Below are 129,301 nucleotides of genomic sequence, written 5' to 3'. Positions count from 1 at the left end.
AGATCAGGTACCATCTGATGGGAAAGACAGCCAAGAGAGCCACTGCCAGTCAGAGTGGACAAAACATAGCGAGATGGACTATCAGTCTCACAAGATAAAAGGCAGCTTCCTTTGGTCCTGAGTCAGCAGCAAGTATGTTTACGGTTCAAAGGAGATCCCCAGCACCCAAAACTCAAATGATATAGTAGTAGTAGTAGTAAAGGTAAAGGTAAAGGGGCCCCTGACCATTAGGTCCAGTTGTGGCCGACTCTGGGGTTGCGGTGCTCATCTTGCTTTATTGGCCGAGGGAGGCGGCGTACAGCTTCTGGGTCATGTGGCCAGCATGACTAAGCCACTTCTGGCGAACCAGAGCAGCGCACGGAAACGCCGTTTACCTTCCTGCTGGAGTGGTACCTATTTATCTACTTGCACTTTGTCGTGCTTTCGAACTGCTAGGTTGGCAGGAGCAGGGACCGAGCAACGGGAGCTCACCCCATCACGGGGATTCGAACCACTGACCTTCTGATCAGCAAGTCCTAGGCTCTGTGGTTTAACCCACAGCGCCACCCGCGTCCCAGTAGTAGTAGTAGTAGTAGTAATTACATTTATTATTAGAGCCAAATTCATATCCCGCCTTTCAGCAGCCACAGTGGCTAACAACAATATATAATAAGAAGCGTCTCCACCTCCATCGTTCTACCCGGACACTGTGGTCCAGTGCCGAGGGCCTTCTGGCGGTTCCCTCACTGTGAGAAGCCAAGTTACAGGGGACCAGGCAGAGGGCCTTCTCGGTAGTGGCGCCCGCCCTGTGGAACACCCTCCCACCAGATGTCAAAGAGAACAACTACCAGACTTTTAGAAGACATCTGAAGGCAGCCCTGTTTAGGGAAGCTTTTAATGTTTGATGTATTACAGTATTTTAATATTTTGTTGGAAGCCGCCCAGAGTGGCTGGGGAAGCCCAGCCAGATGGGTGGGGTACAAATAAATTATTATTATTATTATTATTATTATTAAGCAGGAGAAAGCAAATAATATTGATTTGCAAAGTCATTATAAAAGACTCCAGCCTGGTCCATACCATTCCTGGGCAAGTAAACCTCTTCACATTATGGTGGAATGGTCCCAGTGGAGGGCTGAAACCATTAGAGTGAATGGGGCACTGCTCCACCAGCCTTACTCTGCCTTCAGCATGCAAGCACCTGCCTGCCTCCCTCCTTACGTCCGGTCCAGGGATGATCTTGGCTGTGGGCTTCCTTCTCCTCCTTAGTCTCAGTGTTGCCCTTGTAGAACTCAGCAGGGAGGAGGATGGGGACAAAGCTGGAATTAGCTGCCTCCGCCTTTCATCCTTCCACCCCACCAATGGGCACCAGCCGCCACCGAATGGGGCACATCAAGGGTGGCCAGCCACTTAACGCATTGCTAGAAAAAAATGAAAAAAGACAACAAAGATTTATATTAAAATTTCATATTATAATTTACACAGAGAGATGCAAATTTTGAAACCAGAGCGCTTTCATTTTAATGATGATGATGATGATGATGATGATGATGTATTTATATCCCACCCTCCCCAGCCGAAGCCGGGCTCAGAGCGGCTAACAACAATAAAAGTATCACAGCATTCTAAAATCAATTCATTCTAAAATCAATTCAAAATCAAATTAATGGCAACCATTGGGCTGGGGTTCTGTGAAGATTGCCAAAGGAGGGAGTCAGGCTGTGCCCTGACCAAAAGCCTGGTGGAACAGCTCTGTCTTGCAGGCCCTGCAGAAAGATGTCAAGTCCCGCAGGGCCCTAGTCTCCTGTGACAGAGTGTTCCACCAGATCGGAGCCACAGCCAAAAAAGCCCTGGCTCTGATTGAGCCTAGCCTAACCTCCCTGTGGTCCAAGACCTCCAAGATGTTTTTGTTTGAAGACCGTAAGGTCCTCCGTGGGACATACCAGGAGAGGCGGTCCTGTAGGTACGAGGGTCCTAGACCGTATAGGGCTTTAAAGGTTAAAACCAGCCCCTTAAACCTGATCCTGTACTCCACCGGGAGCCAGTGCAGCTGGTGTAGCACCAGGTGAATGTGATCTCGCAGTGAAGACCCTGTAAGGAGTCTCGCCGTGGCATTCTGCACCTGCTGGAGTTTCTGGGTCAGTCTCAAGGGCAGCCCCACATAGAGTGAGTTACAATAATCAAGTCTGGAGGTGACCATCGTGTGGATCACAGTAGCTAGGTCAGGGCGAGAGAGGTAAGGAGCCAACTGCTTAGCTTGGTGGAGATGAAAAAATGCCACCTTTAGTGGACTTCTCACCGGTTTGGGGTGGGGATGCTGTGACTAGGTGGAAAGAACAGATCAAAACAGTTAAAATAAAAACAGCAAGCATTTAAACCAGGGGTCAGCAAACCTTTTCAGCGGGGGGGGGGGTCCCCACTGTCACTCAGACCTTGCGGGGGGCTGGCCTATATTTTTTTTCGGGGGGGGGGATGAACGAATTCCTATGCCCTACAAATAACCCAGAGATGCATTTTAAATAAAAGGAAACATTCCACTCATGTGCTGATTCCCGGACCGTCTGCAGGCCGTATTTAGAAGGTGATTGGGCTGGATCCAGCCCCCGGGCCTTAAGTTTGCCTACCCATGATTTAAACCATGGGCAGCTAAAATGGCATCCTCTAGATGTCCTGCACTCCCAACTTCCATCATCTCCAATCCATACATTGCATTCCCCTCACAGAATGCACAGCTGGGGCAGCCTGTGAATAAACTGCCATTTGGCTGACACATCTGTATATCAAAACCTCTGTCTCTTGAAAAGGACAACCACCACACAAAATATTTTGTTTTAAAAGCGAAACGAGAACGTTTCCAATTTTCACAGGCCTCAAACGAATGTGAGCCAGTTTGTGGTCCTGAGGGCAGCACAACAGCCTTGTGGGGGCTTATAAAGGAAATGCAGCTGGTGTTGTGAGTCCTATAGGAATGGGAGAAACAAAACAAAACAGGAACAGGAACCGTTACCTCATCATAATTCATAAATTCTTCCAAGCATCATATATACCTGTCTCTGGGGGGGATGAAAATAAAGAAGATTGCAGCTCTGTTGTTCTCTCCACGAGATCAACAAGAACAACACACACACACACAAAAGAATACCAGTCTGTTATTTCCGTGGTGAACAGCTGGATGAGTGCATCAGGATCTTAAAGATCCCCTGACAGTAGGATAGGTAAAGTTGCCATAGCTTAGGCTTCGGCCCTGAGACTATTTTGGGGGCAACCAGTTGAATGTTAATGCTAATGGTCACTCTCATTCACTTGGGTGCTTCTAAGATGGCTGCTTTGAGTTGACATGGGTGGAGGCTGGTCCACTGTGGCAAATGGGGGGCTGTCCCACCAACCATAGGTCTGTGGTAGGCAGCCCCACCTGCCTGCCTTCCTGCTCGCAGCTGGTCCAGGGCAGACTCCCACCTAGGCACTCATCAAACCCAGACCTCCTCAGCTTCAGCAAAGTTCTTTCAGAGGCTGTGCCCTTGGGGTAACCATCTCCAGCTTCCACAACTTTTAGGCAGACGTTTAATTTCTCATCTTAGAAATTAAGGGCTATTTAAATACCTCTCAACTGCCTCGATTTGAGCAGGATACCCCAGAATTACAGAAGCCACCCTGGCTTCTGGTTAGATCCTGGAATTTCCCATTTTTTGGTTCAGTGTTCTGGTGCAAGTCAACTGGCTCACGTCAGAGTGCCAGACCATAAAAATACTCTCATTTTTCAGTCTTGCACTTTTGCACGAATCACCTGATTCACGCCAGAGCCTAGGATGGAAAAATGAGCACCCCAGTTTTGATCAGTGGGATACTGGAGGGTATGTTTTTGGGGAAGAAGATGGGAACCTGTCTTCCTTCCTTCCTGCACCAATGCTTCGAGGAATCCAGACTTTAAAATAACAACTTTTTTCTTCCCTCAAATTTCTCTTCTGCTGTTTCTTCTTCTGCTGCTGCCTTTGGATATCTCTGGTTCAATTCGAGTGCTTTGCTCTCAAAAGACTAATGCTAATTATTGTCAATTAAGTGCCTCGTGACTTTTGAAAAGCAGGAGGCTCCAAGGTTAATCCTCCTCATCCTACCACCAGGGAGCAAAAGTTCAAGGCTATTGTTTTTCCAGGCTGACAATTGCAGACTTATGGACTGCCCACCACTGGGAAGAAGTCAATGATGGCTTAACCTTCATTTGGTGTTTTTCCAGCGTGTGGGGTGGCATGTAATTGCATCCTGACAAAATATTCCTTGGTTTGTCTAGAAATGGGTCCTGCAGAACATGGCAGGTGGAGAACAGCTCACCCCTCTTCTGTTCTGCAACTAAAAGTGTCAGTGTGCAGGCCAAAAGTCGTTCTTAGAGCAAGTCTTGGTGACTGCTAACACAGAGGTGGGTAATGATTTTAAAGTAAGATAGCGGAGACCAGGGCCATCTTAAGCATATCCGGCGCTGTGGTGCAAAGATCCCTCCAGCGCCCCATCCCCAATTTCCGAGTTGTTGACCTTTTCCCAAGCCTCTGTGGGAATAACTCTCCTCCCGCAGAGGCTTGGGAAGGACGCTGCATGTCCGCCAGCCATATAGTTAGCAGGGCACAGCTTCCATCCTAAGCCTCTGCAGGGATTGCTCTCCTCTCGCGGAGGCTTGGGAGGCAAGCTGCACGCCCGCCAGCCATATGATTGATGGGGCGCAGCTGACGGGTGTGCAGGAGGGAAAGGGGAGGCCATCGGCAAAGCCACACAGCTCCCCCACTTGCTGGGGCACCCCTGAGAGGCTAGCGCCCTGGCGCAACGCGCCAGTAAGCCTAATGGGAAAGACGGCTCTGGCAGAGACACATTCAAAGGAAGTTCAAATACAGTTAGCAGATTTTGTCTACAAAGAAATTCATAATGTCTGTGTGGAGTTCCTTCTTCCTCAGAAGAAACATCTGAGGAATTTCAAAAGAAGGAAGGCAATTTCAGCTAGACTAGCAAAAAGTTCCACATCCCAAACACATGTTGAAGAGTATGTTGAGACATACTTAAAACATGTTGGGCAGAGGTTGACAAAATCTCTTTCTTAGAAAGGAAACAAGTAAGAGAAGATGACTGGTGCCAGACAATGAGGAACAGTATTACCACATGTCCTGCAACACTTGTTGTTGTTGTTTAGTCGTTTAGTCATGTCCGACTCTTTGTGACCCCATGGACCAGAGCACGCCAGGCACTCCTGTCATCCACTGCCTCACGCAGTTTGGTCAAACTCATGCTGGTAGCTTCGAGAACACTGTCCAACCATCTCGTCCTCTGTCGTCCCCTTCTCCTTGTGCCTTCCATCTTTCCCAACATCAGGGTCTTTTCCAGGGAGTCTTCTCTTCTCATGAGGTGGCCAGGGTATTGGGGCCTCAGCTTCAGGATCTGTCCTTCCAGTGAGCACTCAGGGCTGATTTCCTTCAGAATGGATACGTTTGATCTTCTTGCAGTCCATGGGACTCTCAAGAGTCTCCTCCAGCACCATAATTCAAAAGCATCAATTCTTCGGCGATCAGCCTTCTTTATGGTCCAGCTCTCACTTCCATACATCACTACTGGGAAAACCATGGCTTTAACTATACAGACCTTTGTTGGCAAGGTGATGTCTCTGCTTTTTAAGATGCTGTCTAGGTTTGTCATCGCCTTTCTCCCAAGAAGCAGGCGTTTTTTAATTTCGTGACTGCTGTCACCACCTGCAGTGATCATGGAGCCCAAGAAAGTGAAATCTCTCACTGCCTCCATTTCTTCCCCTTCTATTTGCCAGGAGGTGATGGGCCCAGTGGCCATGATCTTCGTTTTTTTGATGTTGAGCTTCAGACCATATTTTGCGCTCTCCTCTTTCACCCTCATTAAAAGGTTCTTTAATTCCTCCTCACTTTCTGCCATCAAGGTTGCGTCATTTGCATATCTGAGGTTGTTGATATTTCTTCCGGCGATCTTAATTCCGGCTTGGGATTCATCCAGCCTAGCCTTTCGCATGATGAATTCTGCATATAAGTTAAATAAGCACTTATCCAATGCAAATAGGGACTTCCTAAGAAAAAGCGGGGCAATTTGGGATCAAATCAGAAACCGGGGCAGCTTCTATAAATCTGGGACTGTCCATGGAAAATAGGGATACTTGGAGGTTCTGTTACACTGTTATTCGCTATACAGATGATGTTTGTGCAGACTGTTTTAAACATAGCTGTCAACGTTTCCCTTTTTTAAGGGAAATTCCCTTATACCGAATAGGATTCCTCGCAAGAAAAAGGAAAAGTTGACAGCTATGGTTTTAAAGTGCTTTTTCAAAGGAAAATTCAGAACTGCCCGGTGATGTGCAATTGTAATTCCTTCACCAAACGCTTGTGCGGTGCGTTTTCCCTCATGTGTGAATGCAGAATTTCCTACTTAGAGTCACAATCTGTGACATTTAGAAGTCTACGTAGAGTAGGAGAAACATTACAGTCCACTTTCACCCAAGAAACGTCATGGACATTGGCAGTGAAGTCTGTTAGGAGCGTCTTCGGCAGGGGGAAGAATATTAGGCCATGCCTGGTGAGGGTCTGGGTTTTTAGCAGAATCTGGACTACTCAATCAGCCACCAACTTAGATGGCTTTGAAAAGAGAAACTCACTTCCAATGAGCACTTGCCATGATGGCTATGCTCTGCCTCCATGGTCAGAGGCAGTAATGATTCTCAACACCAATTGCTGGAAACTGTTGGGATGTGTCCAAGGAAACGGGGGCAATTGGCAGGCCCCCAGCTGGCTCCAGCCCACCGGCCAGGAACCAGGCGATCACCGGTCCTTGGATCAGCATGTAACTGTGGCTCAAGCTTCAGAAACCTTCAGAAGCTGAGCACACAAGCCAGCAGAGTAAACTCTGCAACAGAAGGGCAGACAGAGGCTGTGTAAAGCGTGTTTACATGCATTTTATTCAGCATCAGGACAAAGAAAACATGTCTGCTCTCCTTCATGTCCAAACAAGAAGCATAAGCAAAAGCTATACACAGAATGGAAGTTCCCAGCAAGCTGTGCTGGAATGTAAACAGACATGTGACATACCACAGCTTCACATATCTGTTAAGGTGGAACGGAATATCATAACAGAAACGGCAGAAGGGAAATGTGCTCTTGTGCTCAGGTCTTACTTGTCAGTTTCCTACAAGCATCTTGGTGGCCACTGTGAGAACAGGGTGCTGGACTAGATAGGTTATTGGCCTGATCCAGGAAGCTCTTCTTAATTACTTTTCACATTGATGCCAGTCACTTTTTACATCACCTACATAATCCAACTTTTGCACGACTTGAATTTTTGAACTGCACCCATGTTCTCTTGAAACCACCCATTACCCCCCACTATAAATGCCCATATTGGCTCTGGCTGCCCATTTTAAGTAAGCCCCATGTTGCACAAGGTGCTATTTAACTCTATTACTCATCTGGTGTTAGCGAAGCCTCTTAAAAATAATTTTTTTCAAGTGGAGTCTGTGGCCCTTTCCTCGCTTCGCTAGACGATGCTGTTAAACTTTACAACCAGCTTGTCTCCTTGTATAACTCTCTTACTAGTCTGAACAGTAATTCAGTTTTACAGCCTCATCTATTACTGTGAGACACTGTCCTTCCTTGCATTCCCATCACCTAAATACTGGTTTCCCCTATATGATTTTCCTCCTTTGAAATTGTGCACTGTTAGAAAGAGCTCTAAAGAATTACTTCTTTTGATTTCAGAAAGCAGTTGTTTCACTTTGCAGATTCGTGATCTGGCAAAATGATGAATTATTGGTACAACTCATTGTACGAGTTGAACCCCTTTAGTAATAGCACGTTCAGAGTGCTATTAAAAAGGGAATTGGATGTGCCTTTTCCCAGCTTTTGCCACAGCAATCCAGATGTGGCATGTTCCTTGGTGTAGACAGCTGATAGACAACTCTCAGCACTAGGGGTGGCGGATAAATTAGATTTAGCTTGCATTTAAAGACGAACGTACCTACCGTAATTCAAACTTTCAAAAACAATATGGAATCCCAAATACTTGTCTGAATTTTGCAGTGTACTTCTCCACCAAAAAGTATACAGAAATGCATTTACCTGAGTAATCATGTGTGTATATTAACAAGAACAATTTACAGAAATGCATTGTATTAGAATAAATTGCGTGCAAAAATGGGCATATTAAGCAAAATTGCATACAGAAATGTGTATACAGTGGTAACTTGGTTTGCATATGTCTTGGTTTGCATACGTTTTGGATTACAAACAAGTCAAACCCAGAAGTGCGTGTCCCGGTTTGCAACCTTTTTTTGGATTACAACCCATTTTTTTGGATTGCGAACACTTTTTGTTTGGAGGCCCCATTGGCAAAAGCGCGCCTTGGGTTACAACCTGTTTTGGTTTACAAACGGACCTCTGGAACAGATTATGGTCCAAACTTTTTTCAAAGAGGGCCAGATTTGATGAAGTGAAGGGCCACAGGGGCAGATTAAACCGACCGGCGGGCCAGATTAGGCCCTCAAAACAAACTTTGGACATGCCTGTGTAAACCAAGGTACCACTGTATTAGGAGAAATTGGCACTAAAATGCTGGTGAGCTTTCAGGAGGAGTGTGTGTGTGTGTGTGTGTGTGTGTGTGTGTGTGTGTGTGTGTAAACCGATGTGGAAACATGAAACTGAATTTAAGACTGGGAAAACAAGAAGCAGAGACAAACCCAAGTGTGCGGAAGGTCCCAGTTTCAACCCTGGCATCTTCAGGTGTGACTGGGAAAGAATGTTGTGTGAAAACCTTGACAGCCGCTTCCAGTCAGTGTAGACAATATGGAGCTACATTGACCAATGACATGACTCAGTCTAAGGCAGCTCCCTATGCAGTAGAGGTGGCTTCCTGCAACCTTAATAAGCAAGCACCTCCTGGGCAAAGGTACGTGACCCTTTCCCCAAGATACTTCCTAGTGGTGCAGCAATAAAGCTGCCAGCACATTTGCAAAGCTAAGCAGGGGCTGGTATGGTTTCAAATAGGATGGGGGACTGCATATTGAGATTCCTGAATTGCAGGGGGTTGGACCAGATGCCCCTTGGGGTCCCTTCCACCTCTGCAATTCTATGTGTGCTTCTATGTTTAACCATAAATGCTACTACACACAGTTTATTTTAGACCTCTGCTATGCGCAAACAAGGAGAGCTTTTTTTTCTATCAACACATCTATAATATGGGTTGCATTACCCTGCAGCCACCTTCGGTGAGGTTTATCTGCCACAATTCTCACTTCTCTGAATTTTGCAATGCAATTCGTTGGCCAAGGAATATGTATGTGAATGCAGGTGGTGCTGTGGTCTAAACCACTGAGCCTCTTGGGCTTGCTGATCAGAAGGTTGGCAGTTCAAATCCACACAACGGGGTGAGCTCCTGTTGCTCTGTCCCACCTCTGCCAACCTAGCAGTTCGAAAGCACGCCAGTGCAAGTAGATAAATAGGTACCACTGTAGAGGGAAGGTAAACAGCATTTCCATGCGCTCTGCTTTCTGTCACGGTGTCCCATTGTGCCAGAAGCGGTTTAGCCATGCTGGCTACACGACCCAGAAAGCTATCTGTGGACAAATGCTGGCTCCCTTGGCCTGAAAGTGAGATGAGCGCCGCATCCCCATAGTCGCCTTTGACTGGACTTAACCATCCAGGGGTCCTTTACCTTTACCTTTTTACCTTATACTAGGGTAAAGCATGCATATATAAATGCACGTGTGAAGAATGGAAACTAAAGAGAAATGAGAAACAGAGAGAATCCATATTTGCCCATCCTTGGCTGCCAGTTGAAAAGTCACATGAATCCGACTCTTCGTGACCTGACATCTGATCATTGCATGTTGGTTCAAAAGTTGCACAACAACCAGCAAAAGGAATCTGCCAGCCGGGTGTTGCTCGATGTACTGGAGCACAACAACATCCTGAGTTTCTCAGCGTGATGCTGTGAAGAACAGATCCATAAAGGAGGAAGTCGTGGAAAAGAAAAGAAGCTGAACAAAGGCACCAGAGGATAATCAACAAGAAAGAAAACTCCCGGAGACGTATATGGAAAGAAAGAAAAGGGTGAATGTTGCAATAATGAGCAGTTATGAACACTTTTTTAAAAAAAAGAATGCTTCTTTGGTATATAAGTTGAAGAAACAGTTGCATCCTTGCTGGAGGGCATTAATCATGTAGTCCCTTGAAATGAGTAGTGTATCGAATTGGCTTGTTTTCCTGCCCAGCTATACTTCCTGCCCATGCTTGCAGCGCTGTAGCTCTTGTGAAGTTCTCAATTAATTTCTGCTTTGAGTGGGATGGCTTCCCTCTTGAGCTATGATTTCTTGTCAGGAAAAGAAATTGTATCGTTCCATTTACAGTGGTACCTTGGGTTAAGAACTTAATTCGTTCTGGAGGTCCGTTCTTAACCTGAAACCGTTCTTAACCTGAGGTACCACTTTAGCTAATGGGGCCTCCCACTGCCGCCACCGCACGATTTCTGTTCTCATCCTGAAGCAAAGCTCTTAACCCAAGGTACTACTTCCGGGTTAGCGGAGTCTGTAACCTGAAGCGTCTGTAACCTGAAGCGTATGTAACCCAAGGTACCTCTGTATATGCACTTTCCCTCCCAAGGTTCTCAATATGGTGCACGTGCTTCCCCCGCCTCCATCCTCACAGCAACCTTGGGAGGTAGGTTAAGCTGAGAGAATACTGGATGGATGGCGGCTAACACATTGAGGTTGAATCCTGACAAGACAGAAGTCCTGTTTTTGGGGGACAGGAGGCGGGCAGGTGTGGAGGATTCCCTGGTCTTGAATGGGGTAACTGTGCCCCTGAAGGACCAGGTGCGCAGCCTGGGAGTCATTTTGGACTCACAGCTGTCCATGGAGGCGCAGGTCAAATCTGTGTCCAGGACAGCTGTTTATCAGCTCCATCTGGTACGTAGGCTGAGACCCTATCTGCCTGCGGACTGTCTCGCCAGAGTGGTGCATGCTCTGGTTATCTCCCACTTGGACTACTGCAATGCACTCTACGTGGGGCTACCTTTGAAGGTGACTCGGAAACTACAACTAATCCAGAATGCGGCAGCTAGACTGGTGACTGGGGGCGGCCGCCGAGACCATATAACACCGGTCTTGAAAGACCTACATTGGCTCCCAGTACGTTTCCGAGCACAATTCAAAGTGTTGGTGCTGACCTTTAAAGCCCTAAACGGCCTCGGTCCAGTATACCTGAAGGAGCGTCTCCACCCCCATCATTCTGCCCGGACGCTGAGGTCCAGCGCCGAGGGCCTTCTGGCGGTTCCCTCATTGCGAGAAGCAAAGCTACAGGGAACCAGGCAGAGGGCCTTCTCGGTAGTGGCGCCCTCCCTGTGGAACGCCCTTCCAGCAGATGTCAAAGCGATAAACAACTACCTGACATTCAGAAGACATCTTAAGGCAGTCCTGTTCAGGGAAGTTTTTAACGTGTGATATTTTACTGTATTTTTGGTTTTTATGGAAGCCGCCCAGAGTGGCTGGGGAGGCCCAGCCAGATGGGCGGGGTATAAATAATAAATTATTATTATATTATTATAATACTATAAAATAATAGGCTGCAATAACAGACTATAAAATAGCCCCTACTCCCCTCAAAGAGCTACAATTCTTATAGCTCTCATTGCATGGAGAATCATAGAATTGTAGAGTTGGAAGGGACCCTGGTTGTCTTCTAGCCCTCGCAATGCAAGAAGCTCAGTCAAGGCATCCATGACAGATGGCCATCCAACCTTTGCTTAAAAACCACCAAGGAAGGAGAGACCACCACCTTCTGAGGGAGTCCATTCCACCGTTGAACAGCTCTTACTGTCAGAAAGTTCTTCCTGATGTTTAGTCAGAATCTCCTTTCTGGTAGAAACAAGCTTGCTCCATCTTCCATGTGACAGCCCTTGAGATACTTGAAGATGGCTATCATATCTCCTCTCAGTCTCCTCTTATCCAGGCTAAACATAGAGCACTCTGGGAAGAGTGCTCTGCTCAGATTTGGAAAGAGCTGTGGTAGCAGGGCTGGGGCAGGAGAGTGCTAGAGTCCTGTCTAGTCAAGTTGTATGGGATCAGTTCCAACCTGTTGCCTCCGAGAATGTGGACAGGCTGCTTGGAAGAGTGAAACTGACCACCTGTCTCCTTGATCCTTGCCCATCCTGGCTCATAAAAGCAAACCGGGCAAGGCTGGGCAGTGGGCTCTGTGGGGTGGTGAATGCCTCCCTGTGTGAGGGAGTCTTCCCAGACCCGCTAAAAGTCTCATGGCTTCCTCTGACCTTCAAAATGGTGCCCTAAATCCAACAAAGAATATGTTTGACTTGCTTTCTAAGAAATATTTGTAGTCTAAACAAGTTTTTCCCCATACACAGACAGAACAGACAATGCAGTACATTCACAAACATCCAGACAAGACCTGACCATGCCAGCAGAACAAGGAAATAAGGCTGCAGCCCAAGACAAAAATGCAAAAATATTTATTTTTTTCTTATAGTGGTGCTTATTTATTTGCATAGAATAGCACTGGTTAAGTGTGTGCTGGTTTCTGAATATAAGCTCTATCTCTCCTAGACGTGAGCCAGTATTCTGGATTATAAACTTTCATTTAAAAGCAAGTTTATCTAATTTTCATTTTCCAAAACAATGAAAGAACCGACACAGAGTGTTTCCGTTTGCAGACTGTTTCAGAAAGTGTGCATTAGATAGATACATGTTTGAATGCAAACTAAATTGAATTTCTACTGGAAGTGCTGCCTGGCACAGAATCCTTTGTCTTCTGCAAACCTTGGGGTATCCCTAAGTCTGGTCATACTCCACTCTTGTTCGGTACGATTTTGTCCAAAAAAGAATGCGTACTCAAAGAATATGTGAAAATATATAAATGAATACACACACACACACACAAGTTTATGTCAGACTGAAATCACCATCACAGCTAAATCCACATGTTTTAGTTACTTCTCTCCTTTCTGTGAACTCTGCCACCCTTGTACCTTTGAGCAGGCTGTTTTTAATTCAAGCTGAGGTAATAGGAAGGCCAAAAGGATGTCACAGTCATTTTGGAACACAAATGGATCAGATTTCATGTGTTTGTCTTCAGAACAAAAAAACAAAAAAACGCAAAACAAAACCAGAACAACTCTTTGCTTGAATGTGTACCAAATAATCTCTCTCCTACACAGTGTCCAAGACATTCCTGTGAACGCATCAGATAGTTTGCATCAAGCAAAATTACCAATAGCTTTGTAAATATCAAGAGGAGAAGGGCAGGATGTAGACCAGAGGCACCATTTTGTTAAGAGGGGGCCTCGTGTGTGACACCACACGACGTCGTGACGTCAAGCGTGCGGCATTGCACAACTCCTTGATGCAACACACACGATGCTGCAAGGAGGCAGGGGGCAGAGCAGAAAGCCCCCTCAGTGTTGAAGGGGCTCAGACCCCTCAAAAAATACTTTGGGTGTGCTGAAAATGCCTCAGTCACTAGGAGATGGTGCACTTGTTGTATACCATCTCAGGAGAGCCTGTTCCCGCATACACCCCTCCATGGAGTGCTTTTTCGAGATAGATAGATAGATAGATAGATAGATAGATAGATAGATAGATAGATGATAGATAGTGTTATGTACTGAAGTTCTCACCCTGGGCCAGCAGGGGGATACTGTAGATAGTTTTCGCTCAGGTCCACATATGCAAATAAGGGATTGAAAGTCACGTTCAGTGATTGCATAGTTACAGAAAATGGTTACTGTTGCGTTCTAGTGGAGCTCTATATAACCAGGCTGGCTGAACCCTTCAGTTCAGTTCTGTTCTGGCCTGTGAATAAACAAGAGCTGTTTGAAGAATCGCTGTGTCGTCTGATATGTTCACCCACAACCTAACACTGGTGACGAAGGTGGGATGTAACTGATATGCTTTTGTGCCTAATTGAACCATTACGTGTAGTGAGTAGATAGATAGATAGATAGATAGATAGATAGATAGATAGATAGATAGATAGATGATAGATAGATAGATAGATGATAGTTAGATAAATAGATAGATAAGATCTTTCCCAGAGAGGATAAATCCAGATCAAATAGGGTGGGGAATACAGGCTAGCATTCTGAGGCTAGCAACATAATGTGACCATTGCAAAAAATAAATTTAAAAAATGCATGCATTGGAATCCCACCAAAAATACCCACCTGGGAGCACCCACAGTATACGCCAAATGGGGAATGTTATCAGTGTTTTCAGTGATTTGCAATAACCCCACACCTCAGTGTTTTCCAGCTGGCAGAGGTGTGTATGTGTGTGAACAATTAAGGGGAAATTAAAACAATTTTATCTAATGCAAAGCTTCTTTTCTCTGGTTGCGTGTAGCTGAACGACATAATGGGCCTCAGTCGGCATCTTTTGAAGTGAGCAGCCGTTTGCAGGAAAATTCAACGGGAAAGGAACACAGGATGACATACTGAAGATTATAACCATTTCCTTTCCAAAACATAATGACTGCAATCGCACTCCACGGTGGTTTAGAGGCTTTGCAGAGGTGGCTTTCAAGTCTATCCAAGATTTATCTACTTTTCGGAATCTAGCTTTTGCAAGAAAGCCCAGAGGGCTGGGTAAATTTGCACCTCTTCCAGCTTAGCGGGCTCCACCTTTTCCTTAAATTGGCCTCTCCTGTGCATTCGCTTCTTCATGCCCACAAAAAACTGATAGGAAATGTAGGAACCTGCCTTATCCTGAATCAGACCCAATGGTCTGTTTAGTTCTGTGTTTACATTGATCCAGTGGCAGAGCAAGCTGATTGGGTGCCTGGGGATCCAACTCTTCGTGAGGAATGAACCTCACATCTACTGCATTCAAGGCAGATGCTCTACTACAAAGTGAAGGAGACTTCACTAAAATGAAGATGAAAGAGCCTGGATAGGCTGAACCTATTAGTTTACAAACTGAACTGCTTTTGCCAATAATCTCTATTGCATCATCAGTGTGCATGGTGTTTTACCCAGAGAATGGTTGCAGAATGGATAGTTACCTGACCTGAGGAGCTTGCAAGCTAACATTCAAGAGAGAGAGAGAGAGAGAGAGAGAGAGAGAGAGAGAGAGAGAGAGAGAGGAAGTAGAGGCAGGGGTCAACAGGGAAGCATGATGTGGCTGTTTTGAATGCAGGTGTTTTGGCTAAGCCAAAGGCTGAGTCACATTGAGCTATGTGAATAAGGGAGTTGTGTTTTCAAGGAAAAGGTGGGTTTTGAGGAGGGATTTTGAAGAAGCAAGGGAGGTGGCTTTGCGCAAGTTTTCCTGGAACCACTTGCGCAGTTGCAGAGTAGCAAAGGAGACCAAGGGTGCCTTGAGACTGTTGCTATTTCTGGGTGTGATTCAGTCACATCCTGGGGAGTTCAGGTTGCAAGATTATCATCGACTGGGAGCTCTTGCATGACAAACCTGCTTCTCCAAAATATGACTTTTTGCAGTAAGCAAAGTGATGGGGGAAAGCACTGGGAAGTGTATTATTGGTCTGTGGCCATAACGGATCATTCATTCATTACCCTGGAAAGTGAGGGACAACACTTGCTTGAGGCAATGTCATTTAATCTCCCCATAGAGCAGCAGTTCTCAACCTGTGGGTCCCCAGATGTTGTTGGATTACAACTCCCATCATCCCTGAGCTCTGACTTTGCTAGCTAGGGGTGATGGGAGTTGTAGTTCAACATCTGGGGACCCACAGGTTGAGAAAGGCTGCCATAGAGAAGCAGATGAACGCTCATTAAATAGTCAATTATTTAATAGTCTGATGTAATGATGATGATGACCTAATCTCCTATCAAACCAATCTGGATGAATGCTCAATAAACAGGTCGTCTGCTAACAAGCGAAGTCAGACTGAACCAAGTTTGTGTGTGTGCATGTGTGTGCAGAATTTGCAATGTGCTAGCAAAATTGTGAGACTATGCTATCACTCAGTGGATTTGTAACTGGCTGACTGACCGAACCCAAAGGGTGCTCATCAATGGTTCCTCTTCATCCTGGAGAAGAGTGACTAGTGGGGTGCCACAGGGTTCTGTCTTGGGCCTGGACTTATTCAACATCTTTATCAACGACTTGGATGATGGACTCAAGGGCATCCTGATCAAATTTGCAGATGACACCAAACTGGGAGGGGTGGCTAACACCCCAGAGGACAGGATCACACTTCAAAACGACCTTGACAGATTAGAGAACTGGGCCAAAACAAACAAGATGAATTTTAACAGGGAGAAATGTAAAGTATTGCACTTGGGCAAAAAAAAATGAGAGGCACAAATACAAGATGGGTGACACATGGCTTGAGAGCAGTACATGTGAAAAGGATCTAGGAGTCTTGGTTGACCACAAACTTGACATGAGCCAACAGTGTGACGCGGCAGCTAAAAAAGCCAATGCAATTCTGGGCTGCATCAATAGGAGTATAGCATCTAGATCAAGGGAAGTAATAGTGCCACTGTATTCTGCTCTGGTCAGACCTCACCTGGAGTACTGTGTCCAGTTCTGGGCACCACAATTCAAGAAGGACACTGACAAACTGGAACGTGTCCAGAGGAGGGCAACCAATATGGTCAAAGGCCTGGAAACGATGCCTTATGAGGAACGGCTAAGGGAGCTGGGCATGTTTAGCCTGGAGAAGAGGAGGTTAAGGGGTGATATGATAGCCATGTTCAAATATATAAAAGGATGTCACATAGAGGAGGGAGAAAGGTTGTTTTCTGCTGCTCCAGAGAAGCGGACACGGAGCAATGGATCCAAACTACAAGAAAGAAGATTCCACCTAAACATTAGGAAGAACTTCCTGACAGTAATAGCTGTTCGACAGTGGAATTTGCTGCCAAGGAGTGTGGTGGAGTCTCCTACTTTGGAGGTCTTTAAGCAGAGGCTTGACAACCATGTGTCAGGAGTGCTCTGATGGTGTTTCCTGCTTGGCAGGGGGTTGGACTCGATGGCCCTTGTGGTCTCTTCCAACTCTATGATTCTATGATTCTATGATTCTATGAACCTGTCTAGAATCACAACCTTTGAACAACACCGTGTTGTTACAGCAGAGAAATGAGACACCACACTCATATCTCTTGCTCGATTTGTTTCTGCAAAACGGCTGGCCACGCCTGGCACCCTAAGCCAGTTGCTTTGGTATGAGAGGGTCGTGTGGGTGCTCTTAGGAGCTTAACGCTCTGCTGTGCGTGTGGTAAATGATGTGCCATATTATGCTGCTTATCTCCTAAGATGTGAAGGGATTTCAGAGCGTGACTGTATCTCCTTATTTATTCTTCTCTCGCTCTAACTCTCCTTTTTTATAATCATTCTGGCAAGTTCGCACAGGTACCACTGTAAGAATGGTTAAGCTTTCCCCTTGCTAATCTTGATAAAACGCAGGGTTCCCCACCACCAGTCAAAGAGTAGTTGGTTTGGGTGTGATGAAACTTATTCAGCAGCTATCTGATGCTCAGTAAACAAGATAGCGCCTTTTATCAAAGACATCCAGGATTTAAGACGCCCACACTCAGTGCTTGCTCCCCCCCAAAAAAAATTTTTTGTAACAATTTTCTGTTTTGCCCTCAGCACCAAAACGTCCTGGATAAGTTTGCTCCTCACGCAGCACATGCGTATTGATGCTTCATAAAATTTAATTTTTATGATTGATTTTTTAAAAATGGCTGCTCAGTTGAACTAGATCTCCCCCTCCACAGAGCTATGCCATGTCCACTTGTGTGGATGGAGAAGGCCAAGCTACACTCAGAAGAAATTTGTTGTTGTTGTTTAGTCTTTTAGTCATGTCCGACTCTTCGTGACCCCATGAACCAGAGCATGCCAGGCACTCCTGTCTTCCACTGCCTCCCGCAGTTTGGTCAAACTCATGCTGGTAGCTTCAAGAACACTATCCAACCATCTTGTCCTCTGCCGTCCCCTTCTCCTTGTGCCCTCCATCTTTCCCAACATCAGGGTCTTTTCCAGGGAGTCTTCTCTTCTCATGAGGTGGCCAAAGCATTGGAGCCTCAGCTTCACGATCTGTCCTTCCAGTGAGCACTCAGGGCTGATTTCCTTAAGAATGGATAGGTTTGATCTTCTTGCAGTCCATGGGACTCTCAAGAGTCTCCTCCAGCACCATAATTCAAAAGCATCAATTCTTCGGCGATCAGCCTTCTTTATGGTCCAGCTCTTACTTCCATACATCGTTTTCTCTAATAGCGTGGAATGTCAACTGCAATTTTGCTTCTAGCTTAAGAGGAGAAAAGCATCTTGAGTGATAAAACAACAACAGCCCCCAAACCAGCTTAGTTCTAATGAAAAAAGGTGGTTGCCAGACTTTAACACCGGCGGGGAAGAGACTTCTTGGAAGCGTCAAAGTCATACAAGGTGTGAGCTGGTCGAGCCATGCCAGCGAAGATTATTTTTAAAACCAGCAGGGAGAAAAGCAACCTCTAACCCACACAGCCTTGTGAATGGGCACAGAAATGTCTTTGCTGGCTCTGGTCCTGCCCAGCGTAGATCAAAATTCCTAAGGCTTTGTAAACACGTCGCAAACAAGCTGCGTCGTGACATTTTCAGGAGGGCCTATAAAAAGAAATGTCTCCCTCCCAGAACCACCATGTGTTTTCGATTTCATTCAGCGATGGGCGGAACAGTGGTCTTTGTTAGAAACACACAGCACTTCCCCCAGAGATGGGCTCCTCTTTAGTCTTCTTTCAAGCAGCCCAGTAGACAAAGCTGAGGAGGATGGAAGGGGAAACAGAACGGTGAGAAGATTTGCTTGGTGTATTATTCATGCGCCACCCTAAATTATTTATCCTGATTACTTAAGAAAGTACAAAAGTCCCCTGCAAGCTACTTAAGGGAGCCAGTAATCTCCATTACAGTGTAGACATACAATTCATCGGATGCTTACAAAAAATAAGAAAAGCCACAATTCAACACCGTCATGTTTCACACAGATTCTCTGCCTCAGTATCCTTTTGTATTGTGATAAAGTGGGAGGGAAGGGGGACACAAATAAACAGGGGATGAACCATAGTTCGGTGACAGAGCCCATACTCTGTACGCACAAGATCTCAGGTCAATTCCCTGCTGTCACCTGTTAGGGGTGTCAAACAGTAGGGCCGGGCCTGGCCCAAGACATTTTGCTGCCCGAGGGAAAGGACAAAATGGCCGCTTCTTTAGTTCCACAATACTTCAACTCTGCATCAAACCTGTGGGCTGCAGGTTAACTTAGGGGGGCACAGGGCAGCTCATGTGGCACACCAGCTCTATTCTCCTAAGAACATATTAAGTGCCCACTGTTCAGTTGCGTGAACGGCCTCAACCCACCTGCCAGTTAGCGCCATGTTGAAGCACACCCCTGCCCCCCCCCAGACCTAGTGCAGGTCTCTAACCACTACATCATGGTTAGTCTCCAGTGGCCATCCAGGAACATGGATGTAAAATCACATTAGATATATTCTCAACTGTTCCACAGTTTTCTGCAGACCACCTGAGGACTGCTAGTGGTCTGTGGGTGGACCACAGTTTGAGGATCTCTGCCCTAAGGCACAATGTGTGCCTGCAAAACTCTGAACTTAACAATGTCAACAAGCAAAATGTTTGGCAGCTTAGCCCAATGAAGGAGATGAAAACATACACTGAACAAAGCTTCTGAGCTGTAATCCAGTTAAACAAGCAAGCAAGCTTTAAAAACCAAGAGAGATTTACTAGAAAGGGGTTTATTTGTTTTTTTAATAATGGCGCTTTTCAGCTCTGCAACAACTTGAATCTGAGGATCCAATCCTCCTTTTCAAAAACCGATTTACCTCCCCGCTTAAATACCCAGAAGACAAGTTAACCCAAAGAGAATGAGAAGTGGTTTGCTGAGTCTTCACAGCATAGCAACAATCCCTCCCCAACCATTTAAGAACAAGGCAGAATTACTTAGCTAAAATGTTGTTACCGTATATTTGCATCTTGCCACTTTCACGGGAAGATCTGAAACCTGACTCTAGAGAAAGTTCAAAGGCCTTTGTAACCGGAACACACATCCTAAGTTCACACATATGTATCGATGTGTTTTAAATAAGGTATCGCTTCCTAGAAACTGGGGGTGGGGAGGGAAGCATCCTTGAGCATAACAGAAAACTTACTGGAAGCATCAGCTAAATGAGTAGGGCACATGTGTTTGTTTGTGTGTGTGTGTGTGTGTGTGTGTGTGTGTGTGTGTGTGTCAGATTCAGTGGGCTAGATTCAACTACCCCATTCTGCTAGACAAAGACAGTCCTAGCACAATGGAGTCCCCCCCCCCAACCTTTCCTCGCTCTGCTCCCTCCACGCACCCCCAAACCCACTCTGGAGGGTCTGGAGAAACCCCCAGTGTGGGGGGTGGAAAGGGGAGATTGTTTGGTTCGGCAAGTAAAAATGCTTGCAGTGATGGAATGATCTCCTAGGCGCTACGTTGAATTCTTCCCAATGTTAAGAATTATAAGTGGAATGTGCTAGAAAATGTTTCAGGGCTCCTGATCAGGCTTCCAGCCAACCAGCCATGCCCTGTTCCAGGATACTCCATTCCACCCCTCCCACCTGGGAGCCAGTGTGTTGTAGTGGTTAAGAGCAGTAGTCTCTGGTAATCTGGTGAACCGGGTTCGCTTCCCCGCTCCTCCACATGCAGCTGCTGGGTGACCTTGGGCCAGTCACACTTCTTTGAAGTCTCTCAGCCCCACTCACCTCACAGAGTGTTTGTTGTGGGGGAGGAAGGGAAAGGAGAATGTTAGCCGCTTTGAGACTCCTGAAAGGGAGTGAAAGGCGGGATATCAAATCCAAACTCTTCTTCTTCTTCTTCTGTCCTATTCCCGCCAAACAGTCAGCCATCATTCCATGCTCACTTAGTTTGCTCTGTTTCGTGTTTTTGGATTCCCTGTCCACTTGGGGTTTTTCCGCCTAGATATTTTTTGGACCTCTACAAATCTCAGGGTTCCCCAAGCCTGCTTATACTTGCCACTTATGAACACATGGTAGCTACATAAGGATATACACCAGGCATAGGCCAACTCGGCCCTCCAGATGCTTTGGGACTACAACTCCCATCATCCCTAGCTAACAGGACCAGTGGTCAGGGATGATGGGAATTGTAGTCCCAAAACATTTGGAGGGCCGAGTTGGCCTATGCCTGATATACACGCAGAGAATGATTTAATGACGAGTGTGTATAGAGTTAGGAGAGTTATAAAACAACATATTATAAGTCCTCTCTAGTCCAAGCAAAACCATGATGGCATATCTATGGTGGAATCTATACACATATTAAAAAAATGCTGTGAAAATGCTTTTTTAAAAAAACGTTTTGCAAAAGACATTGAATTTTGCATAGCTTGCTGTCACTATCTAGTTCCACATTTGTATGCACTTTACCACATATTCAAAACGTTTTATTTGCAGCTGGGGGTGGCGCTGGGGGTTAAACCACAGAGTCAAGGGCTTGCCGATCGGAAGGTTGGCAGTTTGAATCCCCGCAACGGGGTGAGCTCCCGTTGCTCGGTTCCTGCTCCTGCCCACCTAGCAGTTCAAAAGCACGTGAAAGTGCAAGTAGATAAATAGGTACTGCTCCAGCGGGAAGGTAAACGGCGTTTCCATGCACTGCTCTGGTTTGCCAGATGAGGCTTAGTCATGCTGGCCACATGACCCGGAAGCTGTACGCCGGCTCCTTCGGCTAATAAAGCGAGATGAGTGCTGCAACCCCAGAGTTGGCCACGACTGGACCTTACGGTCAGGGATCCCTTGACCTTTAGCTGAGTCCTCTCTCTCTCTCTCTCTCTCTCTCTCTCTCTCTCAAATCAACTATCATCAAGGATCACCAACAAGTTATTCTGTACTTTAGATCTAGCATATTTTCATGTGTTCTGAGAAGAAGTTGCATGTCAGGGGAACCTTGTGTCCGGATCATTACGCCTGCCTCTAGAGTCCTTGGACATTGTCTCCATCTGCCAATTCAAGGATAGCCAAATGATTTGTGTCACTCTCGTGTGCTGCCATAGATTGCCCCATGTCGGGATGTCATATTCTGCTCACAATCTCTGCCTCTCAAAATACGATAGCTGCTTCCATTCCCACCCCAGATCCTCCGCCACCATATTTACACAAAACAGGCATTATGGACTCACTGTAAAGACTGTGTTCATGGAAGACAATCATACTCGGCTACGAGTGATCGTCAAAGAAGAAAGAAGCTATGTGAGTGTGTAAAAGAATTTTGCCCTCGAGTTATTCACTGAAAATCTAGACTCTGGCCAGTTTGGCTGATTTCCCCCTCTGTCCCCATGTATGTCCGGAGACAGCTGCTTTCATGGTCTTTGAAACTCGAGGCCTCCCGGTCCCAAATCTGATGTGGGGCTCGACTTCTTTGCCTTATATAGCCAGAGAAGTGGGTCTCCAGGAGGTCACGTTCAAAATGATAGTGAAAAAATGCAGTTGGGTTGGAAAACAAACAAGCTGTGGCTTATTGCCAGTGGCTTTCTGAGTTTCCCCTTTGTTCTTCTTTGATGAGAACCATACCGCCTTGCGGGGAGAGGTGGACCTGTCTATGGTGAGAGCCTTGATATCTAAAGAGAAAGATGTAGGCTTGTGGAGGTTTCAAGCATGACCAGGGGCCCACAGCACATGCCCTATAAGCCCCAGCTCCTCAAGGCCTGTATCCCTTCCTGCTCCTGTCTGATGGGACAGCTGCCACCAGATAGAAGAAGAGTTTGAAGAGAAGAAGAGTTTGGATTTGATATCCCGCTTTACCACTACCCGAAGGAGTCTCAAAGCAGCTAACATTCTCCTTTCCCTTCCTCCCCCACAACAAACATGCTGTGAGGTGAGTGGGGCTGAGAGACTTCAGAGAAGTGTGACTGGCCCAAGGTCACCCAGCAGCTGCATGTGGAGGAGTGGAGACACGAACCCAGTTCACCAGATTACTGTTAGGATATTTCCGTTCCACCTTAAAAGGGAGCAGGCTGTGAGTCACAGAGTCTGCGTATTTCCTGTTCACAGGATGTTTATGTTATCTATTGCTTTCGTTTCTCTCTGTGTCGGAGACACTGATGCAGGCAGTCATGGCTTTCTTTGTTCTGATCAACACTGAATAAAACTTGTAAATAATGCTCTCCTGGGTGCGACTTTTGCTGTGACTATCTGCTGATAGAGTGTGCATGAGCTCTGGAATGTGGCAAGATATTTCCTAGAGACTCGTGTCGCTAATTGCTGATACTGTGTGCCTACGGGAGATCGATGGATCGTCTGGCAGACGGCTTGGGGCCATGATGGACTTTATTTCCCTGGCAGTATCCCAACAATTACGAGTCCACCGCTCTTAACCACTACACCACACTGGCTCTCCCACACCACACCAATGCTTCTGACCCACATTTCCCTTCCACACTTTGTGATGGCTGTAGCCATACAGTAACCTGTTTTCCGTGTAAGGCATGAACACAGCCCCTGTGAACTTTCTAACCTACTTTTCTACTTCTTGGAAACCGCAAGAGAAAATAAAACTGTGTATATACGGGGAACCTGGTTTGTTGCTAATGTAACCAAGGAGCAGAGCACAGCATACGTGAGCATCTGCGGAGAGAATAATTGGGTGCACTCTTCCCACCTTGGATCCAATCTACGCTTCCAGGTGTCATAAGAAAGCTGCAGACATAGTGCAGGATAGTGCGCACCCTGGAAATGGTCTCTTTCAGCTTTTGCCTTCTGGAAGAAGGTACAGGGTTATAAAGACTAGGACTAGCTGCCTGAGTAACAGTTTCTATCCAAATGCGATTTTGATTTTAAATGCAGTGTAAGGTAGTCTCTATGGGAGTATATGGCATTTAATTATGGGGTATCAGAGTTCTTAGGGGGCTAACCATGCTGGGATAGCTGGGATAGCAGGCTTGTTGGTTTTTGAATGTCTGACGTATATTTTTTTCAATTTCGTTGTTTTGTATGGGACAATGACAATAAAGATTATCCTATCTTGACCTGGAAGGTGTGCAGAGGGGGGCGGCCAAGGTGATCAAGGGTCTGGAAACTAAGCCTTATGAGGAACGGCTGAAGGAGCTGGGCATGTTTAGCTTGGATAAGAGAAGACTGAGAGGAGATATGATAGCCATCTTCAAATATACCAGCAGCTATCACGTGGAAGCTTGTCTTTTCCTGCTCCGGAAGGTAGCACTTCAAGTTAGCAGAAAGGAGATTCTGACTAAACATCAGGAAGAAACTTCTGACTGTCAGAGCTGTTTGACAGTGGAAGGGACTCCCTCGAGAGGTGGTGGATACTCCTTCTGAAATATATTCGGAATCGAGCGTGAATTTCATGCTCTTTATTCAGCTCATAGTAGCAATGAATGAGACTTTCCCCGCAACGTCTATCTATACATACATTATTTACACAGTGGGCCCCGCATGACTGGCTAATTCCGGGCTGCTCCTGTAGGCCAATCAGGTTGCGGATTCACTTCCTCCAGAAGCCTGATTGGCTGCTCCTGCAGGCCAATCAGGTTGCTGATTCACTTCATCCAGGAGCCTGATTGGCTGCTCCTGCAGGCCAATCAGGTCTCTGATTAACTTCCACCTGGAGCTGGATTGGGTGGCTCCTGTGGACCAATCAGACTGCTGCATTCTGGATCATATTGTTCTAGGATTCAGCTCAGTACATAACACCTTCCTTGGAGGTTTCTAAGCAGAGGCCATCTGTCATGGATGCTTTAGCTGAGACTCCTGCATTGAAGGGGGGTTGGATTAGTTGGCCCTCGGGGTCCCCTCCAACTCTACAATTCTATGATTCTGTGATCTGCTTTGCATGCAGAAGGTCCCCAAATTAAGATTCCTGGCATCTCCAGGTAGTCCTGGGAGAGACACACCTGTCTGGAAGCCTCTGACAGTCAAGGCAAGCAACCAGTGGTCTGACTTGGTAAAAGCCAGCTTCCTGCACACAAAATAATATGGCCAAGTATACAAGCCATTCCCACCATGTTCACCTTTGCTCTTCCTCCAATTTAGAAACTCCCACGGATGCTATTCATTACAAAATGTGTACTGCTGTGTGTACTGTTTGTGGTTAGGCCCTTCAATAAAATCCTGTGGTGGCGGGAGAGGGAGGGGGGTAAGCAAATTTGTGGCTCAACCCAGGAGCAAAACCCAGCCTGCAATTTTGAGGGCTCGGACCAGCCCAAGCTGTTTATGGACAGGGGCAGATTCAGGATTGAAGATCACGAAGAAGTCAAACTACAATATTTCTCTCTCTCTCTTTTCTAAAGGGGCCTTTTATGTGGCAGGCTGTCAGCTTAGCTTTTTGTCAACCTTCTAAGCGCTCCAGGGCTTACTGCTTTTTTAAAAAAAGAAAGAAAAAGAATACAGGTAAAACTAGATTCCTGCAGTTTCAAGTGACTTGCATTTTCTAGGTCACGTCTTCAAGACAGCTCACACCTGTTCCTTAGATCTCTAGGGTATTTAATTAGAAAATAAAAATAATGACATCCAGTTTGGTGTGGAAAGAGTGTTTTCTGTTTTCACTATTAATTTTCATTTGTCTCACCCACTTATGGGCTTTTTGGAATTTTTGCACACCACTTAGAAACTGCAGTAATGAAGTGGTATAAATAGCTTAAATTAGTAAAACACTTGGCTCAGGAGTCCTGGATTCAAATTTCTGCTCAACCATCAATCCCACTGTACAATCTTGATTGTTGTGAAGGCTAGACGGAGCTTAGAAGAGGGAGGAGGGCTGCTAGGGAAAAAATGTAAACAATAAATAAGAATAAAATAAGAATGGAGATTCGGGTCTGTACAAATTCACTCATACAGGATGTGGGCTCCTTTATTTAAATCAAAGTATCCCACTCCTAAAAAAAATACTAGGAACAGGACTTTCAGATGGATTGCGACTTTCAAAAATCTTGATGGAGAGTATATATTGTTATAGGATTGGAGAGAGGGTTGGCCTGGATGATATTGTCTGTGGTTCCCTTCCAAGCATATGTTTCTGAATCTCCTAGGTTAGAATCTATAACAACTGCCAAATCAGCCAAACCAGCTTCTTTCTTAAATGGCCTGAGTTGGCCAGTTAAATACTGCAGCTTAAAGGGTAAAGGGGACCCCTGACCATTAGGTCCAGTCATGGCCGACTCCAGGGTTGCGGCGCTCATCTTGCTTTATTGGCCAAAGGAGCCGGCGTACAGCTTCCGGGTCATGTGGACAGCATGACTAAGCCGCTTCTGGCAAACCAGAGCAGCGCACGGAAACGCCGTTTACCTTCCCGCCAGAGCGGTACCTATTTATCTACTTGCACTTTGATGTGCTTTCGAACTGCTAGGTTGGCAGGAGCAGGGACAGAGCAACGGGAGCTCACCCCGTCGCGGGGATTCGAACCGCTGACCTTCTGATCGGCAAGTCCTAGGCTCTGTGGTCTAACCCACAGCGCCACCCGCATCCCTAAATGCTGCAGCTTACCTGTCCCCAAACATTGCCCTACTGCCATATAAACAAATGGATGGGCCCATTCCCACATCACCTGGCTGGATGCTAGGCCATCCTAGGAGGGAGAACCATAGGCTAAAGGTGAGCTGTGTGTGAGAGAGTTTTGGTGGATGCTGGAAGCTAGAGGCACAGAGGCTTGCCTTGCTTTGTGCTAGAACCAAACCTTAGGCTTTCCTGGAAACTTAATAGGGAAGCAAGATCTATTGGAATGTTAATGTCTGTACTGGGGGAACCACTTACTTGATGAACTCTGGATCTGCTTGTGCCTTGCGTAGCTGCCGTTCCTCAGAAGCTCTTCTGTTTGATTGTGGTTGTCTTTAGTGATTATACACCCCCCCTTTTTTTTGCTCTGAAGCATGCTATCTAGCCAGATATAAAATAAATCGGCAAACCACATCAGGGCCACATTTCTCTATCCTGCTCCTCCAAATATATTGTGAGTGGAGAATCTATGGCACAATGATCAAGCCTCGTGACAGCATCACACTACAGCAAAAATAAGTGATCAGGCATGCTTAACTGGGCAAAAGTGCCATTTGGATGCAGTCCTAAGAATATGTTCTCTTGTAAGCAAGTCCCGCTTATATCAGTGGAGCTTACTTCTGAATAAATATGGAGAAGATCAGGCTTAGCTCCTTCTAACCTCTGCTATTTTGCTTGGTCCCTCAGCCTGAGGTGTATTTGGGGTGGGGTGGGGGGAGGATGGAAGGAAAAGCTTAGAAGACATTTTTGTTTTTTCACTTCACTGGCGTTCCAGCCTGTGTTCAAGCCCCATAATCCTACTTAATCACAGCAAATAGCTTTAAACCTTCATCCTTCTTGAATCGTATGCTCCTAACTCAGGCCCTGGCTTCTGTAAGAGCTTAGGGACAGCTCTTTGAGCAAAGTTTGCAAAAGGACCCAACTACCTGGTTTTGACTTCTTGCAGACTCTCCTTGTTCAGTACAGTAGTACCTCGGTTTAAGAACAGTCCTGTTTACAAACGATTCGGCTTATGAACTCCTCAAAACTGGAAGTAGTGACCCGGTTTGCGAACTTTACCTCAGTCTAAGAACGGAATCCAAACGGTGGAAGGGCACCGGTGGCGGGAGGCCTCATTAGGGAAAGAGCGCCACGGTTTAAGAATGGTTTTGGTTTAAGAACGGACTTCCGGAACGAATTAAGTTCGTAAACCGAGGTACCACTATACTGGCCATCTATTAATCTACTACACAACAACAGATTGGTGTGTGTGTGTGTGTGTGTGTGTGTGTGTGTCCCTAGAGTGTGTCACCTTCCAAAACAGAGGCTGAGCACCCTTGGGGGTGGCAGAGTGCACTTCTGACATCCTGAATCCCGTTGGCCTGGTGGCACTGGCTGCCAATTACAGTGGTACCTCGGGTTACAGACGCTTCAGGTTACAGACGCTTCAGCTTACAGACTCTGCTAACCCAGAAATAGTACCTCAGGTTAAGAACTTTGCCTCAGGATGAGAACAGAAATCGTGCGGTGGCAGCAGGAGGCCCCATTAGCTAAAGCGGTACTTCAGGTTAAGAACAGTTTCAGGTTAAGAATGGACCTCCAGAACGAATTAAGTTCTTAACCTGAGGTACCACTGTAGCTCCCAGACCCAATTCAGAGTGCTGGTTTTGACCTATAAAGCCTTAAATGGAGGCAACCGCACCAGAGAAACCAATCTGAGGATCCTGCTGGTGAGCCCACACTGCTCCAGCTTCCCTGCTGCCTTGCATCTCCGCCTCTCCTGGAAAATTGGCAGAGGCGCAGGTCTGCTGGGCTGCTATAGTGCTGCTGCTCCACCCCAAGGAGCAAGTTGCTACTGCCAGGTGAGAGGCATATCCCTCGGGAGAGTGCACTCTTTGTAAGCCCATGCCTGACTTTGCTCCCCCAGGACTGTTTCCAGAAAGGGTCCTCGGAGTACGCCTGCAATTCCTTCTTTTTCTTGAGCAGGGACTCAGTATATTGTGGACTGCGAGGGCCATTAACGTGGGCCCAAGCAAATGCTCGGCTTGGCACCTTTTCCGAACAGACAGCAAGACGGCAGGTTGCATGGCTGGTTTCCCAGCAAAGGGCAGAAAACAAGTGCGACAACAGGAAAACCACACAGCGCAGGAGTGTGTGCAAAGGAGCATCAAAGGCAGCCAGCCTGAGGATTTTGCAGAGAAGGCCGGCTTCATCGGGACAAACCAGAGGCCCACATAGCCTTGAATTCTTCTCTTTTGTATTTATAGTTTTAATTCTATAAAATTGTTTTTTAATTATTGGTTTTTTAAATTTTTTTTAGTTGTTCTTGTTTCATCTGTAAGCCACCTTGAGTCCTTGTCAGGGAAAAAGGTGGGATATTGTCAACAACAACAACAACACTACAGTTTTTATAATTTTCATTTACACCAATTATTCAACAAACATTCTAACATTTCAGATTTCTACTCTGTTCCCCCTTTTTCTGTGGTTCTTTACATTTATTTCATCATTTCCTGCATACTCCGAATTATCTTAACTTATTCTTTCATTCATCTATTCCCATGTACAGTGGTACCTCGGGATACATACGCTTCAGGTTACATACGCTTCAGGTTACAGACTCCGCTAACCCAGAAATAGTGCTTCAGGTTAAGAACTTTGCTTCAGGATGAGAACAGAAATCATGCTCCAGTGGCGCAGCAGCAGCGGGAGGCCCCATTAGCTAAAGTGGTACTTCAGGTTAAGAACCGTTTCAGGTTAAGAACAGACCTCCGGAACGAATTAAGTACTTAACCCAAGGTACCACTATATATCTCATATACGTTTTTGAAACTGCAGGCTTTTACAATAATCCTGCCCATGTCTTCAGCTGTTTACCACTTGTTTGTAAAAACTCAATAAAACATTTGCATTCCCTTCTAAAATGTTTGTTGATTTCTCATTCTTCTGGTTAAGTTTCGCCACTTCTGCATACTCCTTTACTTCCTGTATCCATTCTTCTCTCTTCAGAACTTCCTTTTCTTTTCATTTTTGGGCAAATGACATTCTTGCAACCACAATAATAATACTTCTAGACCAGAAGACATGATCAGCCAAGGAGGCCTCTTGAGGAACACTGAGTTTGCTTATATGTGAGTATACACCAGTTGTGGGTTGGATAAGGATTGGAAGGAGTCAAATAAACAAGGACCACTCCAAGCTCAGATTCTTGTTTGTGAAATCAAGGCAAGCAACACCTACTGCAAGCAGACCCCACCTTCAATTCTGCTCACTATTCAGGGGTTATTCTACAATTTCCACCTCTACCGCACAAGGAAGTGGTTTGAACATTTTCTTACTAAATGAAAAACAGCAGGGAAAGGGAAATGAGAAAAGAAGGGAAGAAAAATTACAAAGAAAGAGAGACAGGAAGTAGAAGAGGAGGAAGAGTTTGGATTTGATATCCCTCTTTATCACTACCTGAAGGAGTCTCAAAGCGGCTAACAATCTCCTTTCCCTTCCTCCCCCACAGCAAACACTCTGTGAGGTGAGTGGGGCTGAGAGACTTCAAAGGAGTGTGACTGGCCCAAGGTCACCCAGCAGCTGCATGTGGAGGAGTGGAGACGCAAACCTTACAAGTTTACCTCTCTTAACCACTACACCACACTGGCTCTCAGGAATTTTGGGGATAAATAAGCAAGCAAGGAAGGGTGGCTTGGGAAGAAAAGGGAGATGTCATTGGATACTGTCCCTTCTCATACAGTGATACCTCGGGTTAAGAACTTAATTCGTTCCGGAGGTCCGTTCTTAACCTGAAACTGTTCTTAACCTGAAGCACCACTTTAGCTAATGGGGCCTCCCGCTGCCGCCACTGCACGATTTCTGTTCTCATCCTGAAGCAAAGTTCTTAACCCAAGGTACTACTTCCAGGATAGCGGAGTCTGTAACCTGAAGCATCTGTAACCCGAGGTACCACTGTATTATTTTGGGGTGAGATTATTATGACTATATATTTAATTTCTATACCAGCCTTCATTTAAAGATCACAGGGCGGTTTACAATTTAAAAGCACAGAAACACAAACTGGGGTGTTCGTGTGTGTGTTAATGGGTTTAGCCCACCTTCTTTTAACCCGGTAGCTTCAGTTACTAATCCTTTGTACAGCCTTTCTGATTAAAATATATTTTTTGCCATTTGCAGCTGGGCTCTCATCCGTGCCTGCTAATGAACCTCAAGTATCTGCCAAGGAGCATCAAGAGGCCTGCTTCTGCTGCTCTACTTTTTAAGTTGTATCCATTCAACTTGTTTTTATTATTGCTTGTTAGCCGCCTTGAGCCCGGCCTTGGCTGGGGAGGGCGGGGAATAAAAATTATTATTATTACCAACACTCTCCAATGTGCCTGTCTCCTCTGATAATCAGGAGAAGTCGAGGAAACTCACCCTTACTGCTGGAGACACTGAAAATACCACATCTAATCCAACCATATCTGGTTGGAGTGTCAAGCATTTTACCAGCTTCCAAGGTCACCGAACATGATCTGAAAGATGACTTTGAACAATTTCGTAAGAATAACAGGCACTATGTGAGATGTAGTAATGTTCCAAGCCTCCAGAAACAGTAAAACAACAACACTGTTTTACAGCTGCTGCTAAAGTGTCCCCCAGCATAAAAGAATTTAGAACTATTTTACAAAAATGAGGCATTTGTAATGCTGTACATGATCCTATGCCTGTCTTGCAAAATATTTGCAGTACATCTTACCAATGTTTTGCCCTTGCAGATGTTGTAAATGAGAAGTTTTGCAGGGTCTACACCTGGGTTGGGAAGTTCAGTGGGGCTTACTCCGAAGTGAGTGACTTTAGGGTTACACTTCTGGATCTTTAAGATACTATTCTATGTTTCCGTACCTACGAGCACCGTCTTGGGAACACAACAAGAATTAGACTTGAAGAAGGAATGAGACTTGAGGAAGGCCTTCTGTCGTGGATACTTTAGCTGAGATTCCTCTACAATGCTATGATTCTAAGAAGGCACCATAACAGTGCAATCCTATACTTCTCTACTCAGAAGTAAGCTCCATTAAGTTCAAGGATACGTACTCTCAGTTAAGTGGTTACTAGGATAGCAGCCAACGTCTTATCATCATCTGCTAAGTTGTCTCACTAACCCACCTTCGGCCCTGCTCTTTAGCTCCAGCTTTTGCTGTTTACAGCCTGTACCACACCCCCCACTTTATATTAAAAATTCCTTCTCAGTAATTTTCAAACCTTGACAGCAAAAAAATAAATGGGAGGGGTGGTGGGGAGAGAGAGAGAAGCTGCAGTATGAAAGATGGGTTTAAATAAGAGGCTGCTTCAATGACTAACTGTTGTTGAGCTGTAAACATTTAGCCCACTCAAGATGTTCCCAAAAAGACTTGCTCAGCATGATAACACAGGGCTGCGAGCCAAGGATGAGGTAATGTCATAATTACTTTAGCAACACGCTGGCTGAGCCAGAAGCGAAGCAAAACCCTGCACTCTCTGCATGCGAAGCTCTTGCTGGAGTTTGCAGGACTGCGGCTCCATTCCCCTTCTCCTTCGTTTGCAGCCGTGTGACAGACATACGCTGCAGGCAGTTATCTGAACCTTTGGGGCCAAAGTAGCCGCGTCGTTTCTCACACGTGCTTTGCCGCGGCGTAGGTTTTCCTTTGACGAAGCCACAACAGAACCGCGACACCCCCAGAACCAACTAGTTACAATGGGCACGGACCCAATCCAGTTCACTGCCTCCTCATACAGTGGTACCTCAGGTTACATACGCTTCAGGTTACATACGCTTCACGTTACAGACTCCGCTAACCCAGAAATAGTGCCTCAGGTAATTACTTTGCTTCAGGATAAGAACAGAAATCGTGCTCCGGCAGCGCGGTGGCAGCCGGAGGCCCCATTAGCTAAAGTGGTGCTTCAGGTTAAGAACAGTTTCAGGTTAAGAACAGACCTCCGGAACGAATTAAGTACTTAACCCGAGGTACCACTGTATAGGCAATTTGTTAAAAGCATGGGTGGGAGGCCTGAGGCCTTGCAGGTATTGCTAGACTCCAACTCCCAAGCATGGCCAGTGGTCAAGGAAAAAGGGTGTTGTAGCCAGTGGCGTAGCGTGGGGGGTGCAGGGGGGCCCGGCCGCACCGGGCGCAACATCGGGGGGGGGGCACTCGCACCTCTCTGCCCCTACCTGGCAGAGGTAAAATCCATGGGTTAGGGGGCGCAAATTACTTGCCTTGCCGCGGGTGCTGACAACCCACGCTATGCCACTGGTTGTAGCCCATAACATCTGGTTTGCTAGCGGTCCCCCATAGGCAGTCAGCCTTCAAATTACGACTTTTGCTTCACAATGGTCAGACAGCTAAGCTGCTTGTCTTTCTTCTGATGTTTTTAAATTTTATTTTTAGGTTGTCCATTTCTTTATTATTCCTCTCAGGCATGGGAGTTTCTTTTGCTATGATTTTTCTTTGTAATCCCAAGACGATCCCAAAATCAATGGATAAGTTTTATATTTGCATAGTTTCTTCAGAATACGAAGGAAAAGGCCCTGTATCTTAGTGCAACGTTACTATTATTTTAAGAAACAACCGTGCACACGTGCGTTTAAAGCAAACAAGTTAAATGCAGTCGATTGGTTGTTTATAACCAGAAGTCACTGCGAGCAAATAGTCCTGTATACAGTTTGCAAAAACATGAAGCGGGGCCCTGCGTTGGTTGTTTCCTGTTTCTTTTCTTGACATTAATGTAGCACCTCTCCTGAGTCCACCCACGCCCCCAGGCAAAAAAAGACTTTCAGCGGCATTCAGCGTGGAAAGAACCACTTCTCGTGCAACTGTTTATTCTAACAGAATTGTGTATCTGGGTGGGTGGAGTTTGCACAGGTCAAGATGGGTGCCAGAACTGGCCTGGCTCCACGCCTTAGATGTTAAGCAGAGGTAACCATGAAATATATTTTCTCCCAGGCCTCAGGACTGGGTCTGTTCTGCTCTGAACAAATTGGCACTGACTAGTATGCATCAAAAAAGTAGAATCATAGAATCATAGAGTTGGAAGAGACCACAAGGGCCATCGAGTCCAACCCCCTGCCAAGCAGAAACACCATCAGAGCACTCCTGACATATGGTTGTCAAGCCTCTGCTTAAAGACCTCCAAAGTAGGAGACTCCACCACACTTCTTGGCAGCAAATTCCACTGTCGAACAGCTCTTACTGTCAGGAAGTTCTTCCTAATGTTTAGGTGGAATCTTCTTTCTTGTAGTTTGGATCCATTGCTCCGTGTCCGCTTCTCTGGAGCAGCAGAAAACAACCTTTCTCCCTCCTCTATGTGACATCCTTTTATATATTTGAACATGGCTATCATATCACCCCTTAACCTCCTCTTCTCCAGGCTGAACATGCCCAGCTCCCTTAGCCGTTCCTCATAAGGCATCGTTTCCAGGCCTTTGACCATTTTGGTTGCCCTCCTCTGGACACGTTCCAGTTTGTCAGTGTCCTTCTTGAACTGTGGTGCCCAGAACTGGACACAGTACTCCAGGTGAGGTCTGACCAGAGCAGAATACAGTGGCACTATTACTTCCCTTGATCTAGATGCTATACTCCTATTGATGCAGCCCAGAATTGCATTGGCTTTTTTAGCTGCTGCGTCACACTGTTGGCTCATGTCAAGTTTGTGGCCAACCAAGACTCCTAGATCCTTTTCACATGTACTGCTGTCAAGCCAGGTGTCACCCATCTTGTATTTGTGCCTCTCATTTTTTTTGCCCAAGTGCAATACTTTACATTTCTCCCTGTTAAAGTTCATCTTGTTTGTTTTGGCCCAGTTCTCTAATCTGTCAAGGTCGTTTTGAAGTGTGATCCTGTCCTCTGGGGTGTTAGCCACCCCTCCCAGTTTGGTGTCATCTGCAAATTTGATCAGGATGCCCTTGAGTCCATCATCCAAGTCGTTGATAAAGATGTTGAATAAGACCAGGCCCAAGACAGAACCCTGTGGAAAAAAGGGGGGGAGCAGCTTGTTCCCTGCACCTTTCTCCTAGCCTAGATGAATAATGCAAATTATGTACATGCACACATGTACACGTATATTGCATAAGACAAAGGTTAGTACCCTTTTCTTTGTCAAGGGCTACGTTAATGGGCCGAGGGCATGGCAGTGTGGAAAGTAGGTCCACAGTCGAAAGCAGGAAGACACCGGCTTGTTAATACAAACTGTGGTGAATGTTAACCAGTTCCTAGTTTGGACAATGTGGGAAACTGTGGTTAAGGAAAAGCGGCAGAGAAAATTCAGGACTGTCTCAGCCGCACAAGAGCCTGGGTTGATGCTAGGGCTCCATCAGCACTATCGATTAAAAGCAGCATTGTGCCAAATTTAAACAGTTTCGGCTTCCTCCAAAGAATCATGGGAAGTGGAGCTTGTCAAGAGAGCTGTTAGGAGGTACCTGTTCCCCTCACAGAGCCACCATTCCCAGAGTTCCCTGGAAAGAGGGAACAACTGAGAAACCGTTCCAAGAACTCTGTGAGGGAATTAGGGGGTCTCCTAACGACTCTAAGCGCCCTGAACAAACTACGGTTCCCAGCATTCTTTGAGGGAAGCCCTAATGGTTTAAAGTGGTATGGTTGTGTGGTATAGCGGTTGAGAGTGTTGGACCAGGACTTGGGGAGATCAGGGTTCAAATCCCCACTCGGCCATGAAGCTTGGGCCAGTCGCTGCCTTTCTCAGCCCAAGCAACCTCACAGGGTTGTTGTTGGAATTAAACAAGGAGCCGGGGGATGGGGGTGGGGAGAACCATGTATGCCACCTTGAGCTCCTTGGAAGAAAAAGTGAGATATAAATGCAATGAATGAATGAATGAATGAATGATAAATGCTGATTTGACTGTTTGGGCCCCTAATGTCTTTTGCCCCATGAACCATATTGAAGGTTTGGCTTACAGTATATTCACTGTTAGGAGTACAGTGGTACCTTGGGTTACATATGCTTCAGCTTACATACGCTTCAGGTGACAGACTCCGCTAACCCAGAAATATTACCTCAGGTTAAGAACTTTGCTTCAGGATGAGAACAGAAATTGTGCAGCGGCGGCGGCGCAGCAGCAGGAGGCCCCATTAGCTAAAGTGATGCTTCAGGTTAAGAACAGTTTCAGGTTAAGAACAGACCTCCAGAACGAATTAAGTTCTTAACCCGAGGTACCACTGTATCAGAGAATTGTCAATCGTCTAGTCCAACCCCCTGCAATGCAGGAAAACGCAGCTGTCCCACACAGGAATCGAACCTAAAACCTTGACGTTATCAGCACCACATGCTAACCGACCGAGCTAAGCTGCAATGGAGCCCTCAGGACTGTTTAAAGTGGTGTTGTGATATTTAAATGGATAGCGCAGATGGGGCCTAAGTGTGTTTACGTGGCACACAGTCGCGGTTTAGTGTGACATCCAGATGTGGCCAAAGGGAGTTGGCGCTCGAGGGATGGCTGCTGTGGGGGCCTCCTCTCCTCCTCCTCCTCCTCATGGCTCCCGGGATTCCAGTGCCATGCAGATGTTTATGAGGCAGGAGCGAAGGCCTGCGCCCGCAACTCAAAGCTACGTGAGCCATTAGCTCCTTTCTGGAAAGGCGTGCCATCCTCTTAATTGAAGTGCAGCTGTTTTCCAGGGGCTTGGTGTCCATTTAATGACAGCATTTACAGGGCGTGTTTGTTGTCCCTGTAAATACGCGAAGGTGCCTCAGCAAGTCAGGACACTACCAACTCATTGCTCAATGCATTATCCCGAAAAACAGCCATGGAAATAATATTCCCTGAGGTCATTTAGCTCCTCCTTGGGGGGGGGGGGAACAAAAACACACACAATCCTTTCCTTTTTTTTTTTTATTCAGAAAGGCAAGAACTTTCCCTAAATATCCTTCTGTTAACTTCATCAAAACTGGCAGATTGAGGCTAGGGGGAAGAAGGGGAAGGTTGGTCACCTGCCAGATAAATGTCTGCAGAGAAACATAATTAGAAAGCCCGCTTCATAGCTGCTCACGATCAGTCTAAAACAGGCAGCTTCCCGATGGTCTGTCTCTTGGTCACACCCTTGACGTCACACTCTACCCTAGCATGACGCGCAAAAGAAAGTGATAGGAAAGCCTGCACCGCTCCCAAGCTACAGACAGGGGAATCCTGTGGCCAAATGTTCCTTCAGCGTTAAATCCAAAGCACAAGAAACTCCCTGCAAATAGAAAGGGGGGGGAAAGGTACTAGGCCCCAGAACTTGGCCGGCTCTGTTGGTTTTCTGTTTGCGGGGAAGATATTAAACTCGAGGGAACATTCAAAAGACGTCATGCTCCATCCACATTCTCAAGGGCCGCCAGCCCGTTTTGCCATCCCATTTTGCTGCATGCCTGTTGCCAGTTCTTGTTTCTTGGGGCGGGGAACCAACAAATGGGATCACCTGTTTTTTTCAGCAGTGGCCGGGAGCCATTTCGATTTTCCACAACGCTCCAGAGTGCACAGCATTGTTCCTAACACTGTGTGGGAAATTAAAATGGCCATGTTATGTACTGAGATGAATAGGATCCAAAAGGCAGCAGTCTGATTGGTCCTAGAACAATAGGATTCAGAATGCAGCAGTCTGATTGGTCCTAAAACAATAGGGTCCAGAATGCAGCAGTCTGATTGGTCCACAGGAGCCACCCAATCCAGCTCCAGGTGGAAGTGAATCCGCAACCTGATTGGCCCATCCCGGAATTAGCCAATCACGTGGGGCCCATTGTGTAAAGGATGTATATAAAGCAGACATTCTGGAGGAACTTCCATTCCTCCTCACCACTATAAAGAGCATGAAATCCACTCTCGACTCCAGACCATATTTCAGGCCACCAGACCATATTTGTTTTCCACAGCGCCCCTGAGATAGTGGCGCTCTTCAGAGTTCACCCTGCCTGAGGACATGCTTCTTCTTCACCCAGAATGCCTTGCCCTAAGGAAGACCCCCTTGGACCTCGGAGTGGGGAGGAGGAGACCCCTGCAGAAGCTTCTCCCTACCTGCCTGGGGTTGGCAGTGAGCCGCTCCTGTGCCTCTGCCGCCTGAGGCGATTCTCTCAGATTGCTGGCTCTGGTTGCCCTGGGCTGCCTTCTGTTGCCCTGAGATTGGCTGCATGTGAAAAATCTGGTGTGTGTTACGGCTAAAATCTGGGTGCGGGGCTACTCTGCCACCCAGCTCGTCGGACTAAGTCCGCGGGTCCCTGCGGAAGAAAATGAGCTCAGCCGGAGACAGGAGCAAACTGCAGAAGATCCAAGTTTATTGCGCAACAGGTTCAAGGTGAGATTGAACAACGAGAAAGGGGTGACATGAACTTTTGAAATTTCCCTCCATATCCCAGAATACAGTGCAAAATACATCCCAGTTACATCATGAATACATTAAGAAGAGGTTGGGTTACACAGATTACATCACGAATACATTAGGAAGAGGTTGGGTTACACCAGATTAACATATGGAGGAGGGAGGGGGGAATATGCAGAGCTGGAGATATGGGCAGATAAGCACATCCTGAGAAGACAATGGTCCATGTATGCATAGTCTGCCACCTGGCATCGCCCGGAGGAAGGGCTTGGCAGAGCGATTTGACCGGATTAGGGTCTTGACACCTTGCTTGAGGGATTATGGAGGACAGGGGAGGTGTCATGGGGTCATAGAGAAATTGAGCAAATTGGCACGTTGATTTTCTATGAATTTTATAGATTTTAGTCCCTTTTGACATTGACAATTGGAAATAAATGGATGTATTGTAGCGAAGAAGAAGGTGAAGGAGACATGCCCCCCCCCTTCCGTATCATGTGAAAAATAAACATAGCACAGGGCAGGGGAAGTTCTAGTTCTTACAAAACTAGGAAACCTGTTTCTAGGACGCAGAACAAGGTTGGGAGAGATGAAAGGAGTCACCCCCCCAGTCCCACGTTTTTTATTTACTTAATCGTGTCTATATTATTTTAACCTGCAAAGGAATCCAAGCCGTTCACAGCAGAATCAAAGCTAAGCATAAAAGCAAGCACTATTTTAAAAAATCACGCACGTCACAAATGCAGTTAACCCAAGTGTGACACCATTAAAATCCACTTAGGCTGCATTCCTAACCACATTTACGTGGAAGTAAGCCCTATTGAATTCAGCAGGACTTACTTCTGAGTAGACATGGCTAGGATCAAACTGTTAATCTGGGAGTAAATCTAAATTTGTCAAGAATAGATTTGCAGTTAATAGCTGCTCTTTGGAGCCCTGTTGGAGGAACAGAAATGAATGAGTAAAAATAAAACAAACTTCCTTAACTTTAAGGTGGCCTTTTCATTCATTTTGTTTTTCTTATAAAATAGCAGATATATATTTTGGGGGCAAGTATTTACACAAGGCCCAGCCTATCTTTTAAAAGAGTAAACTATGAACTCCTTGGGACAGAACATATAAACTCCATTTCCTTTCATTGTCCAGTTCTAGAAACAAACAGACTTTGGTAAAGGTCTCCAGTGAAATTGTTTTCTTTTCGACATTCTTCCTCCTGTGTTGGGCCTCAGTCCAAGCTACCTTCTTCCATACTAGGCTGGGTCTCTGGGTTTTCCCCCCAAGACTGATGTTGGAGCATTTCAACAAGTAGCTTTCAGTCAAACACCCCCCCCAACAGTTCGGGATTCAGGTAGCAGACCCTCCAAGTGTCCCTATTTTCCAGGGACAGATCCAGATTTACAGCTGTCCCAGTTTCTGATCTGATCCCAGAATGCCCCGCTTTTCCTTAGGACATCCTTCCAACTCCACTTTCATTTCTAACTTGTAGCAGCACCCCTGAGAAAGGCTTTAACAGCCCCGAGATCAAAAAGCAAGCCTAGTAGAGCATTAGCCAAGCTTGCAATAAAACCCCATATGGAGCATGGATCTTTTTGTGCATGGCTCAAGGTTAGTAGATCTGCCCCGTTTTTTGCTTAGTTGTGGTCTTTGTAGACAGATTCAAGAAGAGATTATGTACCGTTGACTAAATTAGGCTTTTGGTCCACAGCACAGAAAATATGTTCTTTCGTTGTTGTAGGAAAAAGTAGCTATGTTCACCCAGCTGTAACTATGATTTGCAAAGGCTTCCTAAGAGCAACACTACTGGTTGTATTAATTAATTAATTAAACATGAAAAAGTTTTTCCTGTGTTATGTTTTCAGAACAGCTGTGTCCTTTAAAATATTATTAGGGGCTGTAATATAATTGTGACAGCAGCCAGATTGAATGAATATCTATCTATCTATCCACTTTTTCACCTGTGTAAAAATGTTGACTTGGGAAGCAGCCCTTATGTTTTTATTCATATAGTTATCATAAACTCTGCATTTAAGAAGCAATCCTTGAAGGTGAAAGTCCAATCCAATCAAAAAAGAATAAGCAGCTGATACAAAATTCTACATAGAGCGTGAGACTCTATGTTGGATACAACCCCACAATGTCTATCAGTTTCATATGTCTATGTGCATGCCTTCTCTGGTCGCATACAAAGTTCAGCAGAGTAGACGGGATGTGGGAGGCATTATAGGAATAAGGAAAGAGGTAAGCAGGCGAGCGGAAATAAATGCTCCCCTCCAGACCGGCCACTTATGCTTTGCCAAAAAGAGGAAAGACCCTCCCTTTCCATCCCACCATGAAAGGGACAGATTTGCATGAAGTTTGCATATGCTGATTTATATGAAGTTTAAATTTAGTAATTTAGAAATAGTTACTAGTTTAAAGAGAAATGCAATGCATCTCACCATTGTAGGGAAGATATGCTCATCAAGCAAGATATTCACAAAGCCTGCCCCCAAATGTTCCTGAATCTCAAGTGAAAATAAATAATTCAACCTAATTGTTGTCGCTGCCTCCTTTGGGCTCCTGTTGGCAGTAAATCCAGATTAACAGACCCTTGCTGCTGCCAGCAGAGGCTTTGAAGAATCCTTTGCTGCTACAAAGCTAATGAGCTTTATGAGCAGAGAACCACCTTCTAAAGTTCAGCAGAAGGTATGTTTGTGTGCTCTGATTAAGCGAGCGCGAGTGGGAGGCAATGCAGATGGCTGAGAATATGCTACTGGCGAAACACAGATGATGCTTTCACCAGAAACGATCTAACATTCTGCCTAATAGTGAATAGGTAGATACTGATGGCCATGGGTGCAAAGAAAAGTTATTCTCATGCCGGGCCAGACATCTGCACACCCAAACACCCTTGGTAGCTGCTGCAGTTTAAACCCCCTGGGACTCCCCACCCCAAAACTTGGAGCTACCTGTCAGGGAACTGACATCGGAGCGAGAGGCGAAGGGAAGGCTCCCTGATGATGCTGGTGAAGGACCCAGCAGCAGGGGGAGAAACAGCTCAGTAGAGGGGGAAGCCAATCAGCGCAACACCAGGGATAAAGGGGGGCAGACGGGGGAATCGGAGAGAGGGCTCCAGGACTCTTCACTGGACATCAGTGAGGAGAGCCCAGGTCCTCCGCTACCCACGCCTTCCCTTAGCAGAAGACTCCCGTGCAGTGAGAGGAGGAGGAGACTGGGTGTCAAACAACTTTTATGTTGGAAGAGGTTCAAGAAACGCCCACTGACGGATTCTGCCAGTGACTGAGGCAGCCACGATGAGAAGGGGCTGTGCAGTCAGAAAGGTTTAACAAGGCAAATTAACCGAGAAAGGCACCAGTTTACGCACGAGTAACTCATACCTTATTACACTACCATTTGAGTTCGCCACGGTGCACTGGAATGATGCATTGTCAAAGGCATTGTGGGAAATCTAAGATGGCAGCTTAGGCAAGCCTGCTGGAAGTGGCCTGTGAAGGACAGGGCTCACCACTCTGCCTCACTCCCTTTGCCCTTGACAATCCTTTTTTGATAGAAACATTTAATTGATGATTCTTCTTTTTTAAATCTTCCAGGCGATGAACTCTGCTCCAGATCAGTCCACTCATGAGACGAAAAGAAGCTCTATGGCTTCCCAAAGGTTGGAAAGAATACTGCTGTTGATACGAGTTATAAACTTCTGAATTCTCCCTTTCAAGGCGAGAGGCGCATAATGGCCTTTTTGTGGGCAGAGATGGCGGAGGTTAGAGAGTCTGGTTTCAGTTCCTTTGGCTTGAACTTGGTTTTGTCTTCCACATCTAGGTCAGAAGAGGAGCAACATTCATTTAAGTGAAGCTGAATTCTGAGTGGGCAGAAACTCCCAGCATTAACTGTTCTTATCTCAGCTGCAGCCGAGCCGAGGTGGAGGGGGCCACCACTGGGCTGGGGAGGGAAAGAAGGGCTCCCATTTGCGGGTGCTGTGTGTGGGGCCTCTGCCCAGCTCAGAAGAGGAGGCCCCATTCCCCACAATGGCAGAGTCTTCAGTTGGCTCCCTCTGCAAAACTGAATGATTCTGATTGGAGCTTTGACATGTCAAGCAGGCATATCAACGGGGTGAACCCCCTTCTGTGATACAGGCAGGAATTTGGGGGGGGGGTGGCTTAATGCAGTTTTCAACATTATGGACTATGAGTGGATGCAGGCTGTGGGTCCAAACAGAGCCACTTCAGAACAGCTCCTTGGGTGCACGTACATGGACATGGCATGGACAATGGCAGCAAAATTGCAGAGGACTCCCTTCAGAAGTATGAGTTACAATCAATGAAAGCCACAGAATGTTGCATAATGTACAAGGAATTTGATTACTTGGTAATCTGGAATATTTTTTCTTGAGTGACTTTAGGAAGAGAAGAAAGCCACTCAATCAATTCCTATGTCACGATCATACAGAGGAAAAATATTATTAGGTTGGATACAGACTAAGGGAGCTGTAGTTCCAATTAAAATCTAAGGACCATAAGACAAGTCACAACTAACTTCACCCCATTGATTTCAATGGGAACCAGGTTATTAGTTTGTGGGAGGTTGGGTGTCCCTCCCCCCAATTTTATGCTGTTGTTGTTGTTGTTGTGAACTGCCCTATGGATGAAGGGCAGTATACAAATTTAATTAATAAAATAATAAAACTAACAGACTGCAATCCTATATCTGCTTACCTGGGAGTCAGCATGTTTAGGATTGCTACTTTTGCCTGCAACCAAACCACTACAATTGCCACCTAACAGATTTGTGCTGCGTCTGGTCTGCGGCTATAAATTTAAAGGTAAACCTTGGAGTTGCTCTGCCCCATGCCTCAAATGTACAAAACTGACTTCCCCACAATTCAAGGCTTGGCACACTGAGCCCCTGGGTGATCATGCTGGGCAAAGCAAACCACTAATTTTTAGTCATCCATTTACAAAGTAGTTGTTCTCGTCCTTGAATCTTGCTTGGGACTTGTTGGCTAGAACATGGCAATTTTAGAGATTACATCCAAATGATATGTGTGTGTGTGTGTGTGTGTGTGTGTGTGTGTGTGTGCTCTTCCAAGCACAATACAGTGGTGCCTCGCAAGACGAAATTAATTCGTTCCGCAAGTTTTTTCTTCTTGCGAGTTTTTCGTCTTGCGATGCACGGTTTCCCATAGGAATGCATTGAAAATCAATTAATGCGTTCCTATGGAAACCGCCTTCAGACCAGGTCCGGGGACAGTCTGTCCCCCGACCTCTTCTGAAGGCTGGGGGGGGGGGATGGACAAGGGCTTTTCTTCCCACCCCCAGCATTTTAAAAAAACCCCGGGACAGCGGAGGACTTCTCCGCTGTCCGGGGCGATGTAAAAGCCCCTGGGAAGGCAGGGCGCTTCCCTGCTATCCCGGATTGCTTTTAAAATGCTGGCAGCGGGGAGCAAAGCCTTTCGGCCCCCGCCGGCCTTCCTGGACCTCTTCTGAAGGCCGGAGGGGGGGAAAGGCTTTGCTCCCCACCACCAGCATTTAAAAGAGGTCCCCGGAGATTTCCCTATGGGCTTTCTTCTTGCGAAGCAAGCCCATAGGGAAATTCGTCTTGCGAAGCGCCTCCAAAACGGAAAACCCTTTCGTCTTGCGGGTTTTCCGTCTTGCGGGGCACCACTGTACAAGGTGCAGTGCTGAGATTCACAGTGCAATACTAGCTTCAACTCTGTGCCTCCTTTTCTCATGCCATTTCTCTTTTGTTGGCAACTGCACAATGACAATTTTGAACAGAAATCACTCCGGAGAACTTCCCCCGATTACCAGCCCTCAGTTTCAGAACTACATTCCCTTCTGAACCCCATCAAAAGTTCAGTCCAAACCCCAAGAGCAAATTCACAAAAAGGGACCAAACTTTAAACAGGAAAATGCACATGTGACGCCATCAGTTCACATATGTTTAAATGGCAATGTTTCTGTACAGTACACAGAGAAGCAATGGCAGCAAAGTGACCTCAATTGTTCATTGTTTATTGCAAGTAAACCTGGGCATTTAAAGAGATATGCACCATTCACAATTAAGCACGAGTGTCACATAAACTCTTGAATAAGCTGCCACTTGGCAGAGAGATCTCCTCATAGTTAAAGCACCACCAAGAGGCCACCTATCCACCCATTCTCCAGCTGTTACTATGTGGTACTACCTGAAAATGTTTCAAACAGCTTGGGTCTGGTTATGCCCTAGTAACACACACTTTTGGGTCAGAAGACACTTTACATAGGAATGCTTCTAATATTGTACGTGGGACTAAAGCAGCATCTGGTGGCCAACTGGGTAAAGGCAGTTATTTGTAAATAGTTGGTGGTGAATACTAAAAATTAGACACACTGTGTGAAACATCTGTGCCAATTTTTCTTACATCATCATACAGTACGTTCAGTTTAGAGCGTGCATAAATTAAGGCCGTATAATATTTCCATGGTGTTTTTTTTTCTAATTAAGAATTTCAGAACAATGTAGTAAAAACTGTATTTTGATGCGGGAAAGATTCACAAACGGGTTCAAGGCAAACATGAACAAGATTTCACGTTTAATCCTTACTAGTATTCATCACTCATCTGTAGGAAGTCAGTATTTTAGTGAAGTAATGCCTGCGCTTGGGACATTTGCCATTAACATTAGGCAGGTACCTTCATTATTCAGTTATCGGTGCTTGCTGAAAATTTTATTTTGACAAGCTTATTCAGACATAATTCAGGCATGTATACTTGTTTTAAAGGGACACGGGTGGCGCTGTGGTCTAAACCACATCCCTGCGACGGGGTGAGCTCCCAATGTTCAGTCCCAGCTCCTGCCAACCTAGCAGTTTGAAAGCACGTCAAAGTGCAAGTAGATAAATAGGTACCACTCCGGCGGGAAGTAAACAGCGTTTCCGTGCGCTGCTCTGGTTCGCCAGAAGCGGCTTAGTCATGCTGGCCACATGACCTGGAAGCTGTCTTTGGACAAATGCCGGCTCCTTGGCCAGTAAAGCGAGATGAGCGCCGCAAACCCAGAGCCATCCGAGGCTGGAATTAACAGTCAGGGGTCCCTTTACCTTTATAGTTGTTTTTGAATTCTGTTGCTCTATATTTTACTGATGTTACATATTGTTTTATGTAGAGAAGTTTAAGGGAATGTTTTGGTTAGGTAGTTTATACAATTTCTTACAAGTACCGATGGGACTTCCCTTTCGCCTCATTGTAACAACTGACACAACACAGCACACAGCCACCAACATACCTGAAGCCCTGCAACGACTGGAGAACCTCAGACTTAACCCTTCACCACAATGGCAACCATCACCCACCAAACGACAACCAAGACGAAAATACAGCAAACGATTGGACGACAGTCAACAAGAGAAAGAAGAAACAACAGAAACGACGTGACAAAGCAAAGACAGTCAAGTACCACTCACAGAACAGCCCCGCAGAACATGCAACACAAGACTATGAACCAACCTCAGCTAAAGCCACACACCACAGATTGACAACCCTGCAACAACAACTATTGCCAAATAAAGCACCCAGAAACCACCTCGAACCAATGGACTGGTCAATAATATTGTTAACAAAACCTTCAGATAAAAACCTGGCAAGCCAAAGGCCTACACTGTCTAAAATACTTCTACAAAAACAACAAACCCATACCAACACAAGAAATACAAGACAAACTAGGGGACACCCAAATAAGTTGGCTAACACATGCTTTCTTAAACAATCCAGCAGTAAAATCAGCAGCCACTAGGCCCATGACCACCTTCGAAAACCTTCTCCCGACAGCAGAGGGACATGGCAAAGCAATGGTATCCGCAATATACAAAATACTGCTCCAAAATCCCACAAACCCCCTTGACGCCATCAAAGAACAATGGGAGCACGACATAGGCTATGAGATTAACCCCACCCAATGGACTAGAAGGTGGTCTAAATCTCCCTTTAAGTCAAAGGTGGTCTAAACCACCCTTATCAGCCACAAGAAGGGAACTCACTCTGAAACTCAACTACAGGTGGTACTTAACGCCACGGAAACTGGCACTGATATGCCCAGGAACCTCACCAAGATGTTGGAGAGGCTGCAATTCCACAGGCACATACCTCTACATGTGGTGGGAATGCCCTAAAATCCAACCCTTCTGGACAGCAGTCCTATAAGAGATATGCAAAACTAACTAAACAGGTATTAAAACTCAACCAAGAACTGGCCCTACTGAACATCTTCCAAGATCATAATGACCACTCACATTATATAGGGCTCATAACTCACTTACTCTCAACAGCCAGAATCCTCACAGCCAGACATTGGTGAGACCTGTCAGCAGTAAACATGGACCAATGGTATCAAATTGTATGAGAAACAGCCTTACTAGAAAAGCTAGCTAATAAACTTGAAACTGACATGGGAACAAATAGAAGAGGATCCCAGTATGGCTCCCATTTATCACATACACAGCCCAACAAGAAGAATCCACTGACAGCATACGAATCATTCTGGCTTACCTGATCCAACAAGCCTTCACCCCTTCACAAATGCAGACAAACCTCACTGCAGCCAACCACCAACATCCTGCCACCCTGCTTGGCAGGGGGTTGGACTCGATGGCCCTTGTGGTCTCTTCCAACTCTATGATTCTATGATTCTAATACCTCTCACTACCAAGGAAATGTAATAAACCAATAGAAAGAGAACCTACCCAGTTGACGCTGACCCCAAACCCCACATGTACATTATATAAACACCCCACCTCTCCTCTCCCCCAACCTTATTCTGTACTCAACACTAATGTCTCACAACAAATGTAACTGATTTGTAAGAGAATGTACAATCTGAAAAAGAGACAAGGCATGTAGTTTTGTAAACCAAGAAAATCTTTAATAAAAATAAATAATAAAAAATAGAAGAGGTGCATAATGATGTTTTAACAAGCTTTTATTGTGAAATATTGGATTTAGAAAAAAAGTACAAAAATGTCAACTGTCAAATGTGTGCCAGTACAGAATTTCAACAGTATATACACATGTAGCAAGCTGAACAGCTTCACCTCAGAATGGACATACTTTCTAACTAAAAAGAAACTGCAATATTCACAGGCTTAAAATACATAAATAACTGAAGCCCAAGTGAAAGGTTTTGTTCAATGCTAATTAACAATTGGAAAACTGACTTAAATGCACATTATAGTACAATGTATCACCCTCAAAATCTACATTAAAAAGTTCATTGTGAAGATAGCTACAACTCCAGGATTTCATTTGCTAGTTCCTAGCCTTAAAAACTCCCAAGTGAAGAGAGGGTATGAAACTTATAAAACCAGAGTGATTTCTCTTCAAACATTGTAAAGTCCCTAAATGGGTCCATACTAGGATTTGTACAGCTCTGGCAGTTAAAAATTAAAACGCTGGGTCTCTTTTTCTAGAATGTTCCTGTTGCAGCATAAGCAGGTTTCAATGAGAATGATTTGATCAGAAAGTGAATCAGATTCATGGTAAAAGTTCTGGCAGGTTTTTGTATTAAAAAAAACCACCCAAATCTACCAGTGACAGGTAGTCATTTGACTGGAAAAAGTATCAAAATACTCTGAAATGCAAGTAAGTAATGAAAAAAAAAACCTTCTCAATGATTAAACAGTCCAATAGGATAGCAGCAGTATATTCTACCCTAGCTGTTTTATCATGTTAAGATAATCAAATAGTATTTATAAATTTACAAAGTTCGTCTAGTATACAAAAAATTAAAAATAATCCTCAATATTGTAGAAAGCAGCTTTTTTTTTCCTTTCAAATTACATTATTCAGTAGTCTGTTGGGAACAAATCCTCCCAATCTTCAGGTAGCTGGAGGTCCAAAAACAACACATTAACGCTAGCTGAAGCGCACGTTATTCTTTTAAGTAACGTGATAGTAACTTGAGCACCTTTGAATCAAATAGGATTTCCATTTTATGGAAAAGCAGCTTCATTTTTAAGCTGATGAGACCATGCCTTCTGGAATGAATTCATATCATATAGTAATTCATATCGTAACTCACAAAGGGAACATTAAAAAAAAATCTGAAGAAATGTAAGACAGGGACCTGAAACTTCCTACCTATTGCTTTCCCACATTCTGCTGAGGGGTGCCTGCCTGTCTATTACTGAACTCTGATGGTTTATTCAGAATCCTGGGACTTGTTCTAGGGATGCACAGTTGGGCTTGTGCAATGCTGACCAGACTTTATGGGCTTAATTCCTCGGAATAAACTGGGAGTACATATAGAGCACATGTAATACACTTCCTGCAGCTTGAGATCCGTAGTGATGGGCAAGCTGCCCGCCTTTCAGAGAACTTTGTATGCTATTATTTATCTTTCCATGGAATCCTGCAGCTTCCCATAGGACTTTCTGAATGCCAGCATCTGGCTCTTTATTGAGGAATGAGATACTTGTCTTAAGAGATTTATCCAATTCCTGCTGGGTACATGATTCTTCATCCTGTACTGATCCCACTTGACTTCATGGCTGGCCCACAGACAGCAAAGCCAGTGAGGGTCTATGGGGCTGGCGTTTTTTGTCCCATGTGAGAACTTCTCCAGGGCCATTTCTTTTGGCTCCTGGGTAACCTGTCCCAGAACAGTGTGACTGCACCCTTAGCAATATTAAGCTGTTTGTGTGGGGGGTGTTTGTTTCACTCTTGAGAAATAAAAAGGCATATTCTCCCAGCAGTTTAAAAAGGCATAGTACGATGAAATGTTATTAAAAGAAATTGCCAGAGAGTTACATTAGCTCAAATACTGTTCCTGCGTAATTCAATTTAGAACATGCCACAGGGACTATTATGCAAATTAGCACTGAGATAAAAGGTGAAATATATTTTAGAAGCCCTACAGTTTAGTGTGTGTGTGTGTGGGGGGGGGAATTAAGTTAGGCACAACATGAGTTAAGACAAACACCTTCTACACAGACAAATCTGTTACAATTATGTACAGCCAATATTCCTTTCCTGCCAGATCTTAACACCTTCTCTAGCATCCTAAACAACTCTGATCTTAACATCTGATTATTCTGTACATACATTTATTTATATACATCCACAAAGGAACATTTAAACATGATTTTTTTTTAAAAAAAGAAAAACTTTATATACAAAATACCAACATTCCTATAAATAATAAACAGGAGAAAAGGCACTTGCAAGAGAAAAGTCTACAGTAAATTTTCAAAAAACACGTTTTGTTCAGATACTTACAATAGGGAATATCTCTTTAAATTTCTATCACAAGAAATGTAAAACACCAGTTATCACTAAGAATAGAACTGTTAAAATTCTTTTACATATTTATAGGTAATAAGCTTCTTGTCATAAAAGCACCATGATTTTAGACTTTCAACGTACTCTTATTTTGACCAAAAGATAATGCACAATTGTCAGGCATTTAGTGCTCCAGTTTCTGTTTCCAAGCTAGTTGTTGCTGGAATACTGATATGGTTGACCATTATTTTTCTTGATGTGGATCTGCCCAGCTCCTGGGCAAGTTCTGCTTTTGCCTAGGTGTCCTGTATAATTCCAATTTAGATTAATGATTCTGCACAATAGCCATACTTGACGGACTGCTCCCTCAAACTGCTGCCTTGCATATGTTATTGCATGATGTGGTTAAAAATAAGAGCACTTTTACTGATTACCAGTAACTGGCAAGAAGTCCTCTCCTGTATAAATTCTTTTTAAAAAGCATTCTTCAAGCCAGCTGAAGTATTTTAATCCAAATGGCTTAAACTTAAAAAAAAGGGGGGGGGGAATTCCACTGCATTATCAGTTACAAAAAGGTGTAGGAAACATGCCAACTACTCTGTGTGCAAAAATATTCCTTTTTTCCACTACACAGGCTTCTAAGGAGTTTCCACAGAGTCATTTACCTTTTGAATATTAACACCCATGCAAACAGCCAGCACTTCATGGAGATGTGAGTATGCTCCCACTCTTGTCAAACTTCTTGCCTTTTGATAAAGCCGCAACTTGTTTGAGCAGTTCTCTGTTTTTTGCCTGCAAAAAACAACACAACCCTTATAATTCTGTAGGTTGTATCGTACATACATTGCCATGCAATGTTGGACAATGCTCCACTTCCCTCTTTACACCATTCCCATGGTAGTTGCAGAAATGTCTAACAGATGTAGGCGAACGCCTGTGCTGCTGAAAAGGGCTCAAAGACACGGATCCAAAGAGCTATGTAAGGTTCGGCCCAAGGGTTTTGGTACTCCAGTTCCTCCCCCGCCCCAATCCTATTGCAAACTGTTTGGTATGATGAGGTGATGCTTGAGAAATAGATGTCTCGAGTCCTTTTTGGAACCCTATCAAGAGCATTCATTAGATCTTGAAGTAAAAATACTGTATTATTAGATAGCTTTCATTTTTATATTTTTAAAGAAGGGCCTTAAAGCACATGTTCAGACAGACGGATGCTTAAATGGAAAGCTGTCTCAACATGACACTGTCCAAAGCTCTGTCTGTCCGTCCCCCAGTTTAATAATTTGGCTAATTTGTGGGAGTCAGCTGGAGCTTTACACTGTGTGAAGGGATTGGAATGTTGATTTCACCTAAAGAAACACACTAAAAAGCAGAGGCTATTTCAGCACTAGCAGCCTAGGAAGTTATCCAGGCAAACATGACCACCATTCATCACAATCAAGTCCCTCTCTATAAAACACAGACACGGCTGTGTACAACACTTAAGGTGCAGGTGAAACAGATTTGCACCAAAGCAGCTCTCCTAGCTAGCTAGCTTAAAGCCAATGTCTTTAGTTGCTATAGCTAAAAACAAAAATGGGGAATAACAACTTTAGTACAACTGGTAAAACATATCAAAATCTCATGATGAATCTTGTTCAAGTTAGACCCGTTACTGAAAGTCAATCAATGGGACCTAACTGATGTAAGCTTTGCTAATTATTTCACTGCTGAGCGTTTATGGATAAAAAAATTGCAAACATTGTTACGATGATCAATTACAATCTACTCTTCATCAATGCTGGGATGACTAGAGATCCAGTTTCTGAAGTTCAATATCTGCAGAGGCCTGTGGGTTCCTCTTCTTGGTGTGATGCCAGAATTCAATGCTATCTTGGGGTATGATATTGATAGTTCAAGAAGAGTGAACTGAATTCAAAAGGTGCCTATCTCGTGACCATTTGTTCTTATATAAATTATATATAACAGAACTATCATAAGCATAGGAAGCTGACTAAACTGACACCAGCTTAAGTTAAACTTGCATTTGTTGTTGTTGTTTAGTCGTGTCCGACTCTTCGTGACCCCATGGACCAGAGCACGCCAGGCACTCCAGTCTTCCACTGCCTCCCGCAGTTTGGCTAAACTTGCATAAATTACCCCAATTCCAAACTCTGTTCAGCAGTGCTACTACTCACTGAGCCGGCCTAAGCCTCGAAGAGGAAAAAACAAGTCATAAAAAGAGTGTTTGAATTGCACCTCCCTTTTCGACAGCATAAGCTCTGCCAGGTCGTGTGATCAATCTAAACAGTTAGGATCCTTCATATGTCTCCCCTGCCTGGCAGCACCCTCACCAATCCCCATTTTTCAGGGCTTATGTCAGTGTAAAAACATGGTTCAGTCAGCTGAGCCCCAGCTGAAGGAATTATGCCAGCGTGTCTCCAGCTAAGCTTGGATGTGGTGCTTACACTGGGAGAGCAACTGAATCCTAACTCACCCATCCCAGTAGATCCTAGGTTTTGATTGCTCCCCAAGTCCTTAGCCCAATAATGTTGTCTGTGAACAATTGCGGTGCTTACCTGTAGCTGTTCCACAGTTTCTTTATGAGCTCTCTCCATGCTGTTCATCTTTGTTCTCAAGTTGGACTCTTGGTACTGAAAGTCTGCCTTCAGCTCTGTCAACTAGGAAAAAGAATGGAGATCTTTAAAATACTGTTCCAGACCTCCTTTAAAGATAACCCTTACGTCAACAAGATAGATTCCTGGTGTCTGTCAGATGAACTTTTTAAAAGACAAAAAAGCAATTTCTTCCACTGATTTGAAGACTAGTAATGAAAACAATGCATAGCATTAAATATTATATCTGCACAAACAAAGTAAGCTGAGTATATCCGTAAGACAGAATGTGGTCTAAACATTTTTACTTGGCATAGTCCAGGTTATTGTCCTTACATACACAGTTAAGAAAAAATAAATAAACCATACATCAGTTATTCCCAGATGTGCAAGTAAGAGATCACCTCCTTCACAACACACTTGTAAGCCAGGCACAACACTTCTCTCTTGGGAAGAGAGCAAAATACAATGAAGCTGTGTGGCAGTTAAGATGCCCCCAAATGGTGGAAACTATGGATTTGAAGTGTAAACTCCAACCTACCTCTCAACGAATGCAAGCTCAATATGGGGAAAGGATTGAGAGAGAAGGACTTCCAAAGCATCCAGAGTAACCCATATAAACTACAAATATGTTACAATGTATCAGGTGTACTTGGGAAACTATTACCTCTGGCTAATACCACAACGGCTCACCCTCCCTTTCCCCCAAAAGCAATTGTTTGATGGGCAGAAATGATGAGGATACAGCATTATGTGTGCGGGTTTAGCTTATTATTATTATTAATTATTGTTAATTGAATTTATATACTGTCCTATAACCTGGAGGCCTCAACTACTCCTACCCTTTCTCAGCATCAAACCTTAGCCAGGGTAGGTTCTGGCCAGCTGGGGAGGAGGGCATACTGTGGAGGAAGAAGATAAAATTGGCCCCTTGTGGACAAAATAGTTCATCTAAATATAATTATTTCGAGTAACATATGACCAAAATGCATTCCAAATGAACTCTGGGTTTGGGTTGCTTAATTCATATTTGCAATGCTTATTTCATTTGGAACTAGAACATTTACAAAATAGCTACTTGTGAGTTGAGGCTTTTACCTTTTTATCTTTTTCCAGAATTGTTTGATCTCTTTGCTGCAAGAGGCGTTTCAGTGACATCACTTCTTCTTTCAGCTGACTAATGAGGACAAAGTTGTCAGTACCTCCGCTGTCTGCTGACTGATTTATAGAACTACTGTAAAACAAAAAGTGTGGGCTGTGATTAAATGGGGGGGGGGGAACTGTATGTATTTGAATCAGTTTCACAAACGTCCTAATGGAAAAAAAGTACTTGACAGAAATAGATGAAACTAGCAAATTAGCTTACTAATGGCAAACATTATCAATACCTGCAGAAATATAATTAAGCATTAGCTTCCGACTTTCTAAATGAAGCAGTCTTTTACACAAATTCCAACTGTTTGTCAGAGACTGTTGTATACAATCTCTCTCACCTAACAAAATGCACATGGAACAAAGCTTGTCAGTAAGAACCAAATCAAAGCAGGTTTATAGCTACAAATAACTGAACTGTTGCTCCTAGATGCACTGCATGTTGGGCTGTTTTCCTTCTGCTATATTTTAGTTGATTACCTACCCCCAAAACCTCCAGAATAAGGAGTGTAGAGGCATCATTTTCCACTAAAGTTTACACCAAGGCATATGGCCAAAATATGAAGTCATGTTGACTTTTTCAGAATAAAATGAAAAAGAAAAGGAAAACGAACAATAATTTCAATGGGAAAAACTGTAAGGAAGGCCATATTTTTACCTATCTCCATTAGATGGCTTGGATTCCATTTTGGGCTTTTTCTTTGGAGTTTCATTCTGAGTAGCTGCAGAGGATTTATGGCTGAAAAGACGCCAACACAATCTGTATGACTTATACATCTACATTTACACAAAACAGCATGTACATAGATTTCTAAATAATTTGACAAAGTAAGGAACAGGCCGGACTTACAAATTGTTCTTTTTTTTTTTTTAATAGTCAACATTTACCTCTGTTTCCACAATCCCTGATCTTGCTCTGGACTCAGACTGCTGATTCTGAAATGCAGAATGTGCAATAGGCTTAAGAATGGCCACCTCAATCATGGTTGGAAAAAAGGAAAAAAAAGCAAAAGCCCTATTTTACGTACGGCTACCAGTTCTGAATATTCTTCAGAGGTAGCCACATATATAATAGCACACTGCAATCCTATATGGATGCAACCAAAGCTTGCCTAACAAAGGGCAAACCTGTCTTTTCCAGGGAAGACTGCAAGCAGAACTCCAGGCACAGCTATGCAAAAGTACTGCTGGCCACAATCACTTGACCTTCCAAGAGCAGCGGCAGGTCTAGAAGTACTCCCATGAATGTGGTCTTTTAGTTACTTCTGTCTTGTCTGGATTAATTATCATACTGTGATGTGCTGGATGTGGATTAACAACCTCCTCACTGTCTTTGAGGAATCAGAAGGAGATGGCACCATACTTCACTCATCCAGATAACCTTTTCAAGCAGTTTCATGAAGCTAAAGAATAGCATGGAGACTCCCCAGACCAAAGGAAGCACACTAATTTCCCAAAAGCTTTTGAACAGGAACATTTTCTGAAACCCTAAATCAGGGAAGGCTAACCCCTGATCTGGTCCCAAACAAATTTGTTTGCCACTACCCCCTCCGATTTGAATGGCGCAACAAAAATAAAAACACTGACACAGTCACTGCACTGTGGTGATGCAAATCACCTTCTCCCTGGTCATGAGACTGCTCATCTGACAAGCAGAGAGAGGGTGATAGCTGGAAGTGGGGGGCTGAAGCCAAGAAGGTCTAAGTCTGGGTCAGTGCCTGGATGGAAGACTTCCTGGAAAACTAGGTACACTACCTGAAGTTTCACAATAAGATACAATTATAATAAAATAATAAATAAAATACTGATGGTATTGAAAGCAGCTGATGTACAGCAGAATGAAAATGGAAGCCGCTGGGCAACGTCTATTAGCACAATGAGCTGGCATTTTCATTTTCTCATGACAAGTGAAATCTCTCTTCAACCACAATGTATCTTATTTGGAATGTGCAGAGACTGGATGGCCATGTGCCATGGATGCTTTAGCTGATATTGCTGCACTGCAGGAGGCTGGACTAAGTGAACCTTGGAGTCCTTTCCAATTCTATGATTCTGCTGCATTTATGCATCTCTTCTTCATTCAGAAAGGGGCCATGCCTAGCTATGTGTATTAGCAGCAGCATTAGAAGCGAGAGTTCAGCTTGCAACTCAAATGTTTCTAAACTGTTACTGTTTCATATAGGTTTTGTGTTCTACAAAAACAACACAGACTCCCAGCTATACACATACGGTCTCTAAAAGTTATGGCAGGATGTTGCGCAATCGGAAATGTGACTTTCTTTGAATAACAGGCCCTGTTATTTTGAAACCTCTCTTAGGTTTGCAAAACAATTTGCTATGTGGGAAGCTTCTTTTTCAAGAAAACAAACCCAAAGCTCCCTTGGACAATTGGAACCAGTTGGGCAGATCCTTGGATCCTAGCCTATATAAAGAAACATCCTTACACCCAAGTCCCTATCTGCCATCCCACACTTTCAACCTAAGGAAATATTAATAGCAGAAATAGGTTTTAAGTGCAATAGATTAAATCTACCAATTTAGCAGCAAAATTTCTACTGTATCTTGATTTAGTTTCAGAGAATACAGGTACGGCCTCTATTCCACAAGTTTCACAAAACTTACTTGTGATGGCCGCTGCTGTGACGGTGGTGGTGATGGCGATGGCGCTGGTGTTTCAAATGATGCTGGTCTTTTTCAGTAAGTGATGTGGAGGAGGAATTAGAATGTGAAGACCCTAAGCTCTTCCTCTGTTCCTTGGTCTTCTGCAGTACTCTCTTGTAGGACAGCGTACAGAGCCAACACAACAGCTTCCCATCAACCTTTTGGGAAATCATTCGCAGCAAGTTATGTTACACGTACTCAGTGCTAAAAAGACATACAACAGCCAAAATAAAATTATCAAATACTTCTGCTGTCATTCTTTTTGCACACATCTTAATACAAACAAGTTAAAAATGCATAGTACAGAACAGCAGCATGTAAAATTAAACATACCGGACATTCTGCTGAAAACTGGGTGAAAAATATTGCAACCTATTTCCTTTAGGTGAGCACACCTGTCAAGATATAAAAGGCCTCTTCCATGGACAGAAGGGCTCTTGATCCAGCAGAGGCCCCACTAAAGGAAGGGAAAAGAACATTTTTGCAAAAACTCCCATAACCTTTATCAAGCAGGTTGTCCCACACTATTCTCAAGGTTTCTATTTTCAGAAGCTGGAAGGGAAAGAGGAATCTGTAAAAATTGCCTTGCCTCTTCCATTAAGAGTGTGTCAGGAGTGAAACCCCTCTCAAGGGGTATTAGGATCCAACACATAATCATTTCATACTCAAGGGGTAGACCTACTGAAATCAATGAACTTTCAATGGATCTATCTAGACTATAACTGACGTCGGATGTATCTCCCCTGTATCATTTTGTCTTTCACCCAATATCCAGGATTGCCCACAGCTCTCCTCAGACTTGGCCAATGATTTATCTAGGATCCACTATCCCAACTGGTTGCCAGCTAGCATCTTGGAAGAAAAGGTTCTCATTAGGCTTTATCCAAGAGTCTACTCTAAACTCTAATATATGAATACTCATTATACTGTAATAAAATAAATGCAATCTAAGAGACCACTTGCAGCAACAATGGGGTATTGTCCGAATATGGATGACAAGCAACCATGCTGAAATAGCTAGGTCTGAGACTGGTCAGTGCCTAAGCTGGGAGACTATCTGATAATCTACAAAAGATTATGAAAGAATGGTGAAATAAAAATGATATTATATTCCATTAATAACAACTGGGCAGACTAGATGCCAGTGTTTTATAGCCTCTGAAAACAAGTATCAAAAGGCATACTTTCAATTATCTTGTTTACTGTTTTGTGAGTTCGAATTTTTTCATGGATCAGCAGTCAAGTGATGCTATATAAACTGATAACTGAAGAGTAATACAAATATATAATATAAATTCTATTTCTCCATAATTATTTGGAAGCCTTCACTTAAAACTGACTAAAGGTTTCTTCTAGAACACCTCATGCCAGAAGTGCAGGGAGCATCCAGTTACATGACTTAAGTAAACATGGACCCTAGGTAAGTGTGCCTGGAACTCCTGGAATCTCACACCGCTCAAATTCTGAGACCAACACTGATGTCAGAAGTGGGATCTGTGTTTCCTGGAGGAAAGGCTCATGAGCAAAGTATGCCTGAGTTGGGGGACCCCATTCTCCACATGTGGTTTACAGTTTCAGGGATCAATGAACAGCACTCTGATAGACCATTAGTGCTATAGTGATGTTGGGAAATCTTAGCAAGTTAAAACTTTGGCTCATGCCTAAGAAGAGCATTGTGGGAGAGCCAAACACTGGGGAATGTGTGTCTGCTTCTTAAATGCAGACTTAGTGTCTTTGGGAGTGTGAATCAGTTATCTTCTCCAGCTGCAGGAGGGAGGCTCATAGTTGATTTGTAGTCTTGACACCTGGCTATCTGAGATGCCGTTTCTGTGTGAACAAGGTCATCGAGCCTTATTACAACAAGAAGGGGAATCTGGTGTGTGTCTGAGAATAAGGGAGGATGCCCTTTCATTTTCAAGGTCTTGGGATAAACAGGATTCAGCTGCCAATTCCCCTAACAAGTTTGAGTTATCGTCCTTCTATGTAACCATTGGCGAATTGCTAATTAATCTAAAGAACCGATTGGCCTTTGAGTTTGGGATTCACGCGGGTTCAAAGGGGATAAAACCTTAGGAATCCGACTTGCAATTCGCAGCCGCCTCACCTAACCTACTTTGCCATATGAGACCATTGTCATGTAGAGGGCCTGCCCTGATGCCGGTTCTCGTTGTGAGTGTGTTCTGTAGTTAGCTATACTAAACAATGTTTTTATTGTCTGTTTGGGATTTGTAAGAGATGTGCAAACTTTTATGTTTGAATAATCTTGTTTTTTAATAAATTCTGGAAAAATGACTTTTTCCTGTTTCTGTCTTTTGTGCCTTTCTGTCGGGGAAGCTAAACCAGCACCTGACCACTTAGTCGCCTACCTGAACCTGTTGGATTTCTGTCTGTGCCATGGTAAAGTGACGCAGGGTGGGGCAGCCCAGTAACGCTGAAGAGTAATCTCCTTCCTTAGGTTACTTTTCTGGGCTGTTCTAAGATAAGGAAGTGGTGGCAGCAACTACTGTTTGTTTGTTTGTTTGTTTTGTGTTCTGAAAACGCTTCTGTGCACCCCTCTCTCTCTCTCAGCTGGGTCTTGCCGGACAAGTAGGGCAGGTTGGAGAGGTGGGGGAGTGCGCACAAATGCTACAAGTGTGATTCAAAATACAACAATACAATGTTGTTCATCATCCAGTTACCACTTTGAGACCAAGTATGAGTAGCGGCAAGACAAAGCTATACCTTTCTTCTTCCTTCCTCTTTGCGATCAAAAGCACATTGCTGCTTGCATTGTTCACATGTTTGAGGGGGTCCATATTTCTTCTCAGAGTTTGTGCAGCGCTGACATTTTGTGCCAATAAACGCTGCAATGATGTTACAGTATTGGCAAGGTTTCGGCTGAAGAAAAAAAACAACAAATTAAGAATGCCATTCCTTGTTTCAATATGTCAACATTTTATGCAAAAATGACTTACCGAGTCACTGAAGAAAAAGTAAAACTGCTTTTATACAAGCTCATTTAGACAGACTTCACTTAGTAGTTACATGCTTGAAACTATGTTACATTTTATTAACTGGTTCAAAGTTTCTTTAAACTTTCCTGATGTAAGCTGTGGGGAAAACATTATTTTGCTAACTGAAATTTGTTTCTTTTTATTTAGGAAAATGTATAAACTGCTTAATAAAAAACAAACAAACAGTAATACAGAGCATTTCCGTTATAATTATGGAACTGCAGCTATGGAGTCAATGTATTTTCATGGTGAATTACGCAATCAATTGCTATTAAGCACAATGACTGTGCTCTGCCTCTATGGTCAGAGGCAGAATGCTTCCGAATACTAGTTGCTGAACACTGCAAGAGGGGAGAGTACTCTTGTGCTCATTTCCTGCTTGTGGGCTTTCCACAGGCATCTGGTTGGCTTTTGTGAGGACACTGGAGAAGATGGGTCACTGTCCTGATCCAATAGGCTCTTCTTGTGTGGACCCTTCTCCTCCAGTGAAAGTAAGCAATCTCTAGACTATCCAAAAAGGCTATTACAGCCAGCTGCTTAAAGATACAATGGAGGCTGCAAAGTGCATCTTCCTGGCTGCCCATACTGCCACATGGTAGGTACAATTATGTGTCATAACCAGTGTTCAGTCAACCTTCGAGCAAGACCTGCGCTCAAGTCTGGTTTTCTTCACAGCCTGTAGCTCTCAAGAATACCGGGGTTCCACTCTTCAGCACGTACATATTTAAAACTTTATGCAAAGTCAAAGGCAACTTCAACCAGTGTGGAATAAAATGTCATAGTTGTTATTTTCTTAAATCCAAATTTGAGTAAGTCTCTGTAGGCCTGACTATGAATTTAGCAGCCCAGTCACAAAAAAGATCCAGAATTAACTCACCGTTCCAAATTGCTTTACATTTTGGGCACACTTCTTGCATATTGTGTTGGTTTTGCTAAAAGAAAAGGAAATAAAATCCAGTTTTTCAAATACTTAGTTACACAGGAGAAGTACCCATATTCAGGACAGGCCCTTAAAAGCCAGTGTGGTGTAGTGGTTAAGAGCAGTAGACTTGTCATCTGATGATCCGGGTTTGTGTCTCCGCTCCTCCACATGCAGCTGCTGGGTGACCTTGGGCTAGTCACACTTCTTTGAAGTCTCTCAGCCCCACTCACTTCACAGAGTGTTTGTTGTGGGGGAGGAAGGGAAAGGAGAATGTTAGCCGCTTTGAGACTCCTTTGGGTAATGATAAAGTGGGATATCAAATCCAAACTCTTCTTCTAAAAGAACTCTAGTTCTCCAAAAAGGTGGCACAAGTTGCTCACCAGAGGCTCTTCTTTATTCTGCCTTTTGCCTTTATTCTTTATTCTGCTCTTTTGCCTCCTTCATGGGACCAGGGTAGGCAGACAACATTTTCCCCAATACGTGGGTGACTTTTAGCCATATAGTTCAAGGCAAACTGCATGTGGAATTTGACTGACCAGCATTACATTTATGGGGCATATAGCAGTTTTCAAGTAATAGCTGATAGTTTACAAGTGTGAAATAACATGAAAAAGACTTACCTCTCTTGTTGAAACTCTGATCGACAGTAAGTACATTTTACCATGGGATGTGCAATGCGACATTCCTAGACAAAAAAAGTCAAAATTGTTTTACTATAAACTACTGATACAATAAATTCATCTCATTTTATCTTATTTGCTCTGTGGACATTCCATGGTGCTCCCATGTATAAGTCACAGTTGTTCCAAGTCACTTTGGCTTTCCATATGTGGCTGCAAACTACAGGGCAAGAGAATTCCTGATCTGACTTATTATACAGTCTATGTCACCATCATAAGATTGCAATATAAAGTGCTTTATTGCTTGATTATAAGCTGTGTTTAAGAGATGGAATTTAAGATAACTAATTAAAAACCCACTGACTGTTAATGCTGCAAAACTAAGTATCTTTACCGTGGACTCCTGCAAGTAGAATCTGTCACATAGCTGCTGTAACAAGCAATGATCTATGATTACTTTGATTGCCTATGAAAGCTTGTGCCACAAGACTAGCTAGCTCCCAGAGTATTATAGCCTGTTTTAAAAAGAAAACCAAAACAGGTGTTTCTTCATTACAGCAAGCAAGGGATGAAGTAACACATTTAGGTGTGTTTTTTTTAATGTGTGACAAAGATGTAATGAATCAGTGATGGAAAACATGAGATCCCCCAGATGCTGTTAAGTCTCCAGGTACCATGGACAGAAACTATGGGAATTACAGCCCAACCATCATTTGAAGGGCTGCAGGTTCTGCCCTGTTCAAAATGAACAAGTCAAAATGTAAAAGTCATCAAAATTTTCCAATATGTATAATAAATTCAGGACAGAACTACCCTGAGGAGGGATTGCCACTGAAAACAGTAAACCCCATCCCATCACCATGTAGTGAAAGCTGTATACTGACAGTGGGAGGGAAATCCACTATGGTTCAGAATGGGGTTAGAGCAAATGCAAAATATGAGGACATGATACAGAGGGAAGAATCTCATAGTGATGACATTCTGGGTGGCACCATCATGCCAGGCATAACAAATGGGCCACAACACCTACACCACAGGGCAGTTTGGGTGGCAGACTGGCACCTCTCACTGAGTAATCTGAAAAGAACTGATCACCCTGGAATTAGTCACTAAGGCTGAAATCATATAGGCACATGGAGAGCAAGTATCACTGAACTCAAATGAGACTAACTTTTGGGGTTGACATATAATCTCTCCTCATCCCTTTGTAACCCTGAAAACGAGGCCTGTTTTGCGACTGATCTATGTCACCTTCTCTGAACATATAAAGAGCCTGCTGGGACAAGCCAGTTGCCCATCCAGGCCAGCATATTGTTCTCACAGTGGCCAACAAGGTCTCTGTGGGAAGCTAGGCAATCAGGATTCAAGCGCAAAAGCACCTGACCTATCCTCAACTTGTACTCAGAAGAACTGCTGCTGCCTCCAACTGTGGAACCACAGGATAGCCATCATGGCTAGTAGCCTTCAATAGTGCTCTCCTCTTCTGAAGGTGGTCATCACTTTCTCCCTGAGGAAGAGAGCCCCATAATTTTAACTATGTGCTACATGGAAGAGAAGTGCTTCCTGTTATCCCTCCTGAGCTTTCCAATGTTCAGCTTCACCAGATGCCAGCAGGGACGTTTCCTTCGCTTAAAAAAAGTGCAGAATAAATGTTCCAAGTGAAAAAGAAACCACACAGCAGCTTATCAGCAGTGTTGTGTCCTTGAAGCTAAACCCTTCCCTTGCCTTCACTCCTCTGCTTGGTCAGCCCCCTCGCAATTCCAAGGCCGCGGCTTCGTTAACTACAAACCCCGAAATCTCCGACCCACCCCAAAACTTTCCTAGGGTTTTTGTAGACGTTTTGTGGGGTCAAAATGCATGGTTTTCCCTTACAATACCCTACGAACGGTTTAGAGGGGGGTCTCAAATTTAGGGGTTCCGAGTTAGTTGTTGTTGGGGGGGGGACTACAAAACGCAGAATTTGCACTACTAGGCTCTACAGAACTTTGGGGGGTCCTCAAATTTAGGGGTTCCGAGTTAGTTGTTGTTGGGGGGAGAGAAAGAACCTACAAAACCAGGATTTGCACTTCTAGGCTCTGCAGAACTTTGGAGTGGATGGGACGCTGGTTTTCTGGGTGTTAACAGCGACCCCCCGTTTGATGTATCACTTACTGAGTTTGGGAGCCCCACTAAAAGCTTTAGAGGGGCCCCGAGATTTCGGGGTTAACGAAGCTCCAGGCCGCCCCGTCCCTTCAAACCCCTTCAGCCCCGGAAGCGGGCGCGTCCCGCCGAACAGCCGGATATCCTCTGGCCGCCCGCCCTGCCCTGCCGTCCCCACCCCACGCAGCCGCCCTTCCCTCCCTCGGCGTCGCCTCCCGGCCTACCCCCGCAGCCCCCGGGGAGCGGCACCTTGCAGAGCTGCTGTCCCTGGGAGAGCTCCTCGAACGGGTAGCGCTGGTTGCACTTGGTGCAGGCGTAGAGAGCCGGGGCGGCGGCGACGGCCCCACCTCCACCACCGGCGACGGCCGCTGCTGCCGCCACCCCGGAGGCCCCGGATGTTGCCGCCATCCGCCTTCCCTTCACAGCGCCGAAGGAGCCGGGAAGGAACCAACCACCGGCCGGAGGGCGGGCGGGCGGGCAGGAGCGAACGAACGACTGAGAGAGAAAGAGAGAGGATTCTCCCCTCCCCCGCGCGCGCCTGATGGTTCCTTCGGCTCCTCCGCCGCCGCTTCTTCCTCCGCTTAGGCCCGCTTTCCTCCTTGTGTCGGCATCCGCGTCAAGAGGCCCTTCCGTTCCCCCCTCCTCCTCCTCTTCCTTTCTCCTCACGCAAACAGAGGCCGAGCGCGAGCCAGGGAGCAAACCGACGGAGCGCGAGCCTCGGCGCCCTCGGCCAATCAGCGCGGCGCGGCAAGGCCGCCTTCAAACCTCGCCGCCCAATGAGGAGGCGGGGGAAGCCGCGCGACGTCCCTCACCCGCTCCCCACGCCCGCCGTGCTTGCGTCACGATTTATAAGACCAGACCAATTAGAAAAATAAAATAAGGCGGAACCCGCTCTCCGCCGCCGCCTCTCATTGGCCGGGCGCCGGTGCCCTTTTTTTCCATACAAGAGTCGCAGCAATAACCGCCTTCGCTAGGCTGCGCCTGCGCAGAAGGGAGATAAGCGCAGTTCGCTTCCTTCCTTCTACTGCCACCCACCGAAAGCCCCACAAACAAATCCGGAGCGTATCTTCGCATTGGCTTCTGATTCGCTCGCTCTTGAAACCCCAAGGCGATAATAGGGAAATAAATCCGAGCGCCTGCTGCGGCTGCTTTCTCCCTCCCCCCTTCTTCTTCCTCAACTCTGGTTGGTTAATCCGGGCGTCCATCACCGCCGCGGCTCTGTGACGCAAGCGCGCCGTAAAAGGCAACGCGGGAGGGGCGGGGAAATGTTGCTCTTGGGCGGGGCGAGGCGAGGTTCCGTTGGCTGCTTCACATGCCACTCAACAGAGTGGCCTTGTTGGCGCGGCCGCGGTGTTTGTGGGGCAGCTGGAGGGGGCGGGAGGCGGCAGTAGCCTCCGCTCTCCGGGCCCCGCTGGCCTTAAAGGGACAGGCGCCCTCCGCGGGCGCCCTTTTGCGACATGGCGGTGGCGGGGGACCTGGAGAACACGGTGAGCCCGGAGGGGAGCCTGATGGAGCGGCAGGCCCTGAAACCACCTCTGGTTTCCCTTACGTCCGCGCGGGAGGTTGGGCGTGGCTGCTTGGGGGGATGAAGGCGTTCTATACATGCGCAGGGGCACGCTCGCCCACGAGGGTGAACTTCGCGGATCCTCGGCGCTGGCACAGTATAAGGAGGGATCTCCAAGCGAGCCCATCTTCGCACCCAGAGCCCTTTCAGCTCTCAACGGTATTCACTTTGTTGCATTTGTAGCCCGCCTTTCTCCCCGCGAGCTCAAGGCGGTGGGCGAGTTTCTCTTCTTCCCGGTTTGATTCCCGCAACAACCCCATGAGGTAGGGTGGGCTCTGCAGGGCATGAAGCACCCACTTCCAGGTCTGGTATTTGAGATCTTTCCCCACCATAATTGGGTATACTGTACTGGGGTCGATCTGGACACCTTCACCTGCAGAAGGTCACTTGCTCTCTTAACACTGAACTTTTGCCTTTCCCCAGCTTCTTCCACAGCATCTCACATCGCGTTTTGGATATTTCCCAAGTTCTCTCCATCACTCTCTGCACTTAGCTTCCTGCGTGCTCCGAAGCCCTCACTGTTCGTTTTAGATGGTCCACCCATCGCATAGGTGCTCACAGTATTGTAGAGATGGGTTATCTGGTCCAACCTCCTGCAGTGCAGGAATCCTGCATTCTGGTTAACAGCATTGATCCGTTGCACCACAGAGGGTCATCCCCTGGTCTTTCAAAATCGCAGGCTGATGCTGCTTTCCTCTCCCATCATGTCTTTTCCAAATGCCCTACAAATGTCCCTAAGAACATAAGAAGAATCTGCTGGGTCTGGCCAGCGGCCCTTATAAATGCAAGGAACCGCAGAAAGAGGGAGGAGGGAGTCGAAATAGAAAATGTTAAAACTACAGTATAGTTAAACTATGGTTGCCTCCGGGTATAAGGTGGTATATAAATTCAATGAATTAATTAAAAATTAAAAGAAAAAGGCCAGTGGCTCATTTAGTACAGCATCCTCTTATCACAGTCGGCAACCGGATAGATGTCTGTGGGAAACCAGTGAGCAGAACATTAGCACAAGAGTGTTTTCATCTCCTGTGGTTTCCAGTAATTAGAATTCAGGGCCACACCTGTTTTATTCTTGCAGTCAGTCTGGCTGAGAGTGACTGCAACTCCTATCCATAGCTGTCAATTTTTCCCTTTTCTTGCGAGGAATCCTATTCGGAATAAGGGAATTTCCCTTTAAAAAAGGGAAACGTTGACAGCTATGCTCCTATCAGCCTTAACCGTGGGCCATGCTATGTTGTGTCCGATGGAAACTGGAGTCCGACAACATCTGGAGAGCCACAAGATAGCCACTGTAGCTCTTCTAAGTAAGTGTGCTTAGGATTGACCCATGGATCCATGCTCTAAATATATTAGCTGAAAGCCATGCTCCCTTTGATTCCTTTCTGGAATCTCTAAGATTGTATGGTCAGACTACTAAAAATCCTCAGCCTCCTACCTCTTTCTTTGTATTGTCTGCTTGCTTTCAGGGGCTCGCTTGAGTGCTTTTGCAGAACGAATAATTCTGATTAGTTTCTCTCATCTACTCCCTGTTTTTTAAGTCTCCAGTTTCGTATTCCAGGAGAGAAGCTTGGTGACAGTGTTGCATAGGGACAAGCTGAGCAACATACGGAAACTAAGCATTTATCACTTAAGTTGGACTCAGGTTATGGACAATAAGCCATAAAAGATGCATGTGCTGCCCTCTGCCATGTGGCCTAAGCCATTCACTGAGGGTGTGTAGGAGGCAGGCAAAGGAATTGAAAAATAGCTACAGTGAAAGCGTGGCCATGGCAGCTCAATTGTAGCCATGCCCAATTTGACATCGCAATCCTGTTAAGGTTTAATTGCAATCATACTTGCAAATGAGACAAACTAAGAGGGGCTTAGTAGCCTATTCATCCACATGTACCTCATTGGTAGTCCAAAAGAGAGAACTACCAATTTTTTGTAACTCTTCTGTGCTTGATCACCTAGACTAGACACTTGTTTATCAGAGGCGATGCGATTTGGCTACCTACTAGCCGACTTGGAATCAATCTGAAGTTGTTTGGACACAGTCATAGCATGGGTCAAGTTTGTTGATTGCATTTCCCCGTCACCGGGGAACTCAGGATAACGTTCCTGGCCAGCTCTTATCTCTGATTACCTTTCTATCTTGCCTTTCCTCCAAGGAGCTCCAAATTCTATACATAATCTCGCTCTAATATCCTGCAAAATCCACTTACTAGGAAAGTAAGCTCTGTTGAACTTGGTGGCACTTCAGTTAAAATAAACTTGAATAGAGTTGAAGTGCAAGTTTCCAGGATAGCTCATTTGGTTAGAGTGTGGTGCGGGTAGTGCCAAGGTTGCAGGTTCAATTTCTGTAAGGGACACCTGCAGAATTCTGCATTACATGGGTTTGACTAGGTCCTTTGGGTCCCTTCCAACTCTATGATTCTAAATATTCTCCATGACCCTAGTCTGCCACTGAAACCACTGTGCCACACTTGCTTGGTGTTTTCTGTGCCACACTTGCTTGGTGTTTCCTGTTGGCTATGTGGTGAACTCGTTCTTAGGTTTTCCTAAAGACCTACTTCTTCATCAAAGGCTTTTTGGACACTCATTCTAATTGCACTCTGAAAACTCAAATTGGTCTTTCTGGACTGATGAGGCATCCTCTGTGTCTATCAGACAGCTCAACTGACCATCTCCACCTCTTTCCAGGGTGCTGCTTTCCGTACAAGTCACAGGACCTCATCCTTCACAGATGGGCTTTCAGCAGCATCGTTTACGGAGTACCCTAGGCACAAACCTTTCATTAACGCTGACTTGCGACGACCTCCTGCCAAGCCAGTCATTGCATATCCAGAGAGTAACAGCAGAGGTAACGATTTGACTTGGAGGAATTGGGGTAGCGTTGGGAATAAGTTTGCGGTTTGTATGTCTGTCTGGAAGGTTCACAATCCTTGAATCAGTGTGAAAGCACTACCTTTGTTGAGGGGGTGGGATGCCCGTGTGTGTGTGTGTGTTTTTAAATTACTTTTATGGAATCTTATCAGCTGATCTGAAGAAAACTAAAAGGTGGATTGTTTTAAAATGCAGTGGCTTCGTAAAAATACGGTCCTTGTGGGTTTTGAAGAACCAGTTGACAATGGGTTGCTTTCTCCCCTAGGCTTATTCTTGACCCTTCTTTCCTCTGCAATCCTTGCTTTCCAACTCCCCAGTGCAAAGGAAAGCAGCATCTTTGGGTTACTTCAACCAGTAAACCATACGTTCTTTCAATGTGACTTTGGGAGGCCTTGCTCCATGTCCCCCACCCTCCTCTGAAGTGAAGCATGTGGATATTGTGGAGCAAGCCCTTTTCTGATGCAGCGCTCTCTCTGGAATGGTTTGCGGAAAGAGATTTGTCAGGCCTGCTTGTTTGTCATTTCTCCTCGCTTGTGAAGATTTCTGGGAGTCATACGTGAATCTGCTGTTGCATCTATATTAGGAATGGGGAATGTCAGGCCCAGAGACCAAATGCAAACCATCAGGCCATAAAAATAATGATAATAATAATGATGATAATAATAATATTTATTTATACCCTGCCCATCTGGCTGGGTGGCTTCCAGCAGAATACTAAAATTCAGTGATTCATCAAATATTAAAAACTTCCCTAAACAGGACTGCCTTCAGATGTCTTCTAAAAGCCCAATAGTTTATTACTGATGGGAGGACGTTCTACAGGGCGGGCGTCACTACCGAAAAGGCCCCTGCCTGGTTCCCTGTAACTTTGCTTCTTGTGGTGAGGGAACCGCCAGAAGGCCCTCTGCACTGGACCTGAGTGTCCAGGTGAGAACCATGGCGGTGGAGACGCTCCTTCAGGTATACTGGGCTGAGGCCGTTTAGGGCTTTAAAGGTCAGCACCAACACTTTGAATTGTGCTCAGAAACGTACTGGGAGCCAATGGAGGTCTTTCAGGACCGGTGTTATATGGTCTCAGCGGCCACTCCCAGTCACCAGTCTAGCTGCTGCATTCTGGATCAGTTGTAGTTTCTGGGTCACCTTCAGAGGTAGCCCCATGTAGAGCACATTGCAGTAGTCCAAGCGGGAGATAACCAGAGCATGCATCACTCTGGCAAGACAGTCCGTGGGCAGGTAGGGTCTTATGACCATTGGGACTCCCCTTGTCCAGGCCATATACTTGTCAGCCCACACATTCCCAGCTTTTCACCCTCCTTAAGTGCTTTTGACTGGCCAGGATGTGTCACTGGACTCTGATCATGCTTCTGGCTTGATTGGATGGAGGGCAGAGGGGTATGTGAGGGTAAAGAAACGAGGCTACAGTACAAAGGCAACCTTCATACTTATCACTCTTCCCATTTCTGTCTCTGGCTCAGACACAACAGCCTGTCCACTCATTCCTTACAGATATGTGGGAATAGTCATATCACAGGTTCCCTGACCTTGGAGAAGCAGGTGAAGATAGCATTTGAGAAACTCAGAGCTTAAAACTACCCTGTGAGATCTAAACTTCCTTTCCTTTTTGAAGCGGTTGCTAATTAAATGTGGGTTGTGCTGGCAAGGAGCTCCGTTGGCTATTACAGAGAAGTGGGTCTGCTAATTATTGATGAGACTTCCTTTCAGCTCTGCCAGATGTCAGAGCCTGGGGAACTGAATTCACACAGTGTTGGTAGCCTTCTGTTTTCCTCCTTGGCAGCAGAAGGTCAGTTTGCTCAAATATTTTCTCTGGGAATAATTTTATGGTGTTGATTGCTGTATGTGTGGCTAGAAGCGGACTCTCAGGGCCAGTACTGCTTCAAATGTGATTGGGATTTGGGAATGTGGAGTCCAGTTCCAGATACTTTTACTTTAAAAAGCATAGAATATACACAGTGTTTCTAAAACTTGGGTACCCAGTTGTTGGACTACAAATCCCATCATCCTTGACCACTGGTTCTTCTAGCTAGGGATGATGGGAGTTGTAGTCCTACAACAGCTGGGGACCCAAGTTTGAGAAACATTGCCTTAACAAAAGTTCCAGGGAAGGAGCAATAGCAATATAATATCAGGAAGGTCTTGCTGAGGGCAAGCTTTAGTGCCAAAAGTCAAATGTAAGGCTGTGCCAATATCCATCCAATTTATTGAAAAATTTCTTTGTGAAAGCAGCTCTCCTTTTTTTTCTGCCTCATTTTCAAAGTACTTTATCATTCCTTTAGATTTTGGGTGGGTGTTGTGTTTTGAGCTTACCTGGTTGCTGGAGGGTGGCCAAAGGCGGCATGTATGCTTTCCTTTCCAGTAACCATTTCTCCAGCACTCCTTAAGCCTCCCTCACTGCCCGCACGTCCTGATTGACAAAAGCGCAATGGGAGGAGCCACCTTTAATTGGAGAGCGGACACCCAGGGAGGCTGCAGGGTACTTGGGAGATGATTTGGAGAAGGAAATAAGGGGTATTCATAAGCCCCGCACAACCACCACACCAATCAGGTTAGCACAACGAAACACACCACACTCCACCCATAAGAATTTCACTGCAATTTTCTCTTCCCCATCCCACTTCTGATCATTTTTATTGCTTTTTTCTTGTTTAGTGGTGGAAAATGGCTGGGGGGGGGAAGGAAAGAACATGAGGCAGATTTTCAGCATAGTTCTAATTAAAATATCTAAGATTCACAGAAAACTGGATTTTGTTGTAACTTCATCAGGTGTATAGCCTACCCCTCTGTCCAAGGAACTCAGAACAACATATATCAGCATATCCCATTTGGGCTTCAACAACCATCCTTGTGAAATAGGTTAGGGAGGGAGCTTGGGACTTGCTCAGGTCCACACATTAAGCTTCACAGCTGAACAGTCTTTGAATGCAGCTTTCCGCAGTCTTAAATCCAACCCTGTATCTGCTGTGTCCTGCTAGCTCATTAATAGCTGGTCCTAATTGTATTTAGCTTTGTTGTTGTTGTCAGCAATATTCTCAGCTCTGAAGAACCTGCAAGAGAAAATACGGCGGCTGGAGCTGGAACGGATTCAAGCAGAGGAGAGTGTGAAATCTCTGGCCAGGGAAACCTCAGACTATAAGAAAGTGCTGGGCGAACAGCTGATGGAAAAAGAGCAGACAAAGTTTGAGGTGTCCAGAAAAAACGAAGGTGTGTAAATGTCTCCTTTGCTCAACTACAAATTAATAATCCTAGGGGGTGTTTGGATGAGCCCCCTATTCAGTGAGGTCACTTCCCATGACCCAAAGTGTAGGCTGTCCAAAGTGAAACACCCCCCACCCCGCAAATCTGTGCATATGGACAGCATGTGAGCCTATCAGAATCCTCTATGCACCCTATGGCATGTGTGTAAGAGGGAGAAGCAAGAAGCAAAGGGGTAGAAGAAACAGGTTAATGTCCAAAAACTTACAGTCCAAAGCATTTTGGTGCATTGTAGAGGATTCTGGCAGTGGAAGTGTTTTCCAACGATCCAACTCCCGGTCTATCTGGGGCAGATGTATGCTATGTGATGCCTAAAAGCTGAGATGCTCTGAAAGAGGCGGGGAAAACCATTTATTTTTGCACATTGCCTTCTTCAGATCCAAAAAGATCATTATTCTGCAAGCAGCAGCCGTTCGCTTAGAGTAAGGGCGGGCAGCCAAGTGCCATGGAGACCTTCTGGCCTATAAATTCCCATTGTCCTTGGCCAGCATAACCAATGGCCAGGGAAGAAGAGAGGTGCAGCCCAGGACTTCCGATGGGCACCAGGATGCCTAACCCAGCTCAGCATGCTGAGCTCATTCTACACAACCACGTGGATGTACATTTGAGGGGAGGATCAGTTGTGATGAGCAAGCTGCCTTTCAGGGGAGCTTGCCTGCCTCCTCCTTCAGGAGAAGCTTCTAAGAAATCCCGGATCACCCCGAAACACAGTTTGAAATGCCTGTGTTGGAGAATCGGTGTCGTTAAGGCAAGGTTGAAGAGATCTATCCAGGAGCCTTTACTGTATTGGTAGCCTCATGGAATTAGAATGCAGAGCCCAGTTCCAAAAAAGCCTCCAGTTACCATGATACCTGATTGTTCTTACTTGTTGTGGAACTGACAGATGTCTTTGTATGGCTCCCATTGTCAGCGTACGGCTGAAGTTGGGAGTATGGCTGTGCTTCAGCTGCTGCTCGTTCTCCGCTCGCCTCTTCTGTGTTGAGGCACAGCTGCAGGTGGTCTGAGTATCTCAGCTTTGGGCTCTGCATAGTATATATCTGCCGCACGTACGTATGGCATCTTATCTGCCCCATTGGTGTTCAGATGAGTGCTTCCTCCACTCCATCTCTTGGGCCATTTAGAATTTTGAAGAGCCTGTCCTTGCTCTATTGTAGGGCTGGGCAATATCTGCTTCCCAGCATCGTAATATACTGCCGATATGGCGGTATATTATGACGTCAGAAAGGAGGCGGGGAGGAAGAAGTTCGTTGCTGGCCACGGAGACAATTGGCATCACTGTGTGCAGTTTCTGCCTCTTACTGGCGAGGTCGGATAGGTGGCACTGCCCTGGGCGGAGCACATCAGCTGTTGTATTGCATGGTATGACGCCGGCCACCCCGGAACTGCCAACCATGGCTCACCCTGACCACAGTGTCTCACCACACAAGCAGTGGCTACGAGGAGCCACTGTTCAGTGCGAGGAAGAACGGAGGAAGGAGGCAGCCTGCCAGCGCTTGCACAGCCAGAGAAAGAAAATGAAGATATTGGCTGGCAGACAGGCAAACCCCACTCCTGAGGCCGGTGGCTAGGCTGGGGAGGGAGGGAGGGAGTGGACGAGCATCAGGTGCCGGAGGGAAGTGCGCTGTGCTGGCTGTGAGTACATTGCCCAGTCTGAAATCGCTTTTGTGATTTTAACTTTAAACCGTATCAGTACATTGCCTAGGCCTAGTCTACTAGTCGCCTGGGGCTGTAGCCAACTAAATTCTTCATGGAGCAAACCCACTGAAATTAATGGACCTAGGTTGGACTTTTCTGAAAATTTAGTGGTTTACTCTGAGCAGTAGGGTTGTATCCATTGTTAGTCCCACATGGACCCATTGAAATTGACGGACACGACAAACTTAGGCCCACCAATGAGTCTACCCTGAATACAGCTGGCAGTACCCCATAGCTTGCAACCTGTATAGTCCTCATGGGGTCCATTATTAGCATTGGGGCTGTAAGGTAAAGGGACCCCTGACCATTAGATCCAGTCGCAGATGACTCTGGAGTTGCAGCGCTCATCTTGTTTTATTGGCCGAGGGAGCTGGCGTACAGCTTCCGGGTCATGTGGCCAGCATGACTAAGCTGCTTCTGGCGAACCAGAGCAGCGCACGGAAACACAGTTTACCTTCCTGCCAGAGCGGTACCTACTTATCTACTTGCACTTCGACGTGCTTTCGAACTGCTAGGTGGGCAGGAGCAGGGACCGAGCAATGGGAGATCACCCTGTCGCAGGGATTTGAACTGCCGACCTTCTGATCGGCAAGCCCTAGGCTCTGTGACTTAACTCTGTGGTTTAGCCATCTCTCATTGCCCTCCTTTCAGAGTTGGCAGCTCAGCTGGCAGGTGCCGAGACTCGCTGCAGCCTTCTGGAAAAGCAGCTGGATTACATGAAACAAATGATTGCACAGGCAGAACTCGAAAAGACCACTGTCTTGCAGAAGCAGGTACGTCGTCTGCCTTGGTGTCATCTGACCTTCTTAATGCAAACTCTATGAATTTCGCCAACAGCCATAATACATCTGGGTTATACACACACACTTGTGCAACTCACTGCCACAAGATGTAGTGATGGCCACAAGCTTAGATGGCTTTCAAAGCTGAGTGAGACAAATTTCAGAGAAGACGTAGTAGTCCTGGTGGGTATTCCCTACCTCCAGTATCAAAGTGCATCTGAAAATCAACTGCAGGTGAATTGCAACCGGAGGAGCTGTTGCCTTTTCATGTCCAACATTTGGGCTTCCTCAAATGTGGCATCTGGTCAGCTTCTGTGGGAAACTGAATGGCAGAGTAGGTGGACCATCAGTCTGGCCCAACCAGGCTTTTATTAGGTTATGTTGTGGGACTGGGTTGCCATCATGCGGATCTTGAAAACTATTCCCCTTCATTGAACAGTTTTGCCACCCTATCTGCTACTGGGGCCTGCTGTTGACATGATATAGGCTCTAGTCTCAAACGTCACAATATTCAGCCCTGGAATTAAAAGGTTTGACACGAGCCTTTTGTGAGCTTCACACACACACACACACACACACACACGCTTCACTTTTCTCCCATTATGTTGCTGCTTTTTAGTGAGATGTTGCAGTTGACTAGGGTTGCAGACTTTTACTGCTGTTGGCTACCCCTGTGCTTTTCAGTGGCAGGCAGAAATTCAGCTGATGAAACTTCCCGTCACATCTTTCTTGCCTCCCCACGCCATGAATAGCTTTCCTCCTCCTCTTTCCAGGCCACATTAGAAAGAGAGAGAATCCTTGATCAATCACATGTGACATCTAAATTGGAAAGGTTGGATCTGCTTGAGAAAGAATATGCAAGGCTTACGTCGATGCAGTCTCATGCAGAGGTAGGTTGTGTTTGTTTGGACGCCCAAGACCAGGTTTGTGCTCGTTGTGGATGCTCAGCATTCTTGTAATGTAGCGATGGAGAACCTGTGACCTTCCAGATGTTTCTGGGCTACAAATCCCATCATCCCTGACCATTGGCCATACTGGTTGGGGCGGATGGGGGAGTCACAACTTGCTACATCCCTGTCATCATCCTGCCCCACTAATGGGCTTTCTAGACACGATCTGGCTGGCCATTATCGGTCTGATACAAGAAGGACTTCCTTAATGTTTGAATCCACTCAATTTTTATACTGGAACTTGGAGCAGAGATATATAAATGACCTCAGTGGGACTTACTCCCAGAAAACCATGTATAGGGTTAACAGTCTGAAAGTTGCAGTATTGTGCTTCTGCTATTTTAAAGGTAAGCATGGCACGTATTGTGTTCTAAACACTGGGATATGTTTTATCCTTTCTTTTATTCATATGCAAATGAAATCAATTAAATTCATTTGATTGAGTTGATATAAATATTTCTTCAGTCAGATGGCAGCCGTACTAAATAGGGTAATGTTTAGATTTTTTTCTGCTGCTGTAGTGTTCTGCATGAGAACCTCTGAATCCCAAATTCTACTCCAATATAACATGAAATCTGCTCGCAAGTAAACCTAAAAGCTCAGCCCCAAAATTATGCTATGGCACATTTATTTAGCTTAATATGGTGTGTGTCTTACACTTATATTTATATTCCTCCCCCCCCCCCCGCCATCGTGCCACCTATTTTGATTTTTGTAATTTTAGTTTTCTTCTGGATCCCCCTAGTGGTTGAATATAACTGCATAGATGGCCATGTCTCCTACTTTTGTGAGCTGTGGCTCTGGTAAGACTCCAGATCTGTTTCTATTATGTATTCATTGCCTTTGTATCCTACTCGGGAAAGGTCAGAGCAGATCTTACTCCCCAGTAACCCTAAAAGGAGGCTAGATTATTTCCTCCCTTTAAAAGAAAAAGGGTGGGTTTAGAACCAGGCCAACCCCAGACAGATCTTTGCCTGCGGGACACCCTGCTGGAGGCAGGAGGCAAGACTCAATTGGCTGTTGGGTGATTTTAGGTTCTGCTTTTGTTTAAACTAGAAAAAAATGAAAGAGCTGGAAGAGAAGCTCCTGGAGGAAGAACAAGCGCGGAAACGGGTGCAGGAAAAAGCGGCAGAGGCAAGTCCTTCCGATTTGTGGCCTGAATTTCTCTGCAGAGGAAAGAACTCCTGAGGGCATGTAGGATTTGTAATGCATTTGAGGCCTCCTTGCAGAAACATGGAATGATCAGAAACTTCATTCTGTGCGTAGGCTAGAGTCATGGTAGATTCCCCCCCCAGAAGATTGCAAGAATATGTCCAGACACAAGCTGCTGGGTAGCATAAGGTCTTGTCTGCAGGCCTGTTGGCAGGCCAGTTGTTGTGGTCTGTAGATTATTATTATTAATTTTAGGACACTGCAAACATTTTTAGTTGAAAACCTACATCCAGTTTGTTGGGATAGAAGTCCCCATCTCCAGCCTTCAATGCAAATGCTTCCAATTACATGCAGTAGATATACATATAGATATTTGTGTATCAGTTCCATGCCTCCATCACAAAGCAGACTTCTCTAGCCTAGTGCCTGAATTTGCACTACAATTCTCATCATCTCTGACTCTTGCTCATGCTGGCTTGAGCTGCTGGGAGCTGGAGTTCCAACAACATCTGGAGGGCAGCAGGTTGGGAGAAGTTTGATACAGAAGCAGTGGAACAGGAGTTTGGATAGCAGCTCTGGGTTGTTCCCGTATAAGGCTCTGGTACCATCCAAGGGCAGGCTAGACTTTTGATGGGGAAAACCAGGGCTGGGATGAATATCTAATAATACTGCTTTGCACAGTGAACACAAGACACACTATACACACCCTATAAACAGTTACCTTAGCCCTCTATCTCTCTGAGTCCAGAGAGGGTTTTAGCTTCCAGAATCTTTGCTTGGACCAATTCCACAAAGCAAGAATGAAGTCCGATTGCCAAAGTCCTGCAACTACACTGTCCTTCGTCCAGTTTTCCAACAGCCTTTGGATCTTCAATTTCTCTCCCAGCAGTTTCAATGTATCTCTACACATCTCCACAGTTTGTCTCCCCTATTCGTCTCCATGCAGGAATGCTGAAAAGGGGGCCTCTTATGTAGGCCGGCTCTCCATGCCATGTTGCACAGCAGCAGAGATAAGTAATCACAAGCCCTCTGCAGCTGTGTTTTAGGAAGGAACATTCTTACCAGCTTATGAAGGAATTAACACTTTCCTCAACAACTGGATGCCTGTGGCTGAATGTGTTTAGCACTTCTGGACTGTGTCAGGGATGAGGAGCTTCCAGCCCGTGTAATATTGTTGGACTACAGTTCCTATCCCCTGACCATTGTTATACTGGCTGGGGCTAATGGGACTTGGGAGTCCTGCAGCATCTTTGGGGTGACCCATCTGTGGGCTGTGCCTTAGCTGGCAAACCACACCCCCCCACCGACTTCATCTTCTATTATTTTGAATTAAAGAAAATAATAATAATAATCCCCAGGCTTATCTTGGCAGCTTCAGACGGGTTTGGAGAAGAACAGACAGTTGCTGGAAGCACAAACGCAGCCTGTGGTGTTGGTGGAACCGTTGAAACCAAAGAAGATCAAGAAGAAAGCAAAACAGCTGGAAAAGGTACATCACTGGTGCTAAAAGAGCTTAGATCTCATCCCTGTTTACCTGTGGCCCGTAATCCACATAAAATCCTGAATTCACACAGCCCTCATAGATGGGGTGGAGGGGAGGGACAGCTGTGAAACCCTCCAGTGCTGCAGACTCTGCTTTTTATTGGCTGTAGTTTCGCCCATCATCAGTTTCTGGCTCCTCCCACCATTTGTTGCCACCCTTGATGGACTTAATTTCTCCTAATGTGAGAGTGTCTCTTCTCTCTTTTTAGAATGACCCTGGAATGGTTCACTGCCACGCACAGCCTCACTATAGGCTGCGGCTGGGAGATGTGCCTTTTGTCGCGGGAAAGGTAAGGAATCAGTGACTTCCCAAGCCCTGATAACTGAATGGAGGGCTCTGTGTTCAGAGACAATACTAGGAAATGGGGTTTCAAGGTACCCTAGAAGCTGCCTGGTCCAACCTTCTGCTCAGGGCAGAGAATCTTGCAACCATGGCATCCCTGAGAGCTGGCTGCTCAACCTATGCCTCATCTCCAGCAAAGGAGAGCCTGCCATCACCAGAGACTGTCTCTTCCATAGGCAAACAGCTGTTTCTCCTAATGTTCAGCTGAAATCGGCTGTCCTTTCCACCCACTGGTTCTTCTCCACTTTCTGCACAACATTTGCTGGCATTCATCTGTCTTGAGAGATGGTGGAGGAGAGTGTCATTGGAGGCGAGGTCAAGCTGTTGGATGGTTGCAGCTCCTGCTGTGGCTGTAGAGACTGATGTGGGAGAGACATGTTTTGTTGCAGCTGGGGCACATGAAGGCGCCCCGCTGTGGGTCTCAAACCCTCTGTGAGTTAGGCTCTGCACGGATATTGGAAGGCTGCTATCGCAGCTCCCCTTAATTTCCTGTCCCAAAGTTCTAACTCTGCACAGTCATACCTTGGGTTACAGACGCTTCAGGTTGCACGTTTTCAAGTTACGGACGCAACGAAACCCAGAAGTACCGGAACGGGTTACTTCTGGGTTTTGGCAGTCACGCATGCGCAGAAGCGCTGAATCGCAACCTGCGCAGACACGGCACTGTGGGTTTTGAACGTGCCTCCTGCACGGATCACATTCGCAACCCGAGTTTCCACTGTATAAGCCAGCGTTGCATGTACTGATGCATATCCGTGGTACATTTTGCTCAGCGTTCAGTTGCCCAGGTCGCCTTTGTCCTCTTCACCTTTCCCCTCCCTTTACTTTCAGTCCACAAGCCCCAGCCACTCGGTGGGAGCCAACGTTCAGCATGTGCTGCACCTGATGAAGCATCATTCGAAAGCCCTTTGCAATGAGCGCGTGGTCAGCAATGTCCCCTTGAGCAAGCCGATGGGCAGAGGAAGGAGGAACTCCGGCTCTTCCATTTCTTCCACGTCCCAGGGAGACCTTTCCGAGGTGCTGTTGACGCTGCAAGACGAACTGGGGCAGATGAGCTTGTGAGTCAAAACACTTGCGCGCCTTGCGGATCTTCTGAGCGTGTTTCGTTGTGTGACTCTCGATTCCTGCAGGTCATCCTTCACAATTCTGTCTGAATGTCGTTGAAAGCTGTGTTGCTTACTCTCAGGGAGAGGAGCATTGGACTGCAACCTTGAAGTGTCAAAATAAAACTGCTAGGGCCATTTTGACAGCTGGGTGGGGCTACCCACCTGCCAATCACCAGGCATCACAATGATCCCAGATGACCCCAAATAATGTATTTCCCTTTGTGAGCAGGCTGGATTGGAAGAGCCTTGCTTTGCCGACTTGAAATCAAGCTTGGCAATGCAAAGGAATATTTGTGCACACAGCAAGCCCTGCTTTGGTAACTCCAAAGCATCGACAGTTCTTCCGGGGCTTGCTGTCACTGCTGATAGCGAGCCCCACTTGGCAAGGAACAACGGGAGCACGCTTCAAGACTTCTGATTGTTCCTTTGCAGATGCGTCCCTACCCATTACGACATCACAGGTGAGGTCACGTGTAGGGCAGGTGGGCATGGTTTGGGGGGAAGGGCCTCTATATGCTGACGAAGAAAAGGCACTCTGCACATACTCAGAGACACTCTTATTGGGTTCCTGGAACTGGAGAGGGGGCAAAGCAAATAGTGATGTCCAGAAGAAGAAAAGCCTGCCCCAGGTGACGTGCTACTGCAATAAAGTTGACTAAAATCATAGAATAGGACCATTCTGCCCCTGAGAAGAACCCCTATTTAAATGGTAGCTTTGCTACGATAAAGCATCTGTCTGGGGTTTTGCCTCCCCACCCCAAGCAAATGCACTTAAAGACAGGCTTCTTGGTCACGTTGTAGCCTCTTCTCTTTCCCTTCCATTCCTAACAATGATGGATAGCCGACAACTTTATCCACCAATTCTGTTTTCCTCCAATCTATCGCAAACACCCTTTATGTTGGTAAATGTGCTTATTCATCTGCCTGTCGAAAAAATATTTTTTGTCACTGGTTTAACAGCCCTAGATTTTGAAGTTGGATTGTTTCCTCTACTTGCAAAGTGACTCTGAAAATGTATATGAAACATGTTCTTAGCGAGCAAAAAGCAAGTTTAATCCGCCCCCTGCCCTGAATCTTTCTATTGCATGTAAGCGATCACCAGCAGCTGGTAAAACTCATCCATGAGGCTCCAACGATTGCCGTAAGAGAAGACCTAGAGAGGGAGCTGGAAGGGCTGGTGAAGAAGATGGAAGCCAAGGCAGAACAGATCTGTAAAATCCAGAGGCATCGAGCGCGGGTGAGTTGCCCTGCTTGCCTGAGTTCTAGCACCTGGAAAGAAGGAATCATTACAGTCACTCCCTCCCCCCCCCCCCAAGATGATGCTGGACTATTACTCCCATCATCCCTGACCATTGGGGCCGATGGGAGTTGGAGTCCAACAACCTCTAGAGGACCGCAGGTTGAACAACAATGCCACAACTTTTGAGCAGCTCGATTGCTTTTTATAATCTGTGATGGCAAACAATTATGTAGTGCCCCGCTGGCCATCCCTACACAAGGCAAATGTACAGCAGATAAAGGAGGTGCACCTGAGCTTGTACTCTCTCCTCCAGGGATGGAGGAAGCTGTGGCTTTCCAGATGTTGGACTGCCAACAGCAGCCAGCATGGCCAATGGTCTGGGGTGCTGGAAGCTGTAGACCAGCAACATCTGGAGGGCCACAGGTGCCCGTCCTGTTCTAAGAGCCAGTGTGGCGTGGTGGTTAAGAGCGGTGGCCTCGTAATCTGGTGAACCAGGTTCGCTTCCCCGCTCCTCCACATGCAGCTGCTGGGTGACCTTGAGCTAGTCACACTTCTCTGAAGTCTCTCAGCCCCACTCACCTCACAGAGTGTTTGTTGTGGGGGAGGAAGGGAAAGGAGAATGTTAGCCGCTTTGAGACTCCTTTGGGTAGTGATAAAGCGGGATATCAAATCCAAACTCCTCTTCTTCTACTCTGATTCACAGCAGCTCCAGATGTTTTCGTACTCCCATTGCTTGGCCATGCCGGCTGGGTCCGAGTCCACCATTGGTGGGCTGCAGGTTCCCCTTCTCCAATTTAATGCACTTATATTCCACCTTTCAAAGTGTGAATTGGTCCATTGATGAGTATTTTACACTAATATGCACCACTTAATTGTCTTTCCATTAAGCTGTATATAATTTTTTGCGAAATAAATAAATAAAACCTAAAAATGAATGTCAGGGTGGCTTTGAGCTGTAACTCAACGGTAGAACATCTGCTTTGCATGCACAAGGACCAGTCTTCAGGTAGAACAGCCGGGATAGCTCATTTTGTACATACAGCATGAGACTCTGAATCTCAGGCTCGTGGGTTCGAGCCCCACATTGGACAAAAGATTCCTGCATTGCAGGGGGTTGGTCTAGAAGACTCTTGTGGTCCCTTCCAACTCCACAATTCTGTGACCACTGAAATATTGGAAGAGCTGCTGCCAGTCACTGTGGACAGTGCTAAGCTACATGGACCAATGAGTCCAACTCTGTATAAGGCAGCTTCCTATTAAAATAACATCTGGAACAACCTATGAGGGGGAAAAACATGTTATGGTAGAATAACTGTAGAACATAACAGGTCTGTAGAATATAGTTTTCTCGAAGAAGAAAAACCTCTCTCCCCGCAGAGTTGGTGAAGGGGATTGGAGGGAAGGAAGAATATTCCTGAGGTAAAAAGCACGCCATTCTGAAATGCCCTCTCCCCTTCTCCTTTTTTGACCTGGCAGCTGGCGAAGCAGAAGAGGGATGGCAGGCTCTCTTGTCCTCAGCAGCCAAGCAGAGGCTGCGAAGCGAAAACGAAGGTCAACCGGGTGAAAGACGCCGGCCTGAAGAGGAGACCCGGAGAGCAGGGCAAGAAGAGTCTGCAGTTGCTGAGGGAAATGCAAAGCATACAGACCTCCCTTCAGAAAGATGACAACAGTTGGGACTACTGAGGCGTCTTGCGTGTGTGATTGTTGTTGTTTTTTGCACCTTTTCCGGCTTGCTGGTTCCAATCTCAGCTGCCTTCCTTGCCGGGCTGCACTTTCTAAACAAAAGCCCCTCATTCCCCACCTGTGGGCCTGATCAGATTACAGCCCCTAATCCTGATGCAGGAGGTGGGGAGGGAAGAAATAAGATAACCCTTATTATTCTTTTAGCAAGTCAACAATCCCTTTGCTGTGAACCATTGTATTCTCCTTACCCTACAACTCAGGCAATTAATCTAATTGCTCACCAGGGGCGACTCTTTCCTAAGCCTAGAGGCAGACAATAGTGATTTTCTTCCCCACTCCCCTCCACAGAAGAGAGTATGACGGAGGCATAGTTGTCTCTGGTATGCCGGTTTTGCAGGCCTTTGCCCTGCTTCAAAAATGTTCACTGCCGTCTTGACCAGTGGGGTGAAAGACACAAAAAGGTGTTATTACATTACCTTTCAACTCTCCTAAAATGCATTGTTTTGTCTTCAGCCTTAAATTGCTCCCTCCCCTGCATTTCCTCCCAAAATTGCTTTATGTGTGGTGTTGGGTATTTTCCACTTCAGATGTTCAAACGTTCTCAGTAAGACGTTCTCATTTCGAAATATGGAAGTTTTGTAAAGAGTGACCTCTTCAATATTCACTTGACTACCTAAAGGCTTTTACCTCAGCTTATAATTAAGGATGCTTCCTTCAGTGTTTTTCCATCCTTGGAATCTTAATAATGTGGTTTCAAAGAGGAACTAGACAGCTGTTTGTATCTTGGTTTTTTTCTCCTTGCAAAAGAGTGAAGTCAGTGTGTTTCTTTAAAAAAACAAAAAACACAACAGCACCTCCAATCATGGCTGTCCTAGTATTGGCAGCTGGTTTTTAACTTGGCTTTTAATAATTTTATCCTTAACTGGACTAGGAGATCTGGTGGCTGTCGTGGGACTATGGATTTTTATAAACACACACATGCACAGAGATATATTATTTATTACATTAATAATGTAAAGTCTTTCCAATGATTGGAATGGAATAATGACTCAAAAATTGTGCTTTTTGAGGTTTGATTGGGATCCAATAAAGGCAACTTGCCAATTGAATAAATTAGGCAGAAAGCAGCTTCTCTTGAACTTTTCAAGTACTAGTGCAACTCAGGGATGCATATGCTCTAAACAAATCTGGAAAGCCGATTGCATTCAGAGATTGATGCTTTTACGTATGTTAAGTATAGCCTGTGCTTCCTGCAATGAGACTTGTCAGCATGCAACCCAGACAGTACATGCAAAATCCTCATTACCTGCTAGAGCAAAAACAAGGTAGCAAGGACCCCCGTTTTTTTCTGTGGACCTGCTGCAAGCTCCCCTCCCTCACCCTCCTTTGTGAGCAGACAGCAAGGCAATGCTGTCTTTGCCATCTCTGCTCAGATGCCCCGAGGAATAGCAGCAGGACCATTGGTTCACCTGGGTCTCCCTAAGCTGTTTCTGCATCATGGCAAAGGACTGCCTTTGCATGAACTGGAACGAGGCCACAGCAAATCGAAAGCAATTGAATATGTCCTTCCTTTTGTCAAGAGTTGTGTCCCAATCCCTTCTTGGCCCTTCAAGCCTTAAGCAAGCCAGTCTCTCTTTGGCAATGCAAGTGGAATGCCAAATGTTAAACCAGGTGTGCCAACTTTGAGATATATTTGCAATTAAGTTGCTTCCACCTTACCTTAGTTTCCCTACCAATTGAGCTCAGATACAGAAAGTACCTACCTTAAGCAAATTCCCACGTGTCCAGAACAAGTGACAGCTGTACTGTACAGTCATGGTAGTGGTGACATCAGATGGTCATTTATCCTTGAGCGACTTGGAAGCACCTGAACATTGATTGCTCCTTTGGAAAGGAGGCCACAAGCAGCCCCACGGAAGACTGATGCATAAATAAATATAAGGCGCTATTTTAAAGCTAAAAAAGAAAAATTAAATCATACACCAGTCTTAAATGTGCAATTGCTGGTTGGTTCCTTGGGAGGGCTGGAACCCTGCAAATATGCTTGTTCTTGTGCGTTCCAAGTTTGACCGTATAAACAGTTGAAACACTACCAAGAAAGGGCAAGAGAACATTTTGGTACTTTGTTTATCATAGCTCTTTCCGTTTGAGACAATACATAGTCGATAATCATGTTAAAAATAGTAATACACAGGAAAGTCGCCACCCAGGGCAACCTAATACAGTCAAAGGGCCTGCAGAGTAGGTTTTGGTTTACACAAGAGTAGGAAACCCGTGGCCTCCAGCTACTGCTTGGCTACGGCTTCCATCACCCCCAACCAGTGGCTGTGCTGGTGGGGGCTGATGGGAATTGGAGTCCAGGAAGATTTGAACTGGCACCGAGTCCCCCTTACCACCATTGGTCCGAATAGAGAACAGAATGGTAGAACAGATTGTACTACTTCAGACCGCAGGTGAAGGAAATGGCATGTTTTAAATGCTCTGTTGAATGGAAACGCAACCAGAGTTTAAAAACAAAACCCTAGCACAGCAAGGGCTGAGCTAGGCCTATTCCCCCCATATTTCGCTAGTTTGTCATTTGTAGGGAGTTTTATATTGGGAAGAAAATTATCCCCCCCCTCCACCCTGTGGTCTGAAGTGGAACAATCCGCTCTCATTCAGCTGCAGGTATACACCAACCCTAGGCAAACTGCAGTGCCCCAAGTTGTCATAATCTACATCCACTGTCCGTTCACAAATAAATAATTGCACCCTTTTGCTTCCAAATAACAGAAACCAATGCCAGCAAGTAACAAAAAGGAACAGGATTACGTTACATTGTAAAGTCAGAGCGATGCCATACTTTGCTGTGGCCATCTTCAGAAAGATCCTGAAGACACATTTGGGTTACAGGCAGGGTGTGCTTTCCAGCATGTAAACTGCACACTTGGGAACATTCAGTAAAAGTAGAGGCATGATGGCTAAGAAAGTCTAGAATGGGGACCTGGGGACCTTGAGATGTCGAGCTCCCAGTTCCCATCAGCCTTGCTTTTAGCAGTTCCAGGTTGGGCCTAGTCTCGCAACATGGGGATTACATCAGTTCGGTCTACCATCCCTGCTCCCCCTTCTCCCGCCTTTTAAACCCAGGCAAACACTTCCATCACTGATGAAGAAGACACTGCCAGAAATATAAATGTGGTGTCCCCTCCATAATTTCTGCCGTATCCATCCTGGGAAAGGCAGAACGCTGGTTTAGAACATGAAATAACAACCAGCTAGTAATAGATAGAGTGGAACCTTGGTTTACAAACTTAATCCGTTCCGGAAGTCTGAGACACGCTTTCCCTAATGAGGCCTCCTGCTGCCAGTGCCCTTCCACCGTTCAGCTTCTGTTCTTACACCAAGGTAAAGTTCACAAACCAGGACACTACTTACGGTTTTGTGGAGTTCATAAACCGAATAGTTCGTAAACAGGGCTGTTCTTAAACCAAGGTACTACTGTACTTGGAAACACATTACAGTCTTGCTTGAGCCTGAAGATGTGGACATGCCCAACTCCTGCTGTTGCTTAGGGGTGGGGAACCCATAGCTCCCCAAACATTGCTGGACTACAATGCCCACCATCTCCACCCATTGGCCATGCTGGCTGGGGAGGATGTGGGCTGTTACCTAACACCTGGGATCCAAGGTTGGTGAATCATAGAATCATAGAGTTGGAAGAGACCACAAGGGCCATCGAGTCCAACCCCCTGCATGGCAAAACGGGCATCGGCAAGGATGGGTGATGGAGCTGTTAGTCCAACATCAGAAAGACAGTGGGCGGCTCACCCTGGCACAACAGCAAGAGTTGGACACGCCGGCTTCTTCCAAGAGCATGGAGGATAAAAAAGCTAATTGGCTTGGCAGAGCTCACCTGTTTATAAGGCATTAGACAGGTGAGAGGAAAAGCAAGGAAACAAAATGGGTTCAAGATGGGTTGGGGGTTTAGGCAGCAAGCATCTGCCCGTCACAACGCAATCACTTGTTTTCTTGCTCACAGAACCATCGGCGGAGAGGCAATTGGTGACCCTTTAGTGCTTTTAGCAGAATGTCCAGCATTATGCGCGATCAAGGGGGAAGAGGGAGCCGGTGTGTACGCTGCACTGACCTGGGGGAGCCGCAATGGGTCTCTGTGCAGGCCGAGAAAGGCACCCTGCATGCATACATGGAATTCTTAAGAGAGCAAGACTCCAGTCCCCATCATCTTGAACCTTTGGCTGGGCCAGCTGGGGCTGAAGATCACAGCAGCTGGAGGACCACACATTCCCCATCCTTGTTTTAAAGGCCACGGTGTCCAGAGTTGGGGAGTTCACACTGCCGTGGTGTCCCTAAGCGAAGCACTTACGTTTTGCCCCCACCCCCAAATTACTAAATGTGAGGCTCAGCTTCCACAGAGTTGAGTTTGGGGATTGGGGATGTTTTAGCTCCCTCTCAAAAACCTATAATTTTGTTTGCTCGGCTGAAGACACACCTTACCAAACCGGTACCAAGACATCAGCACAATAATGGCAAGCGGTCTCTCTCTCACACAGCAGAGAAACCACGCTGGCAATCTGTGGCTACCTTGGTGCAGGAGGTGGGACTTCACGATCCTCCGGTCTGTCGTCCTGAAACGCCCGTGTCTGCACGCACACCACTGAACACGAGCGGCTACAGCAGTACGACTGGGATGTGCCAGCACATACACACAAACAAACATACAAATACACCAATCCCTTTTCAAGTCACTGGAACAATGCGATAGAACCCAAGCAACAGAGACCACCATCAGAAAGCAACGTCACATCACCCACAGCCTAACACTTCACAATGTGATTCCCAGTACGTTTCCCCCGCAACCCATCCCATGCAGAAAGGAGACCTTATCCAACACCATTGCCATAGTGTGTGTGTCAGTGTGTGGGTGCAATTCTTTCCCCAAAGTATATGATTTATTCTCTTTTTTCTGATGTCAGGAAAGACAAAACATGTACTCTTGGCAAGCTTCATAGCTCCCCATGTCCGCTTTGCCAATAGCAATGGAAACCAGAGAAGTGGGAGACTATGGGTCGTTGGCACCCCTTAGTTCAGGGATGGGGCACCCATAGCCGTCCTGATGTTGTTGGACTGCCATCAGCCCCAGCTGGTATGGCCAGTGCTCAGACTATGAGAATTGTGGTCCAACAACATCTGAACGCCACAGGTTCTCCATCCCTGCCCTAGGACAGTGTTGACATTTGTGTCATAGGGAATGATGATTTTCTTGCTGCTGCAACTTATGGGGCTGGAGAATGTCCCAAAAGGGGGGTGCGGGCGCAACATGGAAACGTTTTTCAACGGAACTTTCAAATAACATGACGTTTCTACTCCGACTAAGTAAGGCATTGCTTTAGCACTGGAACGTGGTTAACTATATTTAACAGCAAATTGCTAGCAAGTAGTACCCAGATATTAAGGAATGTCAAGCTCTAAAGCCTCGTGACGATGCTCCCTTGTTTTGTTTTGTTTTAACCCAAATGATGAGAATTAAACTGTTTATAGCGAGACATTCTTTGTTTTTCCAAATCTAGAGGGAGTTTAATTTTCAGGTGACAACCCCCAACGGATAAATTTTGCTAGCTGTTGATGTTGCCTCTTGAAGCAGGGGCAAGCAAACTGTTGTTCATGGTCCACCCGTGGACTGCAGCTGCCTGCAGTGGTTTTTTTGTGGCTACAAAATCCCTCAGCAAATATGGTGGCCGTGCAGGAGCAGAACCCGCCATACAAAAGCTGGCACAGAAACTGTGTTCGGCTTCATACCTATACAAAGATGGCACTCCGTGAGTCAGATGGATTGCTGTCACCTTTGCTTGGGGAATCACTGGCGGCACAAAAAGGATGCAAAGCACTGCCTTAAGAACACGATGAGATTGGGATTTCCTCCCAAATAATGGGACAAGCTCCTTTGTCGACAGTGTCCGGAAATCAAATGAGCGCAACTGCTTTTGCGTGCAGACCAAGATTTCCTAATTCTTCCCTTTTCTGGAATGTAGTTCTTTGTTGTTGCCATTTGCTTAGGTTCCTCTGAGTTTTTGGGAGCAGCTCATCAGATGGCGAAGGAGGAGACAGGATGATGCAAGCTGCAGTGTGCTCATACCACTCTTTGAAGTCTGCAGCTTCCAGTGTGAGAGCAACGTTCTCCAGTTCAAAGCAACACCACCGCTTTCACAACTTGAGCTCAATGAACAAGTGTCCTGGTTTCGTCTTGGGAGGCTGTGCCAGCAAGCTTCCTTGTAACTAGCGTCCCCGAGTAAGATAATTATATATGACGCCTTTAAACAACAATAAGCAGAACAAAAAAAGAAAGAAAAAAGGCTTTCGCTTCCTGTCGTGTTACATCCTTAATAATAATAAACATTATAATAAACCCTGGTGCAGGGACGTAGAGTAATAAATAGTGTGTCTAACCTGCTTTCTAAGTTTGCAAAGTTTTTTCTTTTTGAAGTTTCCATTTCTGGATAAGCTGCCATTATCGCGCAATTCTGGAGAGATGACAAATCGAAGAGTCTGCAAGCTGCGTCATACCACAGTCTGGACAGGGGTGGCACACTGGGCAGGAGAGCTGCCTCTCTCAGAGGAGGAAGTGGAACGGTTGGTGATCTCTCGCTGGAGCTCTTCCACCTTCTTCTGGAGCTCAGCTCGTTTGGCCAGGAGTTCCTTGTAGCGGTTGTGCAGCGGCTCCTACAGTAAGACAGGAAGCATCACACTCAAGTCTTGGGAGATGGAGGATAACCACAGATAGAAGCTTCATTTGGACCAGAGATCAGCTATTTTTAGCCCCGAAGCTATTTTCAACGCCAGAACTAAGGCCCAGAACCCAGCAAAGTACATAGCTTGAAAGTTTTAAACAACTGTATTTGGCTCTTTTAATGTAAACAGTGAATGGAAATTTTTCTACTACAGTCATACCTTAAGTTGAAGTAGCTTCGGGATAAGTATTTTCGGGTTGTGCGCTGCGGCGACCTGGAAGTAATGGAGCGCATTACTTCCGGGTTTCGCCGCTCAGAAATGTGCAGACTGTCAAAATGACGTCACGTGCATGCGCGGAAGCGGTGAATCGCGACCCGCGCATGTGCAGACGCTGGTTGCGTTCGCTTCTGGATGCGAACAGGGCTCCGGAACGGATCCCGTTCGCATCCAGAGGTACCAATGTAATGTGTTTCTTTTCTTTCATCTTTTAAATTTTGTTTCCCTCTTTCTCTCTCTTCTTCCTTTTTTTAAAAAAAACCTTTTCATCCCTCTACTATTTCTATCTTTCTGTTATTTTTGCTGCTTTTTTTTTTTACTTCGCTCTTGCTTTTATAAGCCAGTCTCGGTTAGCAAGAAGACTGCACACAGATCAAGGTAGTGGATCGTTGGTAAATGACCCTGTATGAGAGACAGGGAAGGGAAGACCTCCCAGGGTAAGAGACTGGGATAAGAAAGGAAAGTTCCCAGGTGAGAAAGCTGGGAGGGTCCAGCTCTATCTCTGAGGGATAAGAGTTTAGATCTACCTGGGAGAGAAGACTTTGTGTTTTTCTTTTTATGTTTTTTCTTTTGGCTTAGTTTTTTTATTTATTGCAATGCAGTATGAAAAGTCTCAATAAAACTTTCCAACACAAAGAAAAGAAGAAAAAAGAGATAACACAGTGAAGCAATAACATGTAAATCATGGTTTTTTAAAAAAAGGTAAAGGACCCTTGGACGGTTAAGTCCAGTCAAAGGCAAATTGGGTACAGTGCTCATTTCGCTTTCAGGCCGAGGGAGCCGGTGTTTGTCCACAGACAGCTTTCCTGGTCATATGGCCAGCATGACTAAACCGCTTCTAGAGCAACAGGACACCGTGATGGAAACCAGAGCGCATGGAAACGCCGTTTATTTTCCTGCCGGAGTGGTACCTATTTATCAACTTGCACTGGTGTGCTTTTGAACTGCTAGGTTGGCAGGAGCTGGGACAGAGCAACAGGAGCTTACCCCACCACGGGGATTCGAACCGCCAACCTTCTGACCGGCAAGCCCAAGAGGCTCAGTGGTTTAGACCACAGCACCACCCACCTGCGTCCCATAGTTAATCATGTCTGGCAAGGGCGCGAACCTTTGGATCAAGCAAGCTTCTTGTCCAGCGGCTCTCAGCCCAGGCATGCGCTCAGGCTCTGAGAAGCATGCAATGCAGAGAAACTTTGACCTCCCCAGTTTTCACCCCTTTCCTCCTCCTAGTCACCTTACCTGTGGCTTCATCCGCGGGTTCCACCTGATGTAGTAGCCCACCCAGAGTTCCAGGTGGCGCATGCTGGCCACGGGATACAAAACGTGGTTGGTGTAGCTGGCATAGAGAGGATTGGTGAAGTCTTCGAGCTGGCTGTTTATATAAGACCACAGCGAAACCGTCTTTTTGGGAAGGCCCTGAAAAACAGGAGGGAAGACGGATGCTTTACTGTATTTGTGGCACTTTAGGAGAATGCCTTAGCACAGTTCTGGGGAGTTTTAGCAACTTGCAGAATTAGGACTACTACTTCCATTATCCTTGACCAGGAGTCGCTGGAGGGCACCATGTTGTCTACCGCCTGCTTTGTAGAAGAGGCGTGGATCTTCTATTTATTTCTTTTCCCCCTTAAGATTTTATTAAAGCCTTTAAACATGGATCCACATGTGGTGGAACTGTAAAAATATCAGTTTTGGGAAACGATTTATAATGAACTTAAGAAACTGTTTAAATGCTCTTTCCCTAAAAAGCCTGAAGCCTTCCTGCTAGGAATTATGGGTAATCAATCTCTCTTCACAGGGAGCTTTCAAAAAGGTTCAGGAAATTCTTTATGTATGCTACAACAGTTGCCACAATTCTAATCGCAAAAGATTGGGAGGAAGCTACCCCATCCAAACCAGCCTGGCAAAATAAATTAAGAGAGTACGCTGAACTAGTGAGACTATCAGCAAGGTTTTGAGACGTTACAGATGAAAAATTTAATAATAATAATAATAATAATAATAATAACAACAACAACAATATATTTACTGTCATTGCCCCCTTCGGGCAATGTGTGGGACACCTACAGAGTTTATGTAAAAGAATGTTGTCAAAATATCAATCCAGGTTTTGGCAGGTTTTGATTGAGTTTCTGTCTGTAATTATTCTGTGCGTTGATTATTTCTGTCATACAGTTGTAAAACCAATAAAGCATTAATAAAAATGAATAAAAAAGATTTTATTAAAGCCTTTTCATGATACAATAAGATAAAAGGAACCAATCTCAATAAAAACCAAAGCAGAGAAAGAAAGAGAAAAGAAAGCGCAGAGTCCTCTCTTAAAAGGAGCTCTCAAATCTTGTCTCACCCAGAATGTGGTAGACCCTCCCAGATCTCACCTGGGAGCATCCCTTTGCACTCTCAGTCTCTCACCTTAGCAGGTCTTCCCTGCCTCTCACTTGGGGTCCTTCCATCCACCCTCATGTGTGTGTAACCCGTGGGCCCCAACGATGGTAGGTAGGAAAGCAAAATGGTTTTGTGTTTTTTTTAAGCAGCCCATGGGGTTTGGGGATGGTTGTTGCTGCTTTACCTCTTTGACTCTCTGCTGCTCGCTGTTACACAGGAACGTCCCAAACAAGCAGCTGTACAGGTGGTCCAGGACGGTGATCAAGAAGCACTCGTTGAATTCAAAGGCGGTGGGAAACTTCAAAAGACAAGCGGTTGAGATTTTGTTTTCACTGGACACTTCCCCAACGGGACATGAAAACATTATTCCTGCAAAGTGTTTATACTCGAGAGAATATGGGGCTGGGGAGTATCGATGAGAGGAGAGGGGTGGGAGGGAAGGGAGAAATGGACCACCACTCTTTTGACACCCAGTTAAGAATTTTATTTACAGGATTTATTGACCGGTTTCCACTGAGAGATCTCAAATCTATTTTATGTATTTACCAAAAAAAAAACCTATTTATACACCATTATTCTCTCTCTCTCATACATAGATGGAGTGGTCATTATCACATCTTGTGGTAGTGAGTTCCACAAGTTAAATTACATATGCGTACTTTGTGCTTTAAAAAGCAACAATCCCCAAACACCACCCTTGTACCTAAGTACCGTATTTTTCGCTCCATTGGACGCACCGGACCACAGGACGCACCTAGTTTTTAGAGGGGGAAATCAAGGAAAAAAATATTATCCCCCCCCCAGCCCCAAAGAGCAACGGACAGGCTGCACGCAGCCTGTCCACTTCTCCCAGAGCTTCTTGGGGCTGCGGGGGAAGCCCGGGTTCCCCCCCCCCAGCCCCAAAGAGCAAAGAAGCCAAGACAGCGTACGGGGTCCATAGCCGCGCAACCTCTCCAGCCAGGAGCTAAACCTCTCCAGTGCAGCTAAAGAAGAAGACAAGGCAGCAAGCGCGATCCATCCCGCTCGCTGCCTTGGCTTCTTCTTTAGCCTTGCGCAGCATCTTTAGTCTTGTGCAATGGGATGGTTTGCGCCTGCTGTCCACCGGGGCTGGACTAGATGACTCCTGGGGTTCCCTTCCAACCCTGCAATTCTATGACCTCGGAAGGTGTTTGGGGTCTCCACCACTGGAGGCTTTTAAGCAGCGGTTGGGGGACCATCTGCCTGGCGTTCTTTAGCTGTGATTCCTACATTGTGAGGGGGCTGGGCTAGATGACCCTCGGGTGGCCCTCCCAACTCTATACAGTCCTACACTTCTGCGGCAGGAGATCCACAGCCACTTCACACAATGCCCACTCCCAATTTTCATCTAATAGACATGTGGCTTCAGTGTCTAGGTAGGTACCCCCCTACCTGCCATACTTCCCCCACCCCACTTAAGCTGAGGGAATTCCTGCCCAGAGAAGCTCCCAGCAATCACGGAGGAGGAATCCGCTGCAGCCGTGAGCAGCGGAGGATCCATGGTCCCCTTCCTTCCCTCCTCCGTAGTTGCTTTGAAGCAGGAAAGTGGGAGAGGAGCTGCTTACACGAGTGTAAGCTGCTCCCCTCCCACATTGCCGCTTCAAAGCAATCACGGAGGAGGGAATCCGCTGAAGCCTCCAGCAGAGGAGGATCCATGGTGCTCTTCCTTCCTTCCTCCGTAGTTGCTTTGAAGGAGGAAAGTGGGAGAGGAGCTGCTTACACGAGTATAAGCTGCTCCCCTCCCACTTTCCTGCTTCAAAGCAATCACGGAGGGGGGAATCTGCTGAAGCCTCCAGCAGAGGAGGATCCATGGTGCTCTTCTTTCCTTCCTCCGTAGTTGCTTTGAAGCAGGAAAGTGGGAGAGGAGCTGCTTACACGAGTATAAGCTGCTCCCCTCCCACTTTCCTGCTTCAAAGGGAGCCCGGGAGGAGGGAATCTGCTGCAGCTTCCCCCACCTTCCGCAGAAGCCGTACGCTCTTTAAAGGGGCGGTGCGGCTTCTCCTGGCTTTTCTGGGAGGTGGGTTCCCCCACCTCATAGAAAAGCCTGCAGGAGCCGCACAGCCTTTAAAGAGGGCGCCGCTCTTGGGGGCTTTTCCCCCAGGAGGGAGAAGGGACTGCTGCAGCCAGTCAGTCCCTTCTCCCTCCTGGAGAAAAGCCCGCAAGAGCGCACGAAGCTTGTGTGCGGCTCTTGAGGGCTTTTCCCGCCTGCCTCCCCCCTGCATTCGCTCCATAGGACGCACACACATTTTCCCTTGCTTTTTAGGAGGGAAAAAGTGCGTCCTATGGTGCGAAAAATACGGTAATTCGAATCCTCTCCCAATAAAAGCCCCTTATTTTAAAAAAACAAAATAAAAATCCCAAGCTCTGTCCCAACAAAAGCCCCGTATGTACCCCTAGAAATCTACCTGTCTTGTCATCTGCCAGACACAGTCCACAAACTGGAGGAAAACAGGAGATCTGTCTGCATCGGCATGGTTCCTGTCTCCGTGACCGACTCTCTAAAACAAAACGAGAGGCCACAGGATGTGTATCTGAAAACCAGTATCGTTTATAGAAATAGGAGTCGTACAGATTAAATCGGGCAAATCACCAGTGTGCAGAGTCTACTCTGAGGATGACTTACCTGGATTAAGCCCTAAATGCGAGAGGAGAGCATAAACAGACCCAAAGGACACAAAGTGACATACAAATTCACTTGACAGGCATGGATGTACACTTTCCTACCATTTCTGTTCCATAACGTATTTTTATATTACACACACACACACACACACACACACACACAATATTCATGCTTTTAAGTGTACCATACTTTTTCCAATAATTTTTAATTTTTTTTCCAAATATCTTAAACACAATCCAGCTTAACAATATTATTCTCCTTAAAATCTATATCTTATCCGAATTACCGTATTTTTCGCTCTATAACACGCACCCGACCATAACACGCACGTAGTTTTTAGAGGAGGAAAATCCGTAGGCATGCCACCCGTAGGCACTTCCTCCATAACACGCACAGACATTTCCCCTTACTTTCTAGGAGGAAAAAAGTGAGTGTTATGGTGCAAAAAGTACGGTAACTTCCCTCCACCCCTCTTCTGGCTTCTCTACATTGCTCTTATTTAAGTGTGTTTACTATATATACATTCTATAAATGCCTATAATTCCTTAATAAATTTTTGTATTATACTTTAAACATACAATCCTTATTATATTACAGCATTACATCTTATGGTCTAACCAAATGCTTACAATAAACGTTCTGAGTTTTATTTCAGTCCTGTGAGTGTCTTTATTTATATACAGTTTTCTCTAAGTATACCATAAATTTGGACCATTCTTTTTGGAATGTCTCATCGTTCTGCTGTCGGATTCTTCCAGTTAGCCTTGCTATATCTGCATACTCCAATACTTTCTGCTGCCTAAATGTACTGTACTTTTCCATGTATCTGACAAGTTTTTTTTATTCAAAAATCATGTTAAAAATTGGGGTTGTCTTACACATGGATAGAGTTGGAGATTGTTATTGGTGGCTGCGGCAAGGGCTGGTGTTGACTGGGTGGGTGATTGACAGAGGATAGGTGGCTTTTCCGAGGCGTGTAAGTGGCATTGTCTGTCTGGCAGGTGAGCGATTTTCGGCAATCCCCCCTGAAAAAGCTCAACAATCTCCGCCCCCCATTTTCTTAATTTTGAGTCCCCCAAAATAGGAGGAGTCTTATACACGTATATAAAAATACAATAAGTTGTTTGGAGAACAATAAGTTGTTGTAGTTGTTGTAGTTGTTTTCTCCAGTCCTTGAGAAAAGTGGGCATATAGCATCAAGCTCGTTACCCAAACTTCCTTGCCTTGCTTCCCTTTCTTAGACCTTTTTGGAACTCCACCAATTCCTTGCCAACAGCCCTGGAGCAGGTGTCCCAGTTGTCTGATCTCCTAAACCACCTCTTTTTTTATAAAAAAATGATATTTATTGAAAAAAGAATTATTTAAAAAATTACAAGAAAAAAAGACAAAAAGAGAAAAAGAAAAAAAATTAAAACCATCATTTTCAAATTCTCCACTTTCATTACCTTCTTTCCATGACCTCCTCCTCCTCCTCCCATCTCTTGTATCTTAATTAATAATTATCACAGCAAATCCTTTCCATAATTCATAATATTCTGTCATTACATTACCTTACTCTATTTTCATCTTATCTTATAAAAAACCTTAAAATTTAAGACTTAAATCTTATTTTTGCCAACTTCTCATAACCATTACCTTTTTACCTAATTCTTTAAACATTTTTACAAGAGCCAAGTAATTTCATTTCAACATTTTTCCAACGTTCATCAATTTTATAAAAAAAATCCTAATGATAGAAAAAGGAAATAAAAACAATCCAATCTTCTTCCAGCGTCCCCTCCCCCCGGTCCCGGGATTGTCAGTCCTTTTTATCCCATTAGTCTGGCACATTAACCTGGTGATCTTATATCCGAGGCCTTCAAATCTCTTCCATGTCCCTTCTGCGGCTCTTCTTCATATTTTCCTTTCACTCGTGGGAACTCCAGCTTGGTAGTGTTTTTGACCCTTTTCAACAAATCAGCCCCTTTCCCATAGTCCAGACTAGACTCCATGTGGTATTTTTTCAAATTCCCTCCAAAATTGGAAGCCCCAACAACTCCAAACCTCTAACGGCCCATTGCCAGACTCGGAAAGTCCAAACATCCCTGCATAGGGGGGTCAGTCCAACCCCCCATTTCCAAATCAATCCAAACTTTGTCTTTCCAAATCTGGTTTTTTCCAAGTTCATTTGTCAAATCCAAAAGCTCATTTTCCTGCTGGGCCAAAAGTCCCTCCATCTCTGGCGCCCAAGATTCTGCAACATCCTCTTCTCTCTAAACCACCTCTTAAATCATTTAAGACAGTGGTTTCCCAATGGGTGGTCTGCGGATCTCAGGGGGTCCGCAAAACCCACCCAGGGGGTCTGTGGCACAATTCACACAACAAAAACTAACATAAAGATATCAAAAGTTTCAAAAGTAGGAGGTCCATGGCTTGGCTTTTGAAAAAATAGGGGGTCTGAAGTATTTAGCTAATTGGGAACCACTGATTTAAGATATAGCAGAGAGGCATGTAATTTTAGGAGGTGAAACTTAATTTCTGCACTTTTCTTCAATGAGGGACCTTAAAAATATGTTTTTGGGTGTGAGGAATTCAAATCTGCTGCTATTTTTGTGTTTGAACAACATTTTACTTGGCAAGTCTTTGTCTGACGAAGAAGCATGTAAGCTTCTTTTGGGAAACGAAAGAATGTTAGTTTTATCTTTTGAAAGTGTCAGGTAATGTTTAATACTAAAACTACTAATACTAGTGATATAAGTGCAAGTATTTGGCAATCATTTTAAATGATTTCCATGCAATTATTACACACGTTCCATTTACCAAGCAAAACAAAATTATATTAATTCAACCAAAAATATCTTTTGGATTCCCTGGTCATGTTACAACTTTTTAGCACCCCTCATTCCTGGAATGCGAAAGCTGAAAAATTCACACGCACACCCTAAATTTCAGCAGTCAGTTTGGTAACTCCAGGGGTTGGCGACTCACCAGCTGGAATCTGTGCCCGAAACTCAGCCATTCCTTCTCCACCAGCACTTGAAAGCCCTGGATTGTCCGGTAGTAGCCGTCTAGCATCAGCATGGCAAGTGAGGTGAGCTGGGCTGTCCGGTCCCAACCATCACTGCAATGCACGACCACGGAAGTCTTGCCCGACTCCACTTTGTCGGCAATACGAAGAGCACCGGCGAGAATCAACTGGGGAGAAAAGAGAATGGCCTGACATAAGACAACATAAAGCCTCCCCCCTCCCCACACATTATAATTGAGAATGGGAACAAAGTCTTGGGTTTTTCTCTGCATAGCCAGGTTACAGAGGTGAGGATCGAACGAGTGAGAAAGGATGTTCCACAAGGAGCGATCACACGTCTTTTTTTCTTCTTTTTTTACAATTTTGCAACCCGCACGTGTTAGAAACTGGTACATAAGCTAGGTGCCCGACAGCTCCTTAAACCAGGGTTACATTCGCCAAAGCGGAGTGCCTGGTTCCATTTTGGGGGCTGGATAATACGTCTTTTGGGTTCCTGAAATTCATTCTGATTGTGAAGATGGAATAAAATGGATAGAATTCTATAGGATGTGCTGCTAGTGTGTGAAAACGGTCAAGATCCAGGGACCCCCAGGCATGCACCTCCAGAGGTTGGAGACATCAGGCGCCATGCCGGTGCAGGGACATCTTCACTTGGTCGCAAGTGGACAATAGCAAGGTGCAAAACGCGCCTGGCGAATTTCGAGTGCTGGATGTGTGCATTCATGCTAGAAAAATGCAACCTCTATTGCTGATGGGAGTAGTGCTAAGCAAACCAGTCTCTTAAGCTTAAGCCAAGAAAGAGTATTCTCTATAAGATTGAATATCAATATACGTATCAAGACTTTGAGATTAGACCACTGAAGAAGCTCGGAAAACTATCTTGGGAGTGTGCTACCTGCAAGCCCCAGTAAAAGGGCCCCCTTGGGGGCGAACAGCGGCCTCTTGATTACTTGGACTGCCAGGGCGAAACAGGTGCAAAAAGCCAGCACCCTGCCATCTACAACTTCATCGTCTACAACTTTATTAACATCTATCTACAACTCTACTAGCACCTCTCGGGATTGTGAATATCACCAAAATTACCTTTTGTTGGTATCGTCACGAACTTATCTAAAAGACTGAGTTAAGCATTTGAAAAATCTATTGAAACCAGACATGAGTTCATTTTAGGCTGGGTAGTTTGCAAGTCTTTGTGGCTTTGTTTAACGTTTTGTATTTTTCTCAGAAGGTTGATGAAGTATGTATAATTCTAGTCCAACGCGTATGTGTGCCTTCAGCAATATATAAAAGCACACAGAGGGCCCCGCTGGATCAGGCCAATGGCCCATCTGGACCAGCTCCCTGTGTTCACAGTGGTCAATCAGAAGCTCAGAAGCACAACCTGAGGGCAACAGCACCCTTCCCCACAACAGGTACTCAGAGCCACACTGCCTCCGAAAACGGAGATAGAACACAGCCACTGATAGCCTGATCTTGCATGAATTTCTCTAGTGCTTTCCGAAAGCTGTTGGCCATTGCTACCTCTTGTGGGAGTGAGTTCCACAGTTCCAGCTAGGGGCAGCTGCTTTCTATGTCTCAAAAGCGACAACTCATAAGCATTTCTAGACTTCCTGCTTCTAAGGCTCATCATCTACACACTCCTTTAACAAACCACACATTTTGCAGTTTTGTCTTCTCCCTCCCTCTTTCAGAAGTTGGGGCCGGGGGAGAGACTTCTTTTGAAGAGGCAGCCAGGTTTCTACACAAAACACTCGGATGAATTAAGCTTCTGCTCTCGGTGGTCTCTTAGCTGCAATGTTGCAGCAGCTTCAGCAAGGTACCGTATTTTTCGCGCTATAAGATGCACCAGACCATAAGACGCACCTAGTTTTTGGAGGAGGAAAACAAGAAAATAAATATTCTGAATCTCAGAAGCCAAAACAACAAGAGGGATCACTGCACAGCGAAAGCAACGATCCCTCTTGCTGTTCTGGCTTCTGGGATAGCTGTGCAGCCTGCATTCACTCCATAAGACAGATGCACATACATTTCCCCTTACTTTTTAGGAGGGAAAAAGTGAGTCTTATAGAGCAAAAAATATGGTAAGTCACAGAACATCTACAGGCTTCTGCATCTCTGATGCTGCAATTTGCAACCAGTCTGGTGCTGCAACCTGCCAAGGATGGGGGGAAGTTGCCAAAACCACACCGGTAGGAGAACCCACACATTGCCATTCACACACACACACAAACACACATCAACATACCTTGATGTGTTCCAGCCAATGGGTGGATTCCAAATTAGACAGCCAGTGCGTCTCTTCTATGTTGGGATAGACAATCTCTTTCAGCTTCCTCAATGACTCTCTCATAACGTGGATATTATGGATGTCCAGGAAAACCAACTCTGCGTTCTGATAGGCATCCTCACTTTCATAACCTCCTCCTTTGGCCTGAAGAAGAAAATGAAGGTTAGACCGCCTTTGTCCCGAATAAGACCCTAAGCCTGCAGGTTGAACTTTCGCCTAGTGTGTTGCCCTACGGCAGGGAGAGGGAATCTGTGGTGCTCAACAGATGTGGCTTATGGGATAGGACCACCCAACTTTTTAGAATGCCTTTTGGGGAATGAGTGCTACATTAAAAAATGCTGCTTTGATTTACCACTCTTTTAATTCTACTGCCCCTTTCTAATTGTATTTTTAATCAAGTGTTCTGCTGGGCTGGAGCCAAGCCAGCCCTTCTTGGCTCAAGACCCCGGCTCCATATACACACAGAGCACATGGCTTCCCCCCAAATAATCCTGGTAACTGTCGTTTGTTAAGGGTAGTAAGGAATTGCAGCACGGTGAGGGGTAAACTACAGGCCCCGGGATTCTTTGCAGCCCCAGCGAAGGCACCTGCTAGAGGAAGGACAATTATCAATCAATTCCTCTTCCTTTCCTTTCTTCAAGTTCCAGAACAATCTCCCACACTTTTCCAGAGCTTCCAACTCTCCAGAGAACATTTCTGGGAGGAAACAGGGGAGGGAGAATCTTATACAGTATCAGGTTTTCGGTTCGTTTGTTTTTGACTACTACTCAGATTCCTCAACACAGTTGGGTAAGGATGGGGAACCTTTTACAGCCAAGGGCTTCTATTCCCTTTTTGGGGCAACATTTCAAGGGCCACATGCCAGTGGCAGGCAGGGCCAGTGCCAAAAGAGGGTGCAGAAACCAAGGGAAACCTTACTTCTGCGCACCAGGTGAGTTTTTGCACACACTTATACACCCAGGCGGGACGCGGGTGGCACTGTGGGTTAAACCACAGAGCCTAGGACTTGCTGATCAGAAGGTCGGCGGTTCGAATCCCCGCAACGGGGTGAGTCCCGTTGCTCAGTCCCTGCTCCTGCCAACCTAGCAGTTCAAAAGCATGCAGTGCAAGTAGATAAATAGGTACCACTCCAGCGGGAAGGTAAACGGTGTTTCCATGCGCTGCTCTGGTTCACCAGAAGCGGCTTAGTCATGCTGGCCACATGACCCGGAAGCTGTACACCAGCTCCCTCGGCCAGTAAAGCGAGATGAGCGCCGCAACCCCAGAGTCGGCCACAACTGGACCTAATGGTCAGGGGTCCCTTTACCTTTACACACCCAGGCATTATCAGAGTTCAGGTAAACCAAACCAGGTCCAGTGAGTGGGTTGGGAAGAGAACAGAGGGCCAGACAGAGGGGCTCTGAGGGCCACATCTGGCGCCCAGGCATGAGGCTCCTGACTCCTGCTGTTGGGAAAGGCACGATTATCCAACCTTGTTGGCTACAGCGTTCACACTTGGCCTGGCATCGAAGATGAATATCTTGTGGGACTGAGCGTTGGAGTCCATGACGGACTGCAGATACTTCTCGTCCTCTTTGCTCCGTTTCCCGCTCACGCCAACCATCGGCTGGCTGCAGCGCGTGACCGTGGCTTGGCTTTCCGGGTGAATCCAGGACAAAACCTTTTGAGGAGAAGGAAGGCTTTATTTATTCAAAAAGAAAAACAAATACAAGGCCGAAGAAACAGACCACATCTGCACCATACATTTAAAGCGCTACTGCGCCGCTTTAAACAGCCATGGCTTCCCCCAAAGAATTCTGGGAGCTGTATGTTAAGGGTACTGACAGTTGTTGTTGTTGTTGTTTAGTCGTTTAGTCCTGCCCAACTCTTCGTGACCCCCTGGACCAGAGCACGCCAGGCACTCCTGTCTTCCACTGCCTCCCGCAGTTTGGTCAAACTCATGCTGGTAGCTTCGAGAACACTATCCAACCATCTCATCCTCTGCCGTCCCCTTCTCCTTGTGCCCTCCATCTTTCCCAACATCAGGGTCTTTTCCAGGGAGTCTTCTCTTCTCATGAGGTGGCCAAAGTATTGGAGCCTCAGCTTCATGATCTGTCCTTCCAGTGAGCACTCAGGGCTGATTTCCTTAAGAATGGATAGGTTTGATCTTCTTGCAGTCCATGGGACTCTCAAGAGTCTCCTCCAGCACCATAATTCAAAAGCATCAATTCTTCGGCGATCAGCCTTCTTTATGGTCCAGCTCTCACTTCCATACATCACTACTGGGAAAACCATAGCTTTAACTACACGGACCTTTGTTGGCAAGGTGATGTCTCTGCTTTTTAAGATGCTGTCTGTTGTTAGGAGGCCCCAAAGAATTTTTCGAGGATTTTTTTTAGGATTCCCCAGAACGGTTCAGCAATCAATCTCTCTTCACACGGAACTCTGGGAATTGAAGCTCCGGGAGGGGAATACGGGCCTTTAACTACAACTCCCAAAATTCTTTGGAGGAAGCTGTTTAAAGCGGTACCGCGGTGCTTTAAAGGCATGGTGTGGCTGTGGCCACAGCAAGAGACAATGTTAAGCTTACAGGTATGCGTCCCCTGGATCGGAATGCAGCTACTCGCTTCAGTTCCTCGTCCGAGATGTTGGCAGGAACCACCAGGAGGGCAGGGTAGGTGTCGCACAGTTCGTACTGCTCGTTCACCTTGGTAATTCTCCAGCTTTCATTAGGAATTCCCTGTTTTGGAAAGAGATAGAGATGTTTGGACTTCCCGTTCCCATCATTCAAATGGAATATAATAATATAATAATTCTTTCCCCAACCACTCTGGGCAGCTTCCTACAGAATATTAAAATACAATAACCTATTAAACATTAAAAGCTTCCCAAAACAGGGCTGCCTTCAGATGTCTTCTAAAAGTCTGGTAGTTGTTTTTCTCTTTGACATCTGATGGGAGGGCATTCCACAGGGCGGGCACCACTACCGAGAAGGCCCTCTGCCTGGTTCCCTGTAACCTCACTTCTCACAGTGAGGGAACCGCCGAAAGGCCCTCGGCGCTGGACCTCAGTGTTCGGGCAGAATGATGGGGGTGGAGATGCTCCTTCAGGTATACTGGACTGAGGCCGTTTAGGGCTTTAAAGGTCAGCACCAACACTTTGAATTGTGACCGGAAACGGAAGCGCTTACATCAATACCTGCCTAAAATGTAACAGGAGACAAAGGGAGTCAAATATACTAGAGGAATGCAGGCTGTTGGGGAACAACAGCAGAAGAAGGTTTAGTGCTTATGTCCCAGCTGATCCAACAGGACGCTGATAGTAATAATAATAATATTTATATGCTGCCTATCCGATTAGTTTGCCTCAGCCACTCTGGATGGCTCCAAGAAAATATTTTAAAAAAACAATAAAACATCAAACATTAAAAACTTTCCGATACAGGACTGCCTCCAGATGTGTACAGAAAGTTGTGTAGTTATTTATCTCCTTGACATCTGGTGGGAGGGGGTTCCACAGGGCAGGCGCCACTACTGAGAAGGCCCTCTGCCTGGTTCCCTGTAACTTTGCTTCTTGCAGTGAGGGAACCGCCAGAAGGCCCTCGGCGCTGGACCTCAGTGTCTGGGCAGAACGATGGAGGTGGAGAAGCTCCTTCAGGGTATACTGGGCCAAGCCGTTTAGGGCTTTAAAAGTTCAAGGAAGTTATTTAGGATTTCTACCCGCACCGCTCTCCAAAACCCCCCAGCAATCTAAAACTTATTTCAGAGCTGGGCACATGGGAAGCTGCTTTACACAGAGTCAAATCATTGGTTCATCCAGCCCATTACTGTTTACACCAGGCTTCCTCAATGTTTTGAGACTACAATTCCCATCATCCCTGACCACTGGTCCTGCTAGCTAGGGCTCATGGGAGTTGTAGGCCAGAAACATCTGGAGGGCTGAGTTTGAGGAAGCTTGGCTTAACACACTGACTGGCAGCGGTGCTCAAGGGTTTCAGACAAGGGTCTCTGCTTGGAAATACCAGGGACTGAACTTTCCACATGCAATGCAGATGTTCTGCCACTGAGCTATCTATGGCCCTTCCTGAAGGCATATGCTGTTGCTCCTTGCTTCTGTGATAAGAACACGGCCATCGAATATGAACTGTAGCACAATTCAAGTGCCAAGATGCTCATTTGCTTGGTATCTAATAGATACACACACACACATACACACACAAACACACACACTGATAGTTGATATCTCCTGATAAAGGTCCTCATGTAGCCACAAAGACTTTGAACTGAGACCTTGGGGAGTTGAGCACTACCTTAAATTGACCAATATAAACTCCATATAAATCCCCTTATGAATAACCTTTCGGCAAGATTGTCATAGGATGCAAGGCGAGTGCTTTCTTCTGGCGAGACAGAGCCCATTGCGCCTTTGGGTGCTTTTGGTTCGCTGAGCTTGGGAGAAAGTAACAGCATACAATACAGGCTTGATGCTGCTTTTTAAATTTTGATTAGCCATTGGCCCGCCTTCCCCTACCTGTTGCTCTCCAAATGTTTTGGACTACTACTCCCATCATCTCTGACCTCTGGTCGTGCTGACTAGAGATGATAAGGAGCTGGAGCCCCAAACATCTGGAGGGCACCAGTTGGGGAAGGCTGCAGTCCAGGAGTGTCAGAATTCCTCCTTGCTCTTGCCACTCATGGTGGCTCCTGAGCCAGAATTTGACCAACCAAGTTAAAAATTATTTAGTGCAGTGCTTGATCTGGGCCCAGCTTGGACTTGGGTTAATAAGTTCACCTACAGATCAGAGGTTCCTGAAGCCTAAATCAATAGTATACAATTTTGACATACAGGAAGGAGTGTAAATCAGAGGTGGAATGGAGGTGCTTACCTGCCTCCTGTACTCCACAACAGGATCATAAACCTTCCAGCCATTTTCTGGGAAAACTTCTTTGTATTCAAATGCAAAAAGAGACTTAAAAACAAGAGAGAGAGAAAAAATCAGTTCTTTTCAGCTCATTTTCCATTTTATTTGGCATCTCCAATAACAATTTCTGCACAGTCTTTTTTGTTTCTATAACACTGAGGCGTGAACGAAAAGAAACTGTCTTTGCACCTTGTAATTAACACATCAGCGTACACTTCTTCATATTCCTTTGTATTCTGATCTATTACCTACGAAATCTCCATGGGGGTGAAAAATGGGGAGAAAAGGGACTTTGTGTGAAAATAATTGTTTTTTTCTGGCAGTGTAAATACAGAGCAGTCTTTCAAGGCAACATCACATGGATGACACCTATTCCGTTTTTGTGATAGTTGCCTATGGCAGCCATTTTGTGCCAGCACCCACAGCACAATTATAATTCTAGAATGATAGAATTACAGAGTTGTAGAGTTGGGAGGGACCCAGAGATTCATCTAATCTAACCCCCTTCAATGCAGGAATCTCAGCTAGACCACCCATGACAGACGGCCATCCAACCTCTGCTTAAAAACCTCCAAGGAAGGAGAATCCACAACCTCCCAATGGAGACCGTTCCACCGTCAAACAGTTCTTACTGCCAGAAAGTTCTTCCTATTGTTGAGTCAGAATCTCTTTTCTTTTAACTTGAAGCCATTGGTTCGAGTCCTACAAACTTTAATTATCATTAAAGTTATGACCTGCCCTTCACCAGAAAGTCTCAGGGCAGGTTACAACAATTTAAAATTCAAAATTAATTCACTTTACGAGTATCCTGGCTTTTTAAAACCAAAAACAGCCATGGAATGCTCACGTTTTGTGGTGCGCTATGAGGAGGTTACAATCAGTGGTGGTACCAATATTTTTCACCTCAGGAATGGCGAGGGTGTCAGGATCTCAACTGCTTCAATTTGGATTACAGTGTGCAGTTATGGGGTAAGCTAAACCAGCGATGACCTGGAGGGTTTTTGCCTGAGTCTAAGGCTGCAAGCACCAGTACATTTCACCCAACATGCTCCAAATTGCCGCTGGGAAGCTTGGGGAATAAAAGCTCCCAGATCTCCCAAGCTCAAGATTAAGCCAGAGCCACTGGGAATTCTTTTAAGGTGTACCAGATTTAACATATAAACTAAGAGAGCAAGAAGAACATACGTTTAAAGAAGAAAATGTTTAATGAGTATGTGGAAAATAATGGTGTCCAGCTGAAAATGCTGGCAGCCTTAAGATAAATTCAACAGAGTAAATAATTCTTGATGGATGTAGTAGTAGAAAACCAATTGGAATGGTTATTGTAAAATATACAGGGATGCAAGATATGCAAAATGAACCATGGAAAGAGAAGAAGGGAAGTTGCTGGATATTTTAAAGTTTGTAAAATGTTTATTTGAAATTGTAAAGCAGAAAATTTAATAAAAAAATTTTTACTGATGAAAGATTGTCATACACTATGACCCGAAGTAATTTATCTCTTAAGAATGGTTAAATTCATGTCGATTTTACCATGCGCGCCACAAGAGCAACAGAAAAGCACTTACCAAATGATTTGACACAGGAAACGCGTATTTTGTCAAGTTCTCAAATATGGACCTTCTCGTGCGGCCCTCGGGGCGATGCGCAAACCGGAGGTTCCGGACATCCTGAAAAATGTTAGGCCAAACTCAGCAGACCAGCCTTCTGCAATCGGGTGCCCTCCAAATGTCACTGGACTACAAATCCCATCGTTCCTGACCACTAGCTACGCTGGTGGGGGCTTTCTTACCCCCAAGTAGAACTGCAATATCTCAAAGGGGAGAGTTAGGCACAGCAAGAAGAGCGCCTACATGACTTTAAGGATCAGACATCTTACACTTGACTTTACGGTGCAGAGTAGAGCCTTCTTTGGAATCCCAAGGACCGCATATTTCAGTTCAAATAAGAACAGATGCCAATGACAGAAACAGGTGAGTCGTTCCCATGATGGACTGAAGGTCTAAAAGGCTTGGGATTGGTTTGGCTATGTTTCTGTGCATCTTCTGAAACCTCAGTACTATTGTTGTTGGCCTCTATCTGTATCAAGAGACAATGGAGTATGCCTCCAGGGGTGAAGGCAAACTGATGTGTTAGCAGCACCAAAGTGACCTCCGAGGGGTACAAGCCTGGGCAGTGTGTATGGAGGTTTCAATATAGAGCACTGGGGAAAAAATATACCGTATTTTTCCATGTATAAGACGCCCCCATTTATAAGAGAACCCCTATTTTTTGAGCCCCAAATTAAGAAATAAATAATTGCAGCATTCTGTGTACAGTGGGCCCTCGGATTACATTACCCTTGGGTAACATAACTTTTGGGTTGTGAATACGGCAACCATGGAAGTGTATTCTTCTGGGTTTTGCCACGTAAGCATGCACAGAAGCAGCGCCTCTACTTGCGGATTTTTTGGGGTACGTACGGACCCCTGGAACGAATTACATTTGTATCCACTGTATAAGACGACTCCCAGTTTTAAACTAAAAAAAAATGGGGGGAAATATTGTCTTATACATGGAAAAATACAGTATTTTCTTCTTGGTTTAGCCAACTCAGCTTCAAGTCCTACATGGCAGCTTTCTGCAGGGCTGCTCTATTTCACATCCGCAAAGAGGAATTAAAAAACATGTGATTTTTAGGAACATAACAGACCACTGCCAAAATTCACCAACCATAGATGGATCTGCTTTACCTTACACACAATCTCAAGGCCGTATGAATTTTCGCCGCGGCTAGAAGCGCCTCCAATTTTCTCCACTCTGTTGATCACTCCCAGAGGACCGTCAAGAACGAACGGAGGGTCCTGGGGAGGAAATGTCGTGCGTTAGTGAAAAGTCTAAGACCTCCTAAAACAAAGTACAGCCGTACCGTTCAACTTCCAAAACGTTCGGAAACCAAACCAAACCCTTCAGAGCAAGGCCATACATGCGGAGAAGGGGGGAGAAATTCCATGGAGCAAGTGGAAATCCTTGCACTAGGCAGGCATGTCCAACCCCCAAGAGAATGCGATCTACTCCCAGTATAAAAAAGGGCAGTGATCTACCCATTGTCATTGGAGGAGGAGCGTGTGTGGGGTGGGAGGATTGCACAGAGTTTTTCATCCTTCCCCCCCGTAACTTTTTGTTACGATAAAGATCCCGTGATCTACCAGGATCAGCTGGGGATCTACCAGCAGATTGTGATCTACTGGTTGGACATCCCTGCACTGGGGGATATATTTACCCTTTTTTTCGCCCTATAGAACACACCGGACCATAGGATGCACCTTGCTTTAGAGGGGGAGAACAAGAGAAAAAAAATTCTCCCCCTCTCTGCGCAGCGCCCCTTCAGCGAAGTGGGAGGAGAAACGGAGCCCCTTCCATTTCTCCTCCTGCTAGGCTGAAGGGGCGCTGTGCAGCTCTCCCTCTCTGCTGAAGCCAGGAGAGTCTTGCTCTCCCGGCTTCAGCAAATGGAACCCGAAGCCTGCGGAGCGCAGCGGGAACTCGCACTGCGCTCCGAAGGCTTCAGGCGGCTATCCCTGAAGCCTGGAGAGCGAGAGGGGTCGTTGCGCACGGACGCCTCTCGCTCTCCAGGCTTCAGCGAAAGCAACGCGAAGCCTCCGGAGCGCGGAGGGAGCGCTCCCTCTGAGCTTCGGAGGCTTCGCGTTACAATCGCTGAAGCCAAGGAGCCTGCATTCACTCCATAGGACGCACACACATTTCATCTTAATTTTTGAAGGGGGAAAAGTGCATCCCATTGAGCGAAAAATATGGTAGTTGGAAACTACTCAATGACTATACAGTCATACCTCTTATCACGTTTGCTTCATGATACGTTTTTTCAGGTTGCATCCCACGGCAACCCGGAAGTACTGGAAAGGGTTATTTCCGGGTTTCGCCACTTGCGCGCAAATGACGTCACGCGCATGCACAGAAACGGCGAATCATGACCCGCAAGCGTGCAGAACAGGGTTGCGTTCCTTTCAGGTTGCGAACGGGGCTCTGGAACGGATCCCGTTCGCAACCAGAGGTACCACTGTAGCTGTACTTCACCCAAAGGCACACTCCTCAATTTTCTCCCAAGACAAATGGACGCCAACCAACCAACAAGACTCCTCACCACACTGGGGAAGACTATGGCCAGGGCGCTTGCTTCTTAGGGTTCTTTCTCTTTAAACCAGACTTGGATGAGACAGCAGCCCGAAGAACAGGATGCTTCCCAAAAAGGACCATCCTCTGTAAAGGGGGACGCAGAGGTCGTTCCCCAACACCAGCTAACCAGTTCTTTCAAAGCATGCACTCTCTACCACTGAGCTCCACCCCTTCCCAGCTTGCACTTGAAATAAATAAGGTACCCCCCCAAAAAAAAACCCCAGTGAAAAGTTGCTCAATTTGAGCCTTACCCTTTCCATGCTTTTAAAATATAGCCTGTAATTTGTAACTGTCAGAGTTCCTCTAATGGCGCCGGTGAATGGGCAGATATGAGTAACATCTTTTGCTAGGAGAAAGAAAGAAATATGTTTTATATACACATTTTATGCATTTCCACATGGAGGTGCTGCAACGAGGCTTGAAACACCTTTCAATGTCTCTCAAAGCAGGTGAGGAGGAAGCTCTCAAGAGATGGAGCTGAACGAACAGCCTCTGTCCCAGTGGTTCTCAAAGGCAGGAGAGGATGGTTATGTGTTGAGGGAAGATTCAAGGGCAATCAAATAAGCATTTAAACATTTCAGCGCAGTATAGTATAGTATCATTGACTTTTTTCAAATTTGCAGAATATGGAGAGATATATTTTCAAAACCAAACACAGCCAGGAGTTGCTTCTTTTTGCTTTCCAGAGTTATTTCTTATATATATATATAAATTCAGTGTGGCGCAAGCAAATTTTTATTCCGAAAATGTGGCCCAGAGAAAAAAGTTTGAGAACCACTGCTATCCTTTTAAATATGTTGTGGGTGTGGGTGGGAAGGTTATTGTTTTACTCTTGTTTTCATTCTGTATTTTGTATTTTTATCTTGTAGTTTAATGCCATGAGCCGCCTTGAGATCTTCGGATGAAAGGTGGTATACAAATTTAATAAATGGAACAATAATAGTAATAACAATAACTGCAAGTCCCACAATTCCTGGCCATTGGTCTTGTTTGCTGGGCCTGATGGGATTTGTAGTCCAGCAACACCTGGAGGGCCAAAGGGTTTCATGCTCTAAGGTGAAATCAGCTCAACTTGTGCTTTTTCTTGCCACTGAAAAAAAACTTTAAAAGCCTCTTCTCAGTGGCTCTCCTTCAGTTTCACCAAGAGAAGTGGGTGCGGCAATGTAAACAACGACTAAAGAAAGGGAATTTCACACTTCATACCCATGCTCAGGCATATGGGAGTAGCATCATATAACACTGTTCATATCTATCCAGCCTAAGAGTTCATATCTATCCAGCCTAAGAGTACTGTTTTATGGATAGATAATGAAGATGCTGGTCCTTTCTGGCTTTCCTTGAACATCTTGGCCAAACGTGCTTTGCCCTTCCCCCTAGCAAAAAATCAAAAAAACCCTCTGAAGTTCTTTAACAACTAACTAACCCATCCGTAGTCATAGATACACGAGGGTTTTAAATAACTATTTACTAGCTGGTTATCGTTCCTGAACACAGAAGGAATTTCAACAAAGGGGAAGAGATTTCTGTTTAATCCTAATAAAAGAAACAGTGTGCTTTGTTCCGAGAAATGACTTCACGTGTTCCTTTCTCTCTCTTTTAAAAGGGAAAAAGTGGTATCATCCCATTTCTTCTATTCCTTTTGAATAAATAAATAAATGGGTTTTTTTAATTGATTTTTTAACAAAAGCAACAAATAAATGGAGTACAATTAAGGTTGGGGGGCGGAGGTCAGTTGAAGTACAAATGATAGGAGCTCAGTCTTGATTTAACATACAATATGCTGAAAAATAAAGGAATATCTGATATTAAACCATTGTGTCTGCTTGTCATAGCTATGTATGTGTAACCCAGTGCTATCTACCGGGGGGGGGACACATCAAAGAGAAATATCTGCACATACCCATGTCTTTAATGGTTTCTCCTGGTAGCAACGGGGGCTCCTCCATTTCAGCCAATTTATTAGATTCCCTGAGAACCTAAGATGAAAATCAGCTACATCAGTGTTAAATACTTTTAAAAAAGAAGATTATTTTATTGTTTTCCAGGTAATGGCAAGATGAACAAGCGCCTTGTCAAAGAAGTACAGCACTGATTTTCATAATAAAACAATACAAACGATATTGCCCATCACACAGAAGTATATTTCTACAGGGTGAGTCTTTTAAAAGAGGCCCCGTGGAACATGTATACTCTGTATCCATGGCGCCTCTTTTAAAAGACTGTAAAAGTCTCCACATGAATTGGGAGCTCCACATTAATGTACTTTTTTGGAAAAGTACATGAAATAAAACGAAGCCAAGCTGAATCATACAAGTTATCGGACTTCTGGGTGTTCCTTTGTGCAGTTCGTTAGTTCTTTGTGGGGGTAGGAATGACTAAATCCCACAGTTGCAAAGACCAGGCTTGTTCATAAACGAACCCATCTGAAGTTTTACTCTTTCCATTCGTGAAAAAAATTATAATTATCCACTGATAATTGGATGCACAATAAATGAAATAATGGACAGTCTGCTGCCATTCTTTCAACGTGCCCAAAAATCAGTCACACGAGGCAGCTGCTTCGCTTCAGTTGTCACACAATTCCTGTCTGAAAGTTGCTTCTCTGTAGCACCTGCACAGCAAATTGTACATGTAGATTGCAATTTGTGAGAAACCTGTCTCCATAAGGGCAAAGGTACCCACTACCCTCCAAATGTTGTTCCAGATTGCCCAGCCAGCATTGACAATGCCCTGGGTTAAAGTAAGTGTGTGTGTGTGTGTGTGTGTGTTTTAAAAAACAAGATACTGACAACAAGGACATCTTGCATCAATTGCTGGAGTTACTCCTTTTGCACTTTTCTTTTAGGTAAAGGGACCCCTGACCATTAGGTCCAGTCGTGGTCGACTCTGGGGTTGTGGCGCTCATCGCGCTTTATTGGCCGAGGGAGCCGGCGTACAGCTTCCACCAGAGCAGTGCACGGAAACACCATTTACCTTCCCGCCGGAGCTGTACCTATTTATCTACTTGCACTTTGACATGCTTTCAAACTGCTAGGTTGGCAGGAGCAGGGACCAAGCAACAGGAGCTCACCCCGTCGTGGCGATTCGAGCTGCCGACCTTCTGATCAGCAAGTCCTAGGTTCTGTGGTTTAACCCACAGTGCCACCCGTGTCTGAAAAAACTTTTCTTTTACTTACGCGTAAACTGCTGCATATTTGGACCTGCACAGAATTATCACACTGCACCACCACAGGATTCTCACAACTTTCTACACAATAGATCTGCTGCAACCCGCCCCCCAACAACAACAGAACAAAAAGCCAACCGCCTTGCTTTATTATGGTGGCGAAAGGGGCTTTTTCTGGGGATTAAATAAACAGATGTGGAGTAGGGTGGGGGAGAATAACTCAAGTCAGAACGATCGAAGCAGCCAGCAAAATCACTAATCCCATGGAAAAGCCTTGTGTCTTAATCGTTTGGCTTTTTAGAAGAGCGGGGGGAGAAGGAGGGAAATAAAATCATGCAGAAACACCATATGCAGATGGGTCGTTTTATGATGATGCACATGGAAGAAATCTGGAGGCATGCCGTAGGCTAGGCAGCCAATCAAGCGGCAGGCCATAGGCATGCCAGCCAATCCGATTCTGCAGATAATCTCACAGCATCCCACTTTGCTTACAAACCGGACATAAAGAATTAAGTTGGCACCCTGCTTTGAAATACAGAAAGTTGTCATTCATAGAATCTTATGTTGTTGCTGCTTTTTTCTGCAAAGTGCTGCAACGTGGACTGAAAAATAAATAAATAGTGCAAGAGCCTGATAGGGCGGACACAGCATTTCTTACTTGAATGTTTGCAAAGTTTGCTAAGATCATCTACAAGCAGCTAGGGGAGTATGTGTGTGTGTGTATACAGCTAGCATTACCCAGCACACAACTGACCGGCGTCTTCCTGCAATTGCCCCATTCAGTTTACTAAAACCCCAAACTCCAGTTTGGCGTAAACACGAGAGTCAAGAAAAAAATAAATAAATAAAATATACACACCTTGGTCCACCACATTTCATGGATATAGGAACCCCAACATTCCTGCAGTGACTTAGGATGCTTACAGACTACCGCTGGATTTAGTAGCATACCAGCAAATTTGTGTGGCATCATTAAAACTGATGTCTTGCGCAACGAGCCCACTTATAAAAACAATGATTGACTTTTTGCAGAAAGGAAAGTGGTGGGGAATTGTAGGCGAAAGTATGGGATAACACAACATCGCACAAACAAATTGGCATGAATGCTCAGCGAATAGCAGGCTTTCCCCCCATAAATTTTGTGCAACCAAATCAGGCTGGATGCCCAATAAACAGGTTGCCTAGAAGCAACCTTAGTTTTATCTGTTTTGGTTGGTTTGCCAAAGCTACCTCTGCCATATTTTCTCAGACTCCACCTTCCCCTGGGCCGCACCTAGACCTTTCTTTGAAGGTGGGAAGAGAGGTAACTTAAAAGTTACACTTCTTCAAGTTACAGGTGATGTCAACGTCAATTCTGGCTGCTTTTGAGCAGCCTCTCCCCTGAAGCATCTTCTCCTAAATCAGATCCAGGAACATAGTGGCAACGTCTAACACAGGAGGACAGAAAAGCTCACGCTATCTAGTTCTTCCCTCAGACAACTGACTCCCCCCCCCCCCCGATACAGATCTTCGTCCATTTCCCATTCATTCTAACATTATCCTCATAGAACGACATACATTTTCTTCCTCCGAAAACATCCCCAAAATTGTTCAGACTGCACCCACCTCTCACGCCACTGTTAAATTAACTACAGCATGCCAATAAGCGGTACCGAAAACCCCTGTTTTTAGCTGTTAGTTAAACAAAGCAGAAGGGAAGTGCCAAGGGAAAACTGGTGCAATAGCATTAATACATCAGAACTGCCCCACAGCCACAAAAAAGGAAGTGGAGTGGGAGGAAAGTAAAGTGTCTTTGCCATTGTGTCAAATGATGGGAGCACTGGCTTCATCACCCAGGGATGAATTTCATGCGGGAATTTTGATCGCTGACACAAACCTGGAGCTGCAAATATGAGGCAGCGGTAGCATCTCTTTTAAAAAATCAAAGTTGAAAACCAGGCTTCTATCAGAGGCTGCCGTGCACCTAGTCACTGGTCCCAGAATTGTCAAAACTAGCTAGCAGTAGCTCCCCGGGGTTTCAGAAGGGGAGTCTAACAACCCCAACCTGTTTGGAGATGCCTGGGATTCAATCTTTGCGTGCAAAATGCGCACTCCAAAAGCGAGCCACTGTGGCGTTCGTACGGAGCCCCCGGTCGTCTCATGGACTATTGACCCGTACACCACTAATCCGCTGCCACCAACCAGGTCCTCCCTGGTAAAATCACTTCAGTCTCAGTCAGCTGCTCAATTAATAAAGAAGAGTGTATTTTATTTCCGACACAAACAAACTTTTACGGCATTCCAAACGTGGTTGCTCTTTACTTTCTTAGTCTTATTTTCCTCTCTCTATCTCTTCTACCTCCCCACACGGCCCTAACTGTCTCTCTATTACCAACTACCTTTCCCAACCAGCCAACCCACTAAAACCAACCAGCTACCCACCAACAACTCCCAACGAACTGCTCCCCTCCAGCACTCTCTCATATATGTTAACGTCACAGCCACAAACCTCCTTGACAAAAAGAACGAGAACCTTTCTTGATCAAGAAGGCACACAAAACTCACACATATTTGGCAATAATAATAGTAATCATTAACCATCTACTTTTGTTCAGATGCTCGGCAGGGCTACCTAAGCTAAAGCACAACTCGGACTGATTGCCTTTCAGACTCATAACAGAGAAGAAGAAAATCCCTTACCCCGTTGTACATTGCAAAAAAAAAAGAAAAGGAAAGAAGTCTGAAGAAGAGTTCGTGGTAGGAAGGCAGGCAGACGCCTCAGAGGAAATAACGGATCACGTCCCAAGAGGGCATCCCAAGGCCATGGGCGAACTCCCTTAAGCGCTCAGCTCCTCGCGAATGACAATCATAAATAGTTTCAGGGCGGCTTCCGCACGGCACATTTAGTGCCTATGCAAACATCTAGGGGACCTTGAACATTATTAAGATCACCTTCTCCTTTGGCTGTCTCTTGAAACATGAACACGCTCCGGAGGCACTTCCTTTCCCCCTTGCCTCAGAGACAGAAGATTGACCGAGTCTGGCTCTCCCTGATCTCATTTGCACTAAATCAATATATTGTAACCTGGGCCTTGACAGGTCTATGACGAGAGAGCTATAAATAGAGGGCAGGGGGAAAGGACACTTGGTATTAAAAGCGAATCCTGCTCAAATAAGCAGAATTCCTCCCTGTCAGGAGACAATTGGGGTGGGGGTTGACAGAAGAGAAATGGTAACGCTGAGCTTTCTTTGGAAAAGAAAGAAGGCAGAGTCAGTGGATGAGCTAGGCTTGCCAAGGTCCAAGGAAAAAAAAAGATGAGTTAAAAAGAAATTGCTGCACGACCTTCCTTCCTGTCAGGGTCATTTCAGACAATGCAGAAAAGAGAAGTTCCTGCATTGCCAACACACAGGTTATTGTGGTTCCTGAAGGACATTTCCATGTTTGGAAATATGAGGCAGCACACGTGTGTCCTCATGCACCCAAGCCAGTATTGTAAAACTCCACACACACCCCACCCGTTCCTCGCCTTCAGAAACTGAGGGCAGACAAAAAACATGAACGACAGGGCCTTGTTAGCTGTGGCACCACAACCATGGAATGCCCTTTCAAGAAGGGAGACATGCAGTGAAAATAATGAGCCCCTCTAGACTGGTGGGGTTTTTTTTGTTTTGTTTTCTAGGTTCTTGCAAGTGTATTCTGCAACATGCCTTTGGCACAATAATAGTGCGTTAGTGATGGATTTGTTCTGCTTTGCTAGTTGTTCCGCAATGTTTCCCCAGTGACATTATTACTGTCTGGAGACAAAAAAAAGAACACTTGCAGCATGAAAAGTTACTGGATTTCAGTGGGGAAAATAAAGGACATGAACCGATTGGAAATGAGCAGTATAATCTCACCCTAAGAGTTGTGGGAACTATAGTTTGCCAAGGAAGCCGAGAATTGCTAGGAGACCCCCTTCTCCCCTCCCAGAACTACAGTTTCCAAAGTAATTTAACAACCAACCCCTCTTTCCAGGGAGCTCTGGTATATGTGAGCAGAACAAGGAGTCCCCCAACAGCTGCCAGCACACTTAACGAACTACAGCTCCCAGAATTCTTTGGGGGAAGCCACTGTTTAAAGCGCTTTCAGCGTATGGAGTGTGAGCGTGGCCAGAGTTTCAGCCCATTTCAGCTGCCACTAGAAAGCTGAAGCACAGCTGGTCTGAAGCGAAGCCCACATTTTGGGGCACAATTCCACGTGAGGGGAAAAAACCGAAATGCTGTCATGTTGCGGTTAGAAATGAAGCCAAATACTGAAATACACCTAAGCTACAGTGCCGGAGAAAGGTGACAGTAAATTATCCCATCAAATATCCGCAGTGTACGAGAGACCTGCCTTTGCTGCCTCAGCGTCTCCTACACTGAACACGCACCCTTAAACTTGCCCACATTTCAATGGATGCCAGGACTTGATATCCCTCTCCCCTTCCATTCTGAACAGAGGAGAGAGACAAAGAGCCACTCCTCTGAGAGTAAGCACATTAATGGCTGAAATACACCTATTTTCCCTCACCCCCTATTGCAGGGGGTACTTGATGTGGGGTACAGCATGCCTGCTCCATTGATTTATAAGCTGTGTATTAGTTATACACACACACACACATAAAATAGACCGCTGTTTCATAAAAAAGATTATCAAAGTGGTTTTTAACAAAAACACATAAACTGTACAGTAAAAAACATAGTAAAAAGTTAACAATGGGCATCAATCAGGGGCGTAGGAAGGAGTGTGTGTGGGGGGGGGTGCGGCCTACCCCAGGTGCCATCCTGATGGGGGAGTTGACAAAATAGCGGGCGGCACTCGCCGCAGGGCCTGCAATGCGCACGAGTCACGTGTCTCGGCACCCGCAGGCTCCGCGCTGTCCGCCTGCTAACTCCCCCCCCAGCTGTAGGGCAGCTGAGGCCCCGCGGTATGCCCCATCCCTATGGGCGCCTTGCCCTGCCCCTATGGATGGTTCGCCTCGCCCCCGGGCATGCCAACCAAGGTCCCAAGAGGCTTCCTCTGCCACTGGCACCAATTAACCGTTGTGCTCCTGCCACTTTTTGTGTTGTGCCACCCGGCCAATGGCAGCCATTTTGTGTTATGTCAGCCACCCCAATGGCAGCCAACCCTATGATTCTATGAACGTTGGAAGTCAAAAACCCTTGCAGATCTCACTGCAAGTCACCATAAGTAGATCCGGATCTCCTTTCTGCCCACCTCTGCACTACAGGGTCAGGAGCTCGGCCTACACTCGAGTAGAACCCTGGCAAAGACACATGCCCGACTGGCATGTTCTCTCCCTCCTGGTTGATCATTCGGGAGCTTCATAAGCTTTCTTCAGCCCAAACATCACAGTGACCGATGCCAACCGACACCGGCACACTTAGGGATCTGCAGAGTTTGCGCATCATGCGTGACAGACCTCAGCAACTCAGCATTTTGGCTAATCTACTTTATTTACATGTAAACACACACGGAGGACTGCAACATGGCTCCCTCTCTCTCTAGCATCAGACAGCAAAGAGAATGAACAAAGGACAATAGTCCAGCTTCACGGAACACAGTAACACAAACATCCTGTCTCCGTCACTTCCCACTCTGTGGAGTCAAAACATATACCGTCATGTGACAGACAACAATCCCATGACTGCAATCATAGAGCAGGAATTCTAACAGCGGCCTGTGCTGACCCTCTCCCAGATGGTACCAATGTAGTTCATACAGGTAACTTCCTCCTTGCCTGGGCTGCAGGAGTGTCTGGTGCAGAGGGGCACTACTAATCTGCTGCACTCGTGACAGCACCATCGTTGGATTTTGTGGGGCTGGGAAGGGTGTCAGTGAGGTCAGAGGTGCATGGGAGCACCTATGGGTGCAGCTGTGATCTTGCCGCTGCCCTGCCCCAGTAAGTGACAGTGACCTCCTTCCTCCACACCTGCCGCTCCTGTGACATTATCAGGACAGATCAAAGAAAGCACTTCTTGCACAGCGCCTAGTTAAACTGTGGAACTCCCTCCCACAGGAGCAAGTAATGGCCATGAACCTGGGTGGCCTTTCAAAGAGGATTGAAGCCTGCCAGCCCCTACTCTAGAATCTCCTGAGCGCATTTTGCGGAAGCACACAGGAACATAGGAATCTGCATTATGCGGAGTCAGATCATCAATCTGCCTAGCTCAATACTGTCTACACTGACTGGCAGCAGCCCTCCAAGGTTTTAAGCAGGCATCTCTCTCAGATATATCTTAAGATGGCAATACTAGATGAATAGCCATTCTACATATGCAGCAAATCCCGTTGCTTCTCCTCTCCCACTTCCGGACTCCAGAATTCAGAATTTCTGTGGGGAAATATATAGGGCTGTCATACGTCCGGATTTTCCCGGACACAGCCAGGAAACAAGCTTGAAAATGGCGTCTGAGCGGATTTTTGCTGAATCGCCAAATTGTCCGGGAAAACCTAGACGTATGGCAAGTAGGGTGTTTTTTAAAAAAGCATTGTTTTAGAATCCCAGAAAAGACCCAAAATAGTTTTTTTTTTGGGGGGGGGGAGGGAGGAGAGATGTTCTCAACAACTGAGACAAAAAACTCCTCAAGAACTTTTCTCTGAATTTTCACTTTTGGTAATATAGCAACATGCCGTCTCATGTATTAATCAACATACATCAGGAGATAATTAATCTAATTGTAGCCTCCTCTTTGTACTACTATTTTTCTACGTATAGAAAGTTCTTCTTCAAGGAGGAGCCCCGAAACTCATGGCTCTCTTGTCTAAAGTTTAACAAAACATTACTGTACTACAAATTCAATAAAAAGAAAAATGAATGATCACATGACTCCGCTGCTGCACATGCAGATTGGCTTACCCTTAGATCCGGAGAAAAATTTTCTGTGGAAGTGGAGACGGAATCCGATGAGACGACAGAAGCAGATTTTGTACGCGCCGAATGATCTGAATGAGAGGTGGAAGCACTAAAGGAGGAGGAATGAGGGGAGAAGGATGGGGGGGAAAGACAGTTGTTTGGTGTACATTCTGGAGAAATTTCTTCACAGGTCTGCTGTGATCAAGAGGCCCAAGGACATTTGGTGCTTAGTCTTTTAACTATTCTGAGGTGGAGAAAGTAAAAAAGTTCATCAGGCCGTAACATGAGGGTATGGTTAAGGAGCAAACATTGCAATTTATTTGGACGTCACAATAAGCCATAGCCTATCAGAACTGGAATGAGCCTACCCTCCAACCAGGCTCGTGAATATCTCCTCTGGTGCAGTCTAGAGGAAATTAATCAGATTTTAGTATTACGTCCGAGCGATGTAAACTATGAAATAAGCCAGCTTCGCAAGCCACAGTTTAAAGTAGGTTTGTTTCAAACAAACCACAGTTAAGAGATTAATCAGTTTGTTGCGGTCATACAACACAACAAGCTGCGACTAATCGAAAACGGAGGCAAAAGTTTCTAAGCCATGCCAAAGGAAGAGTCTGTCAGGATAAGCCATGGTTTGTTATAATGACATCTGAATGCAGGCAGGGTAATGGAACTCTAGAGCAGCCGCTCTCAACTTTGGGTCCCCATATGTCATGGGACTACAACTCCCATCGTCCATGACCTGCTAGCTATGGATGATGGGAGTTGTAGTCCAACAACTTGAAAAAGGCTGCTCTAGAGGTAGAATTCAATCCTTCTGTTCAGAATCAGCAATGCCACTGCTGGGGTCGGGGGGCAGAGGAGCGCCTCCCCTCCGTGCCAGCCAGTCTTCCACACCAGTCCCTCCTGTTGGGGGTTACTCCGTTTAGAATAAAGGTGAGTAACAGCAGATTGGGGGGTGTACAAAATTATATACACTGCAGAGAACATGGATAGGCAGGCATTTTTCTCCCTCTCTCATAATATTAGAACCGAAGGTCATCGGATGAAGCTGGACGGGTGGCGAATGAGAACATATGTTACATCCAAAATCATCATCTCACACAACTGCGATTCCTGACCGTGTGGGGAATGTCTACACAGGAAGCCTTTTCAAACGGCTGCTTTTCAAACATCCTGTTTAATGTCGAAATTAGAGGGAGGGCCAGAGGGGCATGACAACACCAGGGGGGTGGGAGAAGGCCAATATTTGCAGAGCCCCTGCCCACATTTGGCCTCTGTGTGTAGGGGACAGCAGAGGGGCTATGGATTAATATGAATCCACTGTTTACAGCTATATCTTAGCACGGATACCTGCCGATGGAAGGTATTTTTATATTGTGAGCTGCCCTGTGGTCTTTGGAGAACTGAACATACGGCAGAGACTGTGGTAGCCTTAAGAAATATTATTTATTCACCTACTGACACCTTCAATCTGCATGGAGGGAGCCCAGATCTTACACCATGCCTCTATCTCAGGTGAGGCCTGCCTTGGAAAGGAAGCTTAAACCTGTATATTCCCACAGGCCTGCAATATTCTCTTCACAAATAATCAAAATCCTACCATATTATTAATTTCTAGGGTTTAGGGCATGGGTAGGCGCTGTGGTCTAAACCACAGAGCCCAGGGCTTGCCAATCAGAAGGTCTACGGTTCGAATCCCCGCGACAGGGTGAGCTCCCGTTGCTCAGTCCCTGCTCCTGCCAACCTAGCAGTTTGACAGCACGTCAAAGTGCAAGTAGATAAATAGGTACCGTTCCAGCGGGAAGGTAAACGGCGTTTCTGTGCACTGCTCTGGTTCGCCAGAAGCGGCTTAGTCATGCTGGGCACATGAGCCAGAAGCTGTACGCCGGCTCCCTCAGCCAATAAAGCAAGATGAGCGCCACAACCCCGGAGTCGGCCACAACTGGACCTAATGGTCAAGGGTCCCTTTACCATTACCTTAGGCAAACTAAGGCCTAGCGGCCGGATCCGGTCCAATCGCCTTCTAAATCCGGCCCATGAATCAGTGTGTTTTTTACATGAGTAGAATGTGTCCTTTTATTTAAAATGCATCTCTGGGTTATTTGTGGGGCATAGGAATTTGTTCATCCCACCCCCCAAAAAAATATAGTCCGGCCCCCCACAAGGTCTGAGGGACAGTGGACCAGCTCCCTGCTGAAGAAGTTTGCTGGCCCCTGGTTTAGGGGGACCCCCCCAAAAAATCTGTAACAATAATAGAATCATAGAGTTGGAGGGGACCCTGACGGTCATCTAGACCAACCGCCTGCAATGTAGGAATATGCTGTTGTCCTTTGCAGGGATAGAAACTATAGCCTTGTCACTATGAACATCATGCTGTAACTGGCTGAGGTATAACAATATAGGAATCTTCCCTTTACCGAGTCAGACTATTGGCCCATCTAGTTCCATATTGTCTACACTGGCTGGCAGCAGCTCTCCACATTCCCAGCCCTACCTGAAGTGGATGGGGATTGGGCCTTCTGCAAAACGGATGTCTCAACCCAGGTTCAGATCAGTCCACAAAATCTTTGTGCCACAATAAATCTGTTAAGCTACCACAATGCTCTTTCCTCGTGTAGGCTCTAGCGTATGAACACAGTTACCCTGGCGGAATTTATCTGTAGGATATATTTTCCCAGAAGCAAATTGAGAAAGGTACCCTAGACTCGGACCATGGGTGAGCTTCTTTCTGGCTGCGTCCATTCGATGATCACACAATAGCCTACAGTATCCCAAGCAGCAGTCATACACTATTAGACCTTTTTTTTTTTTAATACTGGATTTTGTGGGGTGGGGGAAGCTAAATTACAGAATTCCTGCAGCCTGTGTAAGGCGCTTGGTAAACAAAGCCTGAATTGTTTGGTCCTTTTTTGCTCCACTCCAAGAACAGAAAGCCAACCAGGCATTGAAATGCAATACAGTGTTCCTATGGAACAATCCTCAGGCTCCAGTGAATTAGGCCATTCATGAGCCAAAAGGCCTCTCTAGGAGTGCAACCCTTTGGTTTTGGCTATAGAACCCAGCTTCCCGAGAATCTTTTGTTCTCCCTTTCTTTTCTTTTCTTTTTTAAAAATAGCATGTTTCTAGACCTTAAGGCTATGGAAGGCAAGCTTGAAAGTCGATGAAGGGGGAAGAACCTCAAGACTAAACTATACACACACACATATATATGTAGTGATTTAAGCCACTTGCAAGTGCTTTGTATTCAAAAAGGAAAAGAAGTCAGGGGAAAAAGGTGGAGTTTAGCATTTTCCAAGCTAGCAGGGTGCACTCAGAATTTCTTCCCACGCCACCTGCTTTGCCAGCCACAGGGGGAAAAGATAATGGAGGTTCAACATTCCACCCAACAGTGACAAATGGCTATTAGGTCCATAAATTGCCATATAGCATATATTCAATACAAAAAACAGTGACAATTTGTTGTTGACAAAGGACAGCTGGACATATAAAGGGTCCCATTACCTTCAGTAGCTAAGGTAAAGGTAAAGGGACCCCTGACCATTAGGTCCAATTGCAGATGACTCTGGGGTTGCGGCGCTCATCTTGCTTTATTGGCCGAGGGAGCTGGCGTAAAGCTTCCAGGTCATGTGGCCAGCATGACTAAGCCGCTTCTGGCGAATCAGAGCAGCGCACGGAAACGCCGTTTACCTTCCCGCCAGAGCGGTACCTATTTATCTACTTGCACTTTGACGTGCTTTTGAACTGCTAGGTTGGCAGGAGCAGGGACCGAGCAACGGGAGCTCACCCCGTCGCAGGCATTTGAACCACCGACCTTCTGATCGGCAAGTCCTAGGCTCTGTGGTTTAACCCACAGCGCCACCCGTGTCCCTTAGGGCCTCATCAAACCTAAATCTGGCCCTGCTGCCAGTGAAACTCCGTGTGAACTGCCATCCAGGCATGTGCTGCTGTGGTCTTAGATGTACACACCTCAAGTTAGAAGCTAGTTTGAGGGGAAATTCATCAAACAGCAGCATTTCTCAAGAAGCTGTAGAACACCTAGGGATTGTGTACTCAGCTTCAAACACCTGTAGTGGGAGCACACAGGAGCCAGAGTATACAATAATGCGTACACAGCCTCAGAGTCAGGCAGGAATACCCTGCACAACTATTTGCCTTTCTACATCACTAGGCGGAATCTGTTCAGTGTGGTTGTATTTTTTTTAATGCTTTATTTATTGCTGATGGCGACTTTTGCCTTGTTACGATTATGGACTTTTGTCATGTTGCAAGCTGCCTGAGCATGGTTTGAACTATGGAGAAGCTGCATAAAAATAAAATTATGTATTATATTGCTCTAAAAAAGGCATGCTAATATGCTTAGATTAAGAATGTAAATGCATCAAAACAACAAATTATCAATGACATATGTATGTATATTGAGAAAATAAAAACAATCAGAATGCAATGATAAGGGTAAGATTGATTCTAGAGAAGAGGAGTAGCGGTGGAGGGAAGTTAAACAGGGTGGTGGGTTTATTTTATTTTGTTTATGTTTTTTCTTTTTCTTTTTTGGATATTGCATAATGATTTAATGTATAATGATTTAATGTTTCTTTTCTGTTGTGTATTATTTCTCTTTTTTAAATTAAATTGTATGACGGAAAATTTAAATAAAAATACAAAAAAAGATGGAAAAAAAGAAACAACTGTCATATCAGTCTAAAATAATAATAATAAAATTATGTACGCATGGAAATAAGGAAATAAACCATCAATTTAAAGCACATTGACGCCCCTTTAACGGGCATCGTTTCCCCCCCAAATCAACTGGACTGAATCATCCAGGGGTCCTTTACCTTTTTTACAATGGAAACTGTAGTTTACCCCTGACAGAGCTACACTTCCCAGCACCCTTAACAAACCAGAGCCCCCAAGATTTTGGGGGAGAAAGGGGACACTGTGTTTACAATGTATGGTATGTTTGCGACCAAGGTTTATGGGGAAAGGATCATGACTTGGTGGTGGATGACCCAATTTGCACTCAAAGGGTCAAAGCTTCTATTCCTGGCATCTCTAGGTTTTGAAAAAAGTAGGTGGTAGATTCTCTGCCTGGAGAATCCCTGGCAGGTTACCTAAGTACCTGAAGGAGCAGAAGAGATTTTGCTGATGCCCTTCTCCAGGTGTCTTTTTAAATCAGTTCCCAGAATTCCCTGGGAAGAGAGACTGGTAAGCCCCTATAGAAATTGCAGCTGGGGGGTGGGTTGGAATAGGGGTCTGCTAACAACACTCTGCACCTCTAACAAACTACAGTTCCCAGGATTCTTTGCGGGAAATCACAACTGCTTAAAGTGGTATGATGATGCTTTAAATGTCTGGTGCAGATGGGGCCACAATCAAGATGGATCGCCAGTTCATCCACAACCCTGCCTTAAAATATGATAGGTGAAATTCAGCGTTCCAAATCAAGGATGTGATCTACCTTGCAAGGCAGTCGGGTCAGGAAAAACGAGGCAATATAAAGTGAGAAATAAAATAAATAAAATAAGAAAATGTCCTCTGATGGAATAAATTAAAAGAAATAAAGATATACAAACACTTCCATTAAGGACGAAATAAAAATAAAGCAAAGACACACAGAGATAAAAAAAAATCTCACACACACAATCCTACAAGCATTGTCCTCTATTTCCCACCACGAAATAGCGCAGCAGGGAGAATGGCCCAAGTATCCAAAACCTCACAGCGCGCAACCCTCTCCGCATTTACTCGGAAACAAGCCCCACCGTGTTCAGTGGCACTTACTCCCAGGTAAATACTCACGAGATTGCAGCATTAAAATGTTTGGAAGCCGCCCCCGCCCTGTTCCATTCAGCGCTCGATCCTCGGCGTGTTTACTCAGAAGTAAGCCTCGCCGAGGGAGGGGTGGGGAAACAGGGCGCGCTCCCGAGCGCAGGGGACCGAAGCCGGCGCTTCCTCCGCGGGTTGATGGGGTCCTGTGCAAAGCGCGCTGAGGATCCCGACGCAAGGAGCGCGCTCGGCCTCGGATGCCCTGGAACCACCCGGAACCCCCGTGCGCTTACCAAGAAGAGTGCCTCTGAGCATGTGCAGTTCCCCGATCGCACCCAGCCCTTCCCTCCCCCTGGGTTTAACCACACAAGCCACCCAGGTGCAACGCGCGCGCAGTGTGTGCGTAATAGCGCACCTCTCTCTCCAGCACTGACCTGTGCCAGTTAGAAGCGCAGGTTATGGAAAGGGGATGGAGGGAATATGGGGGTCCGCTTCCTCCCCCGCAGAACAAACAAACCAAACCCTAGAGATACGAAAGCGCCAAACAACAACTCCCCCCCCCGCCCCCACTTTCTCCTCCAGGGCTTTCCCACCCTGGAGGGTAAAGGGCGGTTTTACCTGGAGAGGGAATCCGGGCTGGGCTGGCGGGTGGCGGGCGGAGCCTCCTTGGAGGCGATGCTCTCGCAGCTGGAGCTCCTCTCCATACTGGATCTCCTTAAGGGTGTGCAGAGATTGTGTGTGTGTGTGTGTGTGTGTGTGTGTGTGTGTGTGTGTGTGTTGCCGGCGGGGGGAAAGGAATCCCCTCCCCGGGAAATCAAAAGAGCAGAGCGGATTGTCAAAGGAGTGGGAAGCCGAGAGTGGCGAAGGAAGCTGCCATGTTAGCCCACAGTGCTGTGCGCACGGCCGGGGCGGATGATGCTCCGTCCCTCCACCCCCTAAGGGAGGAGGAGGAATCTGCATCTCTCCTGCGCCCGGGAGGGCGGGAAAAGGAGGAGGCGGAGAGGCTTGCACGACCCGCTTGTCACCATCATCGTCTTCATTTTGGTCCCAAACGGCCGCCTCTGGTTTTTGTGTGTCTTGGAATTAAGCTCTGTTCGGCGTGGGCTGCCCCCGCCCCCAACAAATCAAATAAATAAATAAATAAATGCTCGTAGAAAGACTTTGACACACCTTTCTGAGCACTTGGGGTCATAGAATCAAAGAATTTGAAGGGATCTTGAGGATCAAACCCCTTGTTAGGCAGGAATATTCAGCTGATCACACCTGCAACCTTGATGTTATCAGCACCACGCTCCAACCAACTGAGCTATGTCCGGGGCCAGAAGAAATTAATTGAAGACAGCCGTCGTTGAGACTATTTCCTTCCGAATCTGTTAGACCATGGGTAGGCAAAGTAAGGCCCTGGGGCCGGATCTGGCCCAATCGCTTTCTAAATCCGGCCCACGGATGGTCCGGGAATCAGCGTGTTTTTACATGAGCAGAATGTGTGCTTTTATTTAAAATGCATCCCTGGATTATTTGTGGGGCATAGCAATTCATTCTTTAAAAAAATATAGTCCAGCCCCCCACAAGGTCTGAGGGATAGTGGACCGGCCACCTGCTGATAAAGGTTGCTGACCCCTGTGTTAGACAGAGCCAGACAGAGGATGAGGACAGCAGTCGGGTGTCCTGCCCCCTCCCAGCATAAATCTTGGCTATGCCCATGCCCACAGGGGACCGTTTGGTTGCTATTGGTGCTTGAAGAACTGGGGGTCCAAAATCTTTACTGATCTACAGTAAATGGCGCAGGATTAAACTGCGGAACACATCGCCACAAGATGCAGCAATGGCCACCAATTTGAACAGCTTTAAAGGGGTCTGGAAAGCTTTGTGGAGTTTAAGGCTGTACTAGCTGTGTCCTGGCTCCCGTGTCAGTGGTGATAAGACTCCGAATACAAGTTGTTGGGAAGCAAAAGGATGAGGAGCTGTTGTGACGGCGCTGGCCTCCTGGCAGCAGGATTGCTTCAGCTTACCTGGCTGGCTAGAAGGCAGGGTGGTGTGGGCACGCCAGTGGAACCAGTCTAGCGTGCCCATGGTGCCCAGACTTACCCACCACTGCCACCTCCAAGCAGATGGCTTGATAGCCCCTGAAGCAAGTTATGTGACTCTATCTTGCTAGCTGCTCCTGATAAAAAAATGGGGAAGCAGGCATGATGTGTTTCTGACCGGTTGCTATGAGAACAGGATGCCGGCCTAGAATGGGCCTTTGGATATAGGGAGGAAGTTTAGTACAGAAGCTGATGGGACAAGAAGGTTTAAATGCACAGTTCAGGGCCCCAGTGCATGTTGGCAAGGAGTTTTCTAGGAGATCCTGTGTCCCTAGGGCATTTTAGTGCCAGGTAACAGATATATATACAGTGGTAACTTGGCTTAAGAACTTAATTCATTCTGGAGGTCCGTTCTTAACCTGAAACTGTTCTTAACCTGAAGCACCACTTTAGCTAATGGGGCCTCCAGCCGCCACGCCACAATTTCTGTTCTCATCCTGAAGCAAAGTTCTTAACCCGAGGTAATATTCCTGGGTTAGCGGAGTCTGTAACCTGAAGCGTGTGTAACCCAAGGTACCACTATAATAATAATAATAATAACAACAAATAATTTATACCCTGCCCATCTGGCTGGGTTTCCCCAGCCACTCTGGGTGGCTCCCAACAGAATATTAATAATAAAAAGCGATAAAACATTAAAGACGTCCCTAAACAGGGCTGCCTTCAGATGTCTTCTAGCTGCCTTCAGATGTCTTCTAGTTGTTTATTTCCTTGACATCTGATGGGAGGGCGTTCTACAGGTGCCACTACCGAAAAGGCCCTCTTCCTGGTTCCCTGTAACCTCACTTCTCAGAGGGAGGGAACCGCCAGAAGGCCCTCGGAGCTGGACCTCAGTGTCAAGGCTGAACGATGGGGGTGGAGACGTTCCTTCAGGTATACTGGGTATAAAGAGCCTGAAACTCTGGAGAGCCATGGCATATCCGGTGCCGTGGTGCAAAAATCCCTCTGGTCGTCCCCCCCTTTCCCCAGAGTTGTCCACCTTTTTTTAGGGAGGATGGCACGGCTGGAGGAGGCTTGCAGCGGCTAGAGGGCGGTTCCTCTGGCAGGGAAGAGGCAGAGGTGAGCGAGGGTGGTGAGCTGATGCCAGGAGGCGCCACATCCAGCCTCTGCCTCTTCCCTGGCTCCCTCCAGAACTTGGCGCCCTGGCGTCCCGCGCCACTAGCCTCTATGGGTAAGACGCCCCTGCTTCCTTCTGTTGTGTTCTGGCCAATTGGCACTGAGAAGGTGGGATAAATGGTAAGGACTAGGAACTTGCGTACAAAATCTGTTTCATATGGTTCAATCGCTTTGATGGATCCCTGCTTTGGTTCACACAGCTTGCCCCCCTCCCCCATGCACAAAAGTCTGTCTGCGCTTGGAAAATCTCACTGCCACACAGCTGGCCCTCTCCAGAATGCTGATGGCTGTGGAATAGCGGGATGAGACCTGCCATTCTAACATTTGAACAATTCCCTTCCATGGAGAATTGTCAGGAAACAAAAGGGAGAAGTGGAAAGGAGGAGGAGGAAACCGGGCATTGTGAATAAAGGATGCAGACATTGAAGGGGAAGCCAGGAGTTCTGCCTCCGCTGTTTGCTTCTCAATACCAGTTTCTGGGTGGGAACTGCAAGCAGGGAGAGAGCTGTTGAATTCAGACCCTCCTTGCAGGCGGCTTCCCAGAGGCACCTAGTTGGCCGCTATGAGAATAGGATGCTGGAGTTAGATGCCCTTTGTTCTTAGGCTCCCGTTGGGCATCTCTGCCCATCCTGAAGTATTTCTGAAGGATGAGGAGAGGTGGGGACAAATGAGACATAATCTGGTTTGTCCCCGAGGACTTTGAATCACAAGGCTTCCTAGGTGGTTTGGGTGCTGTGTGCCACAAATGTATTGGTACCTTGGACTCATTCTGGGATGGCCACCCATTGGGGGACACCCGAAAGAAGTCACATTTTTGCATCGCGTTTGCACTTATGCTAATATAGTCCCTGTGACGTTAACATGTGAGAGTGCTGGAGGTGAAATAGTTAAACAGGTTACCCAATCAGAACCCAGAAGGGTGGAGTCAGAGGGACTATAAAAGCAGCTCTGGGAAGGGCGAAGGGAGGAGTTCGTTGGGAGTTGGGTGGTTGGTTGGAGTGGGAGTGAATTGGTATAGAGTCTGTGGGTAGGTTGAGTTAGGTAAAGGTAAAGGTACCCCTGCCCGTACGGGCTAGTCTTGACAGACTCTAGGGTTGTGCTCTCATCTCGCTCAAGAGGCCGGGAGCCAGCGCTGTCTGCAGACACTTCCGGGTCACGTGGCCAGCGTGACGAAGCTGCTCTGGCGATCCAGGACCAGAGCAGCACACAGAAACGCCGTTTACCTTCCCGCTATAAAGCGGTACCTATTTATCTACTTGCACTTAGGGGTGCTTTCAAACTGCTAGGTGGGCAGGAGCTGGGACCGAACGACGGGAACTCACCCTGCTGCGGGGATTCGAACCGCCGACCATGCGATCGGCAAGTCCTAGGCGCTGAGGTTTTACCCACAGCACCACCCGCGTCCCTAGGTTGAGTTTGTGTAGCGAAATAAGCTGAGTCAGGAATAGTTAGGGGCTTAGAAGACAGATAAATATCTGAGAGGTGGTTTAGTGAGAGCAGGTAGTAGAAGTTATAGGACTGGATAGGCACCCCATGATTGTAATGGACTGATACTGTTTATGAAACCGCACGCTTGTTAAACTGCAATAAATAAACAGAAGCTTATGTTCTGATTTAACCCTGACTGGACTCAGTATTGTACCAGGTAGGGCCTCGGTGGTGGCAGCAAGAAATAAAGTGGTGGTACAGGGATCAATAGACGGTGAAACGTCCGGGGACCCTGTGTGATTGACACAGTCCCCAAAATGCATCACCATAAAGAGGGCACAAATTTGCACATATTAATTTGTATGTATAGATGCAAATTTAGAAATAGCTGCAATAATTTAAATGGGACACCCAGTACCTCTGGGGGGACAAGACTTTGACCAGGTGGTTTCTGGGTGGCTTCTCAGCCTGCTGCCCAGGTCCTCAGTGTTGATGGGCGTCAGAGAGCCGCCTTGCCTGGTTTTGCACCCAGCCCCAGTTCAAAATGGCTTGATTTGAACTAGGCATCCAGTACAACTTTATTTCTTTTTTAATCTGTTCACTGTTGGTTTTTTCAGACTGGTTTTCTGGCAGTTGTGCAGACTTCCCTTCTCACCGTCAGATTCCCAAATATTAATTTCATTATCCTGGTGCCCTATATTATTAGATGCTCTGAGGATATCTTCATGCATGATGCTAAAAATAGGGCTGGATTGTAATGGTGCAATTGGAGCAATTGTACCTGGGGTTGAGACCTGCAAAGAGGCCTCATTGCCTGTTGTTTTGCTCCTTGTGTGCCTCAGCCCTTCATCTCCATGTGTTGTGATATACTAATATGCGTAATTCATTCATTCATTTTTAAAATGAAATAAGGTTTATTTAGTTCATGCATCCCTCGGGGGAGAAGGGGACCCTTTTTTGTAGGTGGGGGGAAAGGTCAACTACACCAGGCCCTCATCCATCTCGGCTAAAATACATGTCTTTGGAGTCTCTCATGTTTGTGCACCCAAGTGAATATTGTTGATTTTATTCCCACAAAAAATGTGTGTGTTTAAGTGCACAAACGTGCAGAAACACTGCCTTAAGAGAAAAACTGAAATACTCAAGGCAGCTTTCATCAAAATCAGTCAAACTACAAAGTACAATACAGTGGTACCTCGGGTTAAGTACTTAATTCGTTCCGGAGGTCTGTACTTAACCTGAAACTGTTCTTAACCTGAAGCACCACTTTAGCTAATGGGGCCTCCTGCTGCTGCTGTGCCACCGTAGCACGATTTCTGTTCTCATCCTGAAGCAAAGTTCTTGACCCGAGGTAATATTTCTGGGGTAGTAGAGTCTGTAACCTGAAGCGTATGTAACCTGAAGCGTATGTAACCCGAGGTACCACTGTATGACAAACAAGCTAAAACACTGCTTAACCAGCAGGAGAAAGGGCAGAATTTTCTTTTTCTTTTTTTTTTAAAAAAAAGCATTTGTGATGTGATCAAGGTTTCAAAAAGTCCCGGTTAAATAAATCAAAGGCAGCTTGCAACAAGGGTTTAAAAATATACATAAAATGAGAACCAGAAATAACTGACGATAAGCGGGAAGCTAATCAAGCAGTGTTACAAATAACAGGAAAAACAATTGCAGGCAGGACAAATTGCTGATAGATTGCAACTGATTTGAATTGCTGTTAAAGGCTCAGGCAAAAAGGTCAGACTTGGCCAGCATCTAAAAGATGGTAATTGGCCTTGCAAGCCTGGCGCTGCTGCAGAAAATAATAATAATAATAATAATAATAATAATAATAATAATAATAATAAATTTTATTTATATCCCGCCCTCCCCAGCCGAAGCTGGGCTCAGGGCGGCTAACAATCAAAATAGTCCATCATTCTAAAACATTCATTATAAAATTAATTAAATCAAATTAATGGCAACCATCAAGCAAAATTTTGTGCAGATTGCCAGAGGGGGGTCAGGCTGCGCCCTGACCAAAGGCCTGGTGGAACAGCTCTGTCTTGCAGGCCCTGCGGAAGGATGTCAGGTCCTGCAGGGCCCTAGTCTCTTGTGACAGAGCATTCCACCAGGTTGGAGCTGCGGCCGAGAAAGCCCTGGCTCTAGCTGAGGCCAACCTAACCTCTCTGTGGCCTGGGATCTTTAGGATGTTTTTATTTGCAGACCGTAAATTTCT

The 129,301-nt window shown here is 45.7% G+C and overlaps 3 protein-coding genes and 1 long non-coding RNA gene across 8 annotated transcripts; 1 reads left to right on the top strand and 3 right to left on the bottom strand.

Moving 5' to 3' along the window:
- Positions 1–46,689: 46,689 nt before the first annotated feature.
- Positions 46,690–62,961, bottom strand: FAM76B (family with sequence similarity 76 member B). 2 transcript variants are annotated; one of them, XM_083499866.1, is made up of 10 exons: positions 62,332–62,961; positions 59,944–60,008; positions 59,279–59,333; positions 58,130–58,285; positions 55,370–55,566; positions 53,636–53,683; positions 53,406–53,486; positions 52,694–52,829; positions 51,560–51,661; positions 46,690–49,796 (listed from the first exon to the last, which is right to left on the bottom strand). In XM_083499866.1, the coding sequence occupies exons 1-10, from the start codon at positions 62,488–62,490 to the stop codon at positions 49,707–49,709; spliced, it is 1,089 nt and encodes a 362-aa protein (XP_083355992.1). In that variant the 5' UTR covers positions 62,491–62,961; the 3' UTR covers positions 46,690–49,706. The 2 variants fall into 2 exon arrangements, with proteins under 2 accessions (XP_083355992.1, XP_083355993.1); XM_083499867.1 differs by lacking the exon at positions 53,406–53,486.
- A 427-nt stretch (positions 62,962–63,388) lies between these two features.
- On the top strand, positions 63,389–81,387 carry CEP57 (centrosomal protein 57). 3 transcript variants are annotated; one of them, XM_083499757.1, is made up of 11 exons: positions 63,389–63,569; positions 66,329–66,488; positions 69,551–69,730; positions 72,128–72,249; positions 73,032–73,148; positions 74,265–74,342; positions 75,733–75,849; positions 76,112–76,192; positions 77,077–77,303; positions 78,444–78,588; positions 80,068–81,387. In XM_083499757.1, exons 1-11 carry the CDS (start codon positions 63,540–63,542, stop codon positions 80,272–80,274), a joined length of 1,464 nt encoding a protein of 487 aa, XP_083355883.1. In that variant the 5' UTR covers positions 63,389–63,539; the 3' UTR covers positions 80,275–81,387. The 3 variants fall into 3 exon arrangements, with proteins under 3 accessions (XP_083355883.1, XP_083355882.1, XP_083355884.1); XM_083499756.1 differs by having other exon boundaries at positions 63,389–65,358; XM_083499758.1 differs by lacking the exons at positions 63,389–63,569; positions 66,329–66,488; positions 69,551–69,730 and adding an exon at positions 70,978–71,140.
- LOC310705449 lies at positions 70,118–72,119 on the bottom strand. The gene is made up of 2 exons (XR_014525294.1): positions 71,672–72,119; positions 70,118–70,749 (listed from the first exon to the last, which is right to left on the bottom strand). It is a non-coding gene; the product is annotated as an uncharacterized lncRNA (long non-coding RNA).
- Positions 81,388–82,387: 1,000 nt separating the features above from the next.
- On the bottom strand, positions 82,388–123,484 carry MTMR2 (myotubularin related protein 2). 2 transcript variants are annotated; one of them, XR_014525182.1, is made up of 16 exons: positions 123,074–123,484; positions 116,690–116,795; positions 108,564–108,639; positions 106,915–107,009; positions 105,226–105,336; positions 104,062–104,163; positions 102,458–102,541; positions 100,163–100,312; positions 99,065–99,253; positions 97,552–97,737; positions 95,267–95,473; positions 92,082–92,174; positions 89,843–89,956; positions 88,516–88,692; positions 86,719–86,991; positions 82,388–86,582 (listed from the first exon to the last, which is right to left on the bottom strand). XR_014525182.1 is itself a non-coding variant. In XM_083499643.1 (15 exons), exons 1-15 carry the CDS (start codon positions 123,157–123,159, stop codon positions 86,830–86,832), a joined length of 1,938 nt encoding a protein of 645 aa, XP_083355769.1. In that variant the 5' UTR covers positions 123,160–123,484; the 3' UTR covers positions 82,388–86,829. The 2 variants fall into 2 exon arrangements, 1 of the variants encoding a protein (XP_083355769.1); XM_083499643.1 differs by having other exon boundaries at positions 82,388–86,991.
- Positions 123,485–129,301: the final 5,817 nt, after the last annotated feature.

Source organism: Podarcis liolepis (assembly GCF_965112155.1).
Source record: "Podarcis liolepis genome assembly, chromosome: 4".
NCBI lineage: Eukaryota > Metazoa > Chordata > Lepidosauria > Squamata > Lacertidae > Podarcis > Podarcis liolepis.
Note: the sequence above shows the minus strand (reverse complement) of the source record. Positions and strands in the feature narration are given on the sequence as shown.

Coding starts and splice junctions, on each gene's coding strand:
- FAM76B (XM_083499866.1), bottom strand. CDS start 62,490: ATGGCGGCAACATCCGGGGCCTCCGGGGTGGCGGCAGCAGCGGCCGTC. Junction 55,567..58,129: donor AAGAGGAAGGAAGAAGAAAG/GTATAGCTTTGT, acceptor ATTTCCCAAAAG/GTTGATGGGAAGCTGTTGTG. Junction 53,487..53,635: donor CAGGGATTGTGGAAACAGAG/GTAAATGTTGAC, acceptor GCGTCTTTTCAG/CCATAAATCCTCTGCAGCTA.
- CEP57 (XM_083499756.1), top strand. CDS start 65,317: ATGTGCTGCCCTCTGCCATGTGGCCTAAGCCATTCACTGAGG. Junction 74,343..75,732: donor TGCAGGAAAAAGCGGCAGAG/GCAAGTCCTTCC, acceptor TTATCTTGGCAG/CTTCAGACGGGTTTGGAGAA. Junction 77,304..78,443: donor GAACTGGGGCAGATGAGCTT/GTGAGTCAAAAC, acceptor ATTGCATGTAAG/CGATCACCAGCAGCTGGTAA.
- MTMR2 (XM_083499643.1), bottom strand. CDS start 123,159: ATGGAGAGGAGCTCCAGCTGCGAGAGCATCGCCTCCAAGGAGGCTCCG. Junction 107,010..108,563: donor AGAAACCATTAAAGACATGG/GTATGTGCAGAT, acceptor TCTTTCTCCTAG/CAAAAGATGTTACTCATATC. Junction 97,738..99,064: donor TGAACGCTGTAGCCAACAAG/GTTGGATAATCG, acceptor TTTCTTCTTCAG/GCCAAAGGAGGAGGTTATGA.